This window comes from Oncorhynchus keta, chromosome 23 (assembly GCF_023373465.1).
Source record: "Oncorhynchus keta strain PuntledgeMale-10-30-2019 chromosome 23, Oket_V2, whole genome shotgun sequence".
Classification (NCBI taxonomy): domain Eukaryota; kingdom Metazoa; phylum Chordata; class Actinopteri; order Salmoniformes; family Salmonidae; genus Oncorhynchus; species Oncorhynchus keta.
In genome coordinates, this window is record NC_068443.1 from 19,017,242 (window position 1) to 19,139,137 (window position 121,896).

A 121,896-nucleotide genomic window follows, 5' to 3' on the forward strand; every position below is an offset into this window, starting at 1 on the left:
ACACAGGACACCGAATAGGACAGGAGAAGTACTCCAGATATAACAAACTGACCCTAGCCCCCCGACACATAAACTACTGCAGCATAAATACTGGAGGCTGAGACAGGAGGGGTCAGGAGACACTGTGGCCCCATCCGAGGACACCCCCCGGACATGGCCAAACAGGAAGGATATAACCCCACCCACTTTGCCAAAGCACAGCCCCCACACCACTAGAGGGATATCTTCAACCACCAACTTACCATCCTGAGACAAGGCTGAGTATAGCCCACAAAGATCTCCGCCATGGCACAACCCAAGGGGGGGGCGCCAACCCAGACAGGATGACCACATCAGTGAATCAACCCACTCAGGTGACGCACCCCTTCCAGGGACGGCATGAGAGAGCCCCAGTAAACCAGTGACTCAGCCCCTGTAATAGGGTTAGAGGCAGAGAATCCCAGTGGAAAGAGGGGAACCGGCCAGGCAGAGACAGCAAGGGCGGTTCGTTGCTCCAGAGCCTTTCCGTTCAGCTTCCCACTCCTGGGCCAGACTACACTCAATCATATGACCCACTGAAGAGTTCAGTAAAGACTTAAAGGTTGAGACCGAGTTTGCGTCTCTGACATGGGTAGGCAGACCGTTCCATAAAAATGGAGCTCTATAGGAGAAAGCCCTGCCTCCAGGTGTTTGCTTAGAAATTCTAGGGACAATTAGGAGGCCTGCGTCTTGTGACCATAGCGTACGTGTAGGTATGTACGGCAGGACCAAATCAGAGAGATATGTAGGAGCAAGCCCATGTAATGCTTTGTAGGTTAGCAGTAAAACCTTGAAATCAGCCCTTGCTTTGACAGGAAGCCAGTGTAGAGAGGCTAGCACTGGAGTAATATGATCATTTTTTTTTGTTCTAGTCAGGATTTTAGCAGCCGTATTTAGCACTAACTGAAGTTTATTTAGTGCTTTATCCGGGTAGCCGGAAAGTAGAGCATTGCAGTAGTCTAACCTAGAAGTGACAAAAGCATGGATTAATTTTTCTGCATCATTTTTGGACAGAAAGTTTCTGATTTTTGCAATGTTACGTAGATGGAAAAAAGCTGTCCTTGAAATGGTCTTGATATGTTCTTCAAAAGAGAGATCAGGGTCCAGAGTAACGCCGAGGTCCTTCACAGTTTTATTTGAGACGACTGTACAACCATCAAGATTATGGTCCTTCTGTAGCTCAGTTGGTAGAGCATGGCGCTTGTAACGCCAGGTTAGTGGGTTTGATTCCCGGGACCACCCATACGTAGAATGTATGCACACATGACTGTAAGTCGCTTTGGATAAAAGCGTCTGCTAAATGGCATATATTATATTATATTATTGTCAGATTCAACAGAAGATCTCTTTGTTTCTTGGGACCTAGAACAAGCATCTCTGTTTTGTCCGAGTTTAAAAGTAGAAAGTTTGCAGCCATCCACTTCCTTATGTCTGAAACACATGCTTCTAGCAAGGGCAATTTTGGGGCTTCACCATGTTTCATTGAAATGTACAGCTGTGTGTCATCCGCATAGCAGTGAAAGTTAACATTATGTTTTGAATAACATCCCCAAGAGGTAAAATATATAGTGAAAACAATAGTGGTCCTAAAACGGAACCTTGAGGAACACCGAAATTTACAGTTGATTTGTCAGAGGACAAACCATTCACAGAGACAAACTGATATCTTTCCGACAGATAAGATCTGAACCAGGCCAGAACTTGTCCGTGTAGACCAATTTGGGTTTCCAATCTCTCCAAAAGAATGTGGTGATCGATGGTATCAAAAGCAGCACTAAGGTCTAGGAGCACGAGGACAGATGCAGAGCCTCGGTCCGATGCCATTAGGGCCCACTACCCAAGTGTAGTAATGATGCATTGTCCCAGTGTCATTCTTACCTGAGACAAATTTCCAGTTGTTCAGCTGGTATCTTCTCATCTCTAACGACACAATAGTCATCATAGGTTGGGCTCTGTATGGTGCCATCCCCCACCATGGAAACTTTTATGAACTTTTCTTTGTACCACCGCATGCTAGTGCAATGCAGCTAGTGCGGCATCCAAAACATAGCGTTGCGGACAGCAGTAATGCAAAGAGTTTGACGCATCTGGTGGACATGAAGTTGACGCCTCGATCTTTGAAGGGTTGGTCATGGCTCACAACACCATTATCCAAGAAACCCTAGACACACTCCAATTTTCATACTGCCCCAACAGATCCACAGATGATGCAATCTCCATTGCACTCCACAGTGCTCTTTCCCACCTGGACAAAATGAACACCTATGTGAGAATGCTATTCAATGACTACAGCTCAGCACTCAACACCATAGTGCCCTCAAAGCTCATCACTAAGCTAAGGACCCTGGGACTAAACACCTCCCTTTGCAACTGGATCCTGGATTTCCTGACGGGCCATCCCCAGGTGTTAAGGGTAGGTAACAACACACCTGCCACGCATTATCCTCAACACCTGGCCGTGTGGTGCCAGGATAACAACCTCTCACTCAACGTGATCAAGACAATGGAGATGATTGTGCACTACAGGAAAAGGAGGACTGAGCATGCACTCATTCTCATTGACGGGAGCAGGCTGTAGTGGAGCAGGTTGAGAGCTTCAAGTTCCTTGGTGTCCACATCACCAACAAACTACCATGGTCCAAACACACTAAGATAGCCGTGAAGAGGGCACGACAAAGCCTATTCCCCCTCAGGAAACTGAAAAGATTTGCCATGGGTCCTCAAAAAACCTGACTGGTTGCATCACTGCCTGGTATGGCATTTTTTTTGCTACAGTGTACCCACTGGACATGTCTGTGATATGGTGCATATTTTTTTTAACCTTTATTTATCTAGGCAAGTCTGTAAAGAACACATTCTCTTTCACAATGGCCCACCAGGGAACAGTGGGTTAACTGCCTTGTTGAGGTCCAGAACAACAGATTTTTACCTTGTCAGCACAGGGATTCGATCCAGCAACCTTTCAGTTACTAGCCCAACACTCTAACCACTAGGCAACATGCTGCCCCACAATGATGCCACTGGATGTAAATGACACATTTGTAGAATGGTTACTCTTTCTATGTGCTGACTGGCCTTAAAGCAAATCACAAAAGACTATACACGGAAACAAATATCAGAATGAAAAATGACAACAACTCAGGGTAATATTATTCATTAAATGACTCTGATAGCAACACCTGAAATGAGGTGGGATGAAGAAAATATCTTGACATCTCAGACAATCACTGAAACAGGCCTAGTAATTATCTTAAGGCCATTAAGAATCTCCCTCCCTCGTGAATTTTATGAGGATAAACAGTTTGAGAATTTTAGCTTTCCTCTGTGGGTTCTAGAACTAAAAATGACCACGATGCAAGTTAAATTGATTTTCGTGCAGCTTTATAGATCATCAAACAAGTCATTGTCTATGGTATAATCACACATTTTTATAGAGATAATGGAAATAGAGCACCATTAAAAACATACACTAGTGGTTAGAAGAGTTCCACTGTTAAATGTCAGGTATTGTCATCCAGTCCTTGGCCTGGTTAGTTGTATTTATTATTATTGGTAATTGTTAGTATATTTTTCATGTCATTGATAGGGAAACGTTGTTTGGGCAGGACAAACTCCCCCATTCTATAATGAAAAAGCAGCTCCTACGCATCACCAGCATCTACCAATCCATACAGGGAACACCAATGAGCACAACATGACATTAATCTGGATGCACACAAATAACAACCATTGGCTTTTTGAAGCAGACTAGTGCTGATTTCTACCCTTCCTCACAAAATAGCAACAACAGTATTCAAATTCCTGTAATGAATACATGATGAATCTGGATATATAAAACATCTTCTTAAGAAATGTGTAGTAGGCTGGAAATGTCCCACTGTGATAAAAATCTAGGCCTATTGGCTATAAATTTAACTTCTGTGACTTCACACCCCAGGAGCTCTTTCGTGACGATTATAAAAATACCTTATTCATACAATTTGCAGAAAGATGACTGCTATGACAACAGAGTACACTCTGCTTGTGAATAATTCAACCCACTTACTCTGTCTTCTTCCCCTTTGGAAGTGGGACTGCAAAACTACACTACTAAGCTAATTATCTCAGTGTTGGAGTCGACTGAAGCTGTCTCTGTGTCTCCCTCTAGCTATGCCACTGATCGTTCTCATCAAAGGAAGAGATGTTTCAGAGTGGAAGGTAAAAAATTCATTATCTGACTGACATGACAGCCTGGCCTCAGAACCATACGAAATATGCTTTACCTACTAATGGTAGGGAGTAGGGAGGTTAGTCGGTCATAATCCGCTACAGTCTAGCAATGCAAAGGTTGCATGTTTGAGTTGCATAAGGGACAATTGTAGGGACAATTGTAGCATTTTAGCTAACCCTTCCCCTAATCCCTTTTTCTAAACTTAACCCAGTTCGACTAACCTGCTACGTAAATTCACCTAATCTTTTGTTGTTTTAGTTTTCCTAACCTTTGTCTTGAATTCCCCTAACCACCAGTGAAAATTCTCCCTGTAATTGTCTTTGTTCTGACTGTGCAACAAGCAACCTGGTATCAGATAAAGACGTGCAATACTATACGTCCTCCAAGTAGTATGATAAGTTTGAAATTCCAATTCGCATGCTATTCCATTCATATTGTCACCAAATGTAATATAACTTAACATACTAAATGGAGTGGCACAAATTTACATACAGAATAATACGAATTGCCCTGAGATCACATTGGACAGGGGGAGGGTGGAGGGTGGGTTGCTTCAGAGGACTGCATGGTGAACTGCAGGCAGTGCATCTGCCTTTGAAGGGAGTTAGAGTCACTGTAAAGGAAACCACAATCTATTAGGCCTACATGACGGACAAAAGACAATTTTGTTCTGTCATTATGGGGTATTGTGAGCCAAATTGACGAGAAAAAAATTCAAGGGGTCTAAATTCTTTCCAAAGACACTATAGATGCGGTAGAGGTCAATTGAACTGGACCAAAACAATGAAATTGCCATGGAAACGTGTGGGGGAAAAGGCCGTAGGAAAATATCCTGAATGTCCTCATTGCCCCCCAGCAAAATTAGCCTACATTTAGGCTATTGTTTATATGTGTTTTTCACACTATGTTCAGGTAAAAATCAGAGTATAATGCTTGTACTGTACGGATGTCAACCCCTACACATGTCATCTTAACCAATGTCATCTTAACCAAGCAATTGCATTATGGTTAAATCAACTTTGACTACCACCACCGATTTCTGTATGCTAGCTATGCTAACCATCTTATTAAAACAGGAGTTAACATTTGGTAGTCACTTCTTCTAAACATGAAAAGGGACTACTTTTAATTGTTATGCAGTGAAAACAGCCAAATATATCAAAATTGGACCTAAGTAACCACATTGGGGTCCTGTTACAATACGTAAATAATGACACATTTGACTAATATCTACTTTGTTAGGTCAGATTGGTTGAATGTGCACCAGTTGGGTCAATGGAACAGTCTGTACTCCATTTACCCCTTTACTGCATCTATGTTTGGGATAGTTTCAATGTTGGATAGGTCTAGGGATACATGTAGTTTAAATGATATATTGGACCTAACATGGTTGAGAGGAAAGGAGCTTAGAGAGTGATGATAGCAGGTCACGGTTGGTTGATGGCCTACGGTGGCTCGTTTGGCAGGAGAGATAATTGGATCGTAAAACAGACACTTAAGGCCAAACATCTTCCTACCAGAGATGCTAATAACACTGGACAAATACAAAGAGGCGCAAATGGCTCTCGACCAACCAATCTGTGACCCTTGATAAATCAACAGCTAGTGCTCGTTTCCATAGACACAGGAATGACAAATTCAGACGATATTTACAAATGATAAAAGTAATTACAGATTTTCATTGTAGACACTATTTTATTAATATCACACCACTACACAGCAAAATATGAATACATAAATTAATATATTTATAATCTGTCCAGTGCCCAGTGCCCACACAGATCCGGATTTCCAATATCCATTAGCGCACCTGGTTTGCAGGTATTGGCATCTCACTTAGGTATGTATACAGGATTGAACATTGATATGAACAATCACTGAGAGTAAACTATAGTTGTAGTTGCTAAGATTTTGAATAGCATGTTAATTAAACATTTAAAAATCACGTTGATATGGTTAAACTCAGCTCGTATAAAAGAGATAAGTATGACAAATGCAACCTCTACCTTGGATGTGACTTAATGCAGTTCCTTCACAGCCACCTAGGCTAGGCGGGTCTGGTGTTACCAAACAATTTGGTAAGGGTGAGAGTTTCGTTAAGATTATCGAAAAATAAATCATTAGCATGTCATTATCTAGTCTCCATAGATAGAGGAGAGAAGGAAGATCACTAGAAAATAAAGCATAAAAGAAAGTAAGAGGCACAAGAGAGAACCTGGAAAATATATGTGTACAGCAACATAGCCCATAATTCAAATGCTTCATTTACATCTGAGAAACATGCTATGTGCAAAAATGACATTTTGTAATGAGCAAACTACCGAGGATTAGAAGCACATTATGCCTACATGTTGTTAGAAGGGAAATCCAACCCTTTTGTGTGCAAAAGACCTACTTATGTTTTTGAAATGTTTTTTTTCTCTCGATCATCTAAGACAGTTTGATGAAAGTTTCGTCCAAATGTCTAACCTTTCGTTTTCTATTCAACTTACAAAAATAACCCAATTGACACATGATCCCCTGGGGGCAGGAAAGCTGTTTAGTGAGTCTCTAGCCATTGCTGGATGCCTCAATTATGGATTTAGCATATTTGAGGATAAGCTTTTAATTTAATTGCCTATCTGGAGCCATCGCTATGCATACCAGATGTTGTCTTGAGATTTCAAGGGCATCGATGAAAAAATAATCAGTTGATGACAAAGGATCTGCGATACTATTGATTTAGTAATGCACTGCATTATTTACAGACATCTAGATCTTCTTCATCGAAATGTTCAAAGGATGGAACTCTGAACATTAACTGCTGACATAATTCAATATTATTTTATACATGTGTATTGACACTGTAATTTGCTGTTATATAGTATTTACATTTCCTCCACTCCAGATGTAAGACTACACTGGCTTCATCAGGATTGGAGGCATCCTCTCCTCCTACCTCCATCAGACCACTCTCTCCATCCCTCTTTACTATGCACTGTTGCTTCTATGATCTGCTGCTGACACATGGCACCGCAGGGGGAATAGTATTAAGTGCGTCCAATGAGTTCATACAGGTTTGAGCACTTAAAATTCTCCACACACAGTTGCTAATGCAACAAAAGCACACGTGGATATCCAACGTTTTACAAAAAAAAGACTACTAGGAAATTAAGTGCTGAGTGAATGACATCCCATCCAGGTGTGCATGAATTGGTAATGATGACCAAATCATCACATTTTTCTGATGATCTTGTAATGACGTTCTTCAACATTCATTTTCAGATCACATTTGAGAGTTTTTTTTTTTGGGGGGTGTAAAATATGGTAATTCAAGATACAGTATATCAGCAATCTCCCTGAGATACAGTAAAGTGAATGAATGTTGACAATGCTGTCTGAGTTTGGATGCAGACTGTATTTCTACTTGTATATGTGGTGTCCAGTGAGATTTACCCTTTAGATTCCTGTCGCTCTGCTTCCTTATTCTCAGGATACAGCACAGAGCTTTTTCCCAAATCAACCCCACAGGTGAACATTCCTCCTGCTTCTCCTTTGGTGGACCCAGTTACTCAGACACTTCCCATTATAGAATAAAACATATCTGACATTGTAATTGATAAACTTTTACAGAATCAGAATAGCTTTTGTCATAGTAAAGGAATGTCAACAAATAGTAATTTATGGGGACACTAGTGAACTACTGTCCCTAAAAATTGTGAAACAATGTCACCACTGTGTCTATATACTGTTGCTGTCACGATGACAAAACAGTTTTATGAAGGTACACTTAAAATTGGAGATACAGCAGTTGGTGACAACTGCTGATATAATAAGGGCTTTCAAAAATACATTTGATTGTAAAATATTTTTTAAAAGGTTTTGATATGCAAATGATACATGGTTTTGTAATATATTTCAGCTTCTATATACTGTAGTGTTTTTGGGATGGCTTGTTTTTTGCTGTTTCGTGATGGATGCATTTGAAATCACACCAGCAGTTTCCTGGAGCATGGAGTAAGAGGAATTAGCTGTGAAACTACCCTATTCCAAGTGGCTGTATACGTTGTATTATGAGTATGAAAACCAAATCAGATTTGAAAGCATTTTCTAATATTTCCCTTTCAAATATAATATGCATGATGTTATTTTTTCATGTCCAGACACATTGTCATTAGGTCATGTTAAAACCAGAGACAGATTACATTATTTCTAGAAAAATAACAAAGGTCCAATTTGTAGATGCTTTCAAATCTGATCCAGGGTTATGGTGAAATATTGAGATTACAGGTGGCAAGGTCAGAAATAGTTTAACCACTGCACCATGTTAACACAGTTTATTCCCATATAATAACCATTCCTCCTCTCTGTCAACATTAGTTCCCTTCATCCTTGTGTTAGAGCCTGCATGGCCTTCGCTCCCTCTCTTGTCCGTATTTGCTCTGTCATTTATGGCTTTTCTCTATTCCTGCCATGCAGCATCAATGACCTGTCACTCTCATCTTCACCCACCCCCGTGTCCTCTTCATTTCCAGTGACCTTGTACTTTGCTCTGGCTCCTCTCCTACATGAACTCTATGACTTTCAACAGTCCCGGCCTGGGTCACAGGCCTGAACAGTTACTCAGTGCTTCCCCTCTAGTGCCTTTAGGTAGGCAGGCACTGGATGGGTAGAACCTCGGAATCATGGTGACTAATGCCCAACCCCAAGTGAGGACCTGCCCCCTACAGGCAATATGATAAGCTGGATGGAACGCTTTTCCATTTTGTTTGTGCTGGTCCTATCCTTTCAGATCGTCAGTGCCGAGAAGGTAGTGTAAAACGGTTGATTTGGATTTGGGAAAGTGACACTTAAGAGTTGGCGATGTCCCACACACCTGTATAGCTCTGAGATACAGTGTCTTCAGAAAAGTATTCATACCCCTTCACTTATTCCACATTTTGTTGTGTTACAGCCCGAATTCAAAATATTTGTTTTTCTCTAAGCCATCTACACACAATGTGAATGACAATGTGAATGAAAAAGTGGAAACATGTTTTTACAAATGTTTTCTAATTTACTGAAAATGAAATACAGAAATATCAAATTTACATAAGTATTTACACCCCTGAGTCAGTACATGTTAGAATCACCTTTGGCAGCAATTACAGCTGTTAGTCTTTCTGGGTAAGTTGCTAAGAGCTTTGCACACCTGGATTGTACAATATTTGCACATTATTCGTTAAAAAAATCTTCAAGGTCTTTCAAGTTGGTTATTGATCATTGCTAGACAGCTATTTTCAAGTCTTGCCATGGATTTCAAGCAGATTTAAGTTAAAACTGTAATTAGACCACTCGAGAACATTTAATGTCATCTTGGTAAGCAACTCCAGTGCATATTTGTCCTTGTGTTTTAGGTTATTGTCCTGCTGAAAAGTGACTTTGTCTCCCTGTGTCTGTTGGAAAGGAGACTGAACCAGGTTTTCCTCTATGATTTTGCCTGTGCTTAGCTCTATTCCGTTTCTTTTTATCCTAAAAAAACTCCCTGTCCCTTGCCGATGGCAAGCATACCCATAACATGATGCAGTCACCACAATACTCAATCATGTGTTGTGTTGGATCTGACCCAAACATAACGTTTAATTTTTTCCCTCAGTTTTCTCCTATCATACCTTAAGGGAAGAATTCGGCAGTACCTGTATGGTTAGTGAGAAAGTCCATATTGCAAATGTACGGTCCCTTACTAGACGTCCGAAATCGTTTGTAAAATTCGCGGACGGCGTCGGGCCGAGCGGCAGGGCCGGACCTACCAGGAAGTCATCAAATGAACGTTGTCGGACATTCGGTTTCCGTTTTACAAAAATAATAAGATTTATGTCATTTTTCCCATGTCCCGGAAATTCCCACAAGAGGGCATAAGCAATCATATGGCTATTGCTACAAAACATCACGATTCACGACGGGGCCTTATCTCGAAAACTGAAAATATTTAGAAGCCGAAACTCGGTGAGCGTAGGGGCGGCATAATGGGCAGTTGGCCCCGAACAAGATGGCGTCTAGGCCTCAACGGTTTTTGAGTTATGGCCATTTATCTGGGATTAAAGGTCCAAAATGAAAATAGAGAAATTATTTTTCCACTTCACGTCAAAGTCAAGGAGCCTCCGGTGTCAATAAAAAAAGAACCAGCCATTTATCTATCGTCATTTAAGAGAAATCGTACAACGACACCTTGGTGATGTTCACGGATAGGTGTTTTTTTTTTTTTTCAACGGTTACAGATCCAGTTGCAGGTTGTTCTTACGAATCTTTTTAAAGTGTGCTGCGGAGCTCTGCGAGATTTCTGTGATTTTCTATGATTTTCTGAAATAACACACACTCACTAAACCCTCCGTAAATAACTCAGTTCTTAACGTAAAGACTTAAAACTCAGGATTCTGTAAAGGCATACCCCAATCATGATATGAGTTTATTTATAGCTTCCTGTGCCAACCGGAAGTGCCTTTAATGGTGTCACAGTGGCAGTTTCCATGGGTTAAAAAGGTCAGATCTTTTCAAAACTTCATATGTGTGACTAGGTAACCCTCGTGAACTGTAAATCAGTCATTTCTCCCAGCAGATGTCAAAGAAAAGCTCTCACACGCACACACAGCAAGGATGGAGTGAAAAAGTGTGGTTCTTAAAGACACAGAGAGCAGGCAATGGCATAAACATAATGTCTAGGCCGTGCCGAGTTCAACGAGATATCCCGCTTGACCGTAGCTCGCTCGGTCTGAGCGCAGCGACCATTAGAAAAGTAGGCCCAAAATGAAGCCTGCCCCACAACGTCATTTGCTTTTGGGTGACAGTGAGAGAACCGTTAGGGTGAGAAGCACAATTCGACCTCAGGTATGTTCCTAAGGTCCTTCCGATCCGTGCAAGCCTAACGTTGACAGTGTGGCATTAACCCTTAATAGTTAAAAGATGGTGTTTACTTCAAAAAGTTTGCATTGATTTCTCTCCCCATAGGAATACATTGCCTTTACCCCTAAATTCAACCTGAAGTCTATATGGGTTATGAATGCCGTATGAACCTGTCTTTGGTAACAGTCCATCAGGCCAGTATGAGGTCTACCTGTGTTGATTCTAAGCTTCCTGGACCAACCGGAAGTGGTTAAAATCACCCTAAAAGTGTTTTTCCATTACCTGCCTGCAGTTTGATAGACATAGTGCATTCAACCCTGTGTAAATCAGTCAATTCTTAACGTAAGGACTTAAAACACAGGATTCTGTAAAAGCATAGCCCAGTGAGGATATGTGTTGACTTATAGCTTCCTGTGCCAACCGGAAGTGCCTTAATTGGTGTCTCAGGGGCTGTTTCGAGGGGTTAAAAAAGTCAGATCTGTCCAAAACTTCATATGTGTGATTAGGCAACCCCCATGAACTGTAAATCAGTCATTTTTCCCATAAAATTTCAAAGGAAAACTAAATCACACAGACACACAACTTGGAAGGAGGGACGTATTGGGGTTTGTAGAGACAGACAGTGCCTCCAATAGTTAGCTTTGTTCGAGCTAAAAGAACCGTCAGACCTAGAGTTCCGAAACTTTAGAAACCTGTTCTAGACCTCGGGTCGATAGTGCGTGGTGAGTTAGGTGGCTCTAGAAGGTTCTCGGACCGAGAAATAGCCTCGTACATTTGCAATGATTTCAATTCATTTTGACCATTACGAAAATGGCGACATTTAGAAAAGTCTCAGAGACACAAGACTAGGTGCATTGGAACCGGCTCGGCCCATAGAGACGGACCCCAACGTTTCGGTCCGATAGCTCATTCAAGGACCCCATAGCAAGGCATGGAAAAAGTGGATTTTCAGCACCAATTAGGGTTTTACTCGGGCACCGAAGGACCTATCGAGCCGAAACTCGGGATTCGGGGTCGCCTCACATAGGCCTTCACATAATGTCTGACCTGGACCCGCAGCTAGAACGTAACTATGTGTTTTACGTTTTTATTATGTTTTAAACTAATGGCGCTGTGAATTATGGGCCTGCTCTGACATATGTGATAGTTGGCTTCTAAATGAGTTGGAAAAAGTGGGTTTGGTGTCAATTGGTATCAGTTTGGTGTCAGAATGACATCTAATTGACTGGTGGACACTGACTTGCTAGTTGACTTTTGTACATTAGCAATATGTTTAAACGGAGAGGGACCATCACCAAAATGGCATTCTGAAATCAACACAAAAAATGGCATCACCATAGTCTCCAGGCTGTGCAGAGTTCAACGAGACGCCCCACTTGACCGTAGCTCGCTCTGAGTGCAGCGACCTTGAAAAAAAGAAGGCGCAAAAGGAAGCCTGGCCCTCAATGTCATTTGCTTTTGGGTGACAGTGAGAGAACCGTTAGGGTGAGAAGCACAATTCGACCTCAGGTACGTTCCTAAGGTCCTTCCGATCCGTGCAAGCCTAACGTTGACCGTGTGGCATTAACCCTTAATAGTTAAAAGAAGGTGTTTACTTCAAATAGTTTGCATTGACTTCTCTCCCCATAGGAATACATTGCCTTTACCCCTAAATTCAACCTGAAGTCTATATGGGTTATGAATGCCGTATGAACCTGTCTTTGGTAACAGTCCATCAGGCCAGTATGAGGTCTACCTGTGTTGATTCTAAGCTTCCTGGACCAACCGGAAGTGGTTAAAATCACCCTAAAAGTGTTTTTCCATTACCTGCCTGCAGTTTGATAGACATAGTGCATTCAACCCTGTGTAAATCAGTCAATTCTTAACGTAAGGACTTAAAACTCAGGATTCTGTAAAAGCATAGCCCAGTGAGGATATATGTTGACTTATAGCTTCCTGTGACAACCGGAAGTGCCTTAATTGGTGTCTCAGGGGCTGTTTCGAGGGGTTAAAAAAGTCAGATCTTTTCAAAACTTCATATGTGTGACTAGGTAACCCTCATGAACTGTAAATCAGTCATCTCTCCCAACAGATGTCAAAGAAAAGCTCTCACACGCACACACAGCAAGGATGGAGTGAAAAAGTGTGGTTCTCAAAGACACAGAGAGCAGGCAATGGCATAAACATAATGTCTAGGCCGTGCCGAGTTCAACGAGATATCCCACTTGACCGTAGCTCGCTCGGTCTGAGCGCAGCGACCATTAGAAAAGTAGGCCCAAAATGAAGCCTGCCCCACAACGTCATTTGCTTTTGGGTGACAGTGAGAGAACCGTTAGGGTGAGAAGCACAATTCGACCTCAGGTACGTTCCTAAGGTCCTTCCGATCCGTGCAAGCCTAACCTTGACCGTGTGGCATTAACCCTTAATAGTTAAAAGAAGGTGTTTACTTCAAATAGTTTGCATTGATTTCTCTCCCCATAGGAATACATTGCCTGCACCCCTAAATTCAACCTGAAGTCTATATGGGTTATGAATGCCGTATGAACCTGTCTTTGGTAACAGTCCATCAGGCCAGTATGAGGTCTACCTGTGTTGATTCTAAGCTTCCTGGACCAACCGGAAGTGGTTAAAATCACCCTAAAAGTGTTTTTCCATTACCTGCCTGCAGTTTGATAGACATAGTGCATTCAACCCTGTGTAAATCAGTCAATTCTTAACGTAAGGACTTAAAACACAGGATTCTGTAAAAGCATAGCCCAGTGAGGATATGTGTTGACTTATAGCTTCCTGTGCCAACCGGAAGTGCCTTAATTGGTGTCTCAGGGGCTGTTTCGAGGGGTTAAAAAGTCAGATCTGTCCAAAACTTCATATGTGTGATTAGGCAACCCCCATGAACTGTAAATCAGTCATTTTTCCCATAAAATTTCAAAGGAAAACTAAATCACACAGACACACAACTTGGAAGGAGGGACGTATTGGGGTTTGTAGAGACAGACAGTGCCTCCAATAGTTAGCTTTGTTCGAGCTAAAAGAACCGTCAGACCTAGAGTTCCGAAACTTTAGAAACCTGTTCTAGACCTCGGGTCGATAGTGCGTGGTGAGTTAGGTGGCTCTAGAAGGTTCTCGGACCGAGAAATAGCCTCGTACATTTGCAATGATTTCAATTCATTTTGACCATTACGAAAATGGCGACATTTAGAAAAGTCTCAGAGACACAAGACTAGGTGCATTGGAACCGGCTCGGCCCATAGAGACGGACCCCAACGTTTCGGTCCGATAGCTCATTCAAGGACCCCATAGCAAGGCATGGAAAAAGTGGATTTTCAGCACCAATTAGGGTTTTACTCGGGCACCGAAGGACCTATCGAGCCGAAACTCGGGATTCGGGGTCGCCTCACATAGGCCTTCACATAATGTCTGACCTGGACCCGCAGCTAGAACGTAACTATGTGTTTTACGTTTTTATTATGTTTTAAACTAAAGGCGCTGTGAATTATGGGCCTGCTCTGACATATATGATAGTTGGCTTCTAAATGAGTTGGAAAAAGTGGGTTTGGTGTCAATTGGTATCAGTTTGGTGTCAAAATGACATCTAATTGACTGATGGACACTGACTTGCTAGTTGACTTTTGTACATTAGCAATATGTTTAAACGGAGAGGGACCATCACCAAAAGTGACATTCTGAAATCAACCCTAACGAGCCATGGAGATGAACCAGAATCACTGCCCAGCTATCCCGAGTTCATCGGGCCAGTCAATTTCACATTCCTGCAGGATTTTTATAGCATGACAAATTCGTGATGGTACCTGCCCATTGAACCATATTGCAAATGCACAGTGACTTTGCAAAAGTGAGAAAACATAAACAAATGGACATGATGAAATCAACACAACAGGTGATGGAAATGTACAACTATCACTGCTCAGCCATCCTGTGTTCATCAGACCAGTCAATTTTGCATTTTTGAGCATGTCAAATTTCATATGGTAAATGCACATTGAAACATATTGCAAATGCGCGCACTTGCAATATGATTCTATAGTGTAAAAACATCACCTAATGGACATGATGAAATCAACACAACGAGTGATGGAAATGTACAACTATCACTGCTCGGCCATCCTGTGTCCATCAGACCAGTCAATTTTGCATTTTTGAGCATGTCAAATTTCATATGGTAAATGCACATTGAAACATATTGCAAATGCGCGCGCACTTGCAATATGATTCTATAGTGTAAAAACATCACCTAATGGACATGATGAAATCAACACAACGAGTGATGGAAATGTACAACTATCACTGCCCGGCCATCCTGTGTTCCCATAGCGAGCATTAATATCAGAATGACCGGTAAATGCATTTACAACCATATTTTTATTTTTGGGTTACCAGTTGCACAACAATGCACGTGCATTTGCAATATGATTCTATAGTGAAAAACATCACCTAATGGACATGATGAAATCAACACAACGAGTGATGGAAATGTACAACTATCACTGCTCGGCCATCCTGTGTCCATCAGACCAGTCAATTTTGCATTTTTGAGCATGTCAAATTTCATATGGTAAATGCACATTGAAACATATTGCAAATGCGCGCGCACTTGCAATATGATTCTATAGTGTAAAAACATCACCTAATGGACATGATGAAATCAACACAACGAGTGATGGAAATGTACAACTATCACTGCCCGGCCATCCTGTGTTCCCATAGCGAGCATTAATATCAGAATGACCGGTAAATGCATTTACAACCATATTTTTATTTTTGGGTTACCAGTTGCACAACAATGCACGTGCATTTGCAATATGATTCTATAGTGAAAAAACATCACCTAATGGACATGATGAAATCAACACAACGAGTGATGGAAAGGAACAACTATCACTGCCAGGCCATCCTGTGTTCATCAGGCCAGTCAATTTCACATTCCTGCAGGATTTTATAGCATGACAAATTCGTGATGGTACCTGCCCATTGAACCATATTGCAAATGCACAGTGACTTTGCAAAAGTGAGAAAACATAAACAAATGGACATGATGAAATCAACACAACGAGTGATGGAAATGTACAACTATCACTGCTCAGCCATCCTGTGTTCATCAGACCAGTCAATTTTGCATTTTTGAGCATGTCAAATTTCATATGGTAAATGCACATTGAAACATATTGCAAATGCGCGCGCACTTGCAATATGATTCTATAGTGTAAAAACATCACCTAATGGACATGATGAAATCAACACAACGAGTGATGGAAATGTACAACTATCACTGCTCGGCCATCCTGTGTCCATCAGACCAGTCAATTTTGCATTTTTGAGCATGTCAAATTTCATATGGTAAATGCACATTGAAACATATTGCAAATGCGCGCACTTGCAATATGATTCTATAGTGTAAAAACATCACCTAATGGACATGATGAAATCAACACAACGAGTGATGGAAATGTACAACTATCACTGCCCGGCCATCCTGTGTTCCCATAGCGAGCATTAATATCAGAATGACCGGTAAATGCATTTACAACCATATTTTTATTTTTGGGTTACCAGTTGCACAACAATGCACGTGCATTTGCAATATGATTCTATAGTGAAAAAACATCACCTAATGGACATGATGAAATCAACACAACGAGTGATGGAAATGTACAACTATCACTGCTCGGCCATCCTGTGTCCATCAGACCAGTCAATTTTGCATTTTTGAGCATGTCAAATTTCATATGGTAAATGCACATTGAAACATATTGCAAATGCGCGCGCACTTGCAATATGATTCTATAGTGTAAAAACATCACCTAATGGACATGATGAAATCAACACAACGAGTGATGGAAATGTACAACTATCACTGCCCGGCCATCCTGTGTTCCCATAGCGAGCATTAATATCAGAATGACCGGTAAATGCATTTACAACCATATTTTTATTTTTGGGTTACCAGTTGCACAACAATGCACGTGCATTTGCAATATGATTCTATAGTGAAAAAACATCACCTAATGGACATGATGAAATCAACACAACGAGTGATGGAAATGTACAACTATCACTGCTCGGCCATCCTGTGTCCATCAGACCAGTCAATTTTGCATTTTTGAGCATGTCAAATTTCATATGGTAAATGCACATTGAAACATATTGCAAATGCGCGCGCACTTGCAATATGATTCTATAGTGTAAAAACATCACCTAATGGACATGATGAAATCAACACAACGAGTGATGGAAATGTACAACTATCACTGCCCGGCCATCCTGTGTTCCCATAGCGAGCATTAATATCAGAATGACCGGTAAATGCATTTACAACCATATTTTTATTTTTGGGTTACCAGTTGCACAACAATGCACGTGCATTTGCAATATGATTCTATAGTGAAAAACATCACCTAATGGACATGATGAAATCAACACAACGAGTGATGGAAAGGAACAACTATCACTGCCAGGCCATCCTGTGTTCATCAGGCCAGTCAATTTCACATTCCTGCAGGATTTTTATAGCATGACAAATTCGTGATGGTACCTGCCCATTGAACCATATTGCAAATGCACAGTGACTTTGCAAAAGTGAGAAAACATAAACAAATGGACATGATGAAATCAACACAACGAGTGATGGAAATGTACAACTATCACTGCTCAGCCATCCTGTGTTCATCAGACCAGTCAATTTTGCATTTTTGAGCATGTCAAATTTCATATGGTAAATGCACATTGAAACATATTGCAAATGCGCGCGCACTTGCAATATGATTCTATAGTGTAAAAACATCACCTAATGGACATGATGAAATCAACACAACGAGTGATGGAAATGTACAACTATCACTGCTCGGCCATCCTGTGTCCATCAGACCAGTCAATTTTGCATTTTTGAGCATGTCAAATTTCATATGGTAAATGCACATTGAAACATATTGCAAATGCGCGCGCACTTGCAATATGATTCTATAGTGTAAAAACATCACCTAATGGACATGATGAAATCAACACAACGAGTGATGGAAATGTACAACTATCACTGCTCGGCCATCCTGTGTCCATCAGACCAGTCAATTTTGCATTTTTGAGCATGTCAAATTTCATATGGTAAATGCACATTGAAACATATTGCAAATGCGCGCACTTGCAATATGATTCTATAGTGTAAAAACATCACCTAATGGACATGATGAAATCAACACAACGAGTGATGGAAATGTACAACTATCACTGCCCGGCCATCCTGTGTTCCCATAGCGAGCATTAATATCAGAATGACCGGTAAATGCATTTACAACCATATTTTTATTTTTGGGTTACCAGTTGCACAACAATGCACGTGCATTTGCAATATGATTCTATAGTGTAAAAACATCACCTAACGGAGATGATGAAATCAACACAACGAGTGATGGAAATGTACAACTATCACTGCTCGGCCATCCTGTGTTCATCAGGCCAGTCAATTTCACATTCCTGCAGGATTTTTATAGCATGACAAATTCGTGATGGTACCTGCCCATTGAACCATATTGCAAATGCACAGTGACTTTGCAAAAGTGAGAAAACATAAACAAATGGACATGATGAAATCAACACAACGAGTGATGGAAAGGTACAACTCTCACTGCTCGGCCATCCTGTGTTCATCAGACCAGTCAATTTTGCATTTTTGAGCAAGGTCAAATTTCATATGGTAAATGCACATTGAAACATATTGCAAATGCACGTGCACTTACAATATGATTCTATAGTGAAACAACATCACCTAACGGAGATGATGAAATCAACACAACGAGTGATGGAAATGTACAACTATCACTGCTCGGCCATCCTGTGTTCATCAGACCAGTCAATTTTGCATTTTTGAGCAAGGTCAAATTTCATATGGTAAATGCACATTGAAACATATTGCAAATGCACGTGCACTTGCAATATGATTATATAGTGAAAAACATCACAAAATGGACATGATGAAGTCAACACAACGAGTGATGGAAAGGAACAACTATCACTGCCCGGCCATCCCGAGTTCATCAGGCCAGTCAATTTTGCATTTCTGCAGGATTTTTGAGCATGTCAAATTTCTTACGTCATTTGGCCCACAAAAAAAAATCCTTATGCACAATTTAAAAAAATATATAAAAAAATATGATAATAAAATTGGACAAAAGTATATTCATACAGTTCTTACACATGTGTAATTGACAAAAAAATTGAAAGAATTTCAAAAAACGGTCCAGAAAGCACTTTTTTAAGGGTGTGTGAAGTTTTTTACAAAATTTTGACATTTTTGACTTTTGACTTTTGACTTCCTATGAAATCATATTGGAATTGGACAAAACATATTCCTTATGCGCATGTAAAAAAAAAAAAAAAAAAAAAAATTATGATAATAAAATTGGACAAAAGTATATTCATACAGTTCTTACACATGTGTAATTGACAAAAAATCGAAAGAATTTCGAAAAACGGTCCAGAAAGCACTTTTTTATGGGTGTGTGAAGTTTTTACAAAATTTTGACATTTTTGACTTTTGACTTTTGACTTCCTATGAAATCATATTGGAATTGGACAAAACATATTCCTTATGCGCATATAAAAAAATTAAAAAATTATGATAATAAAATTGGACAAAAGTATATTCATACAGTTCTTACACATGTGTAATTGACAAAAAAATCGAAAGAATTTCGAAAAACGGTCCAGAAAGCACTTTTTAAGGGGTGATAAGTTTTTGAAAAAATTTCATTTTTTCAAAATTTTACTTTTGGACATTAATTTGGGTTACATATCCAATATGAACAACCCCGGTGGAGCGCATTTGCCCCCTGTTGAATTTTTAAAGTGTTACAACTGGCAATTACCATATGGCATTTGCAATACACTTTGGATGAATCAACGCCGAATTGGGTGGTATTGGCCAATGTGTATATGGTTTGTCCGATGCCAATGACATGCCATTCATTTTTGTCCAATACAGGGGGGTATTCCCTTACATAGCCATTCAACTCTGTAACTGTTTGAAAGTCACCATTGGAAACTGAGTTAGGAAGGAAGCCTGTATCTTTGTAGTGACTGGGTGTATTGATACACCATCCAAAGTGTAGTTAATAACTTCATCATGCTCAAAGGGAGATTCAATGTCTGCTTTATTCTTTTTTTTTACCCCTCTATAAACAGGTGCCCTTCTTTGTAATTGGAAAACCTTCCTGGTCTTTGTGGTTGAATATGTGTTTGAAATGCAATACTCAACAAAGGGATGTTACAGATAATTGTATGTGTGGGTTACAGAGATGAGGTAGCCATTCAAAAATCACGTTAAACATCCATGCAACTTAATCAGTGACCAGTTAAGCAAATTTTCACTCCTTAACTTATTGAGACTTTCCATAAGAAAGGGGCTGAATACTTATTGACTCATTTGACTGATTTTTATTTTGTATTAATTTGTAAACAGTCCTAAAAACATAATTCCACTTTGACTTTATGGGGTAGTGTGTAGGCCAGTGACACAAAATCTCAATGTAATCAATTACATTAAGGCTGTAACACAACAAAATGTGGAACAAGTCAAGATGTGTGAATACTTTCTAATGGTACGGTATTAGCAATAATTATTATAGTAGTGTTTCCACAGTTGTCCTCAAGTTGGAGAGAGAGAAAAGGCATGGGGGAGCAGCAAACAGAAATCACCTCCATTTGCACCTGCAGTTCCAGTTTGCCCAACAGTGTTTTTAAATTAGATGACAATTCTTTATTTTTGCATAAAAACAACACCCCTTGGGATATTAAATTCGTCATCTCTTCTTTAAAGATGAATGTACTAAAACATAAGTCTGCAGTATGCGTCCATCTGGAGCATCCTGATCCTGTCTCTGCTACTCTAACATACTGTATGACCAAGCTTTTTTCTGTCCTTACCCTACGTACGTTGTTCCCATTGTTGCCAATTCAATTGCAGTCATTCTGTTACAGATTTTTGCTCTTTGTCCGGGGGCCAGCTCTATGAAGAGTGTTGATGGTTCCAAGCTTCTTCCATTTAAGAATGATGAAGGCCACTGTGTTCTTGGGGACCTTCAATGCTGCATAACTTTTTGGTACCATTTCCCAGATCTGTGCCACGACACAATCCTGTCTCCATGGACAATTCCTTCGACCTCATGGCTTGGTTTTTGCTCTGACATGCACTATCAACTGTGGGACCTTATATAAACAGGTGTGTGCCTTTCAAAATCCTATTGTCACGTTCTGACCTTAGTTCCTTTTTTATGTCTTTATTTTAGTTGGTCAGGGCATGAGTTGGGGTGGACATTCTATGTTGTTTTTCTAGGTTTTGTTCTGTTGTTATATTTCTATGTGTTTGGCATAGTATGGTTTTCAATCAGAGGCAGGTGTCAGTCGTTGTCTCTGATTGGGAGCCATATTTAGGTAGCCTGTTTTCTATTGTGATTTGTGGGTAGTTGTATCCTGTGTTAGGGTTTTCACCATACGGGACTGTTTTGGTTGTTTGTTGGTACTTTTGTTATTTTATTCAGTGTTCTGTTGATTTTATTAAATACACTGCTCAAAAAAATAAAGGGAACACTTAAACAACACAATGTAACTCCAAGTTAATCACACTTCTGTGAAATCAAACTGTCCACTTAGGAAGCAACACTAATTGACAATACATTTCACAAGCTGTTGTGCGAATGGAATAGACAACAGGTGGAAATTATTGGCAATTAGCAAGACACACCCCCAATAAAGGAGTGGTTCTGCAGGTGGGGACCACAGACCACTTCTCAGTTCCTATGCTTCCAGGCTGATGTTTTGGTCACTTTTGAATGCTGGCGGTGCTTTCACTCTAGTGGTAACATGAGACGGAGTCTACAACCCACACAAGTGGCTCAGGTAGTGCAGCTCATCCAGGATGGAACATCAATGCGAGCTGTGGCAAAGAAGGTTTGCTGTGTCTGTCAGCGTAGTGTCCAGAGCATGGAGGCGCTACCAGGAGACAGGCCAGTCATTAGGAGGCGTGGAGAAGGCCGTGGGAGGGCAACAACGCAGCGGCAGGACCGCTACCTCCACCTTTGTGCAAGGAGGAGCAGGAGGAGCACTGCCAGAGCCCTGCAAAATGATCTCCAGCAGGCCACAAATGTGCATGTGTCTGCTCAAACGGTCAGGGTGGTATGAGGGCCCGACGTCCACAGGTGGGGGTTGTGCTTACAGCCACTGGCGCCCTGTGCTCTTCACAGATGAAAGCAGGTTCACACTGAGCACATGTGACAGACGTGACAGTCTGGAGACGCCGTGGAGAACGTTCTGCTGCCTGCAACATCCTCCAGCATGACCGGTTTGGCGGTAGGTCAGTCATGGTGTGGGGTGGCATTTCTTTGGGGGGGCCCTCCATGTGCTCGCCAGAGGTAGCCTGACTGCCATTAGGTACCGAGATGAGATCCTCAGACCCCTTGTGAGACCATATGCTGGTGCGGTTGGCCCTGGGTTCCTCCTAATGCAAGACAATGCTAGACCTCATGTGGCTGAAGTGTGTCAGCAGTTCCTGCAAGAGGAAGGCATTGATGCTATGGACTGGCCCGCCCGTTCCCCAGACCTGAATCCAATTGAGCACATCTGGGACATCATGTCTCGCTCCATCCACCACAGACTGTCCAGGAGTTGGCGGATGCTTTAGTCCAGGTCTGGGAGGAGATCCCTCAGGAGACCATCCGCCACCTCATCAGGAGCATGCCCAGGCGTTGTAGGGAGATCATACAGGCACGTGGAGGCCACACACACTACTGAGCCTCATTTCGACTTGTTTTAAGGACATTACATCAAAGTTGGATCAGCCTCCTCTGTGGTTTTCCACTTTAATTTTGAGTGTGACTCCAAATCCAGACCTCCATGGGTTGATAAATTTGATTTCCATTGATAATTTTTGTGTGATTTTGTTGTCAGCACATTCAACTATGTAATAATAATAATAATAATATTTCATTCATTCAGATCTAGGATGTGTTATTTTAGTGTTCCCTTTATTTTTTTGAGCAGTGTATATCATTATAGACACTTACCACGCTGCACATTGGTCTGATCCTTGCTACTCCTCTGATGAAGAGGAATTCCGTTACACCTATCAATTGAATTTACCACAGGTGGACTCCAGGCATCCAGAAACATCTCAAGGATGATCAATGGAAACAGGTTGCCCTTGAGCTCAACTTAGTCTCATAGGAAAGGGTCTGAATACTTATGTATATAAGGTATTTATATTATTTCTTAATTTTAATACATTTGCAAAAATGTCTAAACTGTTGTTGTTTTTTGTCATTATGGGGTATTGTGTCTTGATTGATGATGAGAAAAAATATTTTAATCCGTTTTATAATAAGGCTATAACATAAAATGTAGGAAATGTCAAGGGGTCTGAATGCTTTCCGAATGCACTGTATCTATGCCTTTATTTCCACAAAATATAGACTCTTAGCTTTCATTTGACACAAATGTTGATATGCTCCTATACATTTCACATGTTGGTGCTCATGGATCCTTTAACATGGAAATGACCTGGGAGAACACTTACTCCGGCCAATAAGTTTCTGATATGTTTACAACCACAATAAAATACACAGAGACAAACACAAAGCAAGACAGCCTGGGTATGTACAGTAAATAGCCCCTCAAATACAGATACATTCATGCATCATTGAGGACAACCACAGCAGGAAACCTGACGTTTTGAGCGTTTGTTCAGTAACAAAGGTCACTAGCTAGAATCCCTGAGCCCACAAGGTGACAAATCTGCCGAAGTGCCTTGTGTAAGCCTTAACCTTAATTGCTCCAGGAATGCTGTTGATAATGGCTGTGACACTCTCCAACGGTGTCTCAAGGGGAGTTTGGATATGCAAAAAGCACATTTCCATTTCACACGTGCATTTAATACATACTTGCACATGTGTGAAACAGGACAAATATAAGCACCAGACTTATTATTACATGAAGTATACTAAGATCTAAAGAGCAACAGTTTAGACAACAGTTTAACCCCCCCCCATTCCCCAATGTGGTTGGTTCACCAGTCAGAGCTCTCGCTCTCTCTTTTTTTCCCCTCTCGCTCCCCCCTCTCTTTCTCCCTCTCTCTTTCTCCCTCTCTCCAGTCCGGCCACCACTTCTCCTAATATCCAGTATTATTCCCCTCCCTGTAGCCTAGGCAACAGATGCCTCCAAGGTGGTGACATTAATCTGGATATTCCTCTGTCTCGCCATGACATTCTACCCCCCTTACTCCATCATCAACCCACTCCTCTCCCAAACCCTGTTTAGACTGACAATTTGTAATTCTAATTCTCTCTTGTCCTCTTTGCCAGATTGTACCGTTTCTTTCTAAATTGTCTCAGTTTAGTTATTTTGCGAAAGCCATTTGGTGTTCCTCCCTCAGCTGCACTTTGGGTTTGGCCAAGGACAGTATAAGTAATGCAGAGGATAATGACTTCTGAGTCCTGTCATTGGCTTTTTCCAGCGCCAGGGGAACTGACTGTCAAGAATCAGGCAGTTGAAGTAGGAAAATCACTCAGAGGGGAGTGCCAGTTCAACTAATCGACTTTGAGGATTACTGAGCAACAATGAATTTGTTTAACAACACCTCAATAGCAGAATGAATTTGCTTGCAACACAACAGCAAAGCACATAAGCAGAATAAAAGTGCTGTGCATCCATAGATGTAATAAAATGTATTAACAACCAAACAAAACCAGCCTACCGAGGATTCAAAACTGCAACCTGGAGTTAGGAACTTTTTGCTTACGCAGAGCAATGATAAACCAGGAGTGACATACCATATATAATATCAATAGGGACATACTGTATAACTAATATTGACATATTCTAATGAGACCATGTTTGCAGTATTACAAAACTCTTCATGTACATACCACAACAACAGAATGAAAGAGAAGAACACTTAAAGGTTAGCTTTGTACTCTTTACAGAGGCCTCAGGCTCTCTCAGGCATCAGTGTTTGGCCTTTGACCTATATCTCATCCTCAGAGTTTAAATATGGGATTGGTCAGAGTGGAAATGTAGAAAAGAAAAGAACCACTGTCATTTTCTTTCTCCCTTGATGGTAAAGGTGGAATGTGGTTTGATTTAAGAACTGTTACTTGATGAGTCATCTTCTTTTGGCGGATGGTATTTTTATTTACAGAGTACTCGGGCCAATGCTGCTTATTTGCAGAAGTCATCTATCCTCCGTTCCCCAAGTCAGTCAACCCTTCAATTTTATATAGAGGTTTTGGATTGGAGGCAATTTTCTGAGATTTTATCTAGTTCAGTTCTGATGCCACCCATACAGACAGCACACACAAATACAGTAGCAGGCGAGTCTTGGATACAATTATATTCTAGAAAATTCGGTGCTTCCAAATTTGTGGCAACAGTTGGGGAAGGTCCTTTCCTGTTTTAGCATGACAATGCCCCTGTGTACAAAGCGAGGTCCATACAGAAATGGTTAGTAGAGATCTGTGTGGAAGAACTTGACTGGCCTCAACCCCATCGAACACCTTTGGGATGAATTGGAACGCCGACTGCAAGCCAGGCCTAATCACTCAACAACAGTGCCCGACCTCACTAATGCTCTTGTGGCTGAATGGAAGCAAGTCCCCCCCAGCAATGTTCTAGTGGAAAGCCTTCCCAGAAGAGTGGAGGTTGTTGTAGCTGCAAAGGGGGACCAACTTCAAAAATGATGCAGAAAAAGTATCCATGCTTTTGTCACTTCTATAATAGATTACAGCAATGCTCTACTTTCTGGCTACCCGGATAAAGCAATAAACAAACTTCAGTTAGTGCTAAACACGGCTGCTAGTCTAGAACTGGAACCAAAAAATGGTATCAAATGACTCCAGTGCTAGCCTCCCTACACTGGCTTCCTGTTAAGGCTAGGGCAGATTTCAAGGTTTTATTGATAACCAACAAAGCATTACATGGGCTTGCTCCTACCTATCTTTCCGATTATGGTCCTGCCGTACATACCTACACGTACGCCTCGGTCACAAGACGCAGGCCTCCTAATTGAATTTTTTGGTTCTAGTCAGGATTTTAGCAGCCGTATTTAGCACTAACTGAAGTTTATTTAGTGCTTTATCTGGGTAACCGGAAAGTAGAGCATTGCAGTAGTCTAACCTAGAAGTGACAAAAGCATGGATTAATTTTTCTGCATCATTTTTGGACAGAAAGTTTCTGATTTTTGCTATGTTTACGTAGATAGAAAAAAGCTGTCATTGAAATGGTCTTGATATGTTTTTCAAAAGAGAGATCAGGGTCCAGAGTAATGCCGAGGTCCTTCACAGTTTTATTTGAGACGACTGTACAACCATTAAGATTAATTGTCAGATTCAACAGAAGATCTCTTTGTTTCTTGGGACCTAGAACAAGCATCTCTGTTTTGTCCGAGTTTAAAAGTAGAAAGTTTGCAGCCATCCACTTTCTTATGTCTGAAACACATGCTTCTAGCGAGGGCAATTTTGGGGCTTCACCATGATTCATTGAAATGTACAGCTGTCTGTCATCCGCATAGCAGTGAAAGTTAACATTATGTTTTTGAATGACATCCCCAAGAAGTAAAATATATAGTGAAAACAATAGTGGTCCTAAAACGGAACCTTGAGGAACACCGAAATTTACAGTTGATTTGTCAGTGGACAAACCATTCACAGAGACAAACTGATATCTTTCCGACAGATAAGATCTGAACCAGGCCAGAACTTGTCCGTGTAGACCAATTTGGGTTTCCAATCTCTCAAAAAGAATGTGGTGATCGATGGTATCAAAAGCAGCACTAAGGTCTAGGAGCATGAGGACAGGTGCAGAGCCTCGGTCTGATGCCATTAAAAGGTAATTTACCACCTTCACAAGTGCAGTCTCAGTGCTATGATGGGGTCTAAAACCAGACTGAAGCATTTCGTATACATTGTTTGTCTTCAGGAAGGCAGTGAGTTGCTGTGCAACAGCCTTTTCAAAAAATTTTGAGAGGAATGGAAGACTCGATATAGGCCGATAGTTTTTCATATTTTCTGGTTCAAGGTTAGGCTTTTTCAAGAGAGGCTTTATTACTGCCACTTTTAGTGAGTTTGGTACACATCCGGTGGATAGAGAGCCGTTTATTATGTTCAACATAGGAGGGCCAAGCACAGGAAGCAGCTCTTTCAGTAGTTTCGTTGGAATAGGGTCCAGTATGCAGCTTGAAGGTTTAGAGGCCATGATTATTTTCATCATTGTGTCAAGAGATATAGTACTAAAACACTTGAGCATCTCTCTTGATCCTAGGTCCTGGCAGAGTTGTGCAGACTCAGGACAACTGAGCTTTGAAGGAATACGCAGATTTAAAGAGGAGTCCGTAATTTGCTTTCAAATATTCATGATCTTTTCCTCAAAGAGGTTCATGAATTTATCACTGCTAAAGTGAAAGCCATCCTCTCTTGGGGAATGCTGCTTTTTAGTTAGCTTTGCGACAGTATCAAAAAGGAATTTCGGATTGTTCTTATTTTCCTCAATTAAGTTAGAAAAATAGGATGATCGAGCAGCAGTAAGGGCTCTTCGGTACTGCACGGTACTGTCTTTCCGAGCTAGTGAGAAGACTTCCAGTTTGGTGTGGCGCCATTTTCTGGAAGCTTGCTTCAGAGCTCGGGTATTTTCTGTGTACCAGGGAGCTAGTTTCTTATGATAAATGTTTTTAGTTTTTAGGGGTGCAACTGCATCTAGGGTATTGCGCAAGGTTAAATTGAGTTCCTCAGTTAGGTGGTTAACTGACCCTATTACAGGGGCTGATTCACTGGCTTACTGATGCTCTTACATGCCGTCCCTAGGAGGGGTGCATCACTTGAGTGGGTTGAGTCACTGAAGTGATCTTCCTGTCCGGGTTGGCGCCCCCCTCGTGGTCGTGCCGTGGGAGAGATCTTCGTGGGCTATATACTCGGCCTTGTTTCAGGGTAGTAGCTTGATGGTTGAAGATATCCCTCTAGTGGTGTGGGGGCTGTGCTTGACAAAGTGGGTGAGGTTATATCCTGCCTGTTTTGCCCTGTTCGGGGGTATCGTCAGACAGGCCCACAGTGTAGCCCTGTCTCAGCCTCCAGTATTTATGCAGCAATAGTTTGTGTCAGGGGGGCTCGGGTCAGTCTATTATATCTGGAGTATTTCTCCTGTGTGAATTTAAGTATGCTCCCTCTAATTCTCTCTCTCTCTCTTTTTCTCTCTCTCCTCTCTCTCTTCTCTTGGAGGACCTGAGCTCTAGGACCATGCCTCAGGACTACCTGGCCTGATGACTCGTTGCTGTCCCCAGTCCACCTGGTCATGCTGCTGCTCCAGTTTCAACTGTTCTGCCTGTGGCTATGGAACCCTGACCTGTTCACTGGATGTGCTACCTTGTCCCGGACCTGCTGTTTTAGACTTTCTCTCTACCACACCTGATGTCTATAACTCTGAATGATCGGCCATGAAAGCCAACTGACATTAACTCCTGAGGTGCTGACCTATTGCACCCTCTACAACCACTGTGATTATTATTATCTGACCCTGCTGGTCATCTATAAACATTTGAACATTTTGGCCATGTTCTGTTAGAATTTCCACCCGGCACAGCCAGAAGAGGACTGGCCGCCCATTAGAGCCTGGTTCCTCTCTAGGTTTCTTCCTAGGTTCTGGCCTTTCTAGGGAGTTTTTCCTAGCCATTGTGCTTCTACGTCTGCATTGCTTGCTGTTTGTGCTTTTAGGCTGGGTTTCTGTACAGCACTTTGTGACATTGGCTGATATAAAAAAGGGCTTTATGAATACGATTGATTGATTGATTGACTTGCAGGTGCACAAAATACCACCCAAGGTGTTTTCAAGTGAAAACAACTTTTAAGTTCATAATCACAAACTGACAGGAAAACTGCAAAACCATGAAGCTTTTAAGACAAGGTGTAACAGTTCCCTTTCGGTGAAGTAGAGTCAGACCAAAATGCGGCGTGGCTATTGCAATCCATGTTTAATGAAACAAAGTAAACACGAATCAAACACAAAAACAATAAACGTACCACGAAAACCGAAACAGCCTAATACTGGTGCAAAGTAACACAGAGACAGTAACAAGGACAATCACCCACAAAACCCAACACCAAACAGGCTACCTAAATATGGTTCCCAATCAGAGACAATGACGAACACCTGCCTCTGATTGAGAACCATATCAGGCCAAACATATAACTAGACAAACTAGACATGTAACATAGAATGCCCACTCAGCTCACACCCTGACCAACCAAAACATAGAAACATACAAAGCAAACTATGGTCAGGGTGTGACACAAAGCATCTGTTCAATTGTCATTTGTTCAATTGTAAATCATTTGTATCTGAAAAATAACTTTTTTTCGGATTCCTGAAATAGTATTTTAAATCTGAGTTGGGATATGATTCACTAGAGTCACACTACGCCACACAGCATGGTGAACTCACTCACACAGCAAATGTACAGTACAGTTGAGTATATGCATGCGATAAACAAGTAGCAGTACTTCCATTCAATTTAAGTGTTTGCCCCACTCAAATAAGTCCAAAGAAACCCCTCAATACTAGCTCAGAAAATTCCATCTGTATATTTAAAAAAATACATACAAAGGAAATATGATTACAGTGAGAATCCAATCGTGATGCAAGGACAAAAACATTCAATTGAAGGATTACAAATACAATTCATCAGGCTCTTGGAGATCGTGGGAAAGTATTTTGCTGAACTGAAAGCTATGTTGTTGTTGTTGTTGTTATTTTCAATCAAAAGATCCTCTGTTCCACTGTGTTTTTCACCAATACAGCACCTGAGTGACCATGACCAGACAAAGGTGATAAAACAATCATGTTCCTACAAAGTGTCAAATTTCGTTCATCCATATTTGCTTAAGAAAAATGGCCAAATGGGTTCAGCCGCCTTCCACTGTGACTTACAGAAGTGTTCTCAGAGCAAATCAGATGTTTTCCTTCTGATGAAGAAAGTGTCAGGGTTTTTCTTTGTAGCAGAGGGAGACAAGACACCTCATGAATAATGATGTGTGGGCATGCAGGGGAAGAAAGGTGACATTTAATTGCGTCACTCAGCCCAATGGCCAATGCATCACCTTCATTACACATGACAAAGGAGAGTTCACTGAGTTCACAGATATTATTTTGAGTGATAAAGATAGACCACTTGTTGCATACAGAATTCATTAAACATTTGATGTGGTGTACTGTATTACTGATAAAGGCAATATTAATTTATATATTAATATTAACTGGCTGCTGAGCTTACAGGTACGTGGACTGAAATGTAATTTAGTGATAATCAACTAAAATAGATTATCATCCCATCCCCAAGAGGAAGGAATGTCCATTTCAGGATTCCTAGCAGCAAGTCAGACATTTCTGTACATCATCCATCACTGCACAAAAAAGCAATTAAATGAGTGCATCATCAGGTCTTTCTCATAGATGGCCGTCATAAGCGCATTCAGCTGCATTAGTTCACTCAGCAATGTCAAGTAGATGTTTTTCCACCAGAGACACCCCATTATAGAGTGTGACAGTCACTGCAGTCAATCACTATATACTGTACAAGTCAATCATAATGCATTAATGTACACAGCTACCACCACATATAGAATCACTGCTGAAAGAGACAGTGACACACATCATACAATGTATAGCCTAGTGCACAAGCACACATTTCTGGTTCATTTGGACGGTTCACATAATTGTAGCTCTGTGTCTCCCTAATATTTTCATGTGTCTTTCAGTTTTCCAATTATCCAAGAAAGTTTCTTTCCCACTTGTAGGTTACTTTGCTTGTCTACCTTCTGATTAAACTGTTGTCATGCATATGCAATGTTGTTTTTTCTCAACATAATTTTCAGAGTGGCAACGGATCTGCCTTTCCCTTTCTTCCTGACAATTAAAGGCCTGAGAGGGCCTGCACATGTGCAAGATTCTCTGTCGATTTTGTACATAGCTGCTGCTCACTCTGCTGCTGCTTCCCCCTCCTTCCATTCTGCGGCGATGATCGGACGTCTTTGCTTGGTGTAGTCTACAAACTTCGACATGTACAACAGACATGATCGATATGTTGTACAACAAACTTCTTTGTCTGTGTTTATAACAGGAGGCGGTTGACAGTACTGCATGTATTCTTGGCTATCGTGCCATGGCTGTGTCAGAGTAAGTTGTATGTTAAACTTGGGTATTCCTTTATGGGTAAGACACATTTTTACTTGCAGTCATTAGCGGCCGTAAGAATCTGTTACTTTTTCCTTTATCCCTTCTTTGTCGGAATAAAACAGGCCATAATGAGGACTACATTAAATGCGTCTTGCATGCAATTGTCACTACTTCCGCCGAGGTCGGTCCCTCTCCTTGTTCGGGTGGCGTTCGGCGGTCGATATCACCAGTCTTCTAGCCATCGCTGATCCAGCTTTCATTTTCCATGGGTTTGTCTTTATTTTCTACACATCTGGTTTTCATTATCCCATTACATGTTCATATATTCAACCCTCTGTTTCCCCCATGTTTGTTGTGCGTGATTATTTCTATGTTCAGTTTGGTTATGATGGCTGGTTTTTTGACGGGTGCTGTGTTCACCCGTGCGTAATATTTACCGTTGGTTATTGGCAAGTGTATTTCTTTACCGTGTGCCTTTATTTTATGAGTAAAGTACATTGCTCACTCATTTTGCTCTCCTGCGCCTCACTTAATTCACAAGCTACACTCACCTTCTGACAGCAATGGGCATAAACAACTGGTCTTGCGATATATATAGGTTGTTATCTTTCCATTTTTTCAAAAATGTTTGAACAATTGAATCCAATGAATTGAGCAGGTTGGGTTGAGATGCTTATAGCCTTGCTAGGACTTTCTAAATATTAATTCATAAGATTGTGCTGTTATTATTTCTATTAATATTATCTATTATTGTTACTATTAAAAAAAATCTGACTGTTTTCCATGTCATTTGGTTAGTCCTCTTAAAAAGCACCCTTATAGACATTTATGTTATCATGGGACTGCTCATATTTCCCTCTGACCGACATCAATTGGCGGCCAAGGGTTTTTTCTTAGGCACCTTGCCAAAGGTGCGTCATGAGTCAGGGAGATGGTCTGATGGTCTTAGTGGGGGGAGGTTTTAAGGGGTGGAATATTAGAACAAATGGAGGTTTACAAATTTGCAGCTACAGTATGCTTAACAGTGCAAATATTATGGTACAGCTATATGGACACTTAATCATTATGGTGCTTTTTAATGGTAAGTTGACAAACATTGGTTGTGATAAGTACAATTGAAACGTGGGTATTATTATGGTATGTGGGGAAATAAGTATAGCCAGTTATAATTGTAATGGCTTAGCCGAACATAAAAAAGAAGATCCATTTTTACCTGTTTACAGGAAACTCATTCTACAAATATAGATGAGGTTGGGTGGGAAAAGGATAGTGCGGATGCTAATATATGCATATTATTATTAGTATTGGATAGAAAACACTCTGAAGTTATGAGTTCTGTTATACTCACAGACATCATTCAAACAGTTTTAGAAACTTCAGAGTGTTTTCTATCCAATACTAATAATAATATGCATATATTAGCATCTGGGACTGAGTAGGAGGCAGTTTACTCTGGGCACGCTTTTCATCCAAAAGTGAAAATGCTGCCCCACATCCCAAAGTTAAATGTACTTTTACAGGCCATTCAATGCAATATTCACCATTAAAACTAAAGCAGTTTAGGTCAAAGAGTATAGATTAATAAAGAAAATAGAGGAAACTATACTGTAGAGGCACAAAATAGGTTCGTGGGAAAAAAATGGAGCTACTTATTCAAGAATGATCAAGTGTAATGTATTACAAAAAGAAAGTGAATTGGATGGAAAACGGTGAAAAATGCACAAACATTTTCTTCCTTTTCCAACATAGAAATGATGGAGTGATCCATGATTCACCAAATTACATTTTGAAAAAGGATGCAAAATATTTTAAGCATATGTTTTCTTTTTAGTCTCCTCAATTTCCAGGGCTTGATGGCATACAGTAGAGGTACATCAGACCTTTTTTGATGTACTCAAAGATCCATTATTGGCATGTTTTAATTTCTCCTATAAAAATAGTAGACTTTCAGGTACTCAACCAGAAGATCTGATTTCATTACTACTAAAACAGGACCCAGGTGGTAAGTATAAAGATCCAGTCCATTTAAAAAACTGGAGGTCTCTTACACTTCAACGTCGTGATGAAAAATTTGAGCGGAATTTAGAATAAAAAAGATTTAACCAGATATTGTTCAACCTGATGTGACAGGTTTTTTACATGGATGATATATTGGAGATAATATATGAAAATTACTTGAACCAATTCAACATTATGAAACATCAAAGATACTAGGCCATAGGTCATCATAGCACATTTTGAAAAGGCCTGGATTACTTTAATTTTGGTGAATCTCTTATACAACGGGTTAAAGTTGTGTACAGCAACCCCGGATGTAAAATAGTAAATAAAGTATTGAGCTTTTAAGAAGAGTTAAACAAGGCTCTCCGTTGTCTCCATATCTATTTATTAAGGCCACTGAGTCCGCAATCTGGATCCCTGCACAGTCTTATTGAAGATATTGATCAATTTTCTAGCCTGTCTGGACTAAAACCTAATTGTGAAAAGTGTACCATATTACGTATTGGATTGTTAAAAAACACAGTGTTTACACTACCTTGTAGTTTATCAATAAAATGGACGGATGGTGAAGTAGACATACTTAGTATTCACATATCAAAAAATATAAATGAACTTACCACAATCAATTTCCATAGAAAGTTAGCAAAAATAGATATGATTCTAAAACCATGGAGAGGTAAATGCTTGTCTATTAATGGAAAAATCACATTGGTTAACTCTTTGGTCCTATCACAGTTTACTTACTTAATAATGACACTGCCTACACCAGATGACTTGTTTTTTAAATCATATGAGCAAAATATATTTCATTTGATTTGGAATGCTAAGTTAGACAAAATTAAACGTGCTATTTGTATAATGAATATGAGTTTGAGGGGGCTAAAATCATTAAATATTAAAGCTTTAAATCGCTCAATAAAAGCTTCACTCATACAAATGGTTTTGCAGTAGAATATTAAGAAAGGCTCATCCTTTGTTAAAAAATGGCCTTTTTGCCTTCATACAGATTAAATCAAAACAAATTTTATTAGACACATACAACAGGACCTTACAGTGAAATGCTAACTTATGAGCCGCTAACCAAAAATGCAGTTTAAAAAATAAAAGAAAATATGGATAAGAATAATAAATACAAGTGATATGTAATTAAAGAGCAGCAGTATAATAACAATAGCAAGACTATGTACAGGGTACCAGTACAGAATCATTGTGAGGGGGCACCGGTTAGTTGAGGTAATACGCAATTAAATAAAAAAATATATAATAATATTTCACCATTATAAATCCTCTTTAGGGATCCCTTAAAGCGCCAATCCCGTTAGCAGGATAGATTTGACATCATCCGGTGAAATTGCAGAGCGCCAAATTCAAACTACAGAAAATTCTATATTCAACATTCACGAAAATATAAGTGCAATACATCAAAATAAAGCTTAACTTCTTGTTAATCCAGCCACTGTGTCAGATTTCAAAAAGGCTTTACGGCGAATGCACACCATGCGATTACCTGAGGACAGCGCCCCACATACAAACACATGAAAATCATTTTTCAACCAGGCAGGTGCGACACAAAAGTCAGATATAACGATACAATAAATGCCTTACCTTTGAAGATCTTCTTTTTGCAATCCCAAATGTCTCAGTGACACAATGAATGGTCGTTTTGTTCGATACATTCCTTCTTTATATTCCCAAAATGTCCATTTATTTGACGCGTTTGATTCAGAAATACACTGGTTCCAACACACCCAACATGACTACAAAGTATCTAATAAGTTACCTGTAAACTTGGTCCAAACACTTCAAACAACGTTTTTAATCCAACCTCAGATACCCTAAAATGTAAATAATGGATCAAATTTAAGACGGGATAAACAGTTTCCAATACTGAAGAAAAACAACACGGAGCGCACGCTTGTCCACGCGCACCAAAATACTAGATACCTTCTGTGTGACACGTAGAAAGTGACATGTAGAAAGAATGTGTGACACGTAGAGAGTGAATGTGTGACACGTAGAGAATGACACGTAGAAAGAATAGCACTACTTCTTCATTTCTCAAAAGAAAAACATCAAACAATTTCTAAAGACTGTTGACATCTAGTGGAAGTGGTTCCCATAGAAATGCATTGGAAAACACAATGACCCCCAAATATTTTTTCTCTGGATGGATTGTGCTCAGGTTCCGCCTGCCAAATAAGTTATGTTATACTCAGAGACATTATTATAACAGGTTTAGAAATGTTAGTGTTTTCTATCCAATACTACCATACATATGCATATCCTAGCTTCTGAGCCTGAGTAACAGGCAGTTTACTTTGGGCACGCTTTTCATCTGGACGTGAAAATAGTGCCCCCTATCCCGGAGAAGGACAGTTGAGAACAAGTTCTTATTTACAACTGTGACCTGGCAAAGATAAAGCAAAGCAGTGATAGAAAAACAACAACACAGAGTTACACATGGGATAAACAAACGTACAGTCAGTAATACAATAGAAAATCTGTATACAGTGTGTGCAAATTAAGTAAGAAGGTAAGGCAATAAATAGGCCATAGTGGAGAAGTAATTACAATTTAGCAATTAACACTGGAGTGATAGATGTGCAGATGAGGATGTGCAAGTAGAAATACTGGTGTGCAAAAGAGCAGAAAAACAAACAAGGGATGAGGTAGGTAGTTGGTAGGATGGGCTATTTACAGATGGGCTGTGTACAGCTGCAGCGATCGGTAAGCTGCTCTAACAGCTGATGCTTAAAGTTAGTGAGGGAGATATAAGTCTCCAACTTCAGCGAATTTTGCAATTCGTTCCAGTCATTGGCAGCAGATAACTGGAAGGAAAGGCGGCCAAAGGGGATGTTGGCTTTGGGGATGACCAGTGAAATACACCTGCTGGAGTGTGTGCTATAGGTGGGTGTTGCTATGGTGACCAATGAGCTGAGATAAGGTGGAGCTTTACCTAGCAAATACTTATACAGTATGCAGCTATTGAAAAGATGTGGGAATATCTGCTCAATCCAAATGTACAACCAACTGATTGAGGCATTTCCACATAAATGGAGGAGGCAAGTTGAAAAGGGAGAAGGTAGGGAACTTGTTTGCCTGCCATATATTAAAGATACAAAATGGCTGAAAGGAATTGGCATAAATGGAAAAATATACCAGCTTCATTTGAGGACAAAAATGTTGAGAGCTGCACCATACAGGTTGCAAAAAAATGGGAAGAGATTTTAGACGTACCGATTCCATGGCACATGGTTTATGAACTGGTACAAAAAAACAATACTTGATTCATCACCTGCAAAAGTATTCACCCCCCTTGGCATTTTTCCTATTTTGTTGCATTACAACCTGTAATTTAAATGGATTTTTATTTGGATTTTATGTAATGGACATACACAAAATAGTCCAAATTGATGAAGTGAAATGACAAAAATAACTTATTCAAGAAATTATTATTTTTTTAAACGGAAAAGTGGTGTGAGTATACGTATTCACCCCCTTTGTTATGAAGACCCTAACAAGATCTGGTGCAACCAATTACCTTCAGAAGTCACATAATTAGTTAAATAAAATCCCCCTGTGTGCAATTTAAGTGTCACATGATCTGTCACATGATTTCAGTATATATACACCTGTTCTGAAGGCCCCAGAGTCTGCAACACCACTAAACAAGGGGCACCACCAAGCAAGCGGCACCACCAAGCAAGCTGCACCATGAAGACCAAGGAGCTCTCCAAACAGGTCAGGGACAAAGTTGTGGAAAACTATAGATCAGTGTGGGTTATAAAAAAATATCTGAAACTTCCCACACAGCACCATTAAATCCATTATTAATAAAAAAAATGGAAAGAATATGACACCACAACAAACCTGCCAAGAGAGGGCCGCCCACCAAAACTCATGGACCAGGCAAGGACGGCATTAATCAGAGAGGCAACACAGAGACCAAAGATAACCCTGAAGGAGCTGCAAAGCTCCACAGCGGAGATTTGAGTATCTGTCCATAGGACCACTTTAAGCCGTACACTCCACAGAGCTGGGCTTTACGGAAAAGTGGCCAGGGAAAAAAGCCATTGCTTAAATAAGAAAATAAGCAAACATGTTTGGTGATTGCCAAAAGGCATGTGGGAGACTCCCCAAACATATGGAAGAAGGTACTCTGTTCAGATGAGACTAAAATTTAGCGTTTTGGCCATCAAGGAAAATGCTATGTCTCAACATCTATCATCACCCCGAGAACACCATACCCACCGTGAAGCATAGTTGCATCATGCTATGGGGATGTTTTTCATCGGCAGGGACTGGCACCAAATACAGGGAAATTCTTGAGGGAAACCTGTTTCAGTCTTCCAGAGATTTGAGACTGGGATGGAGGTTCACCTTCAAGCAGGACAATGACCCTAAGCATACCGCTAAAGCAACAAGTGTTTTTCATGGGAAACTGTTAGAGGAAATTGTAGTTAAGATGATTAATTATGTATACATTATTGATTAGAACCATTTATTCTAATACTATTATGTTATGGTATGAAAAGTAAAAGTTATTGGTTAAGCTGTTACTGAAAATATAAGCAGAACGAATTAATTGTCTGTGTCTCTTGGGAAGTTAAAGGGGTAGCGATGCTATGGCTTTTCATACAGATAAGAATGTTTTGGTTGGATTCCATTAGTGGAGAGAAGTATATCTTTTAGACAGGTTGGAATGTGGTTTTATGAGGGGAGTAAAACATCTCTAGGACTGAATACTACCTATTGTAAGGATGGGAGAGGGTGTGAAACTGATGACGTCATTTTATGTTCCCTTTCTTTAAAATGTAATGTTCTTTGTATTTGGGGTCAGTACTCTCTGGAATTAAATGCTCTTACCTGGCTTTTAAGACTGGTCTCGATCTACTTCATGCATAATTAATGAATTTACACCTCATTAATGAATTACAAACGAGTGCGAAATTGGTTTTGGCAATTAAAACATAAAGGAATTTAGAATTCCTCTATCAGAAACATGTACATGTCTTGGAATGGCCTTGTCAAAGCCCAGACCTCAATACAATTGAGAATCTATGGTATGACTTAAAGATTTCTGTACACCAGCGGAACCCATCCAACTTGAACAGTTTTGCCTTGAAGAATGGGCAAAAATCCCATTGGCTAGATGTGCCAAGCTTACAGAGACATACCCCAAGAGACTTGCAGCTTTAATTACTGCAAAAGGTGGCTCTACAAAGTATTGACTTTGGGGTTGAATAGTTATGCACGTTCAAGTTTTCAGTTTTTTTGTCTTATTTCTTGTTTGTTTCACAATAAAAAATAATTGTTGTTTTCAAATTGGTAGGCATGTTGTTAAAATCAAATTATACAAATACCCCAAAAATCTAAAACAAAACAATATTTATCCTTCGAAGAGGGGGGTGGATGGGTTATAACAATAATGATAATAATATAAATAATATCATTAAAAAAATTGGAAAATGAAATGAGGCTATTGCAAACATTAGCATGACATAATCAGGGAGTCTAAGTAGCTATTTAATTATTGGCTAAGCAGGAGGAAGACATGCCGTTTAAAGTGGAACGTGGGCATACAGCTACTCTGGCAATCAATCATCTGCTGTATATCAAATTGTGTGGTACTGTATGATCATTAAGAAGCAAAATAACTTAAGGTTACTTGCGTAACCCAGGTCCTCTGATATTATGAGTGAGACATCTCACTTGTGAATTCACCAGAATCTCCTAAGTAGCTCCAAGAACCAATCATACACGTCAATCGGAGTGTCTTGCTAATGTTGTCATTTGGTGTTCAGTTTTCCAATTATTCAAGAAAGTTTCTTGAATGCTTGAAGGTCATTTTGTTTGTCTACCTTCTGATTAAACTGTTGTCATGCATATGCAGATAGGTGTTTCTTATACATATAATTTTTAATTACAACACCTTTCGTTTCCTACTTCTGTAGTAAATGGTGTAATGAAGTCATGTGACCATGTCAGTGAGTCAATATGAACGGCAGGTCTTGTGTACACTATGTTCCAACATAAATATAATGGCACAATGCCTATCCTTCTTCAGCCCTCAGTATCTTGTGCATGACTAAACAGTATCAATACCACAACAGTGGGCATGTGTTTGTTGCCAAACAGAGGTTGCATGCTCACTGAAACGTTATAGAAGATACACATGATTATTGCAAAGATACGGAATTTGGCCATCACTGCCCCATTTAAAAAATGTCTTGGTACATGACCCCACTGCCTCCAAAATAGGCTCAAATGGGCTGTGATGGGCAGGATTTCAAAACGCAAGTACCGCTATAGTTCTGGTCAGAGTTAAACCCTAACATGATATACAGTAACTGTCTTCCAGAGGAAAGTTAGGACAAGGTTGTTCAACCTGGACAGAGCCACCGTACTCAGAGGTTAACCTCAGTCCCAGAGGTGGAACTCTTTTTGTGACTTGATAAGGAAAACTAGAAGTAAAATACCTCCTTGGCTAGCCCTGAAGTTGCCTCACGCTAACTAGCTCCTTTGACCATGAACTCCAGGTGTCAGATGTCTTGGGAGCAGCTGAGTTAGAGGGCTGTTGTGGTCTGGATGAATATGTTAGACGTTGTGGAATGGACTTACCCAGATAGGAAGACTGAGAGCAGCAGCTGATGCCTGTCCTACTCGAAAGACTTGATGAATAACCTGCCAACTTCATGTTCCAACATAATCTTCTGTTTCATGGTCCAGCTAGCACACTGGTCCTTAACAGTATTTCTGTTTACATCCGAAGGAAATTATGTGTGACATGCTTCAACTGAGCGACACATTTGGAATCTTACATTGATTTTGTGGTTGTTGTAAAGCTGACTTCACATAAAGTCTTGTTCCTGGAGCTGTCATGAAGCATGTTGACAACAACAAACAGCCTAATGGATCACTTCTAAATAAATTAGCTACCCACACTCTAAGAGGTAGCCTGCAGCACCCGGTCTTGAACGTAGTCACTGTTATTAGCTGGCTACCAGTCAGTACCCTACCCTGCACCCGAGACTGCTACCCAATGCACATAGCTATTGAACACTGGTCACTTTAATAATGAAAATTGTGTTTTTTTACCTTTTTATAAATGAATAAAAATTCAAAGTTGAAATGTCTTGAATGTCACATAATAATAAGCAATAATAGTGGTTAACATGATTTTACCTCATCTCTGTACCCCACACATACAATTATCAGTAAGGTCCCTCAGTCGAGCAGTGAATTTCAAACACCGATTCAACCACAAACACCTGGGAGGTTTTAGGGAAAGAGAAAGGGGGATACCTAGTCAGTTGTACAATTGAATGCATTCAACTGAAATGTGTCTTCCTTCCGTATTTAACCAAAGCCCTGTGAATCAAAGGTGCGGAGGGCTGCCTTAATCAACATCCACACCGTCAACGCCCAGGGAACAGTGGGTTAACTGCCTTGCTCAGGGGCAGAGCGACAGACTATTAGCTTGTCATCTCGGGGATTCGAGGCCCAACACTCCTACCCGCCAGGGTACAATGCCTCGCAAAGAAGGGCACCTATTGGTAGATGGGTAAAAATGAAAAAGCACACATTGAATATCCCCCTGATCATTGTGAAGTTATTAATTACACTTTGGACGATGTATCAATAAACTCAGTCACTAGAAAGATACAGGTGTCCTGCTTCTTTTATTGCTTCTTTAATCACCACAACAGTTTTCAGCTGTGCTAAATAATTGCAAAAGGGTTTTTCTAATGATCAATTAGCCTTTTAAAATTATAAACTTGGATTAGCTAACACAACGTGCCATTGGAACACAGGAGTGAGGGTTGCCGATAATGGACCTCTGTACGCCTATGTTGATTTTCCATAAAAAATCTGCCATTTCCAGCTACAAAAGTAATTTACATAATTAACAATGTCTACACTGTATTTCTGATACATGTTATGTTATATTAAAAACAAGGACATTTCTAAGTGACCCCAAACGTTTGAACGGTAGTGTATGTAAATTAGATATTTATTTTCAATCATTTGAAAACATTTCTGAAACCCTGTTTTCACTTTCTCATTATGGAATATTCTTGTGTGGATGGTTAAGATTTAAAAAATACTTAATCCATTTTGAATTCATGCCGTAAATAGGGGTGGACAATACCAGTCCTCGAGGGACTGATTGGTGTCACAGTTTGGCCCCAGTCCCAGCTTACAAACCTGACTCCAATAATGACCTGATCATGATCTTCAGTTTAGAATGCAATTTGACTAATCAGCTGTATTTGCTAGGGATGGAGAAAACGCGTGACACCAATCATGCCCTCGAGGACAGGAGTTGCACACCCTTGCAAGTAACACAACAAAATGTGGAATAAGTTAAAGGGTATGAATACTTTCTGAAGGCGCGGTATATACTGTATTCTAGTCATGGCTCATCCTATATAACTACTGCTGTACACATCTTTTCTATTCGTATACTGTCTATACTGCCCATACACAACATAATATAACTAACTAACTATTTTGGGGATTTGTGTGTATTGTTTTGTATTGTTAGGTATTACTGCACTGTCTGAGCTAGAAACATAAGCATTTTGCTGCACATGCGAGAACAACTGCAAAATATGTGTATTCGACATGACCAACAACATACTATTTTATTTTACATGCACTTAGTGCACCTGTAGTCTGATCTGTGTGTAGCTGGTGTAGAGGAGTCAGGAGCAGGACAGCAGATATGAGTAAATAAACATACTTTACTCAACATATACAATCATAATACAAAAAGAGAGCCCACATTAACGGCCCGTACTACATACAAACAATTACTCACAAACAGATATGGGGGAACAGAGGGTTAAATAATGAACAAGTAATTGGGGAATGGAAACCAGGTGTGTAAGACAAAGACAAAACAAATGGAAAATGAAAAGTGGATCGGCAATGGCTAGAAGGCCAGTGACGTCGACTGCCGAACGCCGCCCGAACAAGGAGAGGGGCCGAAGTCATGACAGCATCATTTTATGAGAATGCATAAGAATCACTACTGTATATGATTGCATTTCACAGAAGGTTAAACTGAGGCATGTTATATATGCCATCCATCCTCTGAAGCAAAGCACAGGCCTTCAGTCCAGTGACATCTGAATGTCACACGGGACAGATCACTCTAACAAACCATAATGTGATGAAAAATGGGGGATGAAAAGGGAGATGAGATCATCAGCCTTATTTTTTTTTTGCTTGAGAGAGCGTGATGCGGTCAGGTCAGTGCGTAGCCAGCTCAATGTAAGCTGCAGCAGTAGCTTGGTCTGTCAGAGCCAGATGTAAACAGAGGAGAGATGCCAGGGAGAGTTAGCATTACCTTTAGGTCCCCAACAACTCCATAGTTCACACTACTGCTGCACGATCATCAACATCAGCCTCAGTGAGAGAGAGAGAGAGAGAGATCTTTGTTTACTTCAAAGAGTTTGATAACTCTGGCTTAGTGACAAAACATGAAAACATTACTCAGGATGAATAGAACAGAAACTAATTAGACATATTACTTCACAACTCACAACCACAGATGCAGCAGAATCACATCCACAGATCCTTTGTCTGTAATAAATAGAAACAATTTAGGAATTGATGCAATAGTATGACCCAGCAGCTCCCTGATCATTGTGTAATTAGAATATATTGTGAAGATAAGATAGAAGAGCTATTCTGCTATTATTGTGACTTCGGATAAGAACCTTTCAACTAACTTAATACAGTGCCTTGCGAAAGTATTCGGCCCCCTTGAACTTTGCGACCTTTTGCCACATTTCAGGCTTCAAACATAAAGGAACAGTTTTATATTTTTTTGTGAAGAATCAACAACAAGTGGGACACAATCATGAAGTGGAACGACATTTATTGGATATTTCAAACTTTTTTAACAAATCAAAAACTGAAATGATGGGAAGATGGATGGAGCCAAATACAGGACCATTCTGGAAGAAAACCTGATGGAGTCTGCAAAAGACCTGAGACTGGGACGGAGATTTGTCTTCCAACAAGACAATGATCCAAAACATAAAGCAAAATCTACAATGGAATGGTTCAAAAATAAACATATCCAGGTGTTAGAATGGCCAAGTCAAAGTCCAGACCTGAATCCAATTGAGAATCTGTGGAAAGAACTGAAAACTGCTGTTCTCCATCCAACCTCACTGAGCTCGAGCTGTTTTGCAAGGAGGATGTGCAAAACTGATAGAGACATACCCCAAGCGACTTACAGCTGTAATCGCAGCAAAAGGTGGCGCTACAAAGTATTAACTTAAGGGGGCTGAATAATTTTGCACGCCCAATTTTTCAGTTTTTGATTTGTTAAAAAAGTTTGAAATATCCAATAAATGTCGTTCCACTTCATGATTGTGTCCCACTTGTTGTTTATTCTTCACAAAAAAATACAGTTTTATATCTTTATGTTTGAAGCCTGAAATGTGGCAAAAGGTCGCAAAGTTCAAGGGGGCCGAATACTTTCGCAAGGCACTGTATACACAGTAGTATGAGTATACAGTAGCTCATTTTACAGTAATTTGACCTGGGTGATAAAGAAGTGTTGAACTGTCATGAGCGCTCTCAAGGTATGACCAAAAATTTGCCTCAGTTTATCCGGAGGGGAAGAAGAAACCACTAAAATGGAGAAGCATGACGTTTTCCCCCATATTTCCTTAACTGTGGTTTCTTTGTGTCAACAGATGGCTCAGTCTCTTCTCTTCCAGACCTTCAGACAAAAGAGCTTAGTGAAAATGAAGTGAGCACAAAAAAAGTCTTATGATTTCAGTACCAAGTATGAGCACGGTCATTGATCAGTTATCTCAAATATCTCATGCAGTTAATATGTCACAGCCATTAACTCGCTATCCCCTCAGGTGCTGATAATTACACCCCATCACAGCTCTTCATGCATGATCATCATGCACTGTGCCGTATTTGCCCAAAGGAGCTAATAATTGTCTGCCTAGTTTTTTAGGTTAGGAAACGCAACAGTTGAGACAGTTGATTCTTCTATCAGGTACAAATATGGTGGAAGAAGACTGGATCCATGCAGAGTATTTACAAAAAAAATGGAAATGGCAAAAATGACTTGAGAAACATAATAGTAACATAATAAACTTGAATAATAGCATTTGATTAGGCCTAACAATAGCAATAGACAACTGTGTGTAGAGGTTAGGCTTGGAAAGGTTTTTTCACCTGGTCACATACAGCCAAACCGCTACACACAGCCTACATCGTTGTCACCATATTAGCAAAAGTAATGTCATAGTCAGCATAGCTAATATAATTAACATGTTAGTGAACCCGATAAAATCATGCAGTAACATTAGTTTACAATCAGTAAGCAGTTACACCAGCAAGCCCCTCAATAAATAAGTAATACCAAAACTGTGCCTTGACTTGGAAGACTTCCAGTGTTGTGTTGAAAAGTCATAGCCAGCTAGCTAACATAGCATCCCTCTGTTTGAGCGGGGTGTTTCAGTAGGCTAAGCTAGCTAGCTGCATTTGCTAGCTAAGTAAGTCAAACTGAAAAAAATGGCACTCTCTGTCTCTCTATTTATCTCTTGCTTCTCCTTCAAACGGGTCAACTATTGTCTTTCTCTCTCTTCGAGTCAACTACTCACCACATTGTATACACTGCAGTGCTAGCTAGCTGTAGATTTTGCTTTCAGTACTAGATTAATTCTCTGATCCTTTGATTGGGTGGACAACATGTCAGTTCATGCTGCAAGAGCTCTGAAAAGCTGGAGGACGTCCTCCAGAAGTTGTCATACTTAATGTGTAAGTCTATGGAAGGGGTGAGAACAATGAGCCTCCTAGGTTTTGTATTGAAGTCAATGTACCCAGAGGAGGACAGCTAGCTGTCCTTCGGCTACACCATGGTGCTACCCTACAGAGTAGTGTTGAGGCTACTGTAGACCTTCTTTGCAAAATAGTGTGTTTTAATCAGTTATTTGGTGACGTGATTATATTTAGTGTAGTTTTATCTAAAAAGTATAACTTTTTAAATGTTTTACAATTAAACATTTGATGAAATTCACTGGGGAGTGATGGTCCTCCCCTTTCTCCTATGAGGAGCCTCCACTGGTATCAATGCACCCAGTCACTACAAAGATATAGGAAATCAATCAGGGATTTCACCATGAGGCCAATGGTGACTTTAAAACAGTTACGGAGTTTAATGGCTGTAATAGGAGAAAACTGAAGATGGTGTCACGCCCTGACCATAGAGAGCTGTTTATTCTCTATGTTGGTTGGGTCAGGGTGTGATTTAGGGTGGGTTATCTAGAGGAATTGTATTTCTATGGTGGCCTGATATGGTTCCCAATAAGAGGCAGCTTTTTATCGTTGTCTCTGATTGGGGATAATATTTAGGTAGCCATTTTCCCATTGTGCTTTGTGGGATCTTGTCTAGATATAGTTGCCAGTGAGCATTATTATTCGCGTCATGGTTAGTTTTGTTCTTTAAGTTTTCATTTCCAAAATAAAGGATGGAAACATACCACGCTGCATCTTGGTCTACTTCTTATGACGAACGTGACAGATGGATCAAAAACATTGCAGTAACTCCACAATATTAACCTAAATGATAGACTGAATAGAAGGAAGCTTGTATAGAATAAACATTTCAAAAATATGCTTCCTGTTGGAAATAAGACACTTAAGCAAAACTGCAACAAATGTGGCAAAGAAATGTACTTTATGTTGGGCTCCCGAGTGGCGCAGCGGTCTAAGGCACTGCATCTCAGTGCAAGAGGCATCACTACAGTCCCTGGTTTGAATCCAGGCTGCATCACATCTGGCTGTGATTGGGAGTCCCATAGGGTGGCGCACAACTGGCCCAGCACTGTCTAAGTTTGGCCGGCGTAGGCCATCATTGTAAATAAGAATTTGTTCTTAACTGACTTGCCTAGTTAAATAAAGGTTACATATAAAATAAAAAATTATGTCCTGATTACAAAGCGTAATTTTGGGGGCAAATCCAACACAACACATCACTGAGTACCACTCCTCATATGTTCAAGCATGGTGGTGGCTACATCATGTTATGGGTATGCTTTTCATTGGCAAGGACTAGGGAGTTTTGTTTTTGTTGGATAAAAGGAAACAATACAGAGCTAAGCACAGGCAAAATCATAAAGGAAAAACCTGCTTCAGTCTGCTTTCCAACAGACACAAATTCACCTTTCAGCAGGACAACAACCTAAAACACAAGGCCAAATACACACTGGAGTTGCATAGACGACATTAAATGTTCCTGATTGTCTAGTTACAGTTTAGACTTAAATTGGCTTGAAAATCTATGGCAAGACATGAAAATGTCTGTCTAGCAATGATCAACAATCAACTTGACAGAGCTTGAATAATTACAAAAATGTGAATCCAGTTGTGCAAAACTCTTAGAGACTTACCCAGAAAGACTCATAGCTGTAATCATTGCCAAAGGTGATTCTAACATGTATTGACTCAGGGGGATGAGTACTTATCTAATCAAAATATATTAGTGTTTTACCTTACTTTTTAACTTCTTTTTATTTTATTTTTACTAATGTCATTTTTCTTCCAGTTTGACATTTGAGATTTTTTTGTAGCTCGACAGAATTATCACCATGTGTTATTACTTTTCTATAATTTCTCTATTTTATTTTTCTCTGCACTGTTGGGAAGGGCAAACCTTTCACTGTTAGTCTACACCTGCTCTTTACGAAGCATGTGACCAATATAATTCGATTTGACACACACACACACACACACACACACACACACACACACACACACACACACACACACACACACACACACACACACACACACACACACACACACACACACACACACTGGAAGTTACAAAAAATAGAGGCCTGAACTTTAGAATGTAATCTATGGCAGAAGGTCCCAAGACCAGCTGATCACTGAGTGGGAGGTGAAAGCTTGGAGAAATGGGAGAGAAATATTTGGTCTCACCAGTTGATCTGATGGTCTCATTACAGTAGAGTTGCTTTTCCCCACAATTATTTACTCTCTCTGCTATTGCTTTCTGCTAGCTCTGCTCTGCTCCACATCTGACATGGCAATGTTTATTTTCGTTTTTTTAGAAACCAGTTAGATCAGATTCTGATTCCTGGCAGAGAATACTTGGCGGCATGAAGATATTCAGTCATTCACAGTTAATGAGGAGAAGTTTTATATTGCAGTCTTTTAAGAGTTGACCTCACCCGTGTTAGTGCATGGATGATTGTTATCTCTTTTCTAATGCTTTATTGGTCCGTCTCTGTCTATGTAAAATTGAGCAGAATGTTTTCTTTCATTAATAAGTATGTGATTCCGTCTTGATGACAGTTTGAGATATGGGATGTGACACAGACCGTGAAAGAGCTGTCGTTTTTTTGGATCTGTCTCTCCTAACATGATTTCAGCATCAACATGAACGCTGCAAATATTTTGTTACTTCTGTTACTGTTGTATGTGAGTATTTAATACTTTTCCTTTCCTGACAGTTTAGAAATATTATGTTTTTTTTTATATGTACACTTCAACTACAATGCCGTTTTTTTACCTTGACTGAAGGCAGAAATGCCTTGAAACTATGTCAATCTTCTTTAATGTATTCTATTCCTCTTACCTTGAGATTATAAATTGCTATACACATACAGTACTTGAAAACTAACCAGGCACATGTTGAGGGGCTACATGGATTGCTTTGAGTCAATTCACTGCCACTTCAGTGAGATCTACTTCAGAATGTGACTTTATTTTCGATGTCCTTAGTTGATCTATTCTACACTCAAGGCAATTCTGTTTGAGTATACATTTGTGAGACAGCATGCAGTCCAGATAATGCTAATCAAATCTGTACTTGATATTTGGATCAGATCGGAATTGAATATACAGTATGTTATAGGCCTACATGTGTGGGGGTTTAATTCTTACCAATTATGAATGGATTTAAAGAATTCTTGACTAGTAACATATTGAGACCTCACCATGAGTGACCTAGATGCGGACATGTGCAGATACACACACACAAACACACGTAATGGAAAAGCAAATATGATCCCTTAGGAACTGTGTGGGAATGTTTTCTGAAATGTATTAAACGAACCGCGGACATTTCCTACATAGTTTTACAGGTAGACGAGTATCTTTTTTTTAAAGGGAACATTTTCTCGATGCAGTTATACAGTACAGGTCAATGGATACTTTGTTCATCAAATTATTTTGAGGGCAATAGCAGTGAAGTGAAAACTGTACATGGCTAACTAGTCTTTAACAGTTTGTTCCAGATCCCAGTAACCATTTCAAAATTAGGCGACCATTATGAAGCCATTGTAAAACTGTTAGTGCAGATTCCAATTTGTTACATAAGTATTCACACCCCTGAGTCAATACACGTTAGAATCCCCTTTGACAGCGATTACAGCTGTGAGTCTTTCTGGGTAAGTCTTCTAGGAGCTTTGCACACCTGGATTGTACAATATTTGCTAGACAGCCATTTTCATGTCTTACCATGGATTTTCAAGTCGATTTAAGTCAACTGTAGCTAGGCCACTCAGAAGCATTCAATGTTATCTTGGTAAGCAACTGAAATGTGTATTTGGCCTTGTGTTTTCGGTTAATGTCCTGCAGAAAGTTGAATTTGTCTCCCAGTGTCTGTTGGAAAGCAGACTGAACAAGGTTTTCCTCTTGGATTTTGCCTGTGGTTAGCGCCATTCTGTTTATTTAGTCCCTGCCAATGACAAGCATACCTCTAACATGATGAGGCACCACCATGCCTGAAAATATGAAGGGTGGTACTCTGTGATGTGTTAGCAAACCTCCCTGGTCTTTGTGGTTGAATCTGTGTTTGAAATTCCCTGCTCGAATGAGGGACCTTCCAGATAATTGTATGTGTGGGGTACAGAAATCAGGTAGTCATTCAAAAATCATGTTAAACAATATTATTGCACACAGAGTGAGTCCATGCAACTTATTATGTGACTTACTAAGTATATTTCTACTCCTGAACTTATTTCGGCCATAATTAAAGGGTTGAATACTTATTGACTCGACATTTCAGCTTTTCATTTTTAATACATTTTTACACATTTCCTAAAGCATAATTCCACTTTGACATTATGGGGTTTTGTGTGTACACCAGTGAAACAAAATCTCAATTTAAAACATTTTAAATTCAGACTGAAACACAGCAAAATGCAGAAAAAGTCAGGGTTGTGATGAATACTTTCTGAAGGTGCTGTATGTATAGACTAGAGGGGAGGGAGCACTGTGACAGCAGCAGCAGTCAGCTGAGCATTCTAATTAGGCTTGCTGTGCTGTTATGCAATTCCTCAAGTCCAGAGCTACAGTTGTGAGTGAGGTTGCAAAATTCCGTGACTTTCAATAAATTCCCTGGTTTTCCAGAAATCCTGTTTGGAGGTTTATGGATTTCCTGCTTATTCCCTGCTGATTCCCGGAATCCTCCAACCGGGATTTCGGGTAAACCAGGGAATTTATTAAATGTTCCCAGAATTCTGCAACCCTATATTAGGGAGCATTAATATGTTGCATTTTTTAAATATCTTTGTTGCTGCAGCGGTACATCATTAATGTGACAAACTCTTTTGCAGGGTGAAATATTGTAAGTTAGTATGACTACGCAACATGTGAAACAGCCCTGACCTGCCCTGTAATAGACCCTTCAGACAGCGTCCTTAGAACGACTTCGTCCACCACAACCCCCAGAACCCCCCAGAGATCTCAGTCCAACCCCAGAGGAGACCTTAATGCTGCAGCTGCCCTTCTACCCTCAGCTTCCTTTGTGCTCCAGCCTGTTCTTGTCCCCCGCTCCCTCCAAAAAAGGACATTCATTTTACAGAACACAGCTGGCCCCCCAGCTATAAAATGAGGGCTTACCTTGCCCACTATCTAATCTGACCACCAGTCAGTGCCCGTCAAAAAGGGAGGGATAGAGGAGAAGCGGATGTTGCTTTGGCCCAAACACAAACATCGGTAACCTCTTGTTGCCACATTTGCCACACTGTCATATCTGACCACCAGTGGAGGTAGAGGTTGTTAGAGAGCAGGGGAGGAGAGAAGAGGGGAGAGGAGGAGAGAGGAGAGGACAGGATAGGGGAGGAGAATAGGGAACGGTAGAGAAGAGGTATGGATAAAGATGAGGCTTATATTTTGGCCCACACCCAAACTCAGCCATGTGGGAGCTCACGTTGCTACCCTGTTATTGTGCTCTGCCATGCCTTCACATCACCCAGAGGAGCAAGTCATGGGGTCAGGCCAGCCAGTCTGTCTGGGAGGGGAGGGTCACTCTGATAAGCTGCACACATGCTTCTGTAGAGTCCTCCTGCCTGCCAAATGAACTTAGTCAGGTGGGTACATTACATTAGCAGGAGTCATTGCATTACCTGAGGACAGGAGGGACACACTGTCGACTGCCTCTGATTAGAACCACAGCTAAATTAACCTTCAGATCTACCTACTGTCTGTTTGGTTATTCACCATAGCTAGGTAATACCACCATGACTAATATGACGTTTTTTAAATCCTTAATGCAATGCATTTGTTGCCAGATTTGAACCGTTTGTCAAAATTATTCAGATGATTAAAAAAGCCTATTTGCATCCCTAATCATAGAACACTTACAGAGTAAATTAATATTTACATTCATTCATCAAATTGGTCACATGCACTTTATTTTTCTTCTTCTCCTTCCTTTCCAGCCCAGTACATTGTGTGAGCAGCTCTCCCAGCTCTCCCTGCTTGCCCTGCTACAGAAATACTGTGAGGCTCTCTCCGCACTCTACAATGTCACAGGTAATGTCAAATATGAATGAAAGTGGGGAACACAATGAGTGTTTGTTCTTTACAGCCTGTTAATGACTTTACTTTATTTCTTGACTGAAGAATTAGAGTGATGCTCAGTCAGAGCACATACCCCAAAGTAGCTTTGTCACGCAACAAGACTGAGGTAACACTCATTGGTGTGCACAACGGGCTGATTGAATGACAAGCACTGCTTAAGCCAAGGCAGATCATTTCACTAGAGGATGTTTATTGTCATAATTAACTGGTATTAATAATCACATCCACCTTCAGTGTTCTAAGTCATAGTCATACCAATTAATATGCTTGAGCAGCACTTATTCCAAGAGTGTTGAATGTCTGGGGTTTTATACAGACTTGGTTGTTTGTTTGCGAGCGTGAAATTAACCTAGCTTCATAATATGTGAGGAATGAGTCAGTGTTGCTGTAGCCAACTATTTTTGGGACATGGAGACATGTAAATACCAACAGCTCTATTGTGTCATAAAAAATGTTTCCCCCGGAATATCGTAAATGAAGGAATACGGGAATAGTCTGGCCTCCTAGCACAACATGTAAAATTATTTTCCAATGTATTTAGCCTGTTGGATGTGGATAAACATTTCAGCAAGATTTGGAGATGACAAAATAATGAATTACACGTGTGTTATGAGAGAAAATTATTATTTCTCTCCTCCACATGTAACCGGTGTGAAATGGCTAGCTAGTGTTGTGCGCTATCTGTGATGTCACTTGCTCTGAGACCTAATTGTTTGCCTTGCTCTGCAAGAGCTGATGCTTTTGTGGAGCGATGGGTAACAATGCTTTGTGGGAGGCAGTTGTTGATGTGTTAAGAGCATCCCTGGTTCAAGCCCAGGTTGGGGCGAGGAGAGGAACGGAAGTAACACTGTTACACACAGAGAGCATTAATCATCATTCCTGTTGACAGGATTATTTGAAAAAGGCATCTTCTGCTCCTGTATTCTCACTAGCATGTCAAACTAAAAGCTCCCTCTCCCTGCTTATTTTAGATCAAGTCTAAAACATAAGTTAGATGCATCGTGAAAAAACAGCACTTTGTCAGAGAGATTCTACAATCATGTATCTATTACAATAGAGACTTTTGTATTGGTCTGTATCCCCCCACCCCACTAATTCTGCCACCGCTGCAACAAAAAAATCCTAGGGGAAACATTATGTAGTATCTGACATGAAGCCAATCGATACAGAACAATGGCAATAACACTTTCAGCTGCTTCTTCCTCATTCGTGCTGTGTCTCCTACCTGCATGATTCCGCAATCTGTTTTTCCAGCCCATTGTGCCCTTGCTCTGGGCAACACCTTACTGAGTGAGAATCTGCAGATTCTCTCTCTGTCCGCCGGGCCTAGAAGACTCAGTCTTTATCAATCAGACAACTGAATCAAATGTGTCTCTTTGAACCAGCAGAAAGAACGTCAGGATCTGGGCTTGCAGATAAAGTATGACAGTCAGTGTTTAAAATTAGGTCAGACAAGTTGACTCTAGAAGGAAGAATATATTATTAAATTGCTGGTTTCTTTTGTTATCCTCAAATGGTCCTCACTTCTCACTGTTATGATGAAATATAAAGAGTTACCAGGAAGACCTGTTATGATGATAAACTATATAAAGTTACCAGAAACTCAACACATTCAATTCACCTGGTTTAGATGGTCCATGGCGCCAGTAGATGAAATCTAGGTCTTCTCTCATCTGTTAAGGATCGGACCCTTTTTTTACAATTTTTTGCCCAAATTGACATACCCAAATCTAAATTACTGTAACAAGGATATGCATATTCTTGATACCATTTGAAAGTAAACACTTTGTAGTTTGTGGAAATGTGAAATTAATGTAGGAGAATATAACACACTAGATCTGGTGTTTTTTTGTTTTGTTTTTCCATCATGTTTGAAATGCAAGAGAAAGGCTACAATGTATTATTCCAGTTTAGGCGCAATTTAGATTTTGTTCACTGACTGATCCAATGAATCATTGCATTTCTGTTCAAAGTTTTGTATCAAGTCTGCCCAAATGAGCCTAATTGGTTTACTAACAAGAATTTAAGCTTACTGCCCATATCCGATCCCGTAGAGGTTCCTTAATTTACCAGACATTATGAGCCAATGCATTCTTCATCTGAAATATATGATGAGAGGTGAAAGCTGTGCAGGACTGATTCACAACCTTACGGTCTCAAGGTGGCTCTGGGATCCATCGGTCTCCTATATTTGCAAGTATTTTGATCCAACTTTGCAACCCTGATGTAATGTCTCTCATCTTCACTTCAAGACTTTTGAAGCAGAAAACCCAGAAGGGTTTACCTTTACATTTCCTCAGCAGATGAGAGAATGCATATTTTATTGGATATGCACAGACTACACTAAGATGCACAGAGTTGATGACTGCAGGTCTAGCCTATTGTCCCAAAGTATACAGACCACCACAGGCTATTTGTTTAAAATCCTTTTTAGGCGAAAGATATTCAAAACAAATAATTGTTCCTTCAACATGCTCTTCGAAAAGCAATCAAATGCATTGCTATTAGTTTTATTCAAACTGAAATATAATTGTCTTATACCACAGCCACTTTATTTTCATAAAGCCATATCAGTCAATATTCATAAAGCCTTCTTAATTTACGGTTCTGCATTCAGGGAATAACCCCGAAAAACTCTAATTAATGATCACTTGGCAGTTTTGTTTAAATCAGTTATGAATACATTTTCAAGTTCATAACTGTGCACTCCCCTCAAACAATAGCATGGTATTCTTGCTATTGTAAATTGCTTCTGCATGCTACTGTAAATTGGACAGTGCAGTTAGATTAAAGACTTACTTTCAACCAGTCTGAACATTTCACAGCAGAACCACAGGCGATATAGTATGACAGCCAATATGTGAATACTGTGCCTAAGGCCTATAAATTGGATGTGCAGGGACGACAATCAATGTTATTTACAGACTTGTTTACTTATCTGCTTCCCCCATTAGCCTAATGGAATATGGAGCATAACAAGTAAATTAATAATGATCATCATCATCATGATGGTGATAATGATATCTAGTCTAATTCCATAGCTGGTAGCCTGCTCTGGGGGAATACATTAACATTTAGGTGGTGCTATTAATAGACATGGGCAATTAAAACTTCCTCCACTAGGCTACTCTGTGCTGAAGTTGACACTCACAAAGCTGGGTTGGGGGACGGATGGACGTGTATGTTTCAGATCTCCTAATACGTGTCTAGACTGCATATTACAGTAAATGGGATGGAACATTAATTGTATGTGCGAGTCCAGTGCAAAACTGAGAACTCTCTCATTTAGATAAAGGTCATGAGTCTAATTGAACAAATAAACAGATAGATCATCACTCTGTGATACATATGTAATACAGAAAGCATTGGAGAAAGTGTTCCTACAGGACATTTATCATAAGCTTCATCAAAAGCTTTATGGACATTTATTTCAAAAGTGACATCTTCAAAAGTTTGTTTGACACATTTTTCATGCAATTTCACAACCGTTTAATGTTCATTCCTTTATCAACCTAACAGATTTTTTTCACCCACACAAAATAGATTGGTCGACTTAAAAATACATTGGAATAAACACTTTTCCCTGCAGTCAGAACTTTAGATGGATAACGCAAATTATATTAAGGAATTCTGAATCTCACAACGGTGCTTGGCATAACTCAGAGGTATGGAAAACCTAATCTGATAGTAATCTGACTAACTGTTACAAAAATGATCTTATTTTTAAATAAAATAAGAGATTAGTCAGAAAGGGTCCCTTTGATGGGATTCTGAGAGGAGAACAGACTGTAGTTAGTTTAAAAACATTTTCTTGAATTGATGTGTGTTTTGGATTTAAACATATAAATAGAATATAGATATTTATATATTCTCTAGGCTACATGCCACTGAAAACTATTTAAGGTAACATTTATGTCACCCACATCATGTCTGGGATGTATCCGTAACCTGTTTCAAAGCCCCCCTTTCCCCCCCTCCTGCTCCTTCCTTCACCCCCCCCCCCTCATATATACCTAAAGAAAATACCTTTAATCTTTTTACTAAAAGGTTTATGAAAAAAACTATAAAATCTCGTTTCCAACAGTGCTTCCATCAGAACATTGGATCAGCCACTGCTACCAGATTGGACGCATTTGTCTCAATAGCTCACTGACACCGGCTGTCATGAGACATAACAGATGGGTAGTGTGTAAGAGACATCGTCTTTCTGTATGAATTTAACTAACTTTGATCATTTGTGCATAATTCCATAGAACGATTATGAATTTGTCCTAGTAGGCTGAAGCTCACTGCATCGATCTGATTGTACAGGGAGAGTAGGAGAGAGAAGGAAACTCTCGAGTAGCCTACGTGGAGTCAGAATTCCGAGTGCGTCAATTGGACGAGCAGCTTTCCACGGGTTTGAAACGGGCGCACTATTTCTTGGCATTCTATTTTGGATGAAACACATGCACGTAGTAGGCAACGTGTTCGGAGCCTTTCGGACTTCAAGCCTAGCTCTTTGATTTAACGTATCAATTGAACCATGGATGCTACGATTTACCAAATCATCTTTGGGGAGTTTGGGGACCCAAACTGTAGTTTGATGGATGCCTTTCAAGACACTTTCTACGAAAACGCATCGTTCTCTTTAATGGATTTTGACGGTACGAGTTGGGGGGATTTTGACACTGTCATCAATGGTTAATGCTTTCCCTTGTAGTCTTGGGCAATTAATTATCATTATTTAAACGCCTTTTTTGTTTATTTAAAGGTTTGTATTGCAATGCCACAACTGATGAGATTGGAACATGTTGGCCAAGGAGCAACACCGGACGGATGATGGAGAGACCCTGTCCAGAGTACATCAACGGGGTGAAGTACAACACCACAAGTAAGATATTAAACCATTTCAATATTTTGTTTGATTTTTTCACCGTGCATCTTTACACTGTTAACATTGGCTACATAGTGGGGATTGTCCCTGTCCATGCGTAATTGGGTGGCAATGCTTATTTAGCCGTAATGTTTTGATCATAAATGAAGGGGAAACTGTGAACTGTGCAATCGAAGCCAATCTTCTAATATTGGATACAGCAATAATATCATATTCAGTTTGCGGGTGGGTTGCTGGAATGGAGCCAAAGACTCAAGTGCCATTTTTAAACTCGAATAAATGATTAATTAATGCAGTGTTTGCAGCCACTTGCTCTCAAATATTAGCTGAAATGTGTTTCTTCTACCAAGATGTGTGATGATACAATACATTTTTATTTGAGCGAAGAACATTTTTTCGAATATGGAACACTGTTTGTAAGCAATTTGTCCAGTTATGTAAGAACCATTCCGTTATGACACATGATCATCAATGTCAAAATAAGACACACTATCTCTCCTGTCTGTTTTGGCCTTGTCTCCTTCCCTGTGATGTTGGTGGACTCACTCACTCTTCATCACCATACCTCTCCAGATGAATTAGACCACCTTGGTGAGCAGCAACACCCTGCTGATTGATAATATAGAGAAACACCTGTGTCACCCAATGCATCATTGTCAGCATCCAGGAAAGTAGTTGATGAGATTATACAATAACAGCCTCTGATTAATGAATACTAACAGGTGTCAATATGAAAACAATAGATCACAGATGATGGTTGACCAGCCAACTCTTTTGAGAAATTTTAACATACAATTAATTGTCCAGTAGATCTTGTGCTAGCTCAGCAATCTAATGCCTAAGCTTTAGCCCAGCAGGTTCACACAGGAGACAGAGGTTTGAATCCAGTCGGCCATTTAGCATAAAGCAAAATACAGGGTATTAAACTGATCCAAAGTGAAATGTTTAGCTTTTTGTTAGTAATTGGCACTGATATAGAAATTCAATATGTTGGCTATGATAGCGGGATAGGTTGACTGATTTGATAATTTCAGGATATACACAGACAATGAGTTTGCCTCTCACATTCAACTGTGATTTAACAGAAGCCATATGTCCACACTAAATCAAATCAAATGTTATTTGTCACATACACATGGTTAGCAGATGTTAATGTGAGTGTAGCGAAATGCTTGTGCTTCTAGTTCCGACAATGCAGTAATAACCAACGAGTAATCTAGCCTAACAATTTCACAACAGCTACCTTATACACACAAGTGTAAGGGGCTGAAGGATATGTACATAAAGATATATGAATGAGTGATGGTACCGAACGGCATAGGCAAGATGCAGTAGATGGTATCGAGTACAGTATATACATATGAGATGAGTAATGTAGGGTATGTAAACATTATATTAAGTGGCATTGTTTAAAGTGGCTAGTGATACATGTATTACATAAAGATGGCAAGATGCAGTAGATGGTATAGAGTACAGTATATACATATGAGATGAGTAATGTAGGGTATGTAAACATTATATTAAGTGGCATTGTTTAAAGTGGCTAGTGATACATGTTGTACATGTATGTATGGCAGCAGCCACTCAATGTTAGTGGTGGCTGTTTAACAGTCTGATGGCCTTGAGATAGAAGCTATTTTTCAGTCTCTCGGTCCCTGCTTTGATGCACCTGTACTGACCTCGCCTTCTGGATGATAGTGGGGTGAACAGGCAGTGTGTAACGGCTTTCTTCCGTCGAAGGAGAGGAGGACCAAAATGCAGCGTAGTTCGTGTTCAACATGTTTAATAAAAGACGATAACGTGAACACTACACACATACAAAATAACAAACGTGGCAAAACCCGAAACAGTCCTATCTGGCGCAGAGAACACAAAGACAGGAAACAACCACCCACAAACCCCAACACAAAACAAGCCACCTAAATATGGTTCCCAATCAGAGACAATGACTAACACCTGCCTCTGATTGAGAACCATATTAGGCCATACATAGAAACGGACAGACGAGACACACAACATAGAATGCCCACCGAGTTCACGTCCTGACCAACACTAAAACAAGGAAAACACAAAAGAACTATGGTCAGAACGTGACAGTACCCCCCCCCAAGGTGTGGACTCCGACTGCACAACCTAAACCTATAGGGGAGGGTCTGGGTGGGCATCTGTCCGTGGTGGTCGGCTCTGGCACTGGACGTGGACCCCACTCCACCATTGTCTTTGTCCACCTCCTTAGCGTCCCTTGAGTGGCGACCCTCGCCACCGACCTTGGCCTAGGAACCCTAACAAAGGGCTCCACTGGACTGAGGAGCGCCTCTGGACTGAGAGGTGCCTCCTGACTGAGAGGTAGCTCATGACTGAGAGGTAGCTCATGACCGAGGGGTAGCTCATCACCGAGGGGTAGCTCAGGACTGAGGGGTAGCTTAGGCCTGAGGGGTAGCTTAGGACTGAGAGGTAGCTCAGGCTGGTTGACGGCTCTGGCAGCTTCTGGCTGACTGACGGCTCTGGCAGCTCCTGGCTGACTGGCGACTCTGGCAGATCCTGGCTGAATGGTGGCTCTGGCAGATCCTGGCTGAATGGCGGCTCTGGCAGATCCTGGCTGAATGGCGGCTCTGGCAGATCCTGGCTGAATGGCGGCTCTGGCAGATCCTGGCTGAATGGTGGCTCTGGCAGATCCTGGCTGAATGGCGGCGCTGGCAGATCCTGGCTGAATGGCGGCTCTGGCAGATCCTGGCTGAATGGCGGCTCTGGAAGATCCTGGCTGAATGGCGGCTCTGGCAGATCCTGGCTGAATGGCGGCTCTGGCAGATCCTGGCTGAATGGCGGCGCTGGCAGATCCTGGCTGAATGGCGGCGCTGGCAGATCCTGGCTGAATGGCGGCTCTGGCAGATCCTGGCTGACTGGCGGCTCTGGAAGATCCTGGCTGACTGGCGGCTCTGGGAGATCCTTGCAGACTGGCGGCTCTGGTGGCTCCTTGCAGACTGGCGGCTCTGGTGGATCCTTGCAGACTGGCGGCTCTGGCGGCTCCTTGCAGATTGGCGGCTCTGGCGGCTCATGACAGACGGGAGACTCTAGCAGCTCTGTACAGACGGGAGACTCTAGCAGCTCTGGACAGGCGGGAGACTCTAGCAGCTCTTGACAGGCGGGAGACTCTAGCAGCTCTGGACAGGTGGGAGACTCTAGCAGCTCTGGACAGACGGGAGACTCTAGCAGCTCTGGACAGGCGGGAGACTCTAGCAGCTCTGGACAGGCGGGAGACTCTAGCAGCTCTTGACAGGCGGGAGACTCTAGCAGCTCTGGACAGGCGAGGCGCACTGTAGGCCTGGTACGTGTTACCGGCACTGGTGGTACTGGGCCGAGGACACACACCTCAGGGCAAGTGCGGGGAGGAGAAATAGGGAGTACTGGGCTCTGGACACGCACAGGAAGCCTGGTGTGGGGGGCTGCCACCAGAGGGCTGGTGCGTGTAGGTGGCACTGGATAGACCGGACCGTGCAGGTGCAATGGAACTCTTGAGCACCGAGCCTGCTCAACCTTACCTGGCTCGATGCCCACTCTCGCCCGGCCGATACGAGGAGCTGGAATGTATATAAATATATATAAATATATAAATATATATATATGTGTATGTATGCATATATGTATATATGTGTATGTATGCATGTACTGTATGTATGTATGATGTGTGTATATATATATATATATATATATATATATATATATATATATATATATTATTTTATTTTGTTCCGTGTAGGCCTCTACTTGAATGCATACTCTACAGGCTACCTCTATCCTAAATGTTACCTTTATGTTCAATGTGAATTAATCACACGACTGCTATACAGTTGTTAGTGAATGTTGCACTGAAATGTCATAATGACAATGTTCCAATAAAGTTGCAATATTAATGTTTCAATACATGTTGCACTAAAGCAACAATGCATGTTACAATAAAGTAACAATGTTGAAATGTGTTGATGGTTGTTGTTTTTTGTCTTTGCTCTCAGTATTCATATCGGTGTTGTATAAGGGTTTTTGATATGTAAAATAGTCACACTAGAATGTGATGGGGCATTCTAGTGACAATGCTGGAGACTGCCAGTGACAGAGTTTAAATGTGTTAATAACTGGGCTGGGATAAGAATTTTGATGACTGCGTAGGACAAAAATATGTTAATTCAGTATACATCACATTATCCCACCAATTGTGACCGACCATAAAACACACCTTTTCACCTACATTTCCATGGAAAATTCCCCCAAATAATTATTGATTATTTCAAAGGGTTAGTAATTTTCTTGTCTGGGAAAAAATAGGGATTAAATAGGTTAAATTTAATTTTTGCATCTTTTACTTGCAGTTTTGTATACCAGCTTCAAACAATACAATATCTTTGGCTATGGAAAAAATATTTCACAGCGTTTTAAGATGGTACAATGATTCTCTACACTAAACTGATTTTAGGTGAACTATAAGAAATTTAGCAACCAGGAAATGGCAGAGCGAATTCGGCATAGTGCACCTTTAAAGACAAGAAACTCAAAGACAAGAAATTCAGTTTGCTCAATCTTTGCAGCAGGCGTGTAATATTACAGTCCCGCTCTTTTATATACACTATATATACAAAAGTATGTGGACACCTCTTCAAATTAGTGGATTCTGGTTGCTGACAGGTGTATAATAGAGCACACAGCGATGCAATCTCCATAGACAAACATTGGCAGTAGAATGGCCTTACTGCAGAGCTCAGTGTTGAGTGCTGTAGCACGTAAAAATTGTCTGTCCTTGGTTGCAACTCACTACTGAGTTCCAAACTGCCTCTGGAAGCAACTTCAGCACAATAACTGTTAATCGGGAGCTTCATTAAATGGGTTTCCATGGCCCGAGCAGCCGCACACAAGCCTAACGCATTGATCACACCGACAGCGTCATTGCGCAAAATGTTACGGACCATAATCTGGATATGTGTGCAACAAAATTTCAACATTCAACTGCTATGATTTCTATCAAGCCATTTACACATACAGTTTGGGGCATACATTCGATCTGCAACGCAATGCTCCAAGGCAAATGCAGTGTTCCATTGGAAATTAATGAATTCCTGGTGTACCAAAATGCAATGACGCTGTCGGTGTGATTGAGGTGTGAGATCACTATGCGCAATGCCAAGCATCGGCTGGAGTGGTGTAAATCTCACCGCCAATGGAGTCTGGAGCAGTGGAACACGTTCTCTGGAGTGATGAATCACGCTTCATCCTCTGGTAGTCCGAAGGATGAATCTGTGTTTGGCAGATGCTAGGAGAACGCTACCTGCCCATATGCATAGTACCAACTATAACGTTTAGTGGAGGAGGAATAATGGTCTGGGGCTGTTTTTCATGGTTCGGGCTAGGCCCCTTAGTTTCAGTGATGAGAAATCTTAATGCTAAAGCATACAATGACATTCTAGACGGTTCTGTGCTTCCAACTTTGTGGCAACAGTTTGGGGAAGGCCCTTTCCTGTTTCAGTATGACAATGCCCCCATGTACAAAGCGAGGTCCATACAGAAAGGAAGAACTTGACTGGCCTGCACAGAGCCCTGACCTCAACCCCATCGAACACCTTTGAGATGAATTGGAACACCGACTGCGAGCCAAGCCTAATCGCCCAACATCCGTTCCCGACCTCCTCAATGCTCTTGTGGCTGAATGGAAGCAAGTCCCCACAGTAATGTTCCATCATCTAGTGGAAAGCCTTCCCAGAAGAGTGGAGGGTGTTATGGCAAGAAAAGGGGGAACCACTCCATATTAATGCCCATGATTTAAAATCTAATTCAAATCAAATTGCATTTGTCACGTATTCTGAATACAACAGGCATTACCGTGAAATGCTTATTTGCAAGCCCTTAACCAACAATGCAGTTCAAGAAACAGAGTTAAGAAAATATTTACTAAATAAACGAAAGTAAAAAATAAAATCTAACACAATAGAATACCAATAGCGAGGCTATATAAAGGGTACCGAGTCAATGTGTGGGGGTACAGGTTAGTCAAGGTAATTAGGGGAAGGTAGGGTTAAAGTGACTATGCATTTTGGAATGAGATGTTCAGAGACCAGGTGTCCACATACTTTTAGTCATTTAATAATATTTAGTGTATCTTGAGAGTCCTAGCAATACAGACAGTCAAGCTCAGAGACGATGGGGAACGAAATCAGCATGTGTAGATCAATGTATTTCACAGATTCATGTTAAGCGTGCTAGACAGGCCGTTATACTCAGTGAACCCAGCAGGATGTTACAGTACGGGGTCATATGGGCCCTGAGCCAACTGAGCTGCCATAATGTGGTTATCCTGACCACATGGTGTCATACAATTATGTCATACAGGGGTCATACCTCTTTCCAGTATCCACAACCACTTACTTCTCTGGAATACACCCTAGAGACTTACACCAGAAGTGTAGTGGAGGGCAAATGCAAATCCACCTTTTGCAGAAAAATGTATTAAAAATGAATATAGAGAGTGTTTGTAATGGGTGCGTGTTGGTGGCAGGGAAGTCAAGTGCAGGAGAACGAACTTGGTATAAACAGAGTCGTTTAATAAGTGCTCATAAAACCCCCCAAAATATATACAAAAAATAATAAAAATGGGTACAAAACCCAAACACCGACACCGACACAAAACATACAATCAAACAATCTCCGACAAGAACATGAGGGGAAACAGAGGGTTAAATAAACAACATGTAATTGATGGGATTGGAACCAGGTGTGAACGAAGACAAGACAAAACCAATGGAAAATGAAAAATGGATCAGTGATGGCTAGAAGGTCGGTGACATCGACCGCCGAAAGGAGAGGGCGGAAGTCGTGACAGCGTTACTTTACACAACACGAACGGTGGTCAGCATTTACCCACCAATCTTTTTTTTTACTATTACATCACCGCTCACAACAGTACATCTACTATGACACAACATTGAACATAAATACCGCTATCTATAATCCATGATAAGGACGTACAATATAGTTATTTTGATATGCCTTACCTATAGAGTTTGGATCTGTATATTTTCACTTTAACATAACTTTGTGACTGCTAATTTATGCTTTGTATTTCTGTTATTTCAGGAGACTTTGTTATGCAGATCAAGAACAACTTCCACACTCTTATGTGAATTCACCTTATTAAGACACTTCTAAAGCTGTACAACCTTAGGCCAAGATTATGTAAAATAGCATTTTACGTAAAAGCAACATATTCTGTGACAGGTGACTCTTTAGACACAAATCTTGCCTACAGATGTAGGATCTTAATTTGATCACCCTGTTGCAGGAGAACTTTCTTACAATGTAGGATATTTAAAACGTGTAGTGTTTTTGAGGTTTAAAAATTATTCTGAAGATTGTAATTTCCACTGACTTGATTTTCCCTTACAAAAAATCTAATCAACCTCTACAAAAATGTCCATTAATTATAATCCACTTAATAATGAACTTTTCCTTTTGCTACAGGATAATTTTCCTGCTGTAGCAAACTGTCTCAAATTAAGATCCTACATCTGTATGATAGTCAGAATGATTTCTATTCACTGAATGATTGTCTCCTTGGGATTACAGTACAATGAACAATATTGGACATGCAGTTGTAGGCCTGCATATTAGAATAAGAGTTCAAATTCAGGTCACTGAATTGTTACTGGGAGGGTTGAAGATACTGTATGCCTGGACTCATAATCGGCTCAGTATTTTGACTTTGCGGTTCTAAAGATACCACTGTGACTGTCAAGTCACCTAGTTGGCCGACAGTGCACTAAAAAGAACAGTTTAGTGGGCCACATGCCATGGTTACATTAGTTGGTTTTGGAAACAATTGAACAGAAATCAGAGGTTTCAAACGGCAACGGACCCTCTCAGATAGGGTGCCGCACAGTATATTGATTATTTCCTTTCCTTTCAAAACGTCTAAATGTTAATGTCAACGGAGTGGCTCTTTAAGAGGTTTATACATTTTTAAACCTCCTCTGTGTGCCTTTTTTGTATGAGTGTTCATCTAATTCCATGGTTTATTTAAAACATGCTTTACCAGGCTGTTTGGAAGGAGGTCCATCATTGTCTGTCCCTTCGATGTCATAACCGTGTCATTCAATAACTGGCCAGCCTCTAGGTCACTGGATCTTCCCAAGACCTCTAGAGAAACAAATACTGTATATTAACACTTTGGTGTCACAATTGTGTGTCGTCCCTCAGGAGCCTCATCTAATTTCAAGCCACTTCTCTGTTGCCTCAAGTGCTCGTCCAATTCAGTTAAATCAAAATTGGAGTGTGTAACTCTGATTAGTCAGACTGAATCAGTTTTCCTTTCCACTGTCAACCCATCATTCTGCATGACCCTGTGTCCAGTAAAGCAACGAGTCTGGCTTATAGTGTTTATAGTTTTATAGCTTCTTAAAGAGCAAATCCAATATCACACCAATCAAGTGCTACTGATTGCTTCAACCGCTGGCAATTAAGAGTCAGCTGGAACAAAGCACTGACACCTGCCTGCCCCGCAGGTCTAGAGAGAACAACACATTTTTTTGCAGTATTGCGGGGATAGCACTTGTCACTTTCACTAAATCAGAGAGATAGAAAACAGAGTCCCACCACAGGGATTAGCCGTGGCTTGACGATCCAACGGAAAGCAAGCTGGAGCAGTGGAAAGCAAGCTGGTCTTTAACACACTAAATAGTTGGTGATATTACAATAATAGAATGTCAAGCTTTTTCACGTAATGTGTTGGAAAGAGTTGACTGCAGTAGGACCACACAATACGATATTATCACAAACCGTAGGTGATGATTGGGATTTGATACTGCAATTTCATTCCGTTTTGATGGTCCAAACAATTTTTCTCAGTCATGAAAATAAAAGTTCTGAAAACATGTTTCCTTGCCATTTGAAAAGAAAAAGGAGGACAGAGTTTTGGCGCAGGAACAGATCATTTTCGCTACCTATAAAAAAAAAAAAACGTTTTTGGGTCTGAAGGGTTCTACATAGTCTACGCAAACGGAGCCGACGGAGGTCCATTTGCATCAGGTAAAAAAAAATCGCCCTCACAAATAAATGTACGTAGAACTACATAGAGAGCGACACAAATGGACCTCTGTCGGCTCTGTTTGCGTAGACAGTGTGGAAACCTTTAGAGTCGATACCTGCTGTCAACATATAGATATAAAAATCAGCTAAAATAATATTCCGATACTCTGCTGTAATGATGTATTTTTAATTTTGAATAATATCCTGATATGCCAAATATTCAAGTCAATTACGATAATAATTTGTATCAATTGGTAGATCACCAATGTGAAGGACACTTGTGTCCTCATGAAACTGATTGTAATTCGGAAAGTGCATTCGGAAAGTATTCAGAGCCCTTGACTTTATTCACATTTTGTTATGTTGCAGTCTTATTCTAAAATGTATCAAATGGATTCCCCCCCCCCTCATCAATACCCCACAATGACAAAGCAAAAAAATGTTTTTTAGAAATCTTTGCAAATTTTTGCAAATGTAAAAAAACGTAAATATCACATTGACATAAGTATTCAGACCCTTCACTCAGTACTTTGTTGAAAGACCTTTGGCAGTGATACAGCCTAGAATCTTATTGGGTATGATGCTACAAGCTTGGCACACCTGTATTTGGGGAGTTTCTCCCATTCTTCTCTGCAGATCCTCTCAAGCTCTGTCAGGTTGGATGAGGAGCATCGCTGCACAGCTATTTACATGTCTCTCCAGAGATGTTCGATCGGGTTCAAGTCCGGGCTCTGGCTGGGCCACTCAAGGACGTTCAGAGACGTATCCCAAATCCACTCTTGCATTGTCTTGGCTGTGTGCTTAGTGTTGTTGTCCTGTTAGAAAGTGAACCTTCGCCCTTATCTGAGGTCGAAGCGTTCTGAAGCAGATTTTCACCAAGGATCTCTCTGTACTTTGCTCCGTACTTTTCTCCATTCACTGTACTTTGCTCAACAATGCTCCTTATAGGGCACATCACCGCACTCTATACTCCTCTGTAAACTGGTCATCTCTGTATACCCATCTCAAGACCAACTGGTTGATGCTTATTTATAAAACCCTCTTAGTCCCCACTCCCCTCTATCTGAGATACCTACTGCAGCCCTCATCCTCCACATACAACACCTGTTCTGCCAGTCACATTCTGTTAAAGGTCCCCAAAGCACACATATCCCTGGGTTGCTCCTCTTTTCAGTTCACTGCAGCTAGCGACTGGACCGAGCTGCAAAAAACACACTAACTGGACAGGTTTTCTCCATCTCTTCATTCAAAGATGGACACTCTTACTGACAGTTGTGGCTGCTTCTCGTGATATATAGTTGTATCTACCGTCTTGCCCTTTGTGCTGTTGTCTGTGTCCAATAATGTTTGTACCATGATTTGTGCTGCTACCATGTTATGCCACCGCCATGTTGTGTTGCTACCATGTTGTTGTCATGTTGTGTTGCTACCATGCTGTGTTGTCATGTGTTGCTGCCTTGCTATGTTGTTGTCTAAGGTCTCTCTTCATGTAGCATTGTGGTGTCTCTCTTGTCGTGATGTGTGTTTTGTCATATATATATATATATCCCCACAGGATGACTTTTGCCTTTTGGTAGGTCGTCATTGTAAATAAGAATGGGTTCTTCTTAATTAACTGACTTGCTTAGTTAAATTACATTAAAAACAGTTTGCACCTGAGCTCAATTTCGAATCTCATAATAAAGGGTCTGAATATTTAAATAATGAAACCGATTTTTATTTTTAATAAATGTACAAAATTTCTGCAAACCTGTTTTCACTTTGTCAATATGGGGTGTTGTGTGTAGATTGATGAGCATAAGGCTGTAACGTATCAAGATGTGGAAAAAGTCAAGGGGTCTGAATACTTTCCGAATGCACTGTATATAGTCTACCATGCATTACATTTGAATGAATGTGAATTCCTGTAAACCCAATGCTGTGACATTGAACCATTATACCTCTTAGGTACCAAAAAGGCATTTCTCACTTGGGTGGCTGAGTATTCTTTTGCCACTTGAGCAAATTAGTTACTTTAATTTGACACTTAATTGGACAGCACTTGAACATTACTCCTCTCTCTCACACTCACACTCACACTCACACTCTCTCTCTCTCTCTCTCTCTCTCTCTCTCTCTCTCTCTCTCTCTCTCTCTCTCTCTCGCTCTCTACCTCCACTTGTCAATGAATAAATCCTGGCCAGGATGTTTTGTGAACACTTCACTGCCTTCATTGGACACACAATCGACTCTAAGGAATTGGCTGTCTAATCAGCACCAGTCTCCCCATGCTGAACACTGAATACTGAACACTGCCACAGTTTCACTGCACGTTAAAAGTAAACACTGATTTTTAAACAATGCCACATTCTCCCTGTACACTGCCAGTCACCCTCCACTTCAAAACTGGACACTGACATGGTGAGTGCTGACTATTCTCCATATAGAATCAGGACTCCAGAGGCTCATGAGATTTACAGTGCCTTGCGAAAGTATTCGGCCCCCTTGAACTTTGCGACCTTTTGCCACATTTCAGGCTTCAAACATAAAGATATAAAACTGTATTTTTTTGTGAAGAATCAACAACAAGTGGGACACAATCATGAAGTGGAACGACATTTATTGGATATTTCAAACTTTTTTAACAAATAAAAAACTGAAAAATTGAGCATGCAAAATTATTCAGCCCCTTTACTTTCAGTGCAGCAAACTCTCTCCAGAAGTTCAGTGAGGATCTCTGAATGATCCAATGTTGACCTAAATGACTAATGATGATAAATACAATCCACCTGTGTGTAATCAAGTCTCCGTATAAATGCACCTGCACTGTGATAGTCTCAGAGGTCCGTTAAAAGCGCAGAGAGCATCATGAAGAACAAGGAACACACCAGGCAGGTCCGAGATACTGTTGTGAAGAAGTTTAAAGCCGGATTTGGATACAAAAAGATTTCCCAAGCTTTAAACATCCCAAGGAGCACTGTGCAAGTGATAATATTGAAATGGAAGGAGTATCAGACCACTGCAAATCTACCAAGACCTGGCCGTCCCTCTAAACTTTCAGCTCATACAAGAAGAAGACTGATCAGAGATGCAGCCAAGAGGCCCATGATCACTCTGGATGAACTGCAGAGATCTACAGCTGAGGTGGGGGACTCTGTCCATAGGACAACAATCAGTCGTATATTGCACAAATCTGGCCTTTATGGAAGAGTGGCAAGAAGAAAGCCATTTCTTAAAGATATCCATAAAAAGTGTTGTTTAAAGTTTGCCACAAGCCACCTGGGAGACACACCGAACATGTGGAAGAAGGTGCTCTGGTCAGATGAAACCAAAATCGAACTTTTAGGCAACAATGCAAAACGTTATGTTTGGCGTAAAAGCAACACAGCTCATCACCCTGAACACATCATCTCCACTGTCAAACATGGTGGTGGCAGCATCATGGTTTGGGCCTGAAGATGGTGGGACAGGGAAGATGGTTAAAATTGATGGGAAGATGGATGGAGCCAAATACAGGACCATTCTGGAAGAAAACCTGATGGAGTCTGCAAAAGACCTGAGACTGGGACGGAGATTTGTCTTCCAACAAGACAATGATCCAAAACATAAAGCAAAATCTACAATGGAATGGTTCAAAAATAAACATATCCAGGTGTTAGAATGGCCAAGTCAAAGTCCAGACCTGAATCCAATTGAGAATCTGTGGAAAGAACTGAAAACTGCTGTTCACAAATGCTCTCCATCCAACCTCACTGAGCTCGAGCTGTTTTGCAAGGAGGAATGGGAAAAAATGTCAGTCTCTCGATGTGCAAAACTGATAGAGACATACCCCAAGCGACTTACAGCTGTAATCGCAGCAAAAGGTGGCGCTACAAAGTATTAACTTAAGGGGGCTGAATAATTTTGCACGCCCAATTTTTCAGTTTTTGATTTGTTAAAAAAGTTTTAAATATCCAATAAATGTCGTTCCACTTCATGATTGTGTCCCACTTGTTGTTGATTCTTCACAAAAAATACAGTTTTATATCTTTATGTTTGAAGCCTGAAATGTGGCAAAAGGTCGCAAAGTTCAAGGGGGCCGAATACTTTCGCAAGGCACTGTATATCCTCCTCCAGTACTCAGCAAACATGAAGATCTCCCAAATAACATTATTACTCCTGGAGGAATTAACTGTCATATTACACAGTACCAGTCAAAAGTTTGGACACATCTACTCATTCAAGGGTTTTCCTTAATTTTTACTATTTTCTACATTGTTTTAGGATGATGTGGGGATAATGTTGATCATGCCAGCTATTGGTGTTTAAAAAAAAAATCTGTTGTCTGCCTGTTTCCTTGAATTAGAGGTTGCAACAAAATCAACTATTGTTTAGTTTGGGTAGAATTCAGTAACATATGTAGGCCCTGTTCAGAAAAAGAATCCCTAACCCCTAGAGACCCTCGACAGTTTTGGATATCTGAGAGGATTTGATAGGTTTGAGCAATAAGCTAATAGCTCCACCTTGCCGTCTGATAGGCTATAGGGGCAGTTTTTGCACAGGGCCCTTATAGTGTTTTCAGTACACATGGCAGAAAGAGACTACCCTACTGTCCTCATAACAGCTGGTGTCACTTATTTTTAGTTTCTAAATCTACTGGTGAGTAAAGTAATGCCAACATAATTATTGTTTAAAGGGACATGTGCCATCTCCATTCTCCAAATCGATCTGCTAGTTTAAGAAGTCTGACAGGGTTTATCTTGATAAGTTCAACCGTACAGTACAGGACAATTAAACTAAGTTTAGTATGAGGATTTGGCCTCCTTTGCTGCATTGTTCTCAAAGGGCATTTCAATCTTATAAATTAAATTAAATATTACCTGTCAGGTAATGTTTTCAAACAATTGTGTTTCACATTATTGAATTTTGACCTTCTGTGCCTTCCAGCTTCCCATGTCTTTGACTACTGTCTTAGATGTATGTGAAAGTGTGGAGGCTTCTGTGAGACTGCTGCTCTCTGACTCTGAGGCTTCGATGGATCCTGGTGATACTTTGAGGACATGATTTATTCAGTTCATTAACATCTTGTTCATAATAAAGTAATCCACCACTGATTCAAATTGCTCTCGGAGTATAAATGAAAGAATTTGACAAAGAGACTACAAATAATAAGTAAATTATTTACAAAGAGAATCGGCGGGGGGCAAGCAGGTATTTCTCAAGTGAATGCTCTGGTGAATAGATGGCACAGAATCTTAGCAGCTATAGGTGCAAAAGTGAGAATATTATTTGAAGATAATTGAATTTCGAAAGTTATGGTAGAAACTGTTTATTTCTGTTGTAACTGTTGTTATCTTGGAACATCTCAAGTTTTGAATGGTAGCTTGAGGCCTGGTGAACCTTCTACAAAGTCTGACCCAGATACGGACATAATCTCAGCTGTAGCCAACCCTTGTTTGCTTCCCCGAGGTGGAAGCTTTAGACAAAGCAGATGATGACGTTTGAATCCTTGTCCAAGTGTACTAATCTTTTTTAATATGCTTTGGGAGCATGAAGGGGAAGCTTCAAAGACACAGCTGTGAATTAAGAAAAGCGTTTTCCCCAACACCCTTCTCCAGGTTCTCACGGTTTGTCCCTTTCAGTGGCCGTCGCACAAAACAGGCCTTTTATAAGGGCCATTTGTGAAAAGAAGTTGTTGTTTTTGGAATAATTAAATTGGAGTTCCAAAATCCACAGTATGGTTGAAAGTACACTACATGACCAAAGGTATGTGGACACCTGCTCATCGAACATCTCATTCCAAAATCAAGGGCATTAATATGGAGTTGGTCCCCTATACTTTTCTGGGAAGGCTTTCCACTAGATGTTGGAACATTGCTGCGGGGACTTGCTTTCATTCAGCCAGAAGAGCATTAGTGAGGTCAGGCACAGATGTTGGGTGATTAGGCCTAGCTCGCAGTTGATGTTCCAATTAATCCCAAAGGTGTTTGATGGGGTTGATGTCAGGGCTCTGTGATGGCCAGTCAAGTCCTTCCACACCAATCTCGACAAACCATTTCTGTATGGACCTCACTTTGTGCTCAGTAGCATTGCCATGCTGAAACAGGAAAGGGCCTTCCCCAATCTGTTGCCACAAAGTTAGATGCACAGAATCGTCTAGAATGTCTTTGTATGCTGTGAGCTTGTGTGGCCTACCACTTCTCGGCTGAGCCGTTGTTGCTCCTAGACCTTCCCACTTTACAATAGCAGCATTTTAATTTTTATTTCACCTTTATTTAACCAGGTAGGCAAGTTGAGAACAAGTTCTCATTTACAATTGCGACCACTTACTAGGGCAGCTCTAGCATGATGAACTGACTTGTTAGAAAGGTGGCATCCTATGACGGTTGAAAGTCACTTCAGTAAGGCCATTCTACTGCCAATGTTTGCATGGCAGTGTGCTCAATTTGATATACCTATTAGCAACGGATATTGCTGAAATCGCAGAATCCACTAATTTGTAGGGGTGTCCACATACTTTTATATATAGAGTATGTCTATTGTGGTGTTGTCTGCTGGAGGTTGAGTTTCAAATGGACAATTACATGATATGGGCTTTCTAACACCTTCCCAGAAATTAGTAATTTAGCCAAATTTGTACCTCTTTCTCATGGATATCACAGCACAAACATCACAGAATCAGACATTTCTATTTCTCTAGACCAGTGGTCCCCAAACTTTTCTAGTCTGGTACACCCTCTAGCACCAGGGTCAGCGCACTCTCAAATGTTTTTTTTTCTCCATCATTGTAAGCCTGCCACACACAAACTATACGATAAATTTATTCACACTTCATCCTTAATTATTATAACGTTAACATCATAATAATTTGCTGTGCAGATGTTATTATTCAGTGTCCCTCAGGCTATGGCAGGCAAATACATATTTGGCTGCAAGAGGAGCCATTACTCCTTCGCCCATGAGTATTTCTTGTTTGTCCTCTGGGTTTAATAAGTTAACATTTGGAATAAATGTAGTAATTTCTGTGAATAATGAATCTTTTGTGAGAAATATGTATTACAGTAAAGTAGAAAGTGCATCTCTGTTTCTACCTCCCATGTTGTGCAGTGACCACATAAACGCTCCTCTTTGGGGAGCCATGTCTTTTTATGTCTACCAATTTCTGTTACCAATTAGTGGTCACTCAGCCTGTTCTTGGTAAGGATCTGCTTTGTATCTCTGACAGAGTAGAGATAATCAGCCAATTCATATTCTCTGTTTAGGGCCAGACAGCAATTTAGTGGGCTTTGGGATTTTATTTCATTTTTACAATGTTGAAAATATGATTCCTTTGATTGGTTCATGATTTTGTTTATTTTAATTATTTATTTTGAAGCAGTGCTGGTGCAGCTTAGTTGGTTAGGTCCAACACCAGCTGACTGAGAGGGCTCGTTTCTCGGCTCAGTTTATTGAGTAGCCCCCAAACCTAACTTCGTAAAGAGCTAGTATTACTCTGTCAAATATTTTGGTCCAAATTCTAATTGGGATATTGATTTTGAATAATTTCATTGTTATTGCACACAATGCTCTGCAAGCTTCTTTGAGTGCATTCACTACCATATTAACGTTTCCCGATGCAGACCAAGGTATGAGTCATTTTTAGTGTGTTCAATTGTGTTTTTTTGTTCAGGTTTGTTTAGATTTGTGTTTCTGACATCTGGTGGTTTTCTGGAAAATCATTATTTTGGTTTTTTTTATATAGTACTGCCAGGGCCCAATTATGGCAATATTGCTCTAGAATGTTAAGGTTCTGTTGAAGACCTTATTTGGTTGGTGATAGAATAACCAAACCATCAGCATATAGCAGGTATTTTACCTCTGTGCAGAATAGTGTGAGTCCAAACCTTTCCTATTGAAAAGGTTTGGACTCAAACTGCAGCCTTGTCTCACACCTCAAAATTCCCCTGTAATTATTGGGGTCTGATTTGTCTCCACTTTTGTGGGTAGGGAAAATGAGTCCCTGGTTCCATACATAAGGAAAGCAGCCAGAAGTTAGTACCATGTTGAACAATTTAAGCACAGCATTTTGCAACTCAATTTGTTGTCACAAAGCTTGCTGTCACTCAGGTTACCATGACAATCATCACAACAACCAGGGTCAAAGATGAAGAATGTGGTAAACATTTGGCTGTTTGATAGGGGACCATATAAACGCGGCCTAATATTTTTTTTAGGTATAAATGTGTTGATGTCACTGGACATTTTACAGTGCCTTTGACTTTATTGTCTGTCCTTTAGGAACAATCTCTAAATGAGTTGAGGAGAGTTTGGTAAACACCATTAATATAATGAATCAACGCCTGCTCTTCCTCAAACATAAATACATATTTCTGCCTTGGGTATAGGCTTGGAGCAAAAAGTATTTCATTGTTTGAAAATCTTCACACCAAAGAAAGGCTTTTTGTTGTGAGTCTGGGTACTGGAAATTTAGTTGAATGCACATGATCTCTGTTTTTTTGGGGGCATCACTTGGACATTCTGAAGTTTTTCAAACAGTGCTTTCATGTTACACTGAGAGTAGTGCCTTGGGGAATTGGAAGTGGAGCGTCCATACTGAATGCACACGTCTGTGTGTTTTGATGACAAGATATTCTCCAGAGACCAATTTGTAGGGTCAATGGACACAAGACAGATTTTTTTCTTTATCTCTCAGTTTTAGGGATATGTGATTGCATCTTATTTCATCACCAAGTCAGGCCAATACGTATTTTGTGAGGGTATACAGTTTGTCCCTTATGCCGATTTCAAAATAACTGGGAACTGGGAAATCTCTGACTTCTGATTTCAGTGCATTCAAGAAAACTGGAAAAAAAATAGGTGTGAACGGTCATCCAACTCAGAATTCCAATTCAGAAACTAGGGCATCTTTCTAGAGCAACGACTTTTCTACCTGAAGATCACTGACGCCATGAGTTTTCAGAGTTCCCAGTTGTCTTGAAAGCACCATTACTATATCAGATTTGTCTTCTTCTTTCAAATAAATTCAAAGATAAACATATTGGACATTTGAGGGTGTGGGTTCACAAAATATTGTTCATGACAGGCAGGTTCAAATATCAAAACCAAATATGAACAAACTATATTCATTTGGGGACAGGTCGAAACACACACGAAACATTCATGGACATTTAGCTAACTTGCTGTTGCTAGCTAATTTGTTCTGGGAGATAAACATTGCGCTGTTATTTTACCTGACATGCATATGGTGCTTTCTTTTGCTGGATCTTTGTAGAATTTTGACCTATTTTGAGTCTAACAAAATAATGTGTTCTCTGCTCCAAGTTGGAAACTTTCTGACCTGAATTTCACTAACCTCATGATTTGACCTTGTTTTTTTCCCAAGTTCCCAGTTGTCTTGAAAGCCCCACTATTTTAGCACCTGGCTAACCAAAAAAGTGTTAACGAAATCAAAATATATTTTATATTTGAGATTCTTTAAAGTAGCCATGTGTATATTTATTTTACAGCACTATTCAGCATGTAAGCCTAGGTGTTAAATACAGTATCTTCCTACTGTGATAGGCTGTGTTGTCCATGCTGTGAGCCCATTGTTGTTACAACTGTATGAAGAGTAGCATGTTGTCTGTGCATACACTGTCGTGTGAAAAAGTAAGTACACCCCCTGGAAAGTGGTATTTTTTAATTTTCTTATATTTTTTTATATATATTTGGACACATGGATATTTGAGCTAAATTCCAACCACATTCATTGATAATGATAGCCCAATTAAAAAAAACACCCCAACATTTTTTTTACTTTGAAAATGTTATGCAATTAAATGCTAGACTCCATGTTTGGCAAAAATAAAACACAGCCTTTGAACAGAAGAACCTCACACCAACTGTAAAGCATAGAGGCAGTGGCATTGTGGTTTGGGGCTGCTTTGCTACCTCGGTTCCGGGCCAACTTGCCATCATTGAGTCAACCGTGAATTCCATATTGTACCAGAGAATTCTTGAGAAGAATATCAGACCATCTGTCTAAAAACTGAAGTTGAGGCCTCCAGGGTGGCGCGGTGGTCTAAGGCACTGCATTGCAGTTGCTAGCCGTGCGACTAGAGATCCTGGTTTGAGTCCAGGCTCTGTTGCAGCTGGCCTCAACCTGGAGACCCATGGGGCAGCGCACAATTGGCCCAGCGTCGCCCGGGTTAGAGGTTGGCTGGCAGGGATGTCCTTGTCTCATTGCGCTCTAGCGACTCCTGTGACAGGCCAGGCGCATGCACGCTGACACAGTCGCCAGGTGTACAGTGTTTCCTCCGACACATTGGTGTGGCTGGCTTCCGGGTTAAGAGGGCATTGTGTCAAGAAGCAGTGCGGCTTGGTTTCGGAGGACGCATGGCTCTCGACCTTCGCCTCTCCCGAGTCCGTACGGGAGTTGCAGCGATGAGACAAGACTAACTACCAATTGGATACCACAAAATTGTGGAGAAAAAGGGGTAAAAGTGAAAAATGTAAAAAGCGAAATGAACATGTATCCTACAACAGAACAATGATCCAAAACACACAATGAGCCAAAACACACAAGCAAAGCTACAACAGACAGGCTCAAAAGGAAGAAACGCAGGGTTATGGAATGGCCGAGTCAAGGCCCAGATGTCAGTTCTGTGCTGTGGGGGGACTTGAAGCGGGCCGTGCATGCAAGAAAGCCCTCAAACATGGCACAGTTGAAGCAGTACTGTAAAGAAGAGTGGGGAAAAATTCCTCCCAGTCAATGTAAGAGATGGATAGACAGTTACAAAAAACTGCTACATGAAGTTATTTCAACAAAAGGGGGCAACATCAGCTATTGAAGCTACAGTAGGGGTGTACTTTTTTCTGCATTATGAAATTGCATTTCTGTTGATTTCAAAGTATAATCTTTCAGTGTCATTTGTTGAAGGGAAGATTTCATATCCATCTGTACAAATATGTAAAAATGTTTTTATTTAATTTTTTATTCTAGGTGGTATGCTTGCTTTTTCACATGACTGTTCATGATTTAGGCATGTTAACCTCAGTAATGGAAGGAGTACTCTTGTGTGCTACACTACACATAACGTGACTGTTTGCTGTGTTAACTGAGTGATAGCATGCTGTTTAGCTATCCTGACTGATATGTCAGTTATTGATGGTCTGAGAAGTACAAAAATTGTAATAATGTATTTTATTGTGCCCACCTGTAGAGTGTGAGTGAATTTGCTGTAGAAAGTTCATTTTCATCCCCATAGTGAAATCTTCAGTCCCTGTCCTCTTTTGTTTAACCAAAGAGAGATTTGGTATTTTGTCAGCAGAACAATAATCTCACCCCACACCAATTTGTAAACTCCCAAATTCCTTCTTGTCGACTTCCACATGAAGGGATGAGCATGTTTATGACACCCCCAGGAGCCTTACACTGTTCACAAAAGAAAACTAGGTAAAAAAAAAAGAGGTGTACTCGTATGCACTTCTTACTTTTCAGAAACGGTACCCCGCTGGCTTAAATGCCACTGTTCATGTAAATTGAACCTGACAACAGAGAGAAACAATGTCTCCAAACGCCATATTCACCCAACCAACTGTTCCTGAAATCTAAATGACTAGGGATTTAGGCTATTTATTTGTGATAATCTTCAACCCATAGTAATAAATGTTTTCTTACTAGACATGTAATGATTCACCAATCTCTGGTTCAAATGTTTAAAATATGAGTTCATCGGTCCACGTGATCCCAAACCAATCCAAATGAAGCATGCAACGTTCAGGAACAGCTATTTAAATGCTACGAATCGCCGGGTCACACATTTATTTAGCTCAAATAAATGTATTTCTACCTTCCGAAAAACTGCAACCTCTGCTTCAGTGTGGAACTAAACATGTCATTGTGTTGACAGTCAATGATCTACAAGTAATTTTGCATGCCGAACAACAATAGGCAATATCAGTAGCCTAGCTAAACTGAGCTCTGGGCACAGCTTCGTGTGCTGACCAACGAGATGCTGATCGGGACATTAGATTAGATTTTGATTGTTCAGGTTCACCATCAGCAATAGTTTTGGTAGTTTTGCTTGAAACAGTCAGTATATATATATTTTAGATATACAGGGTAAAGTTGGCAATTTCATAATGAGGACAATCACTTTTGCTATCCACACTACATGGTTGAAGCAGGAGAATAAGAGAAGCTCACTTTGAGTCTGTTAACTTCCAAAAGTTCTAAATCATTAAATGATGAGATGGGGGTAAAATCCAAAGTTGTACTATATAACATTGGCTATGTCCTAGTTCACTTTTAAAGATAAATATTGATACATTAGTAGCTCTAACACCTTTAATCTTCAAAAATGATAAATTAATTAGTGTTTAATGGTGATTTCAGATCAAAAGTGTGTGCATGTGTGTGTGTGTGTGTGTGGGGGGGGGAGTGGGGTCAAAAAGCAAACAATGCCCCACCTAACTGATAATGGGGTGGGAGATGTTTATCTTATGGCTCAGCTCAGGTGCCTACATACACTATACATCATTTACATCATTTACATACACACACAGGTCAACGCAGACAGATCCAGCTCAGAGGCCCAGCTCGTGAGCTCCATCAGCAGCAGGTTTAGAATGGAAAATTAATACTTTTATGCCGTAAATGTTAGTGCATTGAACCAAATCGCATCGGTTTGTTTCTCTAATCAAACCGAATCGCTTCAAACTAAAACGTATTGTTCCTGTATCATATCGGCGCCAATGAATCTAGATATGGATCGAATCGTCTTGAGAGGGAAAGATGCACAGCCCTAATGCTTACAGATGAGTTCCTTGTCCTCTGCAATATAATCTGTCAAAATGACAGTGTTGACTCAGAGATCTTACCTTAGCCCCAAGTTCAATTGCAATTCACATTTCCATCTGGGAGAGGTTTTTCTGCTTTCAAAACATGACCCTCGTCCCATCCACAAAGTTACAAACCATCAGAGATGACTGATATATTGAAGGGATGTGCAATATGCATTTATATTTGTTTCATTTTTTTATTCCATGTTATTTCCCTCACATAAATCTACAGGGGGTCAGCCACCCAGCCAGCCTAGCCTGAGTGATTGTTGGATTGTCCCCCAGCCGCCTCTCTACAGGAGGCTGTACTTAGCACCTCAAATCAACCTCTAATTTATCACGATATGTTCATTAATTATAAATCCACTACTGCAAGATGAGAATGAAAATAACCTGATTTATATACCGTAATCGGTAGTCCAAGTCATTTTCATAGATCTTTATGTCGGTGTTGCATGTGGATCAACATGCAGCGACTCCAAGTGTTTGGCCTGAGCCTCAGAGGCATGTGTGGAAGTAGAATCCATCTGCCATCTTATAGTTGGAGACAGATGTTAAGCATAGCCGCTCAGCTCTCCTCCAATTAATTATACTGTCCATTTAATGGTGTTAATGTGTATATTAGATGTAAAGTCCCCTGTTTTTACAGGACCTGCATGGTTCTGGTACCGGTTCCGACTGACGTTGTATATAAATTGACCTGTGGACACTAAAATGGCTTGCATTGAGCAATAGCCCTGGTTCCTACGGCCACAGTAGCCTTTTTTTCTGAGCCCGTGTGATGTAGGATGTGAAATCTGAAACCACTTGCAGCTGGGATGTCCCCCCTACCATTTCATTTTCTCTTCTGACTGTCTGAACTCCTGGCTGAACCCTATGTCACAGCCACGGACAAGCACGCACCTGTAATCATTACATCTTTACGCAACAGGAGAGAGTGGTTTCATCACGGTAGCACATCGATTTATAGCCATTCATCTCAAATAATTAATAGATTTTAAACAAAAACACTGTTTTAGATGGACAACGTTACACTTTTTCCTAATTGTTAACACACCTTTGCTGAAACTGGTATTCTGGTGTGCAAAACTCTAAGCACAAAGCACAGTAAGCCGATTTCCCCAAACCCTACAGACATCTTTCAAAATGAAACACAGCAATCAAAATCATGTACTCCCTGCTCAAAATTAAACTGCATACAGACACCCATCAAATTAATCTAACTTAGTGACAACTGACCTATTCAAAACACTACTATAAGAACCTATTTCAGACTAAGATTTTGTTGTTATACTGTATAGCAAGATGGCGCCAGAGAAGAAGGCTGACGTTTTACGTGTTACTAACCAATTGTGTTTTTTTGTTTGTTTCTTTGCGTTGTTTGTAACTTTAAAAAAAATACATATTTTGTACATAATGTTGCTGCTACTGTCTCTTAAGCCCGAAAATAACTTCTGGACATCAGAACTGCGATTACTCACCACGAACTGGCAGAATCATTTTTTCCTTTAACGAGTCTGACGAGCCCGTCGTGAATGACATACTGCTTTCCCGGGAACAGGCCCAGATCCTCATCATTTGCGTGAAGAGAAGGCAGAGAAAAAGGGGCCGGAGGGTGGGCTGCCTTCTGAGAATTCATAGGTGATGGAATAAACCCCAACTGCCTTCCATTCTGCTAGCAAACATGCAATCTTTGGAAAATAGAACTTTAATCCTAGTAAAAATTCAAAGGCTTTTAGGTCAGTTAGGATCACCACTTTATTTTAAGAATGTGAAATGTCAGAATAATAGTAGAGAGAATGATTTATTTCAGCTGTTATTTCTTTCATCACATTCCCAGTGGGTCAGAAGTTTACATACACTCAATTAGTATTTGGTAGCGTTGCCTTTACATTTTTTGGGTCAAACATTTTGGGTAGCCTTCCACAAGCTCCACACAATAAGTTGGGTGAATTTTGGCCCATTCCTCCTAACAGAGCTGGTGTCACTGAGTCAGGTTTGTAGGCCTCCTTGCGTGCACAAATTTTCTATAGGATTGAGGTCATGGCTTTGTGATGGCCTTAAGCCATTTTGCCACAACTTTGGAAGTATGCTTGAGGTCATTGTCCATTTTGAAGACCCATTTGCGACCAAGCTTTAACTTCCTGACTGATGTCTTGAGAAGTTGCTTCAATACATCCACATAATTTTCCTCCCTCATGAAGCCATCTATTTTGTGAAGTGCACCAGTCCCTCCTGCAGCGAATCACCCCCACAACATGATGCTGCCAACCCCATACTTCACGGTTGGGATGGTGTTCCTTTTCCTCCAAACATAATGTGGTCATTATGGCCAAAAAGTTATATTTTTGTTTCATCAGACCAGAGGACATTTCTCCAAAAAGTACGATATTTGTTCCTGTGTGCAGTTGCAAACCATAGTCTGGCTTTTTTATGGCGGTTTTGGAGCAGTGGCTTCTTCCTTGCTGAGCGGCCTTTCAGGTTATGACGATATATGACTAATTTTACTGTGGATATTGTAACGGTTTTCTTGACTTGAAGGAGAGGCGCACCAAAGCGCAGCGTGGTAATTTTGATTCATGTTTAATAAAGCACTTCACATGAACAAACTAACAAAAACAAGAAACGTGAAAACCCAAAACAGTCCTATCTGGTGCAAACACAGAGACAGGAACAATCACCCACAAACACACAGTGAAACCCAGGCTACCTAAGTATGATTCTCAATAAGAGACAACTAATGACACCTGCCTCTGATTGAGAACCATACTAGGCCGAAACATAGAAATATCCAAATCATAGAAAAACAAACATAGACTGCCCACCCCAACTCACGCCCTGACCATACTAAATAATGACAAAACAAAGGAAATAAAGGTCAGAACGTGATAGATATAGATACTTTTTCCAGCATCTTCACAAGGTCCTTTGCTGTTGTTCTGGGATTGATTTGCACTTTTCGCACCAAAGTACGTTCATCTCTAGGAGACAGAACACGTCTCCTTCCTGAGTGGTATGATGGCTGCGTGGTCCCATGGTGTTTATACTTGCGTACTACTGTTTGTACAGATGAACTTGGTACTTTCAGGCGTTTGGAAACTGCTCCCAAAGATGAACCAGGTCTACAATTTTCTTTCTGTGGTCTTGGCTGATTTCTTTTTCATTAACCCATGATGTCAAGCAAAGAGGCACTGAGTTTGAAGGTAGGCCTTGAAATACATCCACAGGTACACCTCCAAATCACTCAAATGATGTCAATTTGCCCATCAGAAGCTTCTAAAGCCATGATAACCTTTTCTGGAATATTCCAAGCTGTTTAAAGGCACAGTCAACTTAGTGTATGTAAACTTCTGACCCACTGGAATTGTGACACAGTGAATTATAAGTGAAATAATCTGTCAGTAAACAATTGTTGGGAGAATTACTTGTGTCATGCACAAAGTAGATGTTCTAACTGACTTGCCAAAACTATAGTTTGTTAACAAGAAATTTGTGGAGTGGTTGAAAAATGAGTTTTAATGACTCCAAACTAAGTATATGTTTACTTCTGACTTCAAATGTACACCTGTTGTATTCTGCGCATGTGACTAATACAATTTCATTTGATTTGATTTATTGTTTGTGTGTACTCAAACAAGAAAGGAACACAAATTCAACATGACACAAATTTCAACATGACTCAATACATGTCAAACAGCATACTGTAAGCACACATACAGTACATATTTTTCATATGCAAAGGAAGAAAAATGTGCCTATTTGTACTACTGTACTGTATGTTAAATAAATAGTATGGAACAGATAAGGAAACTCTCAAAAAACAGTCAAATCTAAATCATAAGTCAAGAAACAAATGCTCCATTGTGAAAACAGAATAATAATAATAATAAGTCATGTCTGTTGTATTGGTCCGGCCACAGATTTTCATCAACACCACAGGCGATATTCTCCTTGGCCAGACAGCGGGGGAAATATCTTCTGTCATGACGCATCCACCCCTGACAGGACTCTGCTAGAATGTCACCACAGGCCTCCTCTATTGCCTGGAGAAGGGCCATACGTTCATGGGGTTTGCGATCATACACCTTCCACCGTCATGCTGAAAACAACTTCTCAATGGGGTTGAGAAATTGGGATTATGGTGGGAGATAGAGAATTGTAAACCTGGGATTGTCATGGAACCCGTTGCGGACCTGAGTGGCCCGATGGAAACGCACATTGTCCCAAATTAGAACATACATTTGCTGCACAGGATCACCTGGCCTTCTCTGCTCTGGCTGAAAAAGATTGTTATGTAAGGTGTTCAGGAAATGAAGGAGATGGGCAGTGTTGTATGGTCCAAGGGTAGCATGGCAGTGGAGGACCCCATTGTGGCTCATAGCTGCTCATATGCTGACATTTCACCCGTGCTGGCCAGGTACCTCAATGATGGCGCGTTTACCTATCTTCCTTCCTCTTCTCCTTTTTGCTTAATTGAATCCAACCTAATCTATAAATATGAGTTGCTGGGGGATGGGACTTGCATCCAACTCCATGATTCTCTGAAATGACAGTAAATACTGTAATTGCTGTATAGTAAAGTTCACTGGCAACATCAATGAGTCTCTAATGTTTCAAGAGTGTAATACTAGTACATTACTTACTTGCACATATTCATATTTATCCTTCACTCTTTGGGAATTCCTTTGAAATAGGATTCTAGATGTGCTTCATCCGGAGATGGTGTTTCTTAAGGATGCTGTCTATGGTTGATAAGCTCACTCTGATGTTATGGAAGATGGCAGGGTTTTTAAAAATCTGTTGTTGGATTTCCCGCAATCTTATGCCATTATTTTCAACATCCATTTGCACAATGGCAGCCTCCTATTTGTCTATAAATAGCTGCGTTCTACCACCATGTGGTGGTCGTCTTTCAGTTCTACAAATACAAAATAGCTTACAGTTCATTTAACACTACAGTAGTACAGTATACAAGATAGACATGTTACAAAGTAGTATAGCTCCCAATTACATACATAACAGTAATACATTACACATTTACTTTGTTTCCCCTTACAGTATGTATTGGAATCTACAGTCTTTACTGTGCTTTATGTTGTACTACTGTCAACTAGTAAAAGTAGTAGATAGGTACAGTATGTACTGCAGACATAGGACCTATTCTCATTTAGGAATGTCCAGATGATGGATGCTACGGTGAAGAGGTTCAGATTGGGCTGCACTCTCTGCCCAGCCTCTCTCAAGGTCAAACCATGGTTGACTACAAGGTCCACCACCGTCGCCCAAATTTCATCAGAAATTACTCTCCCTGTTCTTCCACCACCTCCACCTCTACCCCGACCCCCACCACTACCTCTCTCTCTGCCAAGTTTGTTTCCATTGTTCTCCAAACACAGGAGTACTCACCTGTGGCCTTTTTTTTTATTGCAAAGTGAACATTTGCGCAATTAGTGTTTTCCCATGTGAAGAGTGAAAGTGATCAGTTGGTAATTGAGTTTAGCTTGTTGAACAGGGTTGCTTTTCATTTGCACACGACATATTTTAGTTGTGAAAGTTGTGCCAGAGGGAGAGAATTGTGTATTGTGTTTTGCCAAATGTTTGTTATAGAATTTCAATCTGAGTGTAAAGCAAAACGTGCCAGTAGTATTGCAGATTCAGTGTATGGTTCTGCTAAATGAGTTACAGGTCTGGGTCATTGTGCCTCATGGGCCAGTTTTAGTTTGTAAACAGTTGGGGAAAACTGTAATATGAGATGAAAGGCGAGTTCGTAACGAGTTCAGAAAGCCAAGCTAGAGCTCTGTGATTTGTCCACAACGATGTGGGCAGACGTTTTGATCAAGAGAAACCTTAAGAAAATATGCACATTTTCTCTTAACGCTCAACATATTTTAGTTATAAGAAAGGTGAAATCTTATAGTTCGTCATTTTATAATTTACTTATGCTATATTTAGAACACATATAGACACATCATAAAATATTTAATATTTTCATATTTGTACTTGTGCTTGTGTCTACATCTCAACAATTTCTAAGTGACTACATCTCAACAATTTCTAAGTGTCTACATCTCAACAATTTCTAAGTGTCTACATCTCAACTATTTCTAAGTGACTACATCTCAACAATTTCTAAGTGACTACATCTCAACCATTTCTAAGTGACTACATCTCAACAATTTCTAAGTGACTACATCTCAACCATTTTAAACTATTTTTACCAGAAAGGTAACATTTTAGCCTTTCTTTGAGTATGCAGCATTACTAGTTATTGATAAATAATAACTTTTGGGGATTACGTAGATTATATTTTTGATTACATATAGTTACATTTAACTGGTTATGCTGTATATATTAGCATGTCTGGCGTCATTGTACAGTAGGGTTCACATGCCTTTAATACCTCTAAGATATCTCTTAAAAAATATATGTTTTACTTCCTGGCACAGTCTGGAATAGTAGATGTTTCTTAATGCCCACAGTGCTTTTATCTTTCCTGTATGCATGTATGTATACAGGCTTCCCTTACTTCTTTATTCCCCTGCCTGTGCCATTAAACCCCTACAACTCATCCAGAACGCCGCAGCCCGTCTGGTGTTCAACCTTCCCAAGTTCTCTCACGTCACCTCGCTCCTCCGCTCTCTCCACTGGCTTCCAGTTGAAGCTCGCATCCGCTACAGGGACCATGGTGCTTGCCTATGGAGCTGTGAGGGGAACGGCACCTCAGTACCTCCAGGCTCTGATCAGGCCCTACACCCAAACAAGGGCACTGCGTTCATCCACCTCTGGCCTGCTCGCCTCCCTACCACTGAGGAAGTACAGTTCCCGCTCAGCCCAGTCAAAACTGTTCGCTGCTCTGGCCCCCCAATGGTGGAACAAACTCCCTCACGACGCCAGGACAGCGGAGTCAATCACCACCTTCCGGAGACACCTGAAACCCCACCTCTTTAAGGAATACCTAGGATAGGATAAGTAATCCTTCTCACCCCCCCCCCCCTTTAAGATTTAGATGCACTATTGTAAAGTGACTGCTCTACTGGATGTCATAAGGTGAATGCACCAATTTGTAAGTCGCTCTGGATAAGAGCGTCTGCTAAATGACTTAAATGTAATGTAAATGTATATAAATGTGTAAACATTCTTAAATAATTCCACTCCATAATATCTGTTTATTGTATCGTATCCTATGCTATTTTACTATCATAGGTTTTACTCTACTAAATGAGAGCATTGCTCGATCACTGCTAGTCAAGAACCGCTGCTAGGCAGGCACAGTGAATGTGACTGTCTGTACTGTTTTCCATTGATGCATATGTCATTCCTGCCTTGCTAATGCCTGATTCAGATATTAGCACGGTTAGGGATGAGGCAGTGTTATTAAATGTTCTGTCTCATTTACACACATTTTCAGGTGCCTTAATATTAGGATTTAGCATTTTGACTGGCCAGTATATGCACTTTATTTCCATACCACTTTCTCAGGGCCAGAAACTGCTCATTGTACTCTATGTATAGCAATAGTAAAAGCATGAGCACATTGAGCTCATGGTAGTATAGCGGTTAGAAAGGCTGCTGTTAAGGGGGTAGGGCTAGCCAGTAGCCTATTTGAGGTTGATATCCATACCACTTGTAAAGCAGTAGTAAAGGCATGACAGCATTAGGCTCATGGTAGTATGAAGGTTAGAAAGGCTGCAGGCAAGGGGTTTGGGTTTCAACCCTAACGTCTAACTGATTGGGTCAGTGGCAAGGTGACTTGTGGCTGTTGCTGTAGTGGGCTACGGTTGTGGATCAGGGAGTGCTTTCACTTGATCAGTGCCAGCCTCTGATGGAGTGCTTTCACTTGTTCAGCTCCGTCCATATCTGATCTCTGACCAATCGATGGTCTGAGGAGGAGCAGCCTGCCAGATATGGTGGTGGAAAGGGACTAATACAACAGTATAGAACGGCAGTGTGTGCATCTTCTCAGGAAGCTGTTTGAGGGAACTTTTGTGGTAGATATGGTGCTGTAATTTAATGGCAACATGACTAGCCTTTGAAATAAATAACTCATTCTACTCCACTACTCTGTTTAGAATGCACTGATCCATTTGCAAATTATATGCAACTATCTATCCAAATAAAAGTGCTATATTTCTCCAGAATTTGACAGCTACCCCTTTAAGAATATCATTCATCATGTCATCACATTGAGTCTGGGTCAGAGGTTGAAGTAGTCAATTCAATTTGGTCACCAAATGCTCTCATTCTGGGGACTTTTCCAAAGAGACAAATGCTGTTTGTGTGTTGCTCAGTGACCTTAGATAAAAAAGGCCAATCATATTATATTGTGGCCTGAAAGATACTCTCCTAGTCTGTTTATGAGCCTGGGGTGTTGTAGTGGAATGGTTAGCCAGAATTGTTTAGTTTTTTGGGGGTGATTTTCTTTACATACAGTATGCTGAAATCAGTGTGTACTGTATTTCAGTAGATGTCTACTGTAATGAATCTACAAGAACATATAATGTTGAGAAAAAATACGACATGGGAAAAAAGCGTTCCTATCCAGCCCTAGGTCTAATTTTGTCCTTAGGCTGTTCCTTTTTTAGAAGTCATGAGTCAATGTCAGAGATACTACTGCATTAGAGCAGGGTTTCACAAACTCGGTCCTGGGGCCTCCCCTGGGTGTACGTTTTGGTCATAGCACTACACAGCTGATTCAAATAATCAAAGCGTGATGATGAGTTGATTATTTGAATCAGCTGATCTGAAACAGAGATTTGCCATACAGGGTCAGATTTCTCAGGGATAAGATTTAAGGTGGCCTGCCAGACAGGGATTGAAGGCAACACACTATCAACACACTATCAACACACTAGCTGTTGTTTTACATAGCCTTTTAAAATCATATAAATTGCATTCAGCCGAGCTGTCTAAACACCCTTCGACGTCATTTCCTCTTCCTCTTTTCAATATATTCAAGTGTACAGTATCTATCTGGAAAGACTTTAACAATGGACAAAATGTATGATATTAGTAAACATTCCCTCTCAAAAATAATCAATTTACCCATTAGAGCAGGGGTATTCAGCTCTTACTCTGACGAGGTCCAGAGTCTGCTAGTTTTCTTATCTACCTGATAATAAATTGCACCCACCTGGTGTCCCAGGTCTAAACCAGACCCTAGTTAGAGGGGAACAATGAAAAAACACAGTGGAACTGACTTTGAGGTCCAGAGTTGATTTTGAGGGATTTAGAGCAGCAAAATAAATATGAGTAAATGTTTTTTGTAGACATGAAAATCAAAACCTTTTTTTCATTTCCCCTGGTAAGTGAATTTAAAAGCCTTTCCCTTGATGTTGTGTTTTTTTGTTTTACATTTAAGAATTTCATACTTGCAAAGTTCAAATGGATAGGCTGTCACTCTAAGGCTCGAAAAGGAAAATCAAAGAAGCCATTGACATATTTCATTTGTGTCATTGTGTTTAGAAGCACTGCTGTTTTTCCTTCATCTGAGAATACTGTTTGATCCTCTTGACTTTTTAAATTAAGGTGAACTACGCCCTAGCCTTACCCCGTATCTGATGTCTGTGTAGAAAACACCATCACAGTGACAGATATGCCTCGATTTGTTCTGTCTTAAAAAGACATGCCTAACTCTCTTAAGCAGGGAGGTATATCTACTGTACTTTCACATGCCTCAGGTCATACAATTTAATTTGAAATGTCTGGAAAGCGTGACTGACATAACTGGCTCAGGTGGGTGACATGCATGGAATATAGAGTCAGTAATACATCCCTTTATAGGAGTTGTTTCATATGCAGAAGCCTGGAAACTCATCTAAATCTAGGAGAACATACAGTATATTAATATATCAAAAACTTAGGAATTATACCTTTTGATTAGATTTGATTGTGTTTTTGATTTGTTTTTTTTTATCACCAGCATTGTGATAAAGTGGGTATGGAATTCTACAACCTGCTCAACCTGTACAACCAGCTGGATTCTCTTCAACCGTTGGGAAACCTCCTTCAATACTATAAACAACATACTGTACACTGAGTGTACAAAACATTAGGAACACCTTCCTAATATTGAGTTTCACCCCTTTTGCCCTTAGAATAGCCTCAATTCGCCCGGGCATGGACTACAAGATGTCAAACGCGTTCCACAGGGATGCAAGTCCATGTTGACTCCAATGCTTTCCACAGTTGTGTCACGTTGGCTGGATGTCCTTTAGGTGGTGGACCATTCTTGATACACACGGGAAACGGTTGAGGGTGAAAAACCCAGCAGCATTGCAGTTCTTTACACACTCAAACCATTTTACCTGGCACCATACCCCATTCAAAGGCACTTAAATATTTTGTCTTGCCCATTCAACCTCTGAATGGCACACATAAACAATCCATGTCTCAATTGCCTCAAGGCTTAATTTTTCATTTGTTTTACCTGTCTCCTCCCCTTCATCTACACTAATTTAAGTGGATTTAACAGGTAATCATAAATAAGGAATCTTAGCTTTCACCTGGATTCACCTGGTCAGTCTATGTCATGGAAAGATGTTTTGTACACTCAGTGTATACTGTACACAGAAACCTCAGTTTCTCCTTATCCAAGTCCAAAGTAAGAGTTGAAACTGACTCTAGAGTGCCATAGTTATGGAAAGAGAAACAAATGTATGAATAAAGTGGCTTCATCATGCGTTTTGTACAGATGGTTAGTCAGAAACCTGTACTCCTCTCAACCTGCACCCCAGACCTAAATTCTTGACTGAAAGAGTGTTCTTCACAAAGAAAGGATGATATGAACACAGAGAAAAATTAAGTATCTGGGAAAATCCTCCTCGTCTTAGAAGTGTAGAACTGGGTGTGTTTGAGCTACCGTACAAGACTTTGCCTGCAGACAGGCACTGTTGAAAGTATCTGAGTATTCCCGGAATGCCACCCAATGACTTTGGATTTACTTTGTCAAATCTGGAGTGTCTGAGTACAGAGGAGGATGAACCTTTAGGGAGTCAGAGGTACAATCCAGTTCTCTTTAATATCCTAAAAATACACTCAAAATGTATTTAGTACATCTCTCATCTGTGAAACAAGGTGTTTGTTGTCCAGTTCAGCACTGCCTCTGGCATTGAATCAATGCACATATCCAGTTAGTTTTGTTAAACAGGGTCAAATGAACAGACTCAATGTATTTGGTTGGGTAATGTCATTGATTGTTTTGCCTTGTCTCATGGGACTCACGCTGCCTGTTTGTTCCAAATGATTTAACTGAAGATGTACGCTGCATCCAATTCAACTGTATAGATTCTTCATGGTTAAATATCCATCCAGTGCAAATTAAAAACATTGATTATGAGCCGAGGTCTTATTGTTGATTAGGAAATACCATTGAACTCAGAACAATAAGATTTGACTCACGCTTAACTGATAGCGTGATACCTCGTTATGCACACATGTTAGCTTTATTCATAATCAGGTGTTGTCCTTTGTCTTGTGTCTCAGTAAATCCTGATGTGTTGAAAGGTAATAAACCAGATTGCATGGCCAGATCTGACCGTCTTTATTCAACCCCACTGCCACCCCATCCACTAACTCAGCACACCCTGCTCCTCCAATCAATCATCAAGCCAATATTTAGCTAAAAAAAGGTCAGTGAACATGCCCCAATGTTAATTGTATACATCATATGATTTTGTATATCTCATTATACAAACGAGAGACAATCATACAGTATCAAAATGTTGAAAAGAAAGTAGTGTGAGGCGTTGGAAAGGACTGATTCATTTGAAATGATCTGATTCTCTTTCATGAAATGGACATAACATAATGCACAAAATTAAGAGGATTAAAAAGAAGTTTGAAGTGGTCTTCAAGAAGGAGATTTAAAAAAGTATACTGAAATGTAGAAAATGAGGATGTTAAAAAATCTGTTCAAAGTTGATTACAATAAGAGGTTTTAAAAGATATGCAAATATATTAACTGGAGGACAAAGAGGCTTTGCAAATCCCCTTTCATAAATTAACATTTTTATTCCTAAAGTGTCTAGGGTGGCAGAAAAAAAGATTAAACCGGTAAACTTTGAACCGAGGGGCAAAGTAACACTCTTGTCTCGACTCACAGGAGAGTGCTAAGTGAAAGACTGTTGTGTCACTACTATGGACTTAATAACTGCTACTGTAAGTTAAAGATTGAAAGTGTTACTGATTGTTGTGTAACTATTATTGACTTAATCCTACACATGAATGATTCTGTAACTATTATCAATTTATTATCTACTAGGACTACTACAAGTGAATGATTGAAAGTGTTACTAGAGAGGCAGCTGTTTATCGTTGTCTCTGATTGGGAACCATATTTAGGCAGCCATCTTCTTTGGGTATTACGTGGGTTATTGTCTATGTGTAGTTGCCTGTGTCTGCACTCGTTGTCATAGCGTCACATTCGTTTTGTTGTTTAAGTTTAAGTGTTCTTTGTGTTTTTTCGTCATTCAATAAAATAATGGATTCACAGCACGCTGCGCTTTGGTCTACTCCATATGACGATTGTGACAACGTTGCTATGCTAAACAAATCATTGGCATGTAGCTAGCTAGCAGAGATTCAATGATGTGGAGAGAAAATAACTTCAATGAATAATGATTTAATAAATATCCAATAGGCCTACATACAGAGAGTTTGCATTTGTAAAATGATACGTTGTTACACAGGTCGTAGAGGCAGACAGGTATGTTTATACAACCCCCAACTATTGCAAACCAAATAGTAGCATGGTGTAACGTGTGAGCTGGGAGTCGGGAAGCAAGTTCAGGGATGAATACATTTAATGACTGAATGAAACATAATACAATACAACACAAGAAACACGAACAACACACAGACATGAAACAGAAACAATATCGCCTGGGGAAGGAACCAAAGGGAGTGACATAAATAAGGCAGGTAATCTAGGAGGTATTGGAGTCCAGGTGAGTGTTATTATGCGCTGATGCACGTAACGAGGGTGACAGGTGTGCGCCATAACGAGCAGCCTGGTGACCTAGAGGCCGGAGAGGGAGCACACGTGACAGGACCCCGTCCCTGATGCGCGGCTCCAGCCGCAGGACGCAGACCAAAATGACGATCCCGGGGATCAAGAGCGGACCGGTCACCTCTGCTGAGGCACAGGAACCTGTCGATCTGGCTGAGGCGTGGGAGCATGGCGACCTACACCTGCATTGCTTGCTGTTTCGGGTTTTAGGCTGGGATTTTGTACAGCACTTTGAGATATCAGCTGATACCGAAGGGCTATATAAATACATTTGATTTGATTTGATTTGAACTGACACAGGGAAAAATAATGTGTAGATGCTTATTCCCCGAAGCTGATGAAGTTTAGGAATTTCCTGCCTGGGCTGTAGGGCAGTGGAATTATGACATTAATACGTCATGGTATTTTGTAGGAGTTGTTGTCCCACAACTCCTGCATATCAACCAATTAGCATCCAGGATCCAAACAACCTGTTTTACAATGTTGTTTAACTATCATTGACTTAATTCTACACATGAATGATCTTGTAACTATTATTGAGTTAACTACACTGAACAAATCTATAAATGCAACATTCAAGAATTTAAAATATTTAACTGAGTGAGTTACAGTTCATCCAAGGAAATCAGTCAGTTGAATTAAATTCATGAGCCTCTATGGATTTCACATGGCTTGGAATACAGATATGCTTCTGTTGGACGACGAACACAATTGCATTTTATCTATGGCAATTTGAATGCACAGAGATAAAATGACGGGATCCTGAGGCACATTGTCGTGTCATTCAACCGCCTCCATCACCTCATGTTTCAGCATGATAATGCACAGCCCCATGTCGCAAGATTCTGTACACAATTCCTGAAAGCTGAAAATGGCTCAATATTTTTTTACTGTTTTTTTTTAAAAGGTATCTGTGACCAACAGATGCATATCTGCATCCCCAGTCATGTGAAATTCATAGAATAGGGCCTACTCATTTCTTTTAGTTTATTAATTTGACCAGATAGAAAAACATAAAACATAAAACTTGAAAAATCCATACATGCACATGAATATAATAATTGAGGATAACACACAGTAAAGTCTGGGTCTTATTTCCATATTGGTCCTCTTCATTTATTTCAATTGACTGATTTCTTTATGTGAACTGAAACTCAGTAAAATCTTTGAAATTGTTACATGTTGCGTTTATATATTTGTTCAGTATATTATCGACTTACTTCATAACTGTTATACAAATGAATGATTGTTGTTTTACTATTATCTACTTATCTTAAATATAGCATATTCATATGTATTGTGTAATATTGAACTCAACATTGATGACAAGACTAAATTCATACATTTGATTTTTGGCCAATAGGAGCAACCAGCACGCAAAATCGTCATACTCTATCAAACATTAAAACCTAGTTCTCTATTAAAAATGTTGATGAGGGACACGCAGGGTAAGTGATTTGACAAACGAAAGTATATACGTTTATACATGTAGATTTTTTTGTTAATGAGAACGGTAGAAGATGAACGTGGTACTACTTCCGAATACACATCTTAATTTGAACACTCTTTTATTACTGAGAATTTTCCTGCATCACAGGAAATGCAGATGAGCTTTGTGATTTACATAAATTCACTGAAAATCCACACTAACACACAGTTATATTAACAGTATTGCACTTTTCATGGAGACTACTTTTAGCCAGCTGATAGCCTAACCACGGATCAAGCAATATTATGGACTAAACGTTCAAATCCTGTTGCTGAAGGATTATTTTGCTGTGACAGTATAGTTCAAATTAAGATCCTACATCTGTATATTTCTGTTTACTCTATTGAATGTACCTGTACTTGAATTATAGCACATAAGTAATGTGACCATACATTTACAATCCTCTCACTCCTCTTTTCGCAGGGAGTGCTTACAGAGAATGCATGGATAATGGAACGTGGGCTCTGAAGAGCAACTACTCCAGTTGTGAACCCATTTTGGAGGAGAAGGTTGGTTTAACTATTGGTTATACAGATCAAACCCTATGCCTTCTCCTTTATTATGCTCATTGCAAGTAATCTGTTAGAGACAACGTTAACAACCAGAACCACACACATCACATACACAACCACACACATCTCATTCCAAAACCATGGGCGTTAATATAGAGTTGGTCCCCCCTTTGCAGCCTTGACAGCCTCCACTCTTCTGAGAAGGCTTTCCACTAGATATTGGAACATTGCTGCGGGAACTTGCTTCCATTCAGCCGCAAGAGCATTGTGAGGTCGAGCACTGATGTAGGGCACTTAGGCCTGGCTCGCCGCCGGCTATCCAATTAATCCCAAAGGTGTTCCATGGAGTTGAGGTCAGGGATCTGTGCTGGCCAGTCAAGTTCTTCCACACTGATCTCAACAAATCATTTCTATAAAGACCTCGCTTTGTGCATGGGGAAATTGTCATGCTGATACAGGAAAGGACCTTCCCAAACTTTTGCCACAAAGTTGGAAGCACAGAATTGTCTAGAATGTCATTGAATGCTGTAGTGTTAAGATTTCTCTTCACTGGAACTAAGGGGCCTAGCCCGAACCATGAAAAACAGCCCCAGACCATTATTCTTCCTCCACCAAACTTTACAGTTGGTACTATGCATTAGGGCAGGTAGCGTTCTCCTGGCATCCACCAAACCCAGATTCGTCCGTCGGACTGCCAGATGGTGATGTGTGATTCATCACTCCAGAGAATGCGTTTTCACTGCTCCGGAGTCCAATGTTGGCGAGCTGTACGCCACTCCTGCTGATGCTTGGCATTGAGCATGGTGATCTCAGGCTTGTGTGCGGCTGTTTAGCCATGGAAACCCATTTCATGAAGCTCCTGACTAACAGTTCTTGTGCTGACGTTTCTTACAGAAGCAGCTCTAGCAGGGCAGAAATTTGATGAACTGACTTGTTGGAAAGGTGTCATCCTATGACGGTGCCACATTGAAAGTCACTGAGCTCTCCAGTAAAGCCATTCTACTGCCTATGTTTGTATATGGACAATGCATGGCTGTATACTCAATTTTATATTCCTGTCGACAACGGGTGTGGCTGAAATAACCAAATCCACTCATTTGAAGGGCTGTCCACATACTTTTGTGTATATAGTGTAATCAGATCAACCTGTTAGACACGATGATGTACAATATGTCCAAGATAACAACATTTAAAATGATATCTTTGGTATAAAATGCAGCGTGGTTAGAGTTCAACATGTTTAATAAAGGCCATACACGAGAACACTACAAAATACAAAACAATAAATGTGAAAACCGAAACAGTCCTAACTGGTGCAATGACAGAAGACAACCACCCACAAAGTACCTACAGAATATGGCTGCCTAAATATGGTTCCCAATCAGAGACAACGATAGACAGCTGCCTCTAATTGAGAACCAATCTAGGCAACCATAGACATACAAACTACCTAGAAAGGAAACAGCCCCATAAACATACAAAAAACCCTGACCAGACAAAACACATAAATCCCCCATGTCACACCCTGACCTAATCAAAATAATAAAGAAAACAAAGATAACTAAGGCCAGGGCGTGACATTTGGAATGGTTGTGTGACATGATTAGCGGATTATTTTCATGCATACTTTAGGACATTCAAAATTATGATATTTATGTTTGCTGCTTTACTGATGTCACAAATACGGAAAGATTTTCACATATAGTGCAGAATTAGTTGTGGCATAATTACCTTACTTGTCTGATTAGGGCATATTTATGGCACATTTACTATATAATAACAGTTTATTTATTCTTACTAATCCAGTCAGCTAAAGTATGTAATTTATCATCAGAATGTTTCACCTTTCCATTTGTATGTATTATCGATATCTTTTGAAGGTGAATTGTGCATTGCAAATGTATGTCTCTGTCAATGTGTATATAACCCCTTTATTTTTAGTTTAACATTTTGTGTCTATCGAGATTTTGAAGTAGATCTTGTGATATTCTCCCCACAGAGGAAATACCCAATGCACTATAAGATTGCTCTGATCATCAACTACCTCGGCCACTGTATTTCTGTGGGAGCTCTTGTCATAGCCTTCATTCTCTTCTTATGCTTAAGGCAAGTACAGAAATAGTACCCTTCTAAATGTATCTGCAGTACATGTGACCTCTTACAAAATATTGACTGAAATTGATGTGGACTGCAGGACTGCCCTCCTATTAGGCTATAACTCGCTTAATGTCTTTTAAGTGTCTATGTAAAGTATGCACTGTGTTCTGATGCTTGTTAGCACTTAAAAAAAAATGATCAAGTAAATTGCACCCAAGAATAAAATGTGTTTAAATGTATACTTGTCGCCTACTATAGGAATATGTTTTTGACTGGAATTGTGTAACTTTAGGTATGTAGACTAAAACATTGTTTTCTTTATTTCCTTCTCTAGGAGCATACGATGCCTTCGAAACATAATCCACTGGAATTTGATAACAACCTTCATTTTGAGGAATGTTATGTGGTTCCTACTTCAGTTGATTGATCACAATATACATGAGAGCAATGAGGTAACTGTCGTTAAAAATTATTATTTACAATTCACATGACTGTTAAGCTTTTTATTGCACTAATAACTAACTATGATTGTTTTCCTATCTTTCTACAGCCTTGGTGTCGTCTTATAACGACTATATATAACTATTTTGTGGTGACCAATTTTTTCTGGATGTTTGTTGAAGGATGCTACCTTCACACAGCCATTGTGATGACTTATTCAACAGACAAGCTAAAGAAATGGGTCTTCTTGTTCATTGGCTGGTGTAAGTGCATTCTAATTAATAATGTTCAGCATCAGCAAGTGTTTGAGTACCAATTTACAATGTCAGACTATGACAAGTGACTGGCTTCTATCGTAAAACTGCATAAGGCAGAATTAACACCGCCTAAATATGAAACATGAAATGGCAGTTATTATGTTTACCCTCTTTTCAAAAATCATATTGTCACCTCCATGAGCCAATATGACAGTCTGGTTAAAACAAATTGTTTCTAGAAATAGGAATATCATTTACTGTAGCTGTAAGAGGTAAATCCCCACATATTACATAGAACAGACCAGTGATTTTATTAATTCACCTCCATCACAAAGGGTGAATGCTACAGAATGCTTGAGTATACGTATGTAGACAATGTAGTTAAATATCGCTGATTAGCAAAACAAAACCCCATTCCATTTCTCTCAAAGCACCTTGTGAGATGAAACCAAAAGCATGTATTTTCAAGAAAAGACCATACGCTATTGGATTGTGGGTAAATCAGAGGTGGTTGTGCATCATTTCAGGCCTGTGATTGAGCAAGTACTTGATGGGACGGGCAGCAGATGCATCCAGTCATCACCTCATAAATGACCCAGGCTCACCGAGAGCTGAAGTGTTAGTGAAAGCACATTGCAGTCAGGAGAGACTAGCACTTATGTTAGAAACTGACTCCACCATGGAGAGGCACCTGAAATGACACGAGTAGCCTTGAGTCATTCGGCTGAGCTGAGCTCACTGCTGAGCCATCTTGCCATTTTCTTTATGTAACATGTACAGTAGTGTAGGACTTTATATGCACTGGAATAAAAACATTGATCTGAATAGATATGTATATAGCTCACATTTAAGTGAGTCATCCCAAATAGCTCTTTGTACTTATTGTAGGCTAGGGTAAAGGCCAGGGTATAGTAAATACATCCAGTATAGTTATTAGAAATCTCATATTGGCCCCAAAATGTAATTAACTAAAGTTTGTTCACTCAATTCAGCTACGTGTAGTGGAGGTGTTGTGGAGTTGTTTCATTCCATTGGTTTCAGCAGTGGGATGTGTTGGTGTCATGAGTGGGATGTGTTGGTGTCATGAGTGGGATGTGTTGGTGTCAGGAGTGGGATGTGTTGGTGTCAGGAGTGGGATGTGTTGGTGTCAGGAGTGGGATGACGGTTAGAATTCATTTTATACATTTACATTTAACAAAATGTTTCAATTGATTTAGCAGTCTATCTGAACAGTTATGTCTTTGCTATGCACATTTATTCTGTAAGAAGTGAAAACCTTGCACAGTAGTGGATCATTGTCTATATATGTTAAAAGTTAAGATCGTAATCAGGTTTTATGTTTGTTTTATTGGGATGTCCTTGAGAAAACCCTTCAGTAATTTACTCAGTCTGCCACAGTTCCGCTGATGATCAAGTGGTTTTCATGCGCAGGTCTCAGCTTTGAAGTGGAATCTTACAGTATTTGCAACATTGAATTATGATCTCTCATTTCAGGCATTACCGTGACAAGACTTGGTTCTTACTCTTGTGAATCATAATTTCTAATCAGTATGTCTGTCATGTGGGTTCATTTAACATAGATTTTCTTCTCTTTTTCTAGATTAGAACAACTATGCGTTGTCTAGGTATTATAAGGGCACAGGGCGAAACCCAGATGTAGACACGGGAGGCAGATGGTTCAAGTCTCTGATATTTATTATAATCCAAGGGGCAGGAAAGAGAATGGCAGTGGACAGGCAAAAGATCATAAACAAGGTCAGAGTCCAGGAGGTACAGAGTGGCAGGCAGGCTTGAGGTCAGCGCAGGCAGTATGGTCAGGTAGGCGGTTTCAGAGTCAAGGCAGGCAAGGGTCAAAACCCAGGAGGACTAGCAAAAGAGTGATAAGAACAAGACAGGACAAACTGGCAACAGACAAACAGGAATAAATGCAATAAATACCCATGGACTAATGGGGAAAACGGGTGACACCTGGAGATGGGTTGAGACAATCACAAAGACATGTGAAACAGATCAGGGCATGACAGGTATTTGTATTTACTGTGGATCCCCATTAGCTACTCTTCCTGGGGTCCAGACACATTAAGGCACATGACAAAATAAACAGCGATTAATTAGGGGGTGGGAGGGCCAGAGGTGGCAGAACGTAGTACTCTGGTTGGGGTGTAGCATAGTCTGAAGGTGGAAAGGGGCAGTTCCTCTTGCTGCTTCATAGGCATGTACCATGGTCTTGTAGTGGAAGCGAGATTTGACTGGAAGCCAGTGCAGTATGTGGAGGAAGGGGTGAAATGGGAGAATTTATTACGGACAGACTTCTCCCCATCTTTAGCTACCATTGCGTCAATATGTTTTGACTATGACAGTTTTCAATCTTGGGTTATAAATCTCCTCAACTTGCTCAATTTCCACATTATTCAGTACAAGATTTTGTTGAGGTATAGGGCTTAGTGAATGGTTTATTCCAAATGCAATGCTTTTAGTAAAAAAAATGGCACTAACTTATTACTTGCCACACATTCTAAAACTAACTGCAGCACTTACTGTGATAGCTGATGTGTATACATAGACACACTGGCTTTATTCAGTGCCAGTGACAGGTCATTAGTAAAGATTGAAAAAGCAAGGGGCCTAGACAACTGCCCTGGGGAATACCTGACTCTACCTGTATTCTGTTGGAGGCTTCCTTAAAGAACACCTGCCGTGTTCTGTTAGACAGGTAACTCTCAATCCACAATATAACAGGGGATGTAAAGTCATAACACGTACGTTTTTCCAGCAGCAGATTATTATTGATCATGTCAAACGCTGCATTGCAGTCTAACAAAACAGCTCCCACAAGCTTTGTAATTGTCATTTCTTTCAACCAATCATCAGTCATTTGTGGAAGTGATGTACATGTTTAGTGCACCTCCTTATAAGAATACTGAAAGTTGGTTGTTAATTAATTTACTGTGAAATAGTATTGTATCTGGTCAAACACAATGTTTTCCAAAAGTTGACTAAGGGTTGGTAGCAGGCTGATTGGTTGGCTGTCTGAGCCAGTAAAGGTTGCTTTGCTATTCTTGGGTAGCGGAATTACTTTTGCTTCCCTCCAAGCCTGAGGGCACACACTTTACTGTAGGCTTAGATTGAAGAGATGGCAAATAACAGTGGCAACATAGTCCGCTATCATCCTCAGTAATTTTCCATCCAAGTTGTCAGACCCAGGTGGCTTGTCATTGTTGATAGAAAATAATTTGTTCACCTCTTCCGCACTCACTTTAGGGAATTCAAAATGACATTGCTTGGATTAACAGAGGCATTCAGTGGAGTTAGAGGAATATAAATTAGGTTACTTAAATTATGACTACCAACACCCTAGGGACAATATTTGAAGGGCAGCAGGTAGCCTAGCGACTAAGAGCGTTGGGCCAGTAGCGCTGGTTTGAATCCCTGCGACATCTAGGTGAAACATCTGTCAATGTGCCCTTGAGCAAGGCACTTAACCCTAATTGCTCCTGTAAATTGCTCTGGTAAATGTAAGATGACATAGCCTAACACAGACAGAAGCATGTCTGTTCTATTAAATATATTCTCAAATACTTGTGTGCCTGAACTGACATGCATTATTGTTGCTGACACTGATGTTCAGATGAAGGTAATTAAATAGTGTAAAATGGGTACCGTCTCAGTGCTAAACTCAAACAGCTGTGTAGCCAACTATAGCTGCTGGCAACCTAATTCAAAGCCTATACTTTATCACTCAGGTAACTTTCCAGTGCTACTATTTTGTGCATGTAATGTTGTTATTAAAACTTAATCAGACAACCCCATAGTAGAATAGTTGACCTATTTACCTAGTCATCTTTTTGTTGTGTGTTCTATGCAAGAGTAAATCAAATCAAATCAAAATCAAATCAAATGTATTTGTCACATACACATGGTTAGCAGATGTTAATGCAAGTGTAGCGAAATGCTTGTGCTTCTAGTTACCACGATGCAGTAATAACCAACGAGTAATCTAACCTAACAATTCCAAAATTACTACCTTATACACACAAGTGTAAAGGGATAAAGAATATGTACATAAAGATATATGAATGAGTGATGGTACAGAACGGCATAGGCAAGATGCAGTAGATGGTATCGAGTATAGTATATACATATGAGATGAGTAATGTGGGGTATGTAAACAAAGTGGCATAGTTTAAAAGTGGCTAGTGATACATGTATTACATAAAGATGCAGTAGATTATATAGAGTACAGTATATACATATACATACTGTATGAGATGAGTAATGTAGGTTATGTAAACATTATATTAAGTAGCATTGTTTAAAGTGGCTAGTGATATATTTTACATCGATTTCCATCAATTCCCATTATTAAAGTGGCTGGAGTTGAGTCAGTGTGTTGGCAGCAGCCACTCAATGTTAGTGGTGGGTGTTTAACAGTCTGTTGGCCTTGAGATAGAAGCTGTTTTTCAGTCTCTCGGTCCCTGCTTTGATGCACCTGTACTGACCTCGCCTTCTGGATGATAGCAGCGTGAACAGGCAGTGGCTCGGGTGGTTGTTGTCCTTGATGATCTGACCTTCCTGTGACATCGGGTGGTGTAGGTGTCCTGGAGGGCAGGTAGTTTGCTCCCGGTGATGCGTTGTGCAGACCTCACTACCCTCTGGAAAGCCGTACCAGGCGGTGATACAGCCCGACAGGATGCTCTCGATTGTGCATCTGTAGAAGTTTGTGACTGCTTTTGGTGACAAGCCGAAATTCTTCAGCCTCCTGAGGTTGAAGAGGCGCTGCTGCGCCTTCTTCACGATGCTGTCTGTGTGGGTGGACCAATTCAGTTTGTCTGTGATGTGTACGCCGAGGAACTTAAAACTTACTACCCTCTCCACTACTGTCCCATCGATGTGGATAGGGGGGTGCTCCCTCTGCTGTTTCCTGAAGTCCACAATCATCTCCTTAGTTTTGTTGACGTTGAGTGTGAGGTTATTTTCCTGACACCACACTCCGAGGGCCCTCACCTTCTCCTTGTAGGTCGTCTCGTCGTTGTTGGTAATCAAGCCTACCACTGTAGTGTCGTCCGCAAACTTGATGATTGAGTTGGAGGCGTGCATGGCCACGCAGTCGTGAGTGAACAGGGAGTACAGGAAAGGGCTCAGAACGCACCCTTGTGGGGCCCCAGTGTTGAGGATCAGCGGGGTGGAGATGTTGTTACCTACCCTCACCACCTGGGAAGTCCAGTACCCAGTTGCACAGGGCGGGGTCGAGACCCAGGGTCTCGAGCTTAATGACGAGCTTGGAGGGTACTATGGTGTTAAATGCTGAGCTGTAGTCGATGAACAGCATTCTCACATAGGTATTCATCTTGTCCAGATGGGTTAGGGCAGTGTGCAGTGTGGTTGAGATTGCATCGTCTGTGGACCTATTTGGGCGGTAAGCAAATTGGAGTGGGTCTAGGGTGTCAGGTAGGGTGGAGGTGATATGGTCCTTGACTAGTCTCTCAAAGCACTTCATGATGACGGAAGTGAGTGCTACGGGGCGGTAGTCGTTTAGCTCAGTTACCTTAGCTTTCTTGGGAACAGTAACAATGGTGGCCATCTTGAAGCATGTGGGAACAGCAGACTGGGATAATTGAATATGTCCGTAAACACACCAGCCAGCTGGTCTGCGCATGCTCTGAGGACGCGGCTGGAAATGCCGTCTGGGCCTGCAGCCTTGCGAGGGTTAACACGTTTAAACGTTTTACTCACGGCTGTAGTGAAGGAGAGTCCGCATATTTTGGTTGCGGGCCGTGTCAATGGCACTGTAATTGTCCTCAAAGCGGGCAAAAAATGTATTTACTCTGCCTGGGAGCAAGACATCCTGGTCCTCTCAGGGGCGCATTCAAGTTGGGAAAGACATATGAGGAAAACATGTATTCTGACAAGCAGTCAACGCACAACAATTCTTAATGGAATTACGGGGAAACACTTTTGAAAGCAGTTTTGGCAAACGTATTTTGCTGAAAAAGAGGGGGATCCCAGTTTTCCATCGCTACCACATTTATTTCTCTACTCCTTTAATTGCGCATCTGACATCATTTTACAAATGCAGTTTTACAACTGAGTTTCAAGCATGGTTCAGGTCCAGCTGCACAATAGAGCTCTTAAAGGGGCAATGACGTCTTAACTTGGCAATGACATACTTTGTAATAGAAACGAAAAAATGCACATTTTTGTGTGAATAATAATTAAGAATGATTTATATATACATATTTATATTAAAATAATTAGCATTAATAATAATAACAATCAGGATGTTGTGTCCAATGGGGTACATGCAGATAGACAAACCCCATGCTTCAGCCTATGTATATATATATTTTATAGCCCCTATGCTGCAGCAGTTGGGCTATAGGACATAATGCTTATTGCTAATAACACATCTGATGATATAGACCATGCATTGGCTACAAATAATTTTTACATACATTTTACCAATATGTTATTGGGCCCATTTCTGGAGTTGGAAATTTTATTTTAGATGGTGTCAGCATACTTTTTTAAATCATGAATTTTGAGTAGAATGTCCTTTTAAAAAGTCACCAGAACTGAGCTTCTCAGTCCTACATATAAATTATCCCAGGGAAGACCCCGGACCCCCTAAGCAACGAGTCTGGAACGGGTCTGGAACTCACAGTTTAATACATAAACAAAATAATCAAAGTAGAACTGGACGGATCCAACTGGCCTCAATGGATTCCCTTAATTTAATCTCTGTAATAGCTGCTAAACACAGCAGCCTGATTCTAATTTAGAGCATGTCCCTACTCCCTGATGATATTAACACTATCACTCAGACGTTGTAGTCTTCAATACTTTTAGATGTGATGTTTATTGCCAATAAGTTTAAAAAATATATCTTTCTTTCAGGCATTCCTTGTCCTATAATTGTTGCTTGGGCCATTGGGAAGCTTTACAATGAAAATGAACAGTAAGTGCACATTTCTAATTAACAACAACAGTGGAATCTCAAGCATTTTATAGTAAGTAGTTTGTGTTGTAGACATTTTGTTGTATTTGATGACCTTTGATGGAGTGCATAGAAACCTATACGTATCACGTTTCAGAATGATGATGTCTTATATCCTTTGTGGTACAGTGTAGTAATTACGCCTTTCTGGTTTTTGGTAACAGTATTGGTAACACTATTCAAAATCACACCATGGCCAAAACTATTGTTAGCAAAAACAGTTCACGGCAGATGGAACTCAAAACAATTATTAACAAAGTAAGGAATTGGACCAAAAGGTTCCTGTCTTATATCCTATGTGGTACAGTGTAGTAATTACGCCTTTCTGGCGCAGGCGTTCCTCTAGTGACCCACCTCGACAACATCCGGTGAAATTGCAGAGCGCCAAATTCAAAAATAAACGCAATATTAAATATTCATGATAACACAAATGTCATACGTGATTCTTTAGCTTAAAATCTTGGCAATCTAAACGCATCGTTGGATTTCAAAAAGCCTTTACGGCGAAAGCACAGCATTCAATTATCTGAGGTCAGCGCCCCACAACAGCATATTATCCTAACAATCACAGGCGTCACAAAATCCCAAATAGTGACAAAATAAGTCACTTACCTTTGAAAATCTTCCTCTGATCGCAATCACAAGAGTCCCAGGAACACAATAGATGGTTGTTTTGTTCAATAAATTCCTTCTTTATATCCCAAATAGTCCGTTTAGTTTCTCCAAACAAATCAAACGACATTTCTAATTCATTATTAGGTAGTCTAATATCTAAATAAACAATAATATTTCATACAGAGTGAACTATTTTCAAGCGGAAAGGAAAAGAACGCAGATTGCTCCCTCGATCACGTGCGCAATGAGACAAGATTTGCCTTTGGACTTCCTGAGGATAAACAACTATTCCTCGTTGGTTTTTCAGAATACAAGCCTGAAACCATGTATAAAGACTGTTGACATCTAGTGGAAGCCATAGGAACTGCAATTTGGGAGGCGGAAGTCTTTGTTTTCAATAGCTTAACCTTTGAATTGGCTGACAGGTCAACAGAAAAAAATGTGTCCCTGGGTTTCCACCTGCCAAATCAGTTCTGTTATACTCACAGACATAATTGTAACAGTTTTAGAAACTTTAGAGTGTTTTCTATCCAACACTACCATGCATATGCATATTCTAGCTTCTGGGCCTGAGTAGCAGGTAGTTTACTTTGGGCACCTCAGTCATCCAAACTTCCGAATATTGCCCCCTAACCGTAATGAGATTTATTTAAATCGGTCGAAACTACGGTCGAAACGGCCGTCGAAACTACTAATACTGATTCAATTTACTGTATTGTAGGTGTCACAGAGGCATTTGCTGTAGCATTTACAAGAGGATAATTCATGTTATCTAAAGTTATTTGATAGATAAGTGTATTTGAAATGGTTATTTCTGTCCTTTTTAAAACAAGAAAGTCAGACGTCAAGTTCATTAGTTAGAGGTCGTGTTTTATAGTTTTGACTTTGAGGTCTATGCTGCTATTATAAAGGTACTTCTCGGAAAATGAAGAGTCAACATTCACTCTCCAATTCATTCAGATCAAATTTACAACATTCAAAGCTGAGCTGATTGGTCAGACAGAGTTCCATGTGACAAAGTAAATGTGCGTGAGAGAGAGGAAGAATGCTTTTATATATAAGTATATAAAATAATGTTTATGTAATACTACAAGCCACCTAGCAATTTTATGAAGTTGGCTTTAGCTAGCCTAGATAGGTTCCCAATCTCCCAACCTCATAACTAGCTACCAAGAAGCCATATCAGGTTATCAATCAAGTTAGATAGCTAGCTTGTCTAACTATCGTAGCCGGCTTGCCTGCTGGCAAGGTTAGTAGACTTTAGAAAAGCAAGCAATTGCTATATGTACTGAATGAGACTCACATTCCTTTCAAACGTTTACCCAGATTTTAGCACCAGACAGCTCAAGAGTTATGCTTAGATATGCAGAATTAAGCATAATGATTATGGCTCTAGATTGTGTAGATGAAGGGGAGGAGACAGGTTAAATAAGCATATTTAAGCCTTGTGTCATTTGAGACATGGATTGTGTATGTGTACCATTCAGAGGGTGAATGGACAAGACAAAAGATGTGTCTTTGAACAGGGTATTGTAGTAGGTGCCAGGCACACCAATTTGAGTGTCTCAAGAACTTCAACGCTGCTGGGTTTTTCATGGTCAACAGTTTCCCGTGTGTATCAAGAATGGTCCACCACCCAAAAGGCATCCAGCCAATTTGACACAACTGTGGGAGGTATTGGAGTCAACATGGGCCAGCAGCCTTGTGGAATGCTTTTGACACCTTGTCAAGTCAATGCCTCAACGAATTGGGGCTGTTCTGAGGACAAAGGGGGGTGCAACTCAATATTAGGAAGGTGTTCCTAATGTTTTGGACACTCAGGGTAGATTGATACGAATGGTTAATATGCTACATTTTGAAAGCAAAGCCATTCATTTAATGTTTGTCAACAGATGCTGGTTTGGGAAAGAACCTGGAAAGTATATTGACTACATTTATCAAGGGCCGGTCATTCTTGTTCTTTTGGTAAGTAACAAGTCACTGCAGTCCCTGGTTCAAATCCAGGCTGCCTCACATCTGGCTGTGATTGGGAGTCCCATAGAGCGGCACACAATTGGCCCAGGTTTGGCTGGGATAGGCCATCCTTGTAAATATGAATTTGTTCTTAACTGACTTGCCTAGTTAAATAAAGGTTAAATTAAAGATGTTTTAAAAATAAGCTGCTCTAATGCAACAACACATTTCAGTTCCTCAGTTGTTGTTTTTTCATTACTAAAACATCATGTTCTACATAATGAACTCATAATTAATGTTTTCCATCTGTATTCTCTGCTAGATAAACTTCGTTTTCCTCTTCAACATAGTAAGAATTCTCATGACCAAGCTGAGAGCTTCTACCACATCAGAAACCGTACAGTACAGGTGAGTCACTTCTCCCGTGGGGGTTGTTATTTGGAATATCGCATGCCATATTATGCCACCTTTACTTTACCCCCATTTCATATCTTTGATAAAAGATTTAGATGCGATTCTGCATACTTAAGTAAAAGTAAAGATACCTTAATGGGAAATGACTCCAGTAAAAGTGAAAGTCAACCAGTAAAATACTACTTGAGTAAAAGTCTAAAACTATTTGGTTTTAAATATACTTAAGTATCAAAAGTAAATGTAATTGCAAAAACATACTTAAGTATCAAAAGCAAAAGTATAATTTATTTCAAATTGCTTATATTGAGCAAACCAGACTGCACAATTGTCTTTATTTTTTATTTTTTTACGGATAGCCAGGGCTACACAACAACACACAAACATAGTTTACAAGTGTTTATGTTTAGTGAGTCCGCCAGTTCAGAGGCAGTAGGGATGTCAATGGGACGAACTGAAAGCACGTATATCCTACTAACGGGACATTAAAAACGGTAATATCTTATGTTTCACCGAGTCGTGGCTGAACAGCGATATTAAGAACATACAGCTGGCGGGTTATACACTCTATCGGCAGGATAGAGCAGCAGTCTCTGGTAAGACATTGCCTATATGCCTATGCATATATGTAAATAACAGCTGGTTCACGATATCTAACTCTCAAGGTTTTGCTCGATGAGCTAATCATGAGTATATCATGATAAGCTGTAGACCACGCTATCTACCTAGAGTTTTCATCTGTAATTTTCGTAGCTGTCTACAGACTACCACAGACCAATGCTGGCACTAAAACCGTACTCAATGAGCTGTATACCGGCATAAGCAAACAGGAAAACGTTCATCCAGAGGCGGCACTCTTAGTGGCCGGGGTCTTTAATGCAGGGAAACTTAAATCCATTTTACCTAATTTCTATCAGCATGTTAAATGTGCAACCAGAGGGAAAAAATCTACACCACCTTTACTCCACACACATAGACAAAGCTCTCCCTCGCCCTCCATTTGGCAAATCTGAACATAATTATATCCTCCTGATTCCTGCTTACAAGCGAAAATGAAAGCAGGAAGTGCCAGTGACTCGGTCTATAAAAAAGTGGTCAGATGAAGCAGATGCTAAACTACAGGACTGTTTTGCTAGCACAGACTGGAATATGTTCCGGGATTCTTCCGATGACATTGAGGAATACACCACATAAGTCACTGGATTTATCAATAAGTGCATTGAGGACGTCGTCCCCACAGTGACTGTACATACATACCCCAACCAGAAGCCATGGATTACAGGCAACATTAGCACTGAGCTAATGGGTAGAGCTGCCGCTTTCAAGGAGCGAAACTCTGACCCGGAAGCTTATAAGAAATCCCGCTATGCTCTCCGACGAACCATCAAAAAGGCAAAGCGTCAACACAGGACTAAGATCGAATCATACTACACTGGCTCCGACGCTTGTCGGACGCTGCTCTTTAATTATTTGTTATTCTTATCTTTTACTTATTTTCTAAAAACTGCATTGTTGATTAAGGGCTTGTAAGTAAGCATTTCACTGTAAGGTAACCTGTTGTATTCGGTGCATTTGACAAATCAAATTTCATTTGCTTGGATTTGATGATCAGGGATGTTCTCTTGGTAAGTGCGTGAATTGGACCATTTTCCTGTCCTGCTAAGCATTCAAAATGTAACGAGTACTTTTGGGTGTCAGGGAAAATGTATGGAGTAAAAAGTACATTATTTTCTTTAGGAATGTAGTGAAAGTAAAAGCTGGATATATGAATAGTAAAGTAATGTACAGATACCCCCCAAAAAATTACACCACTGCAAATTTCAAGCCATCCAGAAGTGAAATTTTGCTAAAAGGAACAGTAATTTCCTATAATTTGACAGACATGATGTGTGACTGAATGGTAGAGAGTGGACTAGTTTTTCCAAGAATATTATCACCACATAACCTACTTGTCTAGGTTCCATTTAGTTTTTCCCTCTGATTCTGGTGCATTGAAGACCGTCAGGGGAGGATAAAAACACAATCTAATCCAATCACTTACAGGAAGTACATTACATGACCAAAAGTCTGCTCGTCAAACATCTCAATCCAAAATCATGAGCATTAATATGGAGTTGGTCCCCCCTTTGCTGCTACAACAGCCTCCACTCTTCTGGGAAGGCTTTCCACTATATGTTGGAACGTTGCTGCGGGGACTTGCTTCCATTCAGCCACAAGAGAATTGTGAGATCAGGCACTGATGTTGGGCTATTAGGCCTGGCTTGCAGTCGACATTCCAATTCCTCCCAAAGGTGTTCGATGGGGCTGAGGTCAGGGCTCGGTGCAGGCCAGTCAAGTTCTTTCACGCCGATTTCGACAAACCATTTCTGTATGGACCTCGCTTTGTTCACAGGGGTATTGTCATTCTGAAACAGGAAAGGGCCTTCTCTAAACTGTTGCCACAAAGTTGGAACCACAGAATCGTCTAGAATGTCATTGTATGCTGTAGCTTTAAGATTTCCCTTCACTGGAAATAAGGGTCCTAGCCCGAACCATGAAAAACAGCCCTAGACCATTATTCTTCCTCCACCAAACTTTGCACTATGCATTCGGGCAGGTAGCATTCTCCTGGCATCCGCCAAACACAGATCCGTCTGCCAGCTGCCAGTTGGTGAAGCGTAATTCCTCACTCCAGAGAATGCATTTCCACTGCTCCAGAGTCCAATGGTGACGAGCTTTACACCACTCCAGCCGAATCTTGGCATTGTGCATTGGTGATCTTAGGCTTGTGTGCAGCTGCTCGGTCATGAAAAACACGTTTCAATGAAGCTTCCGACGAACAGTTCTTGTGCTGACATTGCTTCTAGAGACAGTTTGGAACTCCGTTTTCACTGTTGTATTCGGCGCACGTAACAAATAAACTGATTTGATTTGATTTAGTGAGTGTTGCAACCGAGGACAGACGACTTTTACGCACTACACTCAGCGGTCTTGTTCTGTTAGCTTGTGGGGCCTACCACTTTGTGGCTCCTAGATGTTTCCACTTCACAATAACACCACATACAGTTGACTGGGACAGGTCTAGCAGGGCAGAAGTGTAACAAACTGACTTGTTGGAAAGGTGGCATCCTATGACGGTGCCACATTGAAAGTTACTGAGCTCTTCAGTAAGTCAATTCTACTGCAAATGTTTGTCTATGGAGATTGCATGGCTATGTGCTCAATTTTACACACCTGTCAGCAACAGATTTGGCTGAAATAGCCAAATCCACAAATTTGAAGAGGTGTCCACATAATGTTCTATATATAGTGTACCAATGGCTACTCTAGTTCATAGTTAACATTGGAATGTCCACTCACTGTTTGTTTGCTCTATAGGTTGTCTGTAAAATAAGCTTTATCCTAATGTGCTCTTCATCCTTACTCATAATACATTGTCTATATTGTGATGTGAGACTGCTCAACATTCACATTTTATGGAGAAATTGACGGAGCATTTAAACTCCCTTCTTACTCAACAAAGTGATGAAACAGTCATCTGCTTTATTATGGATGAATCCCTTCAATATGTACTTAACTTGCACGCACCATTACATAACATTCCTATGAATATATGGCCACACACACACATTTACGCACACACACACACATTTCCAATAGAAATGAAGTGCTGATGTTGCACAGTGTCTAATAACCTTGCATGTCATATTCATAGAACAACTTGCATCGTCCTCAAAGTCACATTTAAGCTCTTTTTCATGGTGGATTATTTGAGAGCTCAAAGGGGGAAATCTCAAATCCCAGCAACATCTGCAGACCTCTGTCCTAAAGAAAAGGGTTTGGCTTATTTTACTCCTATGCTGACATTGCTGTCATTGGGTTCCCAGTGGATTTATATCCTTAGATACAATATGTAATGTGCTATTTGAGATGTAACCTGGGCCATCAACTGCTTCACTGCTTAGGTAGATGAGCTGAAATCCCATCATATTTCGATAAAATGAAGAACGCCATTTGCAACCAGATACTCAAATGGGCTCAAGTTGTTGACACCACGGCTTTTCACTTTTAAATGTATTTCTTATCAATGTGGTTCTTTCATCTAGAATGGTAGAACAATCCGTGCATAATTTAATTCAGCTTTATTTTGATAAGTGCTTTTTGTTATGTAATATCTACCGCAAAACCCTAAGAAATAAGCTCCATTCCCTCCTCAACCTGCTGGAGGCAAGCCTAGGGCAACATTGTCAACAATGTCAGTAGTCTTGTGGGATGGGGTTCTAATCATACTTACTCAGAATGTGTATCTCTGACATTCATTATTTGGGGTCTTTTGTAAACAGATTGTGGTAATGATTAAAAGCATTGCAATCTACAAAAATAGATAGAAAGGAAACTTTTTGGGTCTTTCAATGCTTTTTTGTATTGACGTACATTGAAACAAGCAACCACTTTCCCCAGTTACTTTTGTAACTACAGTACAGTAAATGGGAGTACTGATGTTTTTCTGTTATTTCCTTCACAGAAAAGCGGTCAAAGCGACGTTAGTGTTACTGCCTCTGCTGGGGATCACCTACATGCTATTTTTTGTTAATCCCGGAGAGGATGACATCTCGCAAATAGTTTTTATTTATTTCAATTCATTTCTACAATCATTTCAGGTAAGATCATGGAGTCTGTTCTTTTCCAAGTTGTGCCCCTCTTTTCCCAAGAACACAAAAACCCTGAACCTTTATAAATCTGTGTCATTATCTTTGTAGCTTTAATATACTGTTAATTGAAGGTGTTATAGGTTTTATAGCCTGTGGAAGAAGGACTATTTGTAGGCTACTATTGTAAGGCTTTGTGAACCTGGCCCTGGCTGCTTTAAGTGTTCTGAGCTGTCAGGAGAATGTTTGTAGAGACATGTATGTGGGCGTGAGTTGTGCACAGTGGGTATTTTCAGTGTACATCTTCCCTCCACAATGCAAGGCTGAGGGGGTGTGGAGAAGGTACTTTATTAATGGTGCTGAGTGAAGGGATGTGTATAGGATAGGATAAGGGTCCATTTTATAACAGTTTTAGACTATTCTTATACAAATGTTATGAGAGGTTGTTCCATCCTGATTTAGTATTCCTATTATTGATCTGTATACTGTATAATTGAAATGGGAAAGGTAAACAAGTTTGTGAATCATTCAATTACTTTGTTGTTATTTCTATGCACTTTGTAAAATTAACTACATTGGGAAGAAAATGTAATCTTCCACTTCTCAGAAAGCAGCATTTTGTTTACATTAATCACATTTTAATTCTGAAACAAATGCCTATTGCTAGCATACCTTGAGTGGAAGTCGGATTATCTGGACTCAGATTAAACACTATAAAATATCTGACCAAAAGCTGATATTGTCCAATACTGTGCATCCCTCTTTTAGTTCATTTATAAAGATAGCTCAATGAAAACAGATTGTAAATACATTCTGTACTATACATTCTAACAGTGTCCTGTCTTGCTTTCCAGGGGTTCTTTGTTTCAGTATTCTACTGCTTTCTAAATGGCGAAGTGAGTCAACAATGATCTTTTCATGTGTGGGCATTGCCGTGTGTCAGATCGCTATGTAAAGGTCTGAGAGGCAGTAGACTTCTAGTCCTGAGACCCTTATTTCACCTCTATCGTGGAACGCCATCCTTACCCTGCAGGCTATGTTTGAACATACATTACTGTAGATGCTCTTTATTTTTCTAGACCTATTTCCCCCATCTTTCCCCCTTACTTTAGTGATGCATCATTGTTGAAAGTCATTAAGTGCCATAGAAAGGGTCATGAGTCATTCTGTAATCGGGAAAAACGTGACTCCCTCCTGCTGCTGCTGCTACTGTTGTTCTCCACTTCCTTTAAGAAGCTGTTATTGGTATACACACAAAACAAATACAAATTGTTTGAAGTCTACAGTGGCTACCTTGGAAACTATTTGATGTGAATCCTCATGTATCTGACATTTATTGTTCTGTACTGTTTTGTAAAGATTTTTTTCTTGGCGGTTATTCAAATGTCAATTTAAGTTAAAGGGATTTCCTGTGTCCTACATATTGTGTGTCCTAGATGCTTTGTGTGGGGATAGATGTAGTATACTGTAGGAAGGACAAAGAAACACTGGCTGACCACCACTAATACAGTATTTCATTGTAATCTTCCAGGTGCGCTCAGCCGCCAGGAAAAGATGGCATCGTTGGCAGGACAACCATGCCCTGAGAGTGCGTGTGGCACGTGCCATGTCCATCCCCACGTCACCCACCAGGATCAGCTTCCACAGTATAAAACAGACCACAGCTGTTTGACCAAGATCGCCGAGTTCAAAGGTCGCCTTTGGAAACGTCCCTTTTCTAGGGAAGACACTTGTCTTAAGGCATCTCTCCATAAATGTTGTCCATTTGCTTTATTTATTTTCCCTTCTGCATAAAGACAGAGACAAAGCACTTTGAGAAAGAGACCATTAGGATTTCCAGATTATAATACCATACCATGACGTCCTAGGACGTCACACAGAAGTCAGGACCATTCAAAACAGATGGGCAAGGTTGCCTCTCCAAATAAACATTGTGAAGTCATTGCAGAGTCTAAGTTGTACTGCCATTGCATCAAGAGCTGTTATCATACTATGGTACATCAGGTTATATTTTAATAGGTCAGGAAGGTTGACCTTTCAAGGCCCCGTGCTGGATGCTGATGAGGCAAAACAAAATCAGTGTTAGTGTCAAAAGAGACCCTAATCACTCCCAGCACTGTACTGTACTAGTGGTATTTATATCCATAACCCTTCATTATTTGATATCTATGAGAGGGTAGAGATAATTTAAGCAGGATTGTGCTTTAACAGTCCGGGCACGGGATGCAATTGCATTCTGTGTCTGTTGCACACCAAGTTTCAGATGAGATTAGAGAGATGTAATTATACTGTTAAATAAGGAAGTGATACTCTTTGGTTTGTCATCAGCACTACTTTTATGAATTGTCAAAATGTGACCCTAAGAGCTTTTCATTTGTATAAATGTTTTAAGGCTAATTTATTTTCAGATTGTTCCTTGCCAATCACTCTCTAACTCTTTTGAATAACGTCAATGATGTGTTTTTCTCACTTCTGTATAAAAAACCCTGAGGCTACTCTAAATAAATCAAAGCTATCTTTCACTGGGTTCGAGTTCAGATTATATCCATTATCTAATGCAAATAATGGAGATGGGACTGTGATTCAGATACAGTGGGACAAAAAAGTATTTAGTCAGCCACCAATTGTGCAAGTTCTCCCACTTAAAAAGATGAGAGAGGCCTGTCATTTTCATCATCGGTACATTTCAACTATGACAGACAAAATGAGGAAAGAAAATCCAGAAAATCACATTGTAGGATTTGTTATGAATTTATTTGCAAATTATGGTGGAAAATAAGTATTTGGTCACCTACAAACAAGCAAGATTTCTGGCTCTCACAGACCTGCAACTTCTTCTTTAAGAGGCTCATCTGTCCTCCACTCGTTACCTGTATTAATGGCACCTGTTTGAACTTGTTATCAGTATAAAAGACACTTGTCCACAACCTCAAACAGTCACACTCCAAACTCCACTATGGCCAAGACCAAAGAGCTGTCAAAGGACACCAGAAACAAAATTGTAGACCTGCACCAGGCTGAATCTGCAATAGGTAAGCAGCTTGGTTTGAAGAAATCAACTGTGGGAGCAATTATTAGGAAATGGAAGACATACAAGACCACTGATAATCTCCCTCAATCTGAGGCTCCACGCAAGATCTCACCCTGTGGAGTCAAAATGATCACAAGATCGGTGAGCAAAAATCCCAGAACCACACGGGGGGACCTAGTGAATGACCTGCAGAGAGCTGGGACCAAAGTAACAAAGCCTACCATCAGTAACACACTACGCCGCCAGGGACTCAAATCCTGCAGTGCCAGATGTGTCCCCCTGCTTAAGCCAGTACATGTCCAGGCTCATCTGAAGTTTGCTAGAGAGCATTTGGATGATCCAGAAAAAGATTGGGAGAATGTCATATGGTCAGATGAAACCAAAATTAAACTTTTTGGTAAAAACTCAACTCGTCGTGTTTGGAGAACAAAAAATGCTGAGTTGCATCCAAAGAACACCATACCTACTGTGAAGCATGGGGATGGAAACATCATGCTTTGGGTCTGTTTTTCTGCAAAGGGACCAGGACGACTGATCCGTGTAAAGGAAAGAATGAATGGGGCCATGTATCGTGAGAAGCAAAGCATCACTGCTCTAGAGGAGATCTGCATGGAGGAATGGGCCAAAATACCAGCAACAGTGTGTGAAAACCTTTTGAAGACTTACAGAAAATGTTTGACCTTTGTCATTGCCAACTAAGGGTATATAACAAAGTATTGAGATCAACTTTTGTTATTGACCAAATACTTATTTTCCACCATAATTTGCAAATAAATTCATTACAAATCCTACAATGTGATATTCTGGATTTCTTTTCTCATTTTGTCTGTCATAGGTGAAGTGTACCTATGATGAAAATGACAGGCCTCTCTCATCTTTTTAAGTGGGAGAACTTGTACAATTGGTGGCTGACTAAATACTTTTTTGCCCCACTGTACATTTATATGACACTTATTTCAAAAACTAAACACAAACACTATTTTAGTGTCGCAGTCCCTTATTTCAGTCCGCATAATGCCACAGCAGTCCCAAGTCAAGATACATTTTAAGGTACAGTACATTAAATCCTTTTAATGTATTAAAATTATTGAATTATTTTCTCTCTTTCAAATCCCAATGTGCTGCACTTAGTCATTGTCAATGCTAAGCTGCTGTGTCCAGGAGCCAGAGAGAGATAGAGCCTGATGAGTTAGAGTTCCGTTTGGCTTCCTTAATGCTTTGTCCTGCTCAGGTCAACATGCCAAGACCTGCCCCGGTAGTGACCGACCGACCGTCTGACCAGCATGGGTGTTATCCACCTCTCCCTCCAGGCCCATTGCAGTGTCATACAGGTTCCAGGCACTTAGGCAAGCCTGGTTATTCAAGCTTCAGTAAGCAGTTCTGGGAAATAGAACAGTAGAACTCATGCACCCATGGAATTAACTTGGGATTTGGAATTGTAGAAATTGTGTAAATAGATGGCATGTTGGGGACAAACTCACTAATCTGGTGTGGGGGTATTTCTCTGATTTGGGTTCAAAAGCAAACTTCTTTGGTATCAATGTTACATGCCTGTTACCTGACTAGTTGCCATGAAGATAATGATTACGGCAACAATCTTTCCCATTATTTTTGTTACTTTTGGAGTAGTAAGGAAGACCGCTCCAATAAAACAATACCACATCTGTTGAGGTTTGCTGTTGTGAAAAGGGCTTAGATATGGCTGTGACTACATCAGAAGTAATTATTGCTTTACACATTCTCTTGCAATTGAAATTGTACTCTAACCACATTTATGTTGTATGAAAGTTAATTAAAATTACTTGACAAATGGTCTAAAATTGCTTGTAGGGGAAGGTATCGTTTGATAATTGCTGTGAACATGATTGACCTGTCATGACCATTAGAGTTTACATCCCTTGATTGCTCTAGGCCTAATTTTCTGGAACAGTTGTCTATGTAGCAGTTCTCTGTGATATTTTCATACAAAATGTATATTTTCGTAATTGTGACTGAGTCCATATGCACAAGAAATCTCTTGAATCAAAGTATTCAAGCAAACAGTCCCGAGATCTATATAAATACTTAATTAACGGTCAATATTTTGCTATTTTCTGGTCCTAAACCACTAAACACTGTTGGTTGAACATCATTTTGTTATTTATGTTTGGGAGGTGCCTCCAAGTTTAATGTTTATTTTGGAGAAGTTTTACTCAGATTTAGGGGTTCTAGTTTGAGAAGGTCTAAAAAGAAGAATATATCTTCAAAGAGTGCGATAAAACATGTATAACCAAAATGTTTCTTTGTAATGTACATAAACTCTTTTAAAATTTGTTGTATATTGTAATTAGTAATTGTAAAAATGTTATGACGTAAATATGTTTTTTTCTATTATACTGTTGGAGTGAAAGTAATTCATTAAGAACATTCAGAGCATTCAGGTTACATGAATACCTAGGACCATCCAAAGCAATCATAGAAAGGTATGAATATTTTAATAACATTTTACTTCATCATCTCACAATCTCTTCTTGTGCAGCTTAAATTGTACTTTCCATTATGTTTTTAGTCTATTGAATTCATTACAATTCTGCACATACAGTACATATTACAATACTCCTATGAAAGTTAAAACTCACCAAGCGAAATCACCCCCAACATTTTTCTTTGATTGAAACATGAAAATTGAGATTTTTTTTGTTGCAATTTTTATATTATTTTATGAATATATAATGAATAGTTCATTCAAAATGACAAATTCACCAAAGATAACAGACACGTTTACCTGAATATGTTTACTTGTTGTCAGTGCACTTTCTCTGACCAAAGCATTTATTTTTCATATTTTGTACAGCTTCACCATTCTCTGATGTATTCTCAATTTAATAACTTATTAATGTACAGGAATGCATTTTGGCTGTATGTTGAAACACCAACGTTGCCTTTTAGAAAAACAGAAAAGTGTGTTTTTGTGGAACGAAGAAAAACTGTGTTTCTACAGTAAATGTTGTACGGTGTATGATTGATATGCATTTATAAAAGTACATGTGGTAAAATCAACCTTCAGATTTTAAATAAATATTCTATTCAACTCTCTCTGGTTTGTAATGTCTGCTACCTGCAATCTTGTCCAGAATTTCCAGACATATTCATACTTACTCAATAAACAGTATTCGCTGAGGAGACAATGAGGAGAAGGGATTGCATGTTGTGCATGGTATTCATTCTATTTCATTATACCAAAATACCTGCTTTGGATTAGGATATTTTGGATCCAATAAAGGTTTGATAAAGGCTTGCCATCTCTAACCGCAGACTGCCATTAAAATGACTGAATAGAATAAATATTTGAATGATGAAGGATGCTGGCTTTACCGCCAGTGTGGCATGCTAGCCTTACACGCAGATGTTAGACCCATTGGGATTATTTTACAATGGCCTAAGTAAGTGGTAGGTTATATAATATGATTGTGGATTGGATTTGGTATTATTCTAACTGTGGTTGGACTGAGTGAAGTGGAGCAGAATAGGCTGCCTATGCCCAGACCCCTCAACACTCAACAATTAGCTGTATCTCTTATTCAAGCCAATAAAGACTTGTTTTGAAAATAACTGCTCCTGTTGCTTGACAGGCGCATCAAAGGTGGATTGTGGATCTGATGTGCTCCCAAGGCTATAGGGCCAGATGCTACTGGGTCCTCCTCCATCAACTTGTAATATTTCCCTCAAGTGCACTGTGACTATTTTCAGTCGCATTTCACCAGTCGTAAATTTAGCTAATGATAAATGTCATAACTGCATGTAGAGTAGCTAGGTATCTTTTTAATGAAATATATACTTTAATTAGTCATCATAATCTGACATAACTCTCACAAACTGCACTACACGAATATGACCTGTGTCCTAGACCTCCTTGAATCAGTGGAGCAAAGGGGCCTCAACTACGTGTCTCCATCAAAAACGAACATGATAATTCCGGCTACAATGTATAAATGTATAAATATATATACAGTACCAGTCAAAAGTTTGGACACACCTACTCATTCAAGGGTTTTTCTTTATTTGTCCTATTTTCTACATTGTAGAATGATAGTGAAGACATCAAAACGATGAAATAACGCATATGGAATCATGTAGTACCCAAAAAAGTGTAAAACAAATAAAAATATCATTTACATTTGAGATTCTTCAAAGTAGCCACCCTTTGTATTGATGACAGCTTTGTACACTCTTGGCATTCCTCAACCAGATTCATGAGGAATGCTTTTCCATCAGTCCATCAGGACTTCCCACATATGCTGAGCACTTGTTGGCTGCTTTTCCTTCACTCTGTGTTCCAACTCATCCCAAACCATCTCAATTGGGTTGAGGTTAGGTGTTAGTGGAGGCCAGATCATCTAATGCAGCACTCCATCACTATCCTTAGTCAAATAGCCCTTACACAGCCTGGAGGTGTGTTTTGGGTCATTGTCCTGTTGAAAAACAAATTATAGTCCCACTGAGCGCAAACCAGATGGGATGGCTACCGCATGGCAAGCGGTACCGGAGCGCCAAGTCTAGGTCCAAGAGGCTTCTAAACAGCTTCTACCCCCAAATCATAAGACTACTGAACATCTAATCAAATGGCTACTCAGATTATTTGTTTTGCCCCTCCCCCCTCTTTTACACCGCTGCTACTCTCTGTTGTTATCATCTATGCATAGTCACTTTAATAACTCTACCCACATGTACATATGACCTATATGAACTTGTGGTCCCGCACATTGACTCTGTACCGGTACCCTGTATATAGTCTCGCTATTGTTATTTTACTGCTGCTATTTAATTACTTGTTACTTTTTATTTTTTATTTTTTTAACTGCATTGTTGGTTAGGGGCTTGTAAGTAAGCATTTTACTGTAAGGTAAAATGTTGTATTCGCCTGTTGTATTCGGCGCATGTGACTAATACAATTTGATTTGATGGCATACTCATCAGACCAAAGGACAGATTTCCACCAGTTTAATGTCCATTGCTCGTGTTTCTTGGCCCAAGCAAGTCTCTTCTTATTATTGGTGTCCTTTAGTAATGGTTTCTTTGCAGCAATTTGACCATGAAGGCCTGACTCACACAGTCTCTGAACAGTTGATGTTGAGATGTGTCTGTTACTTGAACTCTGTGAAGCATTTACTTGGGCTGCAATTTCTGATGTGCAGTTAACTCTAATGAACTTGACCTCTACAGCAGAGGTAACTCTGGGTCTTCCTTTCCTGTGGTGAAACTGGAAGCCAGTTTCATCATAGATTATTTTTGTGACTGCACTTGAAGAAACTATCATTTCTGGATTTACTGACCTATATATCTTAATGAAGGTCATTTGTCTTTACTTATTTGAGCTGTTCTTGCGGGTTGGAGCGAGCGGTCGCATCCTCACTTCGGTCCGCAGGTAGTATAAACTTTCATTACATTTCATTATAGTACAACGGTTTGATTTGTCTAATCTTAGCAATTTCTTCTTAGCTAGCTACATAGCCGTCTTTGTATCAAAGATAATTGCGTAATTATCGTATTTCGTCGTCCTAACGTAGTCTTCACTGCTATCTGCCCAGCAGCTAGCCAGCTAGCAAACGTCCACCGTCTACCGAATAGCAGCACTGTAGCACTGTAGAAACTATTACACTCAACTGAACGACTTGATTAGTGCAGTGTTAGCTAGCTACATAGTTGTCTTTGCTGTCTTCGTATCCAAGATAATTGTGTAGTTTAGAGTGTGTAGTCTTAGAGCGATTATCTTAATTTACCGAGGTTAGCTAGCCAGCTATTTGTCGTCCTTAACGTAGGAGACACTGCTAGCTAGCCAACAGCTAGCCAACGTCTTCCGAATAGAACTTCCCACTCAACAACCCGGTCGCATTCCGCTTCGCTCCACAGGTAGTATCACATTTTCATTTCATTTCATCACAGCACAACGGTTTGATTTGTTTGATCGTAGCTAGCTACATAGCTAGCTACATAGCCGTCTTTGTATCAAAGATAATTGTGTAGTCTAGAGCGATTTTCTAGGTTAGCTAGCCAGCTATTGTCGTTCTTTTAACGCAACGTAACGTAATCAACACTGCTAGCTAGCCAGCTAGCCCCCGAATAGCAGCACTGTAGAAACTATTACACTCAACGGAACGACTTGATTAGTGTAGTGTCAACCATGCAGCCACTGCCAGCTAGCCTACAAAGTCAACAACGCAGCCACTGCCAGCTAGCCTACTTCAGCAGTACTGTATAATTTTAATCATTTTAGTCAATAAGATTCTTGCTACGTAAGCTTAACTTTCTGAACATTCGAGACGTGTAGTCCACTTGTCATTCCAATCTCCTTGCATTAGCGTAGCCTCTTCTGTAGCCTGTCAACTATGTGTCTGTCTATCCCTGTTCTCTCCTCTCTGCACAGACCATACAAACGCTCCACACCGCGTGGCCGCGGCCACCCTAATCTGGTGGTCCCAGCGCGCACGACCCACGTGGAGTTCCAGGTCTCCGGTAGCCTCTGGAACTGCCGATCTGCGGCCAACAAGGCAGAGTTCATCTCAGCCTATGCCTCCCTCCAGTCCCTCGACTTCTTGGCACTGACGGAAACATGGATCACCACAGATAACACTGCTACTCCTACTGCTCTCTCTTCGTCCGCCCACGTGTTCTCGCACACCCCGAGAGCTTCTGGTCAGCGGGGTGGTGGCACCGGGATCCTCATCTCTCCCAAGTGGTCATTCTCTCTTTCTCCCCTTACCCATCTGTCTATCGCCTCCTTTGAATTCCATGCTGTCACAGTTACCAGCCCTTTCAAGCTTAACATCCTTATCATTTATCGCCCTCCAGGTTCCCTCGGAGAGTTCATCAATGAGCTTGATGCCTTGATAAGCTCCTTTCCTGAGGACGGCTCACCTCTCACAGTTCTGGGCAACTTTAACCTCCCCACGTCTACCTTTGACTCATTCCTCTCTGCCTCCTTCTTTCCACTCCTCTCCTCTTTTGACCTCACCCTCTCACCCCCCCCCTACTCACAAGGCAGGCAATACGCTCGACCTCATCTTTACTAGATGCTGCTCTTCCACTAACCTCATTGCAACTCCCCTCCAAGTCTCCGACCACTACCTTGTATCCTTTTCCCTCTTGCTCTCATCCAACACTTCCCACACTGCCCCTACTCGGATGGTATCGGGCCGTCACAACCTTCGCTCTCTCTCCCCCGCTACTCTCTCCTCTTCCATCCTATCATCTCTTCCCTCTGCTCAAACCTTCTCCAACCTATTTCCTGATTCTGCCTCCTCAACCCTCCTCTCCTCCCTTTCTGCATCCTTTGACTCTCTATGTCCCCTATCCTCCAGGCCGGCTCGGTCCTCCCCTCTCGCTCCGTGGCTCGACGACTCATTGCGAGCTCACAGAACAGGGCTCCGGGCAGCCGAGCGGAAATGGAGGAAAACTCGCCTCCCTGCGGACCTGGCATCCTTTCACTCCCTCCTCTCTACATTTTCCTCCTCTGTCTCTGCTGCTAAAGCCACTTTCTACCACTCTAAATTCCAAGCATCTGCCTCTAACCCTAGGAAGCTCTTTGCCACCTTCTCCTCCCTCCTGAATCCTCCTCCGCCTCCCCCCTCCTCCCTCTCTGCAGATGACTTCGTCAACCATTTTGAAAAGAAGGTCGACGACATCCGATCCTCGTTTGCTAAGTCAAACGACACCGCTGGTTCTGCTCACACTGCCCTACCCTGTGCTCTGACCTCTTTCTCCCCTCTCTCTCCAGATGAAATCTTGCGTCTTGTGACGGCCGGCCGGCCGCCCAACAACCTGCCCGCTTGACCCTATCCCCTCCTCTCTTCTCCAGACCATTTCCGGAGACCTTCTCCCTTACCTCACCTCGCTCATCAACTCATCCCTGACCGCTGGCTACGTCCCTTCCGTCTTCAAGAGAGCGAGAGTTGCACCCTTTCTGAAAAAACCTACACTCGATCCCTCCGATGTCAACAACTACAGACCAGTATCCCTTCTTTCTTTTCTCTCCAAAACTCTTGAACGTGCCGTCCTCGGCCAGCTCTCCCGCTGTCTCTCTCAGAATGACCTTCTTGATCCAAATCAGTCAGGTTTCAAGACTAGTCATTCAACTGAGACTGCTCTTCTCTGTATCACGGAGGCGCTCCGCACCGCTAAAGCTAACTCTCTCTCCTCTGCTCTCATCCTTCTAGACCTATCGGCTGCCTTCGATACTGTGAACCATCAGATCCTCCTCTCCACCCTCTCCGAGTTGGGCATCTCCGGCGCGGCCCACGCTTAGATTGCGTCCAACCTGACAGGTCGCTCCTACCAGGTGGCGTGGCGAGAATCTGTCTCCTCACCACGCGCTCTCACCACTGGTGTCCCCCAGGGCTCTGTTCTAGGCCCTCTCCTATTCTCGCTATACACCAAGTCACTTGGCTCTGTCATAACCTCACATGGTCTCTCCTATCATTGCTATGCAGACGACACACAATTAATCTTCTCCTTTCCCCCTTCTGATGACCAGGTGGCGAATCGCATCTCTGCATGTCTGGCAGACATATCAGTGTGGATGACGGATCACCACCTCAAGCTGAACCTCGG

The 121,896-nt window shown here is 40.5% G+C and overlaps 1 protein-coding gene and 1 long non-coding RNA gene across 3 annotated transcripts; one reads left to right on the forward strand and one right to left on the reverse strand.

Annotated features, from left to right (window-relative positions):
• Positions 1-16,483: 16,483 nt before the first annotated feature.
• LOC127911016 (uncharacterized) lies at positions 16,484-18,774 on the reverse strand. The gene is made up of 3 exons (XR_008077372.1): positions 18,252-18,774; positions 17,479-18,060; positions 16,484-17,085 (listed from the first exon to the last, which is right to left on the reverse strand). It is a non-coding gene; the product is annotated as an uncharacterized LOC127911016 (long non-coding RNA).
• A 28,490-nt stretch (positions 18,775-47,264) lies between these two features.
• Positions 47,265-116,385, forward strand: LOC118401948 (corticotropin-releasing factor receptor 2-like). Of its 2 annotated transcripts, XM_035799669.2 has the most exons (13): positions 47,265-47,767; positions 51,016-51,109; positions 55,911-56,030; positions 92,795-92,880; positions 94,883-94,989; positions 95,315-95,432; positions 95,531-95,684; positions 102,573-102,633; positions 105,180-105,252; positions 105,563-105,648; positions 110,156-110,291; positions 111,134-111,175; positions 111,811-116,385. In XM_035799669.2, exons 1-13 carry the CDS (start codon positions 47,726-47,728, stop codon positions 111,949-111,951), a joined length of 1,260 nt encoding a protein of 419 aa, XP_035655562.1. In that variant the 5' UTR covers positions 47,265-47,725; the 3' UTR covers positions 111,952-116,385. The 2 variants fall into 2 exon arrangements, with proteins under 2 accessions (XP_035655562.1, XP_035655563.1); XM_035799670.2 differs by lacking the exons at positions 47,265-47,767; positions 51,016-51,109 and adding an exon at positions 55,431-55,803.
• The last annotated feature ends 5,511 nt before the right edge of the window (positions 116,386-121,896 follow it).

Excerpts from the sequence above, each read along its gene's own strand:
- LOC118401948 (XM_035799669.2), top strand. The coding sequence starts at position 47,726 with ATGAACGCTGCAAATATTTTGTTACTTCTGTTACTGTTGTAT. Across the intron at positions 94,990-95,314 it reads ATTCTCTTCTTATGCTTAAG|GAGCATACGATGCCTTCGAA; the intron begins GCAAGTACAGAA and ends TTCCTTCTCTAG. Across the intron at positions 105,253-105,562 it reads CGGTCATTCTTGTTCTTTTG|ATAAACTTCGTTTTCCTCTT; the intron begins GTAAGTAACAAG and ends ATTCTCTGCTAG.